The 121,465-nt window shown below is 43.7% G+C and overlaps 7 protein-coding genes across 30 annotated transcripts; 3 read left to right on the top strand and 4 right to left on the bottom strand.

Moving 5' to 3' along the window:
* The first annotated feature begins 12,952 nt into the window (after positions 1–12,952).
* On the top strand, positions 12,953–19,315 carry etv5b (ETS variant transcription factor 5b). Of its 2 annotated transcripts, none has more exons than XM_028979699.1 (13): positions 12,953–13,091; positions 14,074–14,211; positions 14,319–14,406; positions 14,476–14,523; positions 14,633–14,683; positions 15,744–15,867; positions 15,952–16,236; positions 16,515–16,795; positions 17,186–17,248; positions 17,363–17,440; positions 17,574–17,743; positions 17,867–17,968; positions 18,086–19,315. In XM_028979699.1, the coding sequence occupies exons 2-13, from the start codon at positions 14,164–14,166 to the stop codon at positions 18,317–18,319; spliced, it is 1,572 nt and encodes a 523-aa protein (XP_028835532.1). In that variant the 5' UTR covers positions 12,953–13,091; positions 14,074–14,163; the 3' UTR covers positions 18,320–19,315. The 2 variants fall into 2 exon arrangements, with proteins under 2 accessions (XP_028835532.1, XP_028835531.1); XM_028979698.1 differs by having other exon boundaries at positions 17,867–17,974.
* A 1,742-nt stretch (positions 19,316–21,057) lies between these two features.
* On the bottom strand, positions 21,058–28,176 carry LOC114790169 (interferon-induced helicase C domain-containing protein 1-like). 2 transcript variants are annotated; one of them, XM_028979969.1, is made up of 16 exons: positions 27,488–28,176; positions 27,199–27,355; positions 26,873–27,004; positions 26,627–26,701; positions 26,190–26,401; positions 25,884–26,076; positions 25,478–25,695; positions 25,280–25,381; positions 24,964–25,087; positions 24,538–24,756; positions 24,029–24,285; positions 23,763–23,912; positions 23,519–23,680; positions 22,127–22,320; positions 21,695–21,788; positions 21,058–21,565 (listed from the first exon to the last, which is right to left on the bottom strand). In XM_028979969.1, the coding sequence occupies exons 1-16, from the start codon at positions 28,061–28,063 to the stop codon at positions 21,374–21,376; spliced, it is 3,057 nt and encodes a 1,018-aa protein (XP_028835802.1). In that variant the 5' UTR covers positions 28,064–28,176; the 3' UTR covers positions 21,058–21,373. The 2 variants fall into 2 exon arrangements, with proteins under 2 accessions (XP_028835802.1, XP_028835803.1); XM_028979970.1 differs by lacking the exon at positions 26,627–26,701 and having other exon boundaries at positions 27,488–28,175.
* A 12,471-nt stretch (positions 28,177–40,647) lies between these two features.
* On the top strand, positions 40,648–44,076 carry gca (grancalcin). The gene is made up of 8 exons (XM_028980327.1): positions 40,648–40,770; positions 41,498–41,668; positions 41,917–41,986; positions 42,104–42,147; positions 42,335–42,482; positions 43,187–43,300; positions 43,594–43,652; positions 43,740–44,076. The coding sequence occupies exons 1-8, from the start codon at positions 40,747–40,749 to the stop codon at positions 43,764–43,766; spliced, it is 657 nt and encodes a 218-aa protein (XP_028836160.1). The 5' UTR covers positions 40,648–40,746; the 3' UTR covers positions 43,767–44,076.
* An 82-nt stretch (positions 44,077–44,158) lies between these two features.
* map3k20b (mitogen-activated protein kinase kinase kinase 20b) lies at positions 44,159–55,795 on the bottom strand. Its single transcript, XM_028980326.1, has 12 exons — positions 55,239–55,795; positions 54,904–55,155; positions 54,293–54,380; positions 49,630–49,731; positions 49,310–49,375; positions 49,162–49,190; positions 48,945–49,082; positions 47,574–47,660; positions 46,912–46,986; positions 46,241–46,347; positions 45,046–45,181; positions 44,159–44,848 (listed from the first exon to the last, which is right to left on the bottom strand). The coding sequence occupies exons 2-12, from the start codon at positions 55,051–55,053 to the stop codon at positions 44,513–44,515; spliced, it is 1,314 nt and encodes a 437-aa protein (XP_028836159.1). The 5' UTR covers positions 55,054–55,155; positions 55,239–55,795; the 3' UTR covers positions 44,159–44,512.
* A 1,123-nt stretch (positions 55,796–56,918) lies between these two features.
* LOC114791327 (rap guanine nucleotide exchange factor 4-like) lies at positions 56,919–85,577 on the bottom strand. 5 transcript variants are annotated; one of them, XM_028982091.1, is made up of 30 exons: positions 85,357–85,577; positions 75,802–75,944; positions 74,710–74,798; positions 71,326–71,472; positions 66,104–66,176; positions 65,523–65,581; positions 65,331–65,437; positions 65,128–65,249; positions 64,720–64,903; positions 64,425–64,509; positions 64,263–64,323; positions 64,019–64,095; positions 63,733–63,879; positions 63,546–63,652; positions 63,271–63,356; positions 63,063–63,141; positions 62,540–62,690; positions 61,525–61,613; positions 61,388–61,418; positions 61,213–61,291; positions 60,950–61,096; positions 60,202–60,299; positions 59,937–60,062; positions 59,542–59,720; positions 59,274–59,364; positions 58,986–59,036; positions 58,767–58,854; positions 58,088–58,152; positions 57,952–58,006; positions 56,919–57,798 (listed from the first exon to the last, which is right to left on the bottom strand). In XM_028982091.1, the coding sequence occupies exons 2-30, from the start codon at positions 75,839–75,841 to the stop codon at positions 57,671–57,673; spliced, it is 2,841 nt and encodes a 946-aa protein (XP_028837924.1). In that variant the 5' UTR covers positions 75,842–75,944; positions 85,357–85,577; the 3' UTR covers positions 56,919–57,670. The 5 variants fall into 5 exon arrangements, with proteins under 5 accessions (XP_028837924.1, XP_028837923.1, XP_028837927.1 ...); XM_028982090.1 differs by lacking the exon at positions 85,357–85,577 and adding an exon at positions 81,134–81,264; XM_028982094.1 differs by lacking the exons at positions 71,326–71,472; positions 74,710–74,798; positions 75,802–75,944; positions 85,357–85,577 and adding an exon at positions 69,076–69,133.
* Positions 85,071–104,310, top strand: ppp1r9alb (protein phosphatase 1 regulatory subunit 9A-like B). Of its 15 annotated transcripts, XM_028982077.1 has the most exons (21): positions 85,689–85,824; positions 85,916–85,967; positions 86,765–88,550; positions 94,128–94,260; positions 94,595–94,715; positions 94,851–94,955; positions 95,789–95,951; positions 96,380–96,508; positions 96,768–96,821; positions 96,915–97,144; positions 97,422–97,518; positions 98,007–98,109; positions 98,200–98,348; positions 98,445–98,733; positions 98,808–98,862; positions 98,998–99,069; positions 99,404–99,593; positions 100,153–100,197; positions 101,189–101,305; positions 102,692–102,880; positions 103,461–104,310. In XM_028982077.1, the coding sequence occupies exons 3-21, from the start codon at positions 86,928–86,930 to the stop codon at positions 103,611–103,613; spliced, it is 4,017 nt and encodes a 1,338-aa protein (XP_028837910.1). In that variant the 5' UTR covers positions 85,689–85,824; positions 85,916–85,967; positions 86,765–86,927; the 3' UTR covers positions 103,614–104,310. The 15 variants fall into 15 exon arrangements, 12 of the variants coding, with proteins under 12 accessions (XP_028837911.1, XP_028837910.1, XP_028837912.1 ...); XM_028982078.1 differs by lacking the exons at positions 85,689–85,824; positions 85,916–85,967 and adding an exon at positions 85,071–85,376; XM_028982079.1 differs by lacking the exons at positions 85,689–85,824; positions 85,916–85,967 and adding an exon at positions 86,012–86,155.
* A 308-nt stretch (positions 104,311–104,618) lies between these two features.
* On the bottom strand, positions 104,619–119,617 carry LOC114790606 (integrin alpha-6-like). 4 transcript variants are annotated; one of them, XM_028980806.1, is made up of 26 exons: positions 119,326–119,616; positions 113,765–113,883; positions 113,424–113,503; positions 113,061–113,322; positions 112,791–112,922; positions 111,976–112,186; positions 111,420–111,613; positions 111,032–111,126; positions 110,748–110,875; positions 110,556–110,645; positions 110,412–110,473; positions 110,141–110,310; positions 109,895–110,038; positions 109,535–109,650; positions 108,945–109,101; positions 108,768–108,851; positions 108,605–108,684; positions 108,439–108,513; positions 108,178–108,280; positions 107,794–107,967; positions 107,595–107,687; positions 107,402–107,512; positions 107,137–107,235; positions 106,826–106,954; positions 106,587–106,698; positions 105,603–105,738 (listed from the first exon to the last, which is right to left on the bottom strand). In XM_028980806.1, exons 1-25 carry the CDS (start codon positions 119,499–119,501, stop codon positions 106,627–106,629), a joined length of 3,156 nt encoding a protein of 1,051 aa, XP_028836639.1. In that variant the 5' UTR covers positions 119,502–119,616; the 3' UTR covers positions 105,603–105,738; positions 106,587–106,626. The 4 variants fall into 4 exon arrangements, 3 of the variants coding, with proteins under 3 accessions (XP_028836638.1, XP_028836639.1, XP_028836640.1); XM_028980807.1 differs by having other exon boundaries at positions 105,608–105,738; positions 106,596–106,698; XM_028980805.1 differs by lacking the exon at positions 106,587–106,698 and having other exon boundaries at positions 104,619–105,738; positions 119,326–119,617.
* Positions 119,618–121,465: the final 1,848 nt, after the last annotated feature.

Here is a 121,465-nt window from a genome sequence, read left to right as displayed (position 1 = left end):
GACAGCTCACAAAAAGAATCCTGAAAAATCTGCATGCTACGTGGAAGTAGGCCATCCCGCAGGGAGTGTGCGTAGGAAGAGTGATATGCCGGGGTGGAGTGATGCTACAAGCGGTATTATGTAAGATTCTCCATCTCACTTCACATGCATCGACTGCAGAGTGGCACAGTGTCTCATCTTTTACCACAGTTACAATGTGCTTGTTTAACTGCTTAAGCACAAATGAATGCAGATGACGAGGCAGGACACCTTCACAGCAACAACAGAGATGGTTCTGTGGAAACAAAAGCAATGGAGAAACACTGCAGAGCAAGGAGAACATGACAGCAGCATCTGGGGGCAGGAACAGATGGTATCATGCTTCTGAAAGGATGATGAGGCTGATGATTAACCAAAAACTAGTTCATGCCTCATATGAATCACAGTGATTAGTTGACTGAATTGAAAGTAAAAATTATGCAAAAAAAATTGGTTCTATATTTTTTTCAAGGCAGGTCATGATCTTTATGTGCAATTTGCACACACATGTAGAGATCAGACATAACAGACATAGAGTTGCCCTTGTGCCTCCAAACTCGGCCAAGAGGTAAACACATCACTCCCTGATGATATCCTGTAATATCTCGCACCAAGATGTTGACCTCTACATAATGTCCCACAGTTGACAGTTCATGAGAAAGCACAAACCAAGCATGAAGTGAAAGTAATTGTCTGTAGACCTCCGAGACAGGATTGGCACAAATCTGAGGAAGGATAAAGTTTGTTGCTTTGAATGTCCACAGTGGCCTCCATCATCCATAAGTGGAAGAAGTTCAAAACCACCAGGACTCTTTCAAGAGCTGGACAGCGAAGAAGGACCTTAATTAGGTAGGTGACCAAGAACCCAATGGTCACTCTGCCAGAGCTCCTGAGATCTTTGTGGACAGAGAAGAACCTTTTAGGACAACCATCTCTGCAGCAATCCACCAATCAGGCCTGTAGAGTAGAGCGGCCAGAAGGAAGCCTCTTCTTCATAAAGGGCACATGGCAGTCCACATGGAGTTTGTGTAAAGGACACCTGAAGGACTCTCAGACCATGAGAAATGAAAATCTCTGATCTGATGAGACAAAGATTGAACTCTTTGGTATGAATGTAAGGCATCACATTTGCAGGAAATCAGGCACCGCTCATGATCCAGGTCATCCCTACAGTGAAGCATGGTGGGGGCAGCATCAAGCTGCTGGGAAGGTTTTCAGCTGCAGGAACTGGGAGACTAGTCAGAAAAGAGGGAAAGTTGACTGCAGCTATGTACAGAGACATCCTAGATGAAAATCTGCTCCAGAGTGCCCTTGAAACTCAGACTGGGGAGACAGTTCACAGTTCTCTCCGTTAAACATTTGTTGGATGAGCAGATCATGTCTATGTTGTGTCCATTGGTCCAAGACCAATTCTAGACTTTTACATAATGTGCAAACTGTGTCCACTATTTTGACATCGAAATATGACCCCACTTGGATTTCAACATATAGTTAAACCAAGGCATGGAAACTTTTTTGGACATCATGGGGACGTCTAACACAGGTGCAAGAAATTGACATTATTAATGAATATCCCACTGCTTAAAGACACGTTAAAGCGACTTCTTTTTTAGATCATCTTTGCACATCCGCTGTTGGTCCTCTGAAGTTGCAGACTGTGACGCCAGATGATATGCTTTTTTTTGCACCTTTCAAACATCCAGTATTTACATCTCCAGGAGCTCCAGATAAGGGCTGATTCTAGTCCAAATGAGGACATTGTGAACATCTTTTCTACGTAAAATGTAAACTCATTTAATAGTAATATTTCATTTATGACAAATATCACAATTAAAAGGATTAATTAATATGAATATTTTATGTGTTATTAAACATCATATATGTAACCAGGTGATTTATATTGTGCATACACAAGCAGTAAAACTGTGTCTGTGCACCTGTGCCTTTAAGACGAGCAGACAATGTCATCACCGATGGAGGGAAGCTGCATCGGGTAACCATGTTGCTACCTGATTTGGACCGGAAACCCCATTTGGACAATGCATGTGCAAAAAATGCATCATTTCTGCTTTGAAACGGGTCGGCATACTGCTCTATGGCTGTTGCAAAATTTCACAAGATTCAAGCAGGAAGAGAATCGTCAATAGGCCCTTCAAATTCCACAGATTACAAGATCCAAGATCCACAAATTCCATGAACACAATCATGTTATTCACTCGTTTGTAGTTTTTCTTGCATAAATCTGACTATAAGAAATGTACAAGTTAGTCTAAGTATTCTCTAAAGAGGAAGGTCTTAAACTGCTGTTATATACTCAGTGACAGTGCTGTTTTGACGTTGGGGGGAAGTTCATTCCACCACCTAGGGGCCAAGACAGAGAAGAGACTAGAAGATGTCTTCTTCGTACCTTCAGCGATGAAGGGACCAGGTGAGCAGTACTGGAGTGTTGGAGTGTGCGACGTGCAGTGTGAGGTATAATACAGGCTCTGAGGTACATTGGTGCTACCACATGTTTGGCTTTGTAGACCAGCATCAGCAGCTTCTGGGAGCCAGTTGAGGGAGCATAGCAGTGGGGTGGTGTGGGAGAATTTGGAAAGGTTGAAGACCATTTTGTATTAGTTGAAGAGGTCGGATGGCATTCAGAGGTAGAAATTATGTCCTTTGTGCCAGCGCAGTCCAAATTGGGTTTAGCCACACGCCTGAAAAACAACATGGAAGACACAATATTTTAAGCTGATTTGAGAGCGTGTTCCGGTGAATGAATGAATTTGTGGATATGCCAGGTCAGTTGCCCAGATGATTCATGGTGCTTGGAGTTAATTGTGTAGCTGAAGTGTTTTAATTTCATTTCCACGTAGAAACATACAATTTAACCTGCAACATTTCTGTCTGTTTGTTGCAGCGAGTTGCACATTATTTAACTCATCAGTATAGAGGTTAGCCAATGTAAAAAGGGATTAAATGTGGTTTACAGGGACCGTCACCCTGTAGCAACTTAGGGTTAGGTGTCTTTCTCAGGGACACAATGTAGTACGAGCCATTTGAACCTGGGTCATCTGGTTCATAGACAAGTGTCTTACCCACTAGGCCACTACCACCACTAGTCTGCACCTTCAGAGGAACAACAGCAGATGTGCAAAGATGATCTGAAAAAGACGTTGCTTCAACATGTCTGTGTGCAGTGGGTAAATACACAGTCAAGATATCAAAGGAATGGCTTCAGGACAACTCTGTGAATGTCAGACACTTTAAAACAGGGATGCCATAATGTTGTGCTATATGTTTGAGTATTTTTGTTGTTAAGCTACCCTTTGGGCAAATACATACAGGTAGTTATACATTTATAATATGTTGTTTATTTATTTATTTATTTGCCATGTCCTGACAAAAATTGTGTCTCTTTCCTGTGATGAACTGGTGCCTAGTCTAAAGGTTGTTCCAGGTTTGTTCCCTAAGATTGTTGGAATGATAGATTTTTATTTGTTTTATATGTGTTTTATCTTCTTGGACCTCTCAATGTCATTCACCGATCTTTCCATACATCACAGTTGATCAGAATCAAGACAGAACAAGGTGACTGCAACTCATGACTGCAGTGAGAGAATATATTTAGTATAATTTCATCATTAACAATGCAGCATCATTACCAAAAACACAATTCTTGGAATAAGACACTGCATGGTAAATAAAATAAAACAGAATCTGAGTAACAGTTTCCAAGAAAAACAATGCGTATGGTAGACATTTTTTTTTATTAAAGGTAGCATAGGAATTTTCATTCTTTCCTACTAAAAGGGTGAATCCACAGGGTCAGTGAACTTCACTTAGTTGCATCAACAGTGATTGCAGGGTTTTAAAACTGGATTTGTTTGGTTTCTTTTCTGCCGACAGGGTTGCTGAGGACACTCTGGTGTCACTGCAGTGCTGCACTAAATGTTCTTTTAGGGAGTTCACACCAGCCGCCACTGGTCACATACACACTGATAAGCCCTGAAAAATGTGCTTGCATGTGTGAATGACAGTAATCTTTAAACAGAGAATGGCTATCAAGCACAGATTTAACAAGGTAGGCCATTTCCCTGAATATGTTTGTCCAGCCTATCAACCAATCACAGTCACAATCTGGAGCAATCAGTGATTTAATTACTGGCTTCCTGAGTGTCCGGCATGTTTGGTACAAAGTTTGGTGGAATAGGACCATGCTGGCTCAGGAAAACTGCTGGACTCCAGTCCCAACCGGATGTTTTATGAATCAACAAGACGTGCAGGCTCGAAGGAGTGGTGTGTGTTCGTGTGTGTGTGTGAGTGTGTGTGTGTGTGTGTCTGCTGAAGATGAGGGGACGAGGGGGGGGGGGGGGGTGATGTTGGCATGGTCCAAAGGTCATAGGAAGTATCAGTGACAGGACACTGAGGGCTGCCAAGTTCAGCCAGGTTTCTGTGGCAACTGTCCAGTCGCCTTGAATGACAGCTGGATCACACACAACAGTTGCCCCACCTCACACTCTCAGCCCTGTCAGGACAAATACTTCAGCATCTTAGACTAGTCTCAAAGTGCAGAGGGACAATCTGAGCTTTCAGCCTTTCGATGAAATCCATGAATCTTTTTGCTTTCTCATCATATGGGATTTTCATCATTTATTAACCAGTCATTGATGGTTCCAACATGAAATCATTATGTGTGCTTTGGCAGCACAAAGGCTGAATAACTGGCCTGTAACATGCCACCTCTCTGTGACTCACACCGTCAGTCAGTGACGTTCGCCATTAGAGGTGCCAGTATCATCACATCCCTGCACACACACACCAAAAGGTCAGAGGAAAAAAAAAGTCCTTTTTTTCTTCTCGTTTTTTGGGCAGACCCACTCCACTCGGCTGAACAGTGAGATGTAGGTGACATTTCTCCAGCGGCCCTGTTTGCTTTTCCACCATGTTGTTAATAAGATCAAACAGCAACATCAAAACAAGTCACTGCTACTGAAGCCATAAAGGCTCATTGTAAATGTCATCTGTCATCAGCTGCAATTTGCTATGCTGTGCAGGCAGGACACTCGCAACTGCTTTGCTTTGAAAACTCCCTTTTTTCATTGTCCTCCGCACAATGCAGGGCCAAAAGCAGCCTCGCTCTTGCATTAGCACCCGTCTGTAAATGTAACAGTTATGGGCTGGTTCAATTAGAACAGTTCTAACTTCATTGTGCTTCTCTTTGTCTGGGCAGTGTGCAGGTGTTTCAAGAACTGTGCAAATGCAGAGACCTTTTGTATTCAGCAGCTTCAGATTTTCACACCTCTTGCTCCATGGGATTGATTATTTGGAGGGATGTGGTGGTGTGTGTGTGTGGGGGGGGGGGGGGGGGGGGGGGGGGGGGGTCACTGTGTGCATATGCGTGTGGTATGCCTCTGTGTGTGTGCACATTAGTCTTTGTATCTATGTACCTTTGTGTCGCTGTTTGCCATATATATATATAAATACACACACAGAGGGAAAATCTGCATGCTCATTTCTAACTTTACTTTTTCTGACTCTTTCTGCACTGCAGAACAAAACTGAAGGCTCCAAACTGTGAAATAATGCACATGATTTTAGGCTTTTCAAAGCAGCTACTTTCACTGTGAAGACAATATTGCCCTCTCATGGTTTTTCTCAACCACTTTAATTTAAACAATGGGAATGATTTTCCAACAGTCCTGAAAGGGTCCTGTGTTATTATGGTGACAGCAGTGTTTAGAGCAGCCATGAAGGTAAGAATAGGCCAGAACCTGTAAAATCCGGTTCATGAATTATACTTTGCTTTTATCTTTAATAAGAAGTTTGATTCTTCCAAACAGCCAACATAGCGTTACGAGGCTAAATAAAAGTCCAAATAAATTGGTTGTCCTGACTTGATTTTTGATTACAAAAGCCTTCTTACTCAAAGGTAGTTATATATTAATGTAAATATGTTGAATATTCATTACTGTGAGTACTCATAAAAATATAAAAGCAAACCCATGTTTGTTGTCGTGTGTGTGTTGTGTGTGGGTGTGTTAATCCCAGGCTGCCCTTACGCCCCAGTTCACCCAAACTCATTGGCTGGATGCAGGGTTATCAGCGGCTCATCACTCTGGCAGCTGGCCTAGTTTAGGAGCAGCCAGGCTGGGCGATGGGGGTGGGGCTTTAACAGCCCGCGCCTCTACCTGCAGGCCAAGAAGCCTCCGCCGAATTAGCACAAAAGCAGCAACGAGGGCTACATAACAAACAGCACCTCCGGATAGGTGTAGCACCCTCCCCCTTCACTCTGCTCCTCGGCAGAGCCGTTTCAAGGCCATTGTGCTCATTGTGAAGGGTGTGTTTTTTTTTTAAAAGCACGGGCCGGCCTCTGAAACTTTCCCACAGCCTCTTCACCCCAGCGGAGACAACAGCTCGGCCTCCTCATCTGCACGTGTCAAACCTGGCGGCCACTGGCCGAGGCGTGAATGGAGACAGCGCTGCAAAGACAATAAGGGAGGTGAGAAGTTTCCGCCCCCATATTGACTGTGGAAGGAGGGGGTCCTCCTCTGGGCATCTAATATCAGGCCGCCACAGTGGCTTCCACATGCAGAGCTTCGAAAATCGGCTGTCCTTGCCCTCTGGAGAAATCAACACAGCACAGGCGATGCCAAAAAAGTTCAGCACAAATATTTTCTTGTTACACCATCAACATGATATGCTGCAATTTGTCTAAAATTAGACGCAAAAAAGTACTTTAATGTAGATACACTTTCACATCGCACTGTCTCCCAACCCTGTCCCATTTTTTATGTTTGGCTCTGTGTTTTTTCAGTCTTAACACAGCAGGGGCCTTAAAATCCTTACATAAACATCCCAAACGCAGAGACGGACTATGTGTGTGTGTTAATGGCGCTTTGAAAATGCCATTCCTATGTACATCTGTTTGCCAGATTTTGTATATGTGTGATGCCGCGCTGTCTGCTATTTCAGTTCTATACAGTACATTTCCTGAACTGATACACCTTTTAACAAATTCAACCAGTGGCAATTACAATTTGATTTCAAATATATTTGGAAAGTATCTATTGTAGGCTTGCTTTAATACAGCTGTGAAACTGTGTGTGTGTGTGTGTGTGTGTGTGTGCGCGCATGTACTTGACATGCTGACGTTGAGTCTCCTAGCAACCTGTTCTCTGGTCTGGCAACATTATTTTTAGTTCAGAAGGAAATTCTTAAGGACACTATACTAAATGCTGGCTTGGAAGTTGTTACATAAACAGACAGCCCATTCAAATACTTACTTTAACACGTTCAGTGAGTGTGCTGTAGTAGAACAAGTCTCTTATACTTTTCTTTGTTGAAAACACCCAGGTTTACTTTTCCCCTTTTTCTTTAAAATCTCTTTCAGAGACTTTGATTGAGCTAAATTATTCTCTGTCTGTGATACTGTGAACATGCAGCACATCTGATCTCATGGTGTTACACAATGTGGTGGATTCATATCCAGGCTGCTTAGCAACCAACTGGACAGTTGGCACACTACAAGGCACAGATACACAAGCTGGGCCAGAGAGCACACTCTTAAAGCTGCTGAGGGTCGTCTTGCGGAGAACTGTGCTCAACAGTGAACACAGGGACGGGAAAGTCAGAGGATCACAAGGGTATCACAAGGGTGTTTGTCTCAAATTATTAACACAAGTTAATGAATGCCTTGCACTCGTCTGCACTGTGCTGCCACCCAGCAGTGACTTGTCTTGAAGTCAAAAACTACAGTGAAGAAAAACCTACAGTGTAAATATCCAGAATTGTGGTGTTGGAGATTTTATTTTAAACAATTACTAACTGATTCATGTTTTCACAAGAGTGAAAAACTCAACTGTTATTTTCCTCCCATCTGACTATAGTTTTTTCCTTTCTTGTGCAAGTTTATCAGTCCAATAAGCCCAAGACTCAGCCAAAATCTATGTGTGAAAGAAATCTATCACCGCCCACCACTGCAGTATGGTGGAAGCTCCGTTATGTATTTGGGCTGAATTTTGTTCATCTTGTTTGAATAGATTGAGAAATCCCAGCAACCAGTCACATATTAAAAAGTAAACGTCCAAAGGTGGCCCGACTGGAGCCAAGATCAAGTCAAAAGCGAAACAACTCCCAAAGTTGCATGGTTGCCCATGCGATGTGTCATTTTAAATTTTTGCTTGCACATAAATAGCTTTTTGACATTTCTGTTGACTGCATTTTCCACTGCTGAGCTAAAAGAACTACAAGGCATTTCTAACAAGAACAGGCAAAGGCTCTCCACCGTTGGAATAAGACGTCTCACTTATGCTATTATTAGCATGACCAAGAGGTATTATTAGCTTTGCATTTCCTTCGGTAGAGTCCACATTTTGAAAGGCTTGTTTTCACTGTATCTGTGGGCCTGCATTCTCCTGAAGGAACGTGTCTGGGCAGGACAGGCAGGCTGCCTCATCCTCCTGAGCCCACGGTACGCTATTCATCCAGCAAAATGTACCCAATTCACAGCTAAAAATACAGCAGCTGACAGGGGAGGTGAATGAGGACAGGAGGTGGAATGCATCGCTGTCACATATGAATCAAAAGCTTTTTTTTTTTGTAACCATGATTAAATTTGGAGCGTATTAGAAAGGCATTTCCTGTACAATATAGAATCATTTCCTGGTCCTTGTCTGTAAGGGACTGACACGATCCTGTTATGAATCATAAGGATTCACTCTCTCTACTGAACTTCTCAGTCTCTCAGTGATCTGCATAACAGAGAATCCTGCATGACATTGGTCTCTATGGAGACCTGTTGGCTGTAGGAGTTTAGGAAGGTGTGTGCATGCGTGAGTGAGAGTCCTTCTTTAACCATTAACTTCTTCCTAGGCTGTGACGTACAGAAATGAATTCTCCATTTTCCACAAGCATCAGCACAAGTTTGGTCTGCTGTTGTCGTGTTGATCTGTGAGCTGGCCTGTAAATGTTCTGGAGGGCCAGACCTGTAAATAAACACCAGTGCAAATCACACAACCCGAAACTACTATAGAGTGAACATGATCTTACTCTCCAGTGGCTGCACATGCATGAAAAAAGGTATACAGTGTTTCTAATCTGTAATCATACATCAGGCGGGGGTAGGTAAGGAAGTGGACCTGTAATTCGTATCCTGAACCGCCAAGGTGCCACTGAGCAAAGCACCGTCCCCACAAACTGCTCCCCGGGAGCCTGTCATGGCTGCCCACTGCTCACCAAGGGTGATGGGTTAAATGCAGAGGACACAATTCGTTGTGTGTACTGTGTGCTGTGCTTGCTGTGTATCACAATGACAATAACTTAAAAAAAAGCTAAACACTAAATACTCATTAACATAAACATATGTTAATGAGTATTTATGGAACAATGCAGAAATCAATAGAACATTTTGGACAGTGGCTACAAATATCTGAGAGTTATTCTGGGGGTGGAAAGTGAGTCATTATCTGGTGTGGTGCTCGCCAAGCCCCCTTACAGGATCTTGGTGCTGTACAGATCTAATTATCATAGCCTGAGTTTTCAGTCAGATCACACTAAGACTGAAGTAAAAAATGGTTACTCATTCACTCACATCCAGATTCAGGCCATAAAATCCATGCTGTCTGCCTTACCCAGTCATCTGTGGCCCAGTCATCAGACATCAGAGGATCAGGAACTGCATGTACCTCATGTGCATCAGTCCTAACTGCATTGTAATTGTAAAACCTCTTCAGATGACTTATCTGTACAGGATGACATGGGTGGTCGGTAGTTAAATGAATCTTTTTATTGTAGTTTACTTGAACATGATTGGGTCTGTGTGTGCTTTATTTAAGTGACTAATTCTGCAAATCACAGCAATTAACAACAGGGTTTTAAAAGATTCACAGAAAGGTCTTCATTTTGCCACCTGCACACTCTTTGTATCACCAAAAAGAAAAAGGCCCTTCTGATATGAATGAAGGTCCTCGGGGCGGCATCCAAACACAGGCTGGCTCATCACTTACGACTACAGGGAGTATGCTGGGGGAAATGTGGAAAAAACTAAAAAATACGTCAAAGCCTTTTTCAGGGCCCACTTTCATTTGTTTGCATTCTTTTAGGTGCCTGTGCTTTGGTTCATAATCACAGAAACGCACATTATGATGCTGTTTCTTCACCTATTAGTAAACCTCATTATATTTTAAAATATCATATTTTCCAAATGGAGAAAAAAATGTGTGCACGGAAGCACTGAAAGGATGTGCCATGCCAAGGTATGCCAGGTTGGCACGCAGATACAGAAATGAGCAGTGAGAGACCCAGCATCCTGCTGGCGTTGCGTAATCCAGGCGTTTGGAGTCTATTTATAGCAGAGCTTCAGTATGTGCCACTGCGTAGGGCACAAATCTAATGGAAGGCGTTCACAAGCCTTTACTACACTGCATATATACCCTATATATATACTTATTAACAGTCACACGCTCTCAGAAGTGGTCTCACTCTCTATCTGCCTGTCAAACTAGGTTTTTGTGCTACCATAGTATGGACCTGAAACGAACAAAGTGTAACAGATTTTGATAATTGGACTGGATCACAAGAGGTTGTCAGATTATCCCGGACAGTTCTACCTCATTAAAACTCTTAGTGTAACCCCCTGTTAGGACTGTGTTTATGTCACAGCTATCACAAAGGATATTTCACCTTACATCACAGTTTTGTCATTGTTCAAATTAGTGATTGTATTGCTTGTAGCAAAATGCCAAATTAATGAAGGGTAATTTGTCAGAAATGTTATTTAACATGGCTTTAAAATTAAGTTCAAACCCCTTTTGCCTAAAAAGTGTATGGCACACACTACAGTACACAGACAAAAAATCTAGAAGGATGGATGGAAGAATTTTATCACACTCTTGAATTCTGAATGACCTGTAGTGACAGTCTTTTGAGTTGAGTTGAGTAAAATACTGGAACCTGTCTGAATTAACCGAAAAAACTGAAAACGGAAATATTCAAGATATTTCTGTGATTTATGGTAGATCCTGGCTGGAACCCATCATTGTACTGAGTGTGAATTGGCTGCTCTGAACATAATAAGATATCCTTGATAAAGCGTGGACATGAGGGAGGAATTTCTGGTGGTCAGTTGTAGTCCTGGGGGGGGGCAGGAGGAACATGGTTGACCGAAGAGAGCTCGTCATGATGAAAGGCAGCCATGGCTGGAAAGCCTCTGAGTTCATTGGCTGAGGCATGGGGGGGATAACCCCATTGTGACAGATTAACGATTTCTCACACTGCTGGAGGCAGCCATGTGTGAGAGTAGTCTGTAAATTCGTTAACTGGGATGGAAGAGAGCTCATAGCGCAACCACAAATCTGGACTCAGGGTTTGGGCCAAATTAAGATCTGGATTATGAGATGAAGATTAGGGTTAATGTCTATGTTCCATTAGGGTGAAGATTACATATATAGTTGAGTAATTTCTGAAATGTATTTCTCCATTTCACTTCTATATTTTGGTCATTTTACTCCTTCATTTCACCCACTAATGGCACATCGCGTTATCATCCACTCAGGTGGTGCCTGGCAACGGATGGGATGTGACATTAAAGTGCTGGAGGCTCTCAGAACAATCCATTTGCCTCCTGCTAAAGTGTCCCAGTCATGACTATATATAGGGTTTTAATGAGCTGGCAATATCTCATGAATATGATCCCTGTGTGTTCAGAAAGATTCAGAGAGTATAGAGAGAGCAAATGTTTGAGACCTTTGTGTGTGTGTGTGTGTGTGTGTGTATGTGGGAGTGTGTGTGTGTGTGTGTGTGTGTGTGTGTGTGCGTGTGTGTGATAACGAGACATTCAGAGCTCTCTGTAATTAGGTTGCGTCAGTAAAATGTGATTTCAGTTGCTAAAATGTTTAAATCTTAGCAAGTACTCAGTCAGGACAGTAAGAGCAATGCAGATTGAGAAATAATAAAAAAAAAGTCCGTTCAATTAGTTCAACTAATGAATATGTAACACTCAGATCAAACACCAGTGTCTCATTGGGTAAAGTTGTCCTGTTCTAAGAGCAGACATGAATGAATGATTGAGGATCGAAAACATGCATGCACACACATGTACAAATGCAAACACAGCCCAAAAAATAAAGAAAGAGAATCCATTATTGAGCAGGAGACTGGGGCATTACTCATTGATTTGTTGTGACCGTCTTTGTGTCTGAGTCATTTGTGTACATAGTTGCTCTGCACACATTACTTTACAAATACACACTGCAGAGGGTTACACAATCTCTGCTAATTCCACCTTGATCAGCATAACACAACACATTCACTCAGCCTTGGAAAAGGACCAAACTTGTCTGAACAAAGTCCTTACTCTTCATTAGATTTTTTAAGGAGGGATGCCTCAAATGTGGTGGTATTGAAAGTATTATTCTGATGAGCACTACACTTTAAACTGCAGTTTGTCATCAGTAATATGTCATCATTTTATCAAAACTGTTTGATAAGCAGTAAGAGAGTAAAACTAGCAAAGTTTTTTTTGTTACTGAAAAGTTAGTGATGGCTTTGTCTATACTACAACAGTACTGTTCCAGTACATAATGAGGTACGCTTAAGAAGTCGCCCTATGATGGTTTTTAATTATTTCTAATTTACCTACATCTAATTATGTACAACACTGTGCGCAACGCGTGGGTTAAGTTGCTAGCCGTGGTTAACGCTACGCATTTTTGCGGCTGGCCCTTTAAAGCCAGGGTCCAGGGATTTGGAAACATCTGTTATTGAATGAAACCCAGTCATTCATAAAAACAGGGCCGCCTCGGTCGCCGATTGGCTGGCCGCGCCGCGCGCACAGACCAGCCGAGCTCTCCGCGCCATTGGCCGTTGGCCCTGAATGGCAGCGCGGAGCAGCCAATGGGAGCTCGGCGCTGCGTCCGCTCGCGCTCCGGGGAAAAGCAGGCGAGTCCATTGAGAAAAAATTCAGTGTATCAGCCGCGCCGAGGAGGACCGAGCTCCGGCGAAGCCCCTTCAGCCTCCCCCTCCCTTCGTTTTCGTTGGGAATACGTCCATCCCACGACTCGGCGAACTGAAGGATTACTCAGCTCGGAAGGGTGAGTTCCTTTTTTTTTTTTTGCAAGCGACGAACATTGGCGCGACGCGATTTAAAACCGCTTTCCTCCTTTGGAGTTGGCTCGACTTGCAGCGGCGAAGTGAGTTGCCGAGCTTTCGCCCGCTTTGGAAGCAGCGAACGCCATTTTCTTTACTTTGGCAACCATTTTCTACTTGTTTGCAGCGAAGTGCGGGACTAGTTTTTTGGTTTTCGTTTCGTGGTGTTGCAGCAGGCGGAGGTGTTGCGGAGCGTTGCGCGTTCGGCGTTTTTTATGAATGGCGAGGTCGAGCACTTTTTTTTTTCTTCTTCTGCTGCTGTGTGCAAACGGGGCAGCGGCGGATCAAATTTCACTTCATTGAGAAAAACAAGAGGCCAGGGAGGGGGCAGAGAGCGCAGGGCGCTGGGGGAAGGGCGTCGCATTTCTCCACCTGGGAAATGTTCCTCTCCCCATTCTATCACGTCGAGCGAACGCTCTTTTTGCCGAACTTCTTGTTTTTGAAGCGATGTGGGTGTTTCTTTTTTGAAGAGTTGACACGGCGAGATTCTGACAGGATCAGAATTTTCGCTCGCGGTACAGATTAAGTTTTTTTTTTTAAGTTAGTTTGTGAGTCATTACTGGCATGGACAGTTTATCTTTTTTGCTTGTTTTATTCAATTCTGGTGAGTATCTCGGGGGGGGGGTCGGGGGTGTTTTTTATTTTTTATTTTTTTATTGCATTTACTTAGCAAAGGATATCTGTCCCTTTCCTGAAATAAGTGGGGGTTTTATTCCTTCGGTCACAGATGGCGGCGAGCGCTTATATAAGAGCTCCAGCTGGGCTGCACGGCCGTGCCATAATGTCACCAGATTGTGAAAGAGAGAGAGAGAGAGCGATGGAGAGAGATGGAGGGAAAGTTACTCCAACACGCTCGCGCTAGACTGGTGCCCTGCGCGGGTCACGTGGGGAGACGCTGTCTGATGAAACTTTTCTCCAATCCCACAGAGAGCCCGACGTGGAGCGTGTCCCCTGGCTGCGGTCAGCATCCCACCCGCCTCTGGTCCACGCCTGGACCGAGACCCACGCCACGCCGACATGGATGGCTTTTACGATCAGCAGGTCCCATACATTGTACCACAGGGTGTAAGTTCCGCACACAGCCTGACCCAAGTGCCCCTGTTGCTGATCGATTCCGTTGTAGTCATTGCTGAGGTTTTCTGTGACTGAATGCCTTGCAATGTTCTCTGCAGAATTCCCAAGTGCAGGAACCAGCGGGCAGGGCCATCAACGACAGGAAAAGGAAGTTTGTGGACACTGAGCTCGCCCAAGACACAGAAGGTAAACAAGATGGCTAAAGATGCTATAAAAAAGGCCTCTTCATATTTTAACAATTTGTGTTGTCTTCAGAATTGTTTCAAGACCTGAGTCAGCTTCAAGAAATATGGATTGCTGAAGGTAAGGTTACAATATATTGTCAACTTGTGATATTTAATACAATTACATGGCTTATTATTATTTCTTTTGCCACCACAGATATTACTCATGTATGTTTTCTCCCTTGCAGCCCAAGTTCCTGACGATGAGCAGTTTGTCCCAGATTTTCAGTCAGACAACTGTGAGTACCTGAGCATAGAATATTTATGCGTAAGAGTTACTCCGGTGTGTGTGGTTATTATTTCATGAGGTTCAGAATGACGAACATGCACTCTGTGTCAAAATAAGACACTTCCCTGGAGGGGGGACAAGGTTAAAGAAACATCAAACCAATTTCCCAAGATGGAAAATGCATACAAAGAAAACATAAACTGTCCAGATTAACAAAGGCATTGTTTGTCACAAGCAGTCCTCTTGGAAAACTCTGTTGGCTTGGCTGCTGAAGCTCATTGCTCCCCATGAAGTGTGTGTGTGTTCACTCCTTGCTGTGCTCTTTCCTCCGTGCCAACAAAAATATTTGAATGGGACTCAGTGGCCCTTCAGATTTTTATTCCAGAAGTTTCTCTGCTGGGCTGAATGTCTTGGCACTCGTACTGGGTTGAATAGGAGAGGGGGGGGGAGGAAGAGAAAGTGTGCATGCAACTGAGCAGAAACCGCCAGGGCTCCTGTTGCAGGGCTGTAATTCATGGCTGCGCTTTGTGCAGTGATGTTTTTATGACCCCAGGATCCTCCCTGTGCACACTGTCTGCTGTTACTCAGTGGAACACTTGTGTGCCTGTGTTGGTTGTGTGTTTTGACACAAGGCATTAGAATGATTGATTTTTTTTTTTTATGTTTGCACTTCATTAGTGTAAATTTGCACCGTTGTGCATTTTGTTACATGTATGCATGTCTTTGTGTGCACCGAGAGTGTGTTGGGGGGTGGCTAGCCTGGCACACTCAGGGCGAGGTTGGCAGAGTGCCTGCTGGACACACAGAACCCTCTTTCACTAAGATTTTGCAGCTGGGCGAAAAGGGCAGTTTCTATGGCGATCATGTGGCAGTCCACACCCTCAATCAATGACCAAAGATGCCTTTAAATCAAGTGGGGGGCAAACGGTTTAGGATTGCTCCTTTAACACAATATTATATATTCATGCTCTTTGAAGAAGATGTCTACACGTCATTCTGATTTTTTTTTTTTTTTTTTTTTACATAAATTCAGAAATTCACAGCCTGTGTTTTCTTGTTTGTGTCCTCAGTGATATTCCACAGCCCGCCTCAGATGAAAGTGAAGCGGGAGCTTAGTCCCTCCAGAGAGCTTTCGCCATGCAGCCAGACACGGAGACTCTCCCCGTACACGGAGAAGTGCCTTTACAACTACAGGTAAAGAGACGGCCCACGTTCCACAGTGTAAAATTTGCCTAGGATCTTAAGGTTTGGCCTGACCTTTTCTTTTGCGGTTTTCAGTGCCTACGACAGGAAGCACCTCAGCTTTAATAAGCCATTGACTCCCCCCACAACACCAGTCTCACCATGTGGCTCCTCCCATACACCAGTCACACGCACCATCCAGAAGCAGGTGCCACCCCCCAGCCATATTCCTCCACAGGGGGCTCCAACACTGAACGGACAGAGTCGGCATCCAAGCCCTAACCACCACACAGCAAATCTGCTTCACAGCCGAAGCCTGCCTTTTGCAGTGCCCCACCCTCCTGTCAATCACCCAGATGCCTCCTACAGCTCTGAGCACCGGTGAGGGGAATTTTCTTTTTTTAGTCAGTCAAGGTGACAGTTGAAGCTACTAACCTACTTTCCACTAGTTCAGGGTTTATTCCTTAACGTGCCAGCTCTAAATCAGCTCAGGCACACGTTCATCCTGTAGCTTAACCTGGCAGCGCTGTGACGTTGATATACAAACGCTGCTAAGAATATCACACATGCATCAGTCAGGTTCTGTTACATGCACAACTTTTAAATAGTGATGGTGTGCCAGTTTATGGTTTACTGACCTTTGTGCCATATTCTCCCAGGTTTCACAGGCAGCTCTCTGAGCCTTGTCTGCCCTTTTCCGAGGCTCCGTGCCGTACACCATTTCATTCCCACCCCCACTGTGGACAGCCACGGGATACTCGACCCCCGTACCATCGGCAGATGTCTGAACCCGTGGTTCCAGCCCAGCCCCAGCAATTCAAACAGGAGCTGGTGGACCCCCGCTATGCTGAGCAAGGTGTCCCTAGCATGGGACCCCCGCGACCCCCATTCCATCAGGTGTCAATCAAACAGGAGCCCAGAGACTTTGGGTTTGATACAGGTGTGTTCAGTTTCCTTAGCATTTTCTTCACTCTATCCTCCATTCTTTCATCTCTCTTGCTCTGCTAGCTCATTCCTTCATCCCTTTTGAGAGGTCAGTGATGTAACAGAAAAGCCTCTTAGTGTTTTACAGCTTACAGAAACTTGTGGTTGGAAAAAACTTTTCATTTTCTATGTGTGTGTTGATAATAGTGTACACTACATAAAAAGAAATGGACTTGTTGACCGATGTTCTAACACTTTTGGTGCTCTGCTACCAGCACTATGGAATGCCTACAATATTACGTTTGTCCTAAAAAGGATTTCACCCCAGTATAAAAGTACAAAGATTTCACCACACCATTAGTTTGAACAATATTAGTCTGAAAATCCCATTTGTGGTTTATTACAGAAGTGCAGACCTGCCAGTCTTCGTTTGGGAAGTCATCACACTTCTTCAGGAACAACGGCGAAGGTTTGTTTTAAACGAACCCTCCCATCCAGCATCAGATCTTTCCCATATTGCCACTGTTTGTTTTTATGTGCATGCAGCACTGTGCTAATTGTACTGGGAACTCTTGGCCCTCAGGTTTCACGTATGAAGGAGAGCCACATCTGCTTCACGGTTGCCCTGACGACACCTGTGTGGTTCCAGACAGGCTGGAAGGTAGGTTCAAAGGGTCAACTTTTTTAACCAGAATCAATTGTCCTGTTCCTGATATCCAAACCGACTCTTGCTGAATTTGGGAGATGTTATCATGTGAGAAGATTAAAGTGTCATTTTCTTTTCTTTTTTTTAGCCAAAGTAAAGCAGGAAGGGTCTGTTTTCCGAGACGGACCCCCATACCAGCGCCGTGGATCCCTACAGCTCTGGCAGTTTCTAGTTACTCTTCTGGACGACCCAGCTAATGGCCACTTTATTACCTGGACTGGCCGTGGCCTAGAGTTCAAGTTGATTGAACCAGAGGAGGTACGCTTCCCTTAATGTCTTGTTGAGTTCACTGCTAGTCCACCCTCACCGTCTCTGCCACCTCCGCTTTCCCAAATGTAAGATGAATATATATATATATTTTTTTCTCTCGCTGTCCTGAAGGTGGCGCGCCGCTGGGGCATTCAGAAGAACAGGCCTGCCATGAACTACGACAAGCTGAGTCGCTCTCTGCGCTACTACTACGAGAAAGGAATCATGCAGAAGGTAAAGGCACGTTCCCGTTCCAATTTCCTCCTCCTGCTTACGCCAGCCATTCCTGCCGCAAATTAGACGAAGGTTTTCAGGCAATGTATTAATGTGCCCTCACGTCCCTCTCTGTAGGTCGCAGGGGAGCGGTACGTCTACAAGTTTGTATGCGACCCTGAGGCCCTCTTCTCCATGGCCTTCCCAGACAACCAGAGACCCACCCTGAAGGCAGACCCTGATGGGCTTCTTGTGCCCGAGGATGACACGGTTCCTCTGTCACACTACGATGATAGCAGCGCCCCATACCCCAACGATGGGAGGGACCAGTGTCTGCCAGGACTGCCATTTCCTGAAAACTATGCATTCTAGACGGCCTTCCTACCAGATCTCCAGATTTTTACACACAGGACCTGCAGATCTCACATATGTATACACACACACACTCATGCAGATTTACTGGTGTGTGTAACTGTAACCGATATACATGGCAGCTCTATAGAGGCTGGTGGCACTAACTTGAGACAGACTGTCTATAAACTTTTTTTTTTTTTTTATAAATCAAAACTCCCTTCCTCCAAGGCCACAGTTTGTTTATTTTGTGATGTTTAAACTGAAAGGGATTCTCCACAGTATTTTTTAAACACTTTTTGATATGTGTGTGATATGTTGAATGATAAAGCGATGTGCGCTGTTTTATTTGTGTTTCTAGCGCCTGTTTGTAACCTGGCTGTTAGGCGTCTGTACCACCGTCAGACTTGATTGTCGCAGTGGCTGTATTTTGCCATCGAGACAATTTAATCAGCAATTGCTTTGTATGTTCAAGCTGAAGCCAACCAATGATTTCTCTGCACGACGTAGTCCAGTGGGTGACACTGCACGTTTTTTCAGTAATGTAACGTACGTTTTTTTTTTTTTTCCTGCTTTTTTTATATAGATTTATGGAGTTGTTTTTAATTGGGCATTTGGGGCTGGGAAATTAAGACTAAATTCTATAAGTATATACGAATATATTTTTGCAAAGCCTGCAATTGTCCGCCATTGTAAATGCTGTTAAACAGATACGCATTCTTAAATCTGTGTGTTGCAGTGTAAAATGACTCAAAGCCAAGGATTGGTGTGTGGGTGATGGGTCTTCATCAAGCCTATTGGTACTGAGGGTCTGAAATGCAGATCTTGATTCAAGGCTGTCATTTTTGCTTGTAATGTAAGAATGTATGAATTGACTTCTGAGTGCATCTGACCTGAGATCAGCCATTGGGAGCCATTTCTCTCTAAAATGAACTCTGATCCTGTGCATCTTCAACTGTCCATTGCCTGGTTTTAATGAATCTGTACTGGGTACAATAAAATCTCTGCATCACTTTACTGTTGTGGGACTCACTCATTTTGCTTTGCAGCCTCAACCCTTATGCATTTTAAGGCGCTGGTAGCCGATCCCCTGCCCTGGTGCCCTGGGTGCGCAGCTTTAGTTTCATGTTTTGGTTAGTGAAGGATCCAACTGGTAGATCCTTCGGGGAGCAGGAAAAGATGCCATTTTGGCCCTCTATTGAAGAATCATCCAAAGCTGGGACTGCTTTCTGCATCGCAGCATCCTCAATGTAAAAATTCATATTAATAGTTACAAAAAGACCTCTAATGCCTCTGAATGCAGATTTGTGTATTACATAAAACCTAAAAGAATCAAAATACAGCCCATCTGTGCTGTATAGACACCATTTGAAAGGAATTCAGTGAGCAGCACAACATGTGTAGAGTTAATCTTTTAGATTTGCTAAGTGAGGCTAATCCACTGCCGTCACCCCGCCCATCCCTGCTTTCTCTGAGAGGGGCAATCCAGCTCGACACGCTGATCCTCTCAGTCACATCGCTATGAGTTTTATTGGAGCTGTCAGGTTCTCTGGCCTGCATGGAAAACTCTGGCCAAAATCCTCTCAGCGCACACACACATTCAGTGCCCTACATCACTTTATGTCACAGTGAAGTGGAAGGTGAGCGAAAAAACGCAAACTTGAACTTTGATGCTTTTTTTTTGTAACCTGTTGTCAAACACATTCCTTGATCTTTTTCATGGGTACCTTCTAACGTACAAACCCTCTTTATACTGTAGGTGTTCAGCTACAATTCATTCATTAACCACCCACTATCCACATTCTCCAAGTGAAAAGTGAAAGTGAAGTGATTGTCATTGTAAAACACAGCACAGCACACGGTGACACAACGAAATGTTTCCTCTGCATTTAACCATCACCCTTGGTGAGCAGTGGGCAGCCTCAGTGCAACCTTCCGATTACGGGTCTGTTTCCTTAACTGTTAGCTCACCAATGCCCCGGTGATCAAGTCCTGACTAGTTAATCATTTGGATGAGACTGGGAGGTTAGCGTTGGTTTGTATGAGTGTGGCAGGATTGTGTCGCTGGTGTGTAGAGACACTTCCCAGCCAGCAGCTGTCCTGAGGTCATAAACTGACCCCACGGCTGAAAGATGTCGTCATACACGGACACACCTGGAGAAACGCACTACACACGTGTATCTATATCGTAAGGTGGGTGTACAACCCTGCCACAATTAATCAAAGACTGACAAAGTCAAGCAGAAGCATTCCACAGTTTTTAAAAAAAATATATATATATACTTCATTTCAAATACAGTTTTACACATCCACAAGACAAAAGTTAGAGTGGACCTCCAGTATGATTTCATCCCAACCACGAGGCTGCAAACACTCAGCTGACTCGTATTACGGAGGGTGAGGAGCTCCGGCTGAGTTCTGCTACCGCCTGGCTGCCACCTGCTGGAGAAAGCAGCCAGCTGCTGTCCACACTAGAGCTGGACGATGGCACTACTCTCTATTCACCTTTAATCTGCCTTTGCTATACCATAACACTATCATTTACTTTCATCGTTCAAAATATAGATGTCTTCTCAGCAGTGACGATGAAAACGTGAACTCATGCATGGATTACGGAACTATGATTTCACCTTGAAGAGAGACCCAGTTTGTTCTAACGATCATTTCCTACCTTCTTTATTCACTGGAGAACATGAAGTTAATATGACATTTGTTATTATTGGCAGTGTGATGTCTTCATTAAATGTCATCTACAGAGGTCAGCCAAGTCCCCACTTTTATTTTGTTGTACACTTGCAGATGTGGTAAAACAAATGCAGGAAATGCAGGAAAGACATGAAAGAACAGTAGATACATTAAGTGCTTTTCCAGTGCAGTATTATATGTTAAATATAGTAAAAGACAAATAAAAAGAGATAAAAGAGACTCACAATATTACAAATTTACATTATCTAAATGATTCAAGACTTCAATATTCTACTAGGAGTATTGGTTACAGAAAGTAGATATTACCATAGTGAGTAGAAAAAAACACTCGTTTGGTCATTTTGTGTTATTCGGCACTGTATAAATTCCTTATAGGTTTTCCTCATCATCATCAAAAACAAACTGCGTGGCATGTGAATAAAAATCAAACTGTGCAAACTCTACAGCCAAATCGGCCCAGGAATCAAATGTTTCCTCTTTCCCACTGACCACCACCACAAAGCACTCGACATTCAGACAAGGGCAGTCCAGCTTCCGGTGGCACATCATAGGACCCCAAAACTGGAAAAAGAATAAGAACAATTTGGTCAATATGTATTTTATCTAGGGCAGTGCAGGGCCATAAGAAAACAGTGGCATTTATCTGTGTGCAACCAAGCAGATGAATAAAGTCTTATGACAGGCACTTACATGTCCACAGGCTTGGCATGAAATGACCTTTTCAGCCTCGCATTGTTGTGGTTTCTCTCTCAGGGCTGAATTGTTGGTAACAAGAAACTTATTCCTTTGAATAATTGAAGCACAATTAGCGCTATGCAACAATCTTTATTAATTAAAATAAAATATTTGTGCAGTAGCTTCAGAGTTGACTGCAAGCTGGTGCAAGCAGCAACAGTTCAAGCAGAACTCACATTTACATTTACAGCATGTAGCAGACACCCTTATCAAGAGCGCCTTACGATCAGTAGTTACAGGGACCGTCCCTCTGGAGTAACTCCAGGTTAAGTGCCTTTCTCAGTGGTAGTAAGTGGGGTTTGAACCTGTGATATTGTGGTCTTTTGGTTCATAGGTGAGCGTGCTACCCACTAGGCTACTACCACCTGTGACTGGTTCTGAACTCACTTAAAAGCATCTGTGAGGTTCACGCGATGGATTCCGGAGATCACTTCAATGTCAGGTCCCTCACAGGCGATGACATCACAGCCACGACACCGCAGCTTCACTGCAGATGGGTGGACTTTCTTCTTCACTTTCTCAGCGCTCCTCCTGTTGTGAAATTTCTTCTCGGCCCATGCCTCTAACTGATATTCCTTCACCTAATTGAAACACACTTTTCAGTCTCAAGATTTTATTACTAAAATTTACAAACCACATGAATCAGAATTTTTGCTTGTTTCGCACACTATACAACATTCCCTTACTTAAACCTCAAGGTACGTGCAAGCGGTAACCAGACCATGGCAGTTTTGGTGGACTCTGACCCTTCACACAGTTATACGGTGAACTCAATGTGAACTCAATGTGGCGTATTCAGTGCTGTGAGCTCACCCAACACACATGCAGGTGTCCACAGAGGTGTACAAAGAGAATATGAGACAGAGGCAAAACTTGCCCGAAGGCCGACCAGGTCCCAGCAGGCCTAATAATTGTGGAAGAACCTAAGATAAAATGATGGGGGGGTTTGGAATGCCCTTGACAACTGCAGCTGGGTGAACAATGCCCGACTGTTGGGACAGTCCGAGGTAGCTTATGACCACTGCTAATTAAAAAGATAACGGTTGGGTAGATTGAGAATTTATGACCAACACAGCCAGAAAACAATTTATGGCAACCACCTGGTGATAAGTCACACATGTAGGTTGAGCACATGCACTTTAACACTGTTTTTTCTTTTGGGAAAGAGCACAAATACATAGGACACACATACATCAGAGACAGGAAGCAGCTCTGTATAAGTCATGTGCACACACACACATTTTTTTACCACATATTTGTGGAATATTTATGCCTAGATGGGTTTCATGCTGCAGGACCAGGTTGGAATATCGATGATTTATCATTAGAGGAATGTATAAGAATGAAGCCCAGAACCAGTTTAGGGTGGTTCCTTGAACTGGCTGGCTGTTGTCTTACTGCACATTGCAATAAAAAATAATTTTGCTGTCAAGGTTTTTCCTGAAGGAATCTTGAGCATCCTCCACAACACAATAAAGGTCTGGTTCAACAAGGTTACAATAATGTAACTTTTGATTCAGTGCATCCAAAAATAAAAAACACTGCTTCAATCTGCTGAACATAATGGCCATATAGCTCTGGGCTCAAGGGCCAATCTCTCACATATTTCCTTCTGTGAATGAAAGAATGAATGAAAGAAAGAAACCACTGACCAGCCAGAACCGTCTGCTGGCAAAGCAGCACTCCATGGGAGTTCCAAGTGTCACATTATATCTGCCACCAAGATGTTAAATAAACAATATACGTCATTTTAAAAAGTATTATATTTGTGACCATTACCTTCCTGTTGTACAAGTCTCTTGGCATTTCCTTAATGACCTGAATTGCCACATTCATCATCTTTTCTCTCCATTCATTGACTTTTTCCCGCTCATCCACGCCTGAGCCTTCCACACCAATCACAATGTACACACTGTCTTCAGCCCGGCCTCTTCCCCTGGCCTGGACCAAATAAGTAGGCATTTTACTTTCAGTTATGAGCTAAGTGAGCTCTACATCCCTGTTCAATTATTTTGTCTCTCACCTGGATCATGGCAATCTCATTGGTCACGAGGCAGTACCTGATGACCACGTTGCATTTCTGAATGTCAAGGCCCTCCTCTGCAACAGATGTGGCGATGAGAAGGTTTACGTCTCCTTCGTGAAACTTCTTCAACACGTCATTTTTCTCCTTCTGTTAATTTAAAAGTAAACAGAGTCTGAAGCCAATTGCATCTTTAAGAATCATTTTTAAATTACACTCACAATTACAGGCAGACTTCTTGCAGTTCAGGAAGTGATATCACTCACCGCAGTCATTGGTTTCACCACACTCTGATCTCCTGCACCAATCAGGTAGCTTGATTGGACCGTCACATCTTCAAACTTGCGGTTTTCTTGGATCCACTTGTGCAGAGCGATGGCACTCAGACGTGTTTCAGTGAAGATGATTCCCCTCACCTCATCTCTCCTAGTGAACTCTTTCAATATGCTGGTCCTCAGCTCAGTCAGGATGCTGTTCTCATATTCTGGATGCTTGGTCAGCTCCTCAAGTTGTCCTCGAGTGTCTTCATGAGAATAAAGGACATAGTGTTCAGCCAGACTTACTAAAAAAATATTATCTCTGGACTGATTATTCAAGCTTTATGCCTCAAACAGTAGAACTGCTTTCCAAAACATCTGTAGGTTTCGGTCCAAATTACCTATCAATTTATTTGTATTTCTATTGTTTATGTAAGACTTTATAATGTTTTCATTTGTATTTGAGTAATTATATGGTTACTTCTCATGTGACTGGTGGGTCTGTCAGCCCTGATCACCTTCAAACTGCTTGAACAGGAACTTCTCAGTTTCGGTCTGTCTCACTGCAGGACCATCATCCACAGTGGGACGCTTCTTCCTCAGTTCGTCTCTGTAGAACGTGAGGAGGAAGTTGTACGCATCGGACATGCGAATGGAATTGCTTTGATGCAGTGCTTCACTATACTGGCGGAGATGCTTAGCACACACACGGCGCCGTTGGTCTCCTTGCTTTGCAGCTGAGAAACCAAAAATAAACTTGTTAGTCTGCTTGTCTTACAATTGGTTTTATTCACCAGCACATCAAAAATATCTCAATCAGAGACCTTTTGACATGCTTAATGAGATAATAACACATCTTGTCATGTCTTCAAATAGGTATCAGCATTTTTTGTAGATGAATAAAGAAAGAGTAATGTAACAAATAAAGAGAAAGATAATCTTGCCTTCTTTTTCTTCTTCCACAATCCATTGCTCATATCGCTGGGTACCCACATCCACTGAAGGCCTGAGATTGGCACGGTCATGAATTCTTCTCATGATGCAACGGATTAGATCCCCAAAAGGATCCTACAAAATAATTAAGGGAAAACAGTCCAATAGAATAGGAGTGGAAATATGCTCAAATATGTAATTTGATACACATATTAAAAATATCTATTAATGTGTAAAATTAAATAGAAAATTGTGTTAACATTTGCTCTTCTTGGTAAAGAGACTGGAAAAAGGAGGACATAGATCACCAATGCTGCTTCCATTAACCTTTGCTCTCCTCTTGGCCATGATAACCCGTTTGCTGTTATCTTTCAGTTGTTGTTCCAGGGGGGCAGTCATGATCTTCACAGCGTCCAGATTGGCACAGATCTTTAAAAAAAAAACATTTCTTCAACACACAGTTACCTGCACCAATATTTGTTGGATAGATGATTAGATGATATTTGTTGGATAGATGATATTTACTCTAAGGATGTGCTCCTGGGCCTTGTCTTGTTTGGTGGCTCCACCCACTCCAATCGACGCTGTGAGTCCAAGAATCTGAGGAAGAGGCTTGACATCTATATTCGCCTTAGTTCTTTTGATGTTTTTAAGCTTTTCCTCAAGGAAGCGGGCCATGATCTGCTGATAAACTCCACCTTTCTTTGTGTGATGACATTCATCTATGACCAATAGTGAAATATCTGGAAATATCCAGCAAATCCCAAGTTAGATGAGTGCTGAGGCACATCATCAAATACATGAACACACCATACCATGGTCAGTGTAATGATTATTAAAATTATAGATATTACAGTGAATGCAGTTGTTTTTAACTGTTATATCATCTTTGTTTACAAAGAAGTGCCAAGCCGATATCTTGGACCCTGACCTGTGAAACTGATCTCAGACTCTAGCAGAGAGTTTTCCAGGATCTGAGCGGTGCAGACGATCACATCGTTAGTTTTCAGTGTGTCCGATACTGCCATTTTCAGCACACTCTCTCCACTAATCCGCTCCACATTGTACTGAGTTTTCAGGAACTTGTTAAACTCTTCATTGTAGTGCTGCTCAACCAACACAACCTGCAGAAATGAAGGGAAATAGATCATATTCATTTCATTCATTCATGAATAAACCACCATGACAAAATCTGTGGTAATGCATAAAGTGCTGAGATCTGAAGCACATATCTTACTTTATTGACCAGTACAACCACTTTTCCAGGCAAGCTCTGCCTGCGCCTGCGGTCCAGGTGGTCCCGAGCTACATAGACAGCGATTCTGGTTTTTCCACTTCCTGTAGGTAGGCAGATAATGATATTCTCCCCATTCAGGGCAGGTTTGGCCACATCCATCTGATAGGCCCTCAGAACAATGTCAGTGTCTTCAGCTCGAACTGGAGTTTCCACTGAGCAGGAAAAGAAAGAAGACATAATCACGAACTTGTCCAGACCACAGGTTTTATTCTCTAGGAAACAGCTTTGCTTTGACGTTTAAGTTCAGTGACCCCAGTACCTTTCCCATTGGACAACTTCCCAGGGTGTTCATTAACTTTCAGTTTCATTTCAGCCTAGTGATTCTGTTTTCATGTGAAAATGCAGAAAGAAAGTTATGTATATAACCAAGAACACACCCAAAATTCCGTTTTCTGCCAAATTCCCATCTTGCAAAGTATGGAACCCGCTATCAGCAGTGTAAAGATCAGTGCCTGAACAGGACAAAGCAGAAAGCTTAACAAAATCCCTGCAGTTAAAAATGTTACATACTCTTTATGTGACAGAACTGACCCATTGTCATTCAACTTATCAAAAATAGCCATGTTTTGAAATATCTACATATTCCTCATTATCTGGTGCTGAAAGGGTTACTAGTATTGTACCTGAAAGTTCTACGCCATTCACTAGCAAAGCTGCATTATGGCCATCTGAACATTTCTTCTCTCCTTCATGAGGAACAGCGTCCTCCAAGGAAGTATGTGTGCTATGTGTGGACCCAGGGCCATCGTTGATCTCTGACGGGACAAACACAGACAAATGAAGCCTGGACAAAAATCATCAGCTGATCTGCAATTACAATTCATGAGGTCAAAAATCACTAGCTTTTCAAAGAAACTGTCATTCTGCACTCAGAGCATGCAAACTCTGCACACACACACGACCTTAAAGGTGTGAGGTCACAAAGTTATTAAACTGCAACTTATCTTACCTCTGACTCCAGTAAGTTCTTCGACCAGATCACCATGTTCTGTGGTTCTCAGCACCTTGAGGAACTCAGAGAACCAGCCAGGAGGCTTCTTTGCAAGTCTTTTAACCAGTAAACGAGCTCCACCGATATTCCCTCGGTTTTGTGTCTCTGCCATGACCTGAAAAAGGTGTTTAAATGAAATGGCTTCAGGGTGCATGCCGCTCCATCCTTCCCCTGTCAACCACCCTCTTTCTTTCGTTTATTTAACAGCTAGTGAAATTAAGCGGACGATATCGTGAAACAGACTCACGTTTTCTTGCTCCTCTGCGGTCAGGATCCGCTTCTCGAAGCAGTGCCTGCACACTTCTGCAGTCTTCATCTCCTGAAGTTTAGGCGACATCAGCAGGACGAGCAGCACGCAGTAGTCGTTCTCCGCTTCCTCCGCGGGGCTGGGCAGCGTGTCCGGGTCCGAGATGCGGGCGGCGTAGGTGCATCCCGCGGAGGACAGCGCGTCCACGAACTGCCGCACCCTGCCGGCGGGGCGAGGCTCGGACCGGACGACGGCGTCGATCAGCATGTCGGCGGCTAGCTGGTTACTCTCGTTCCTGGCTTTGTTGAGGATCAGCTCCTTCTGATCGCTCTCTATGAAGTCGAGGTAGTCTAGGACCGGCTCGACTTGGATGACCTCTCGGAGACGGTTCCGGTAACAGTCCATCAACGAGATTAGGTTCTCGTCGGCTGACATTTTAAAAGGAATAAAACAGGTTTTAAGAAATTGCACAAACTGTTCAGGGCAAATGGCTCTACCCAAATAAAGACGGGTGGCGTCCAGAGGGGATTTATAGGCTCGCAAAAGGCCACAAAGGTTTCGGTTTCCATTCATCATTTGCGAAAGGGTGAGTTACGTAAATTGAAAGAGTAAACGCTGCATAAACAAGGGAAAGCACCTTAAACCCCCGTCCGTAACATATTATGGGAAACAATGTCCACCAATTCAATTTCAAGATGGGGGTCGGTTAAACAATTCAGCTTATATTTTACACATTTTATGTTGAACACACTGAGCGGCGAGCTAGTCTTCTCGGCGTGAAGCCTGCCTGTATGCGCAGAAGGCGTCTGCGCACACCCGGAAATGCGCTGTGTGTTGATATTTACATTTACAGCATTTATCAGACGCCCTTATCCAGAGCGACTTACAATCAGTAGTTACAGGGACAGTCCCCCTGGAGCAACTTAGGGTTAAGTGTCTTGCTCAGGGACACAATGGTAGTAAGTGGGATTTGAAGACGATTTGAACACACTCGTTCATAGACGAGTGTGTTACCCACTAGGCCACTACCACCGATATAAACACTAGGTGCCGCTGCGCTGCGAGTTGTGCTTTTCAATGGCACAAAACTAATTGTGCATATCACAGGTAAATTTTTAATAGCTTTTTTTTTGCTGAAAAAAGCAGTGTATGTGTGAGCTTTGTATGTGGATGCATGAGGAAAAGTGGTGTATGTGAGAGCAGTGGTGGCCTAGCGGTTAAAGAACCGGTCCTGTAAGGGTTGCCGATTCGAATCCCGATCCTCCAAGGTCCCACTGAGGTGCCACTGAGCAAAACATTGTCCCCACACACTGCTCCCTGGGCGCCTGTCATGGCTGCCCACTGCTCACCAAGGGTGTTGGTTAAAAGCAGAGGACATGTTTTGTTGTGTCACTGTTTGCTGAGCTGCTGTCTTTCACTTTCAGCTTTTCTCAATATTTTCTTGGCTTCATAAATGTTATTTTTCTAAATTCATGTTTCAATATGGGAGTTGCTTTGGGCGTGACCAACTACAGAAGCTCCTATGATACAGCATCTGTCCAAGGCAGACTGGTCGAGCCAGTAATCTTTATTACCACGGTCGACTGCCCCCAACTCATCATTCTTGCTTTTGTTACGTCCAGGTCTAGGTCAGGCACGTGCACAATTAGAAAGAGGGAGGGAAACGTCACAACCGTTGGAACGAAGTGATTTTTAATAAAACAAAACAATACAAGTCACGCCTTGACACACAGTCAGGCCACGAAAAGCACCGGGTAGACTAAATGTGAACAGGGCATCTGTCCTGCACAGTTTCTCTTTCTCCTTCTCTCCCCCTCCCGTTCTTTCCTTTCTCGTCTCCCTCTCTCCTTCCTCTCTCTGTTCTTGTCTCGTTGCAGCATGCCGTCTTTGACGGCCTCACTCCGATGGGAGCGCGAATCAGCATCAGGTCTGGGAGGAGTTCCGTAAATTACAGGCTCCTCCTACAAAAAGGAAAAACACAACCAAGACAGAACATACAAACCACACATCACATGATCACGGGACGTAACACCCCCATTACCAAGAATCAACATCCCCATGTTGATTAATACCACTTTCAAACTCAAAAGGCACATGACATGGTGTCCGCTAAAACATTGTCCCCTCCCCGCTTGTACTTAATTTCTAGGTTAAAACCCTGTAGTACCAAAGACCAGCGCATAATACGCTGGTTTGAGTTCTTCATACGGGCTAAAAACATTAGGGGATTGTGATCAGTAAAAACAAGGACAGGGAGTGGCGTGGACCCAACATACACCTCGAAATGCTGTAGTGCTAAAATCAGGGCGAGAGCTTCTGTCTCTATAGTACTGTAGTTCAGTTGGTGCTTTAAGAACTTTTTAGAGAAAAAGGAAACTGGATGGTCAACCCCATACTCATCCTCCTGTAGAAACACCGCTCCTGCTCCAACAGCACTGGCATCCACGTCTAACTTAAAGGGGTGCTGGAAATCTGGGGCAGCGAGGACCGGAGAACTTCGAAGAAGAGACTTCACAGCCTTAAACGCACTTTGACAGTCCTCAGACCAAACAAAGGATGAGCTGCCTTGAAGCAGCTCGGTTAACGGGCAGACCACGTCTGAGAAGTTCTTACAAAACCCCGATAAAATCCAGCCATCCCTAAAAACCGCCGCAATTCCAGTTTCGACGTGGGGACAGGAAAATTCATGACCGCCTGAACTTTGGCCTCCACAGGCCGAACTTGACCCTGACCTACTTCTTTTCCTAGGTAGGTCACAGTCGCTTTCCCAAATTCACATTAGGCATCACAGCAAGGGACTCCAGCAAGCACCTTACATATTAAGCGCTGGAAGGTAGCAGGCGTATTGCGTAAACCAAATGGCATCACTGAGTACTGCAGAAAATGATCAGGTGTAACGAAGGCAGAGATCTCAGCAGCACGAGGAGTCAACGGTACCTGCCAGTAACCCCGCAACAGGTCTAATTTGGTGACAACTCGGGCAGCACCAACCTTGTCAACACAGTCTTCCATTCGAGGTAATGGAAACGAATCTGGTTTAGTAACCGCATTAACCTTTCTGTAGTCAGTACAGAATCGAAATGTTCCGTCCGGCTTAGGAACCAGTAGGCATGGACTACTCCATGCACTGCAACTCTGCACAGCCAGCTTGTTCTCCAACAGGTAGTTCACTTCAGACTGCATCACCGCTCGCTTCGTTGGATTCAGCCGATAGGGAGAATGACCACCAACGTCAACATCATGTTGTATGACAGACGTACCTACAGGGACGTCAGAGAACAAAGCAGCATGTGACCGAATTAGTCTTGTAACTTGTCTGCACTCTGCTACAGGTAAACGAGACAGATAAGCTTCCAAATTCTGCAGAATTTCACTATTCTGCAGCCGGGGTGAAGCTACAGGGACATCACGCAAATATAGTCCATCCTCAGCTGGAGAATAAGTCATAGGTACAGAAACTAATGCTGCAGAGATAACAGGTTTTCCCTGTTTCTCAGCCTTGTTTTGTACCACCACGTTCTCCCGCTCAACGTAGCTTTTCAGCATGTTGATAGGGCACACTCGAGATTTCCGTTTCCTGTTCGGCGTACGGATGACGTAATCAGTCTCACTTAACTTTGAGTCCACCACGTATGGACCCACAAACTTGGCCTGCAAAGCAGATCCCACAATAGGCAGTAAAACGAAAACCTGGTCACCAGGCTCAAAAGATCTGGAGACTGTTCTCTTATCATAATGAGTCTTCATGCCCCTCTGGGTTGAAGACAACGAGGCTAATGCTGCTGAACAAGCCTTTTGAAGGCGTTCCCGAAACACACTGAAACACACTAAAACATTAGTGCTGGGAGCAGGCTGCTCCGACACCCTCGTCTCCCGTAAAAGTCTAAGAGGACCACGCACAGTGTGACCAAACACAAATCCGCAGGACTAAATCCCAGGGACTCTTGGACCATCTCACTAACAGCGAATTAAAGCAAAGGGAGTCCCTCATCCCATTCTTTAGCTGTGTCCAAGCAATAAGCACGAAGCATGGTTTTCAAGGTTTGGTGAAACCTCTCTAGCGCCCCCTGTGGCTGAGGGCAATTAGGCGCTAGAAACAGCATGCTCAATTCCTATAAAACCGGCACGGGGTACAGGGGTGCAGGTGATATCGTCTGGTTCAGCTTCCCAGCCAACTGACAGACATGGCATGAACGACAGTGCTTCGCTACATCTGCTTTTAAACCTGGCCAGAAGAAGTACCGCAGAATACGATTGTAGGTCTTCGTTACTCCCAGGTGACCCGCAAAGACATTGTCGTGCCCCAATGTTAAAACCTGCGACCTGAATTTAAGTGGAACCACTACTTGGAAAACAGAATTCCAATCCAAATCATCCGCAACCGGAGGAGTCCACTTCCTCATCAAAACTCCATCTTCCCAGAAATACGCCAACAGACTTCCTTGTAAGATCTTCCTTACGAACAACCACAGAACGACACTTAACTAGAGACGAATCTTTCTGTTGTGCCCGGGAAAGTTGTGCTTTACTGACTGACAGCGACAGCGCACCTTCTCCACCACCTGACGTGGGCGGTGACCCTGCTGCTGGGCTCCGAGGCGGCTGCGCTGTGGACGAAAACACTAAACCCGGCGCAGAAATAAAAGTGTCGGCCAAATCGATATCACTCCACATAAGCGACTGAGCTGGTGTTACTGCGCAAGCGGGGAAAACTGTCGCAAACTCAGCGTCCACCTCGACCGGACTGGGTGACTCGGTGGGAGTGTCGATCACTTCCAGAAAAGGAAGTACCTTCCCACCCGCTAAATCATTGCCAAGGATAAAATCAACTCCTCTAACAGGCAGCTCAGGACGAACCGCCACCTTACACAGGCCGGTATATAAATCACACCGCATTTTTACTAAGTGCAGGGGCGCCTTCACGATGCCCAACTCGATCCCCTGTACTAAAATATGAGACCCACAGAATGAATCCCCAGAGAACGGTGAAAGACCCTTTAAAATGAAAGACTGGGCTGCTCCGGTATCACGTAAAATGCGGACCGGGACCTCATCTCCGCCCTCCGGCGAGAGAGAGACGGTACCTCGTAACCCGAAGGGTTCAAAAGATGCATCTAAGTGAGAAGGTGCGTTCACAGCACAAATAAAACCACCCCCCTTTTGGTGCAGGCCCTCTTTGTGTGTTTTTCTGGACAATCCGCGATGAGATTGCCAGTCTCATGGCAGTAAAAACACGCCCGAGATCTACAATATGTTCTGCCGCCCCGCACACCTTCTCCATAGTCCTTTTTCCGTGACTGTGAAAACACAATTTTATGTGTTAAAGAGTACTCGTCCGCACACATAGCAGCCCGTGCTAACGTGGAAACCTTCTGGTCATTTAAATGGGTTGCCACGGCTTCAGGAATACAATTCTTAAATTCCTCAAGTAACATTAACTCCCGCAGCTGATCCCATGTAGTTACTTTACTTGACACACACCACCGGTCGAATAAAGTTTCTTTTTCTCTGGCGAATTCAACAAACGTAAGCTGATCGTTTTTTCTAAATTTCCTGAACTTTTGCCTGTACGCCTCAGGCACGAGTTCGTATGCATTCATGATGGCAGCTTTTACCAGGGCATAATCACAACTTTGGTGCACAGTGAGAGAGGAGTAAACCTCCTGAGCTTTTCCCTCAAGCACACACTGTAACAACAGAGTCCATACGTCCTCAGGCCACTTCAACGTGGTCGCAACGCGCTCGAAATGGTTAAAATATTTCTCCACTTCCTTCTCAGAAAAAGGAGGTACCATTCTAATGTATCGACCGACATCGAAAGCAAGTGGCGAGGGATCAGACGAGGGTGAAGAATGGGCATATTTAGAAGCCAACTCGAGCTCCACACGTTTTAATTCTAGTTTGTGTTGATGCTCGCGTTCCCGTTCTTCCCCTTCCCACATTTTAAGCTTTAGCTCATGTTCCAACTTCTGCATCTGAAGCTGATGTTCCAGTTCCCGTTTACAAAGTGCCCGAACTTCCCATTCGGCACGTAATTTTGGGGCGTCAAGCTGCATTTGTTTCTCCTGCAGCGACATTTCCTTCAGCCGCATCTCGGCCTCTACACTGCCTGCAGAATGTAACGATTCCTGCACCGAAGGCGGTCTGCTGAGCTTAGAAACAGAACCAATAACACCCTGCTCTACCAGGCCGATTTTTACAGCAAAACAGTATATTTCAACCATTTATCTGCACCAGTTGAGGGAATTTGGTAAAATTCCGCCACAGCCACTAACTGGTCCTTGGTGAAACTGTCCAAAAGTTCCTCTGACGGACTCTCGGAAAACCCCACGAATTTCCAAAGCCATGTTAAACAATTTAACGTTGTAACATCTACCCGAAACTAACTACGCGCTACGATAATACAAAAAAAAAATTAAACGAACTGCATGCTGGGTAACAACCACGACCTGCGGTGACCTCGCGTAACCCCGGAAGTCCCGCCCCTAAACCTGCTTACACAACACTGCCTACAGCCTCGCTAGTCTTCGAGGAAGTACTGGTTTTAGGCCACTTTAAACACAGAACTCGTGGCTTCTCCCACCAGAGATGCCCGACACATACCTCTCCCCGGGGTTTTCCCCAAAAATAAGAAAGGCAAAATAACAAGGAAAAACAAAAAACAGTGCCCGAAGGAAGGATCGGCACGACCCAGCAGGACGCGTCTTCCTAACCGGAGCTCAGAGTTTACGCGAGAACGCAGAGCGCAGCGAACTTACCCCGCAGCATAAATCACAGAAACATGTGAACAGTGACAGCGATCCCGGACGAGCCCCCATTTGTTACGTCCTGGTCTAGGTCAGGCACGAGAACAATTAGAAAGAGGGAGGGAAACATCACAACCGTTGGAACGGTTGGATTTTTAATAAAACAAAACAATACAAGTCACGCCTTGACACACAGTCAGGCCACGAAAAGCACCGGGTAGACTAAATGTGAACAGGGCATCGGTCCTGCGTAGTTTCCCTTTCTCCTTCTCTCCCCCTCTCGTTCTTTCCTTTCTCATCTTCCTATCTCCTTCCTCTCTCTGTTCTTGTCTCGTCGCAGCACGCCGTCTTTAACGGCCTCGCTCCGACGGGAGCGCAAATCAGCGTCAGGTCTGGGAGGAGTTCCGTAAATTACAGGATCCTCCTACAAAAAGGAAAAACACAACCAAGACAGAACATACAAACCACACATCACATGATCACGGGACGTAACACTTTCTTCTTGTGAAGAACAGCAGGAAGCTTAGTTTTGCGCACACAGATTCTCCTGGAGAGAAGCTCAACTGTACACAGACATCCCGTTAAGGACTCTGCCGCCGAATGCAGCGCTGGTGATTCACTGTACTGTGTTCAGCTGAGCACTTTGTCAAGAAGTTACTTCATAGGGCCATAGCTAACGCGCCGTGGCGAGCTACTCCATGAAAATGGGTAGTTACTTATTAATATAATTATTTTAGTGCCGAAAGCCTAGATGTACACTTTGTGGCGAGCCTTTGGGTTGGTAGTGAAGAATCACAGTTATGTGATTCTTCGTGTTATGGCAAGTACATTCTTCAGGGTTTTTCAGAGAAATAACCCAATAACTCACTCAGTTGCAGTAATTTCATATCTAGTCTCTCCCTTTAGACTCTCCCAAACACCAAAGGAAACAACCTAAGAGGACAACTAAGGAGGCTGTATTCTGCCCGTGCCCATCATGATGTGAGGCAGCCATCTCAGGCAAGGACCCTCACCCTCTCTGCATTGTGTGCATGGGACTAAGGCATGCCTCAGGCGTTGATGCCAGAGAAATAAGGGGACGGAGACTGAGAGTAGCAGCAGTAAATAACAACGACCCCTGCCTCTCCAGGGCCAAACCAATGGCCTCCTCAAGCAGCCATCAGCCGCGAGCCACCGTGAGCTGGGCGGACATGATGGAAGCTGACATGCCTCTCCTCTTCGAGGACATTCTCGCTCAGACAGAGGGAGCACTGGGCACCGAGGATGCAGACGATGACTCGTTGTCTGACCCTCTCGGCGTGGGCGACATGGAGGACAAGGAGGATGACTCTGTGTTTTGGGGCAGTTCAAGGCTGCTTACGCGTAATGGGCCTGACGGTAGCACGGGAGAGGGCTTTGTGGCTACACCTCTTGGGACCCGGCATTGTGGAAAATGAGGGAGACGAGCACCTGCTAAAAATGGGGGGATCAGAATTTTTTTCATACACAGTCGATCATATTTTATGCTCTGGGGAGCAGGGGTCCCATTGGAGGCGGTGACGTTGAGGGTCACTCTAACATCGGATGTGTCCTTAACAGGATGGGGGCAATGCTTGGGGGCAGAACTTGCACCTCTGTGCCAACTTTTTAGAGCTTCTCACAGTGTTCCTAGCTCTGCTTCATTTCAGACACTTCCTGGGGGTCGACATAAAATCAGACAATTCCATGATGGTGGCGTGTAACAGTGCTCAGGCAGACGGGAATGTCCTGCTGGGTGTGTATGTACTAGCCAACCGGTGGCCATGTGTCCTTCTGTATCCATTCCCAGCATCCCCCCACATCTGTTACAGCATCTGTTCACTGTATTTCCACAAATCTGTTCACCTTAATTTCCACAATTAAAGTTTACCTGGACACAATTTTGGCGTGCCATATGGGTTTCGGAGAGAACCTTATTTGCAGGTTTATGAGGGGGGAGAGCATTATGGGACCTGTCCATGGTCCTGGATGCCCTTATATCCCACCCCTTCAAGCCATTAGAGGGGGTGAGTTTAAAATTGTCTCTTAAGACTACATTTCTCCTTGCACTGGCTACTTCAAAGCAGGCGGGTGAAATGCAGGCATTCTTTGTTAACAGCTCCTGGCTGCAGTTTGCGCGGGACTATTCCAAAGTGTCTCTGTGGCCAAATCCCGTATTTGTTCCTAAGGTGAAAGCCCGACTGTTGGACTGGCAGCTTTTCACCCCCCTCCTTTTGCCTTACAGAAGGATAAAACGTTAAGTTTAAAATTGTCTGTCTGAGCCCTGCAGGCCTATGTGGAGCAGATAGAGAGTTTTTTTGGAGATATGACCAGGTTTTTGTATCCTGGGCAGTACGACATCACCCTAGTCACGCCAGAGGTTATCCCATTAGATTGTGCAAGTGATATCCCTGCCATATGTATGCAAAGGTCCGCAGCCCCCAAAGGGCCCGAGGGCGCATTCTACGAGGAGCATGGAGCACTTCCTGGGCCCTATAATGAGGAGTGTCGGTGCGTGAGATTTGTGCTGATGCTAGCTGGGCGACGGCACACATTTGTGTGCTTTTACAGGCTGGACGTGTGTAACAGGGTATGTAATTTGCGATTCACCAAAACATGCAACCTCTGGAATTTTGTGTGTTTTTTTTCTGTTATGTGCATTTTGTTTGGTTCTATATGTTTTTTTCTATATCCCCTGCCTTTTGGTTCTGGGTGTGTGTGCGAGCGCGCGCGCTTTATTGGGCTGATTACGCGGGTACCTGTGTGCGCATGCGTGCTCCGGTCAGATCCTTTCTTACCTATTAAGAGGTAGGTTTGTCGTGGCACGCTGTGTTTGGGAAAAGCGAATAAATTGGTTTTGGGATCAAAATTCATTTTCATTATGCTGTATATTTCCCATTTAGAAGTAGGTTAGAGCGGTAGTAATGGAGCGGGAGTGTTTTAATAGAGTTAGACATAGTTTTATTTCGGTGCTAGCATATGCGCTAATTGTTAGCGCTTGGAACATGTGCTGCACCTCGTTCACAGAGCGCGTTTTATTTCTTTAGGGGAGCCCTGTGTGAGACGCTGTGCATCCACAACCCATGTTTTATTTGTTACAGTTGTTACAGTAAAAACGTCAGTTGCAACCGTCCTGTGTCCTGTCTACTATACGATCACAACGCAGAGTACCTGGAAGGGACAGGTCCAGGGAAGACGGGTTACACGTGGCAGGACCCTCCCTAGCACATGGGTTCTGGGGTGCCAGGGGCATTTTAGAGCATGCACAGTGTTTGAATTCCATACAATACAGTGCAATCCGGAAGTCGGCTATATCTCCCATAGTAAAACACTGAATAAATTTAGAAAAGGAATGTTGGGTTACTTGACATACAGCCTGTTTTTTTGATCACCATCTCTTTCCTCCTTGAATGGACATTCAGGAAGAAACCTGTCTTCAATGACGAGTTGGGGGCGATTGGCCATGGTAATAAGGGGGGGGGGGAGCCTCCACGGCTCGACCGGTCGGTCTTCAACAGATACTCTTATCATTGGAGCTTACAGGCTTGTCATGCCCCAAAGCGATTCCCATAGTGAATCACCTCACTCTGTTATCAAAGAACCAAGGTGTGCATCAAGTAACCTAATGCTCTGCAGAATAGTGATTTTATCTGACATTTTAGGAGCTTTTTTATCGTGTTTTCTATCGTTACTTGTTTTAACCCTTTGCTGTGTAATTTCAGATTTTTCTCTTTTTATGCTTTTCTTTCAAATGTGATGAGGAGATCGTCAGCACAGGTCTGGCACTCGCAGCTGATCATCACATCATTCAGTGGCTTGGAGAACAGAGGCAGACCTGAATGACACTGTTCCTCCCTCCAGATCACAAAATGAACAAAAGCACACTGTGTGCAACAGAAGCTCTCCTTGGAAGTGTCAGCAGTGCAATGTAGGCCTCTGCTTACAACTTGAGACGAACTCCTTTCTGGAGTTCCATCAGGGGCCAAAAGCTCCTATAGGGCCAGGCTTCATATCTTGTTATTTTAACTGTTTTATAGTTCATATGGAACTATATTTATTTACCACACACGCTGCATCTGGAAAGACACCAGCAAAGTGAAGGACTCTTCATTTACATTTACATTTACATTTACATTTAAGGCATTTGGCAGACGCCCTTATCCAGAACGACTTACAACTTGCTTTCATGTTACCATCAATGAAATAATCAATTCTGGACCCTCCTGCCATCCGGTAAAAGGTACCGAAGCATTCGGGACCTCACTGCCAGACTCTGCAAAAGCTTTATACCACAGGCCATCAAACACCAGAACACTCAGGGACTGACACACACACACACACACACACACACACACACACACTACCTCTGTTATATTCAATTATATTATCTGTCTGTAATATTATCTATTAATGTCTGATAGATAGACAATCAATGCATATGTCTATCCTGAGGGATGCATTATTCTATAGCCTAATTACAAACAGCAATTATAAAGTTTTTGTGACCAATGACCAGTTTTTTGGAACTGGTCATTGCAACCAGATTAGTCAGAAAGGAACTGTGAACTGTGAACTGTGAACAGCGATCCAATTACTTTGAAAATTGCCCAGATTAATTCCCCAGAATAAATGGTCCCTGGCTCTAACCAGGTAGAAATCACAAAAACAGGAAGAACTTTCCATAGAAACAGGAAACAGGAGAGTTGTCTTGGAAATAGTGATTCTGCAAGATCCGCAGCCAGCATGTTATATGATGTGAGGATAAGATAAGGGCGCTCTGGACAAGAGTGTCTGTCAAATGCTGTAAATATAATCCACCTTGTGGTCCAACACATCAGCCAGATTCAATGCAGCCAGAGAATTATTATCCATAATTTCCGTAATAAAATGGCTTATTTAACAAACTCTGATGGTCAAACCTACCTATATTACATCACAAGCTGTCAATTGTAGATATTTGGAAGGCTGCAGCCTCTGGACCTTGTTAAATGAGAAAGAATACATCAGTATTAATGTTTTATTCAAATTGGGAGCAGCTTGCTAAGAAGATTTAAAATGATGACCATGAAGATCAATCAGGCTCTTTTCTTTGGGGAAGATGATTTGTTAAAATGAGATTCAATTTCACACACATCACGCATTAGAAATCTGGGCAGTGGTGGTCTAATGGGTAAGGAAGCAAAATCATAACTTCAAGGTTGCGGGTTCAAACCATCAAGGTGTCATTGAGGTCCCCTTGAGCAAGGTACTGTCCCTGTACATTGCTCCCCCGGGCACCTATCATAGCTACACACTGCTAACATGGTTAAATGCAGAGGTCATCTTTTGCTGTGTGCACTGTGTGCTGTGCTTTGCTGTGTATCACTTTCACAAATCAGCAAAATCAGTGCTCAGAAATAACTTATTCTGTTATTTGTTACGACCACAGACTGAACAGGGAAGGAAGTGCAGGACATTGTAACACAAAAAAACTCAAACATGCAGTTCAAAATCTAGGGGAAGATAAATAATGAATAATTCTAATAGGGGTACAGGGATCCAGACAACCAGACAAAAGAAATGAACAAACGGGAGAAGAAAGGAGAGGAAGGCGTGTATCGGCGTGAGGGGGGAGAAAGTCGGGTATCAGCACCAACTGAGACAAGAGTGTCTTCTCTCCCTCCCTTGGAGAAGGAAGTGAGCCACCTATGTAACCTCACTCTAAACACAGTAGTAATCAATAACTAGCCACAGCCAGATCCAGTCCTGCCCGTGCACTGACACTCACGGACATGAAGGGGTGCAGGGGGGTCGTCACAAAGCGAAAGCATTTGGCAGAGATGATTTTTCATGCGCTAGCCTGTGAATGGGTTGAAATAATCTCTATATGCCACATTTCCTGGATCAATTTCTTTGAACATACCAGGGCAATCCAGTGCTGACCAGGGGAGAATGGGTTCCCCTTGCTGAGCCTCGGTTCCTCTCATGGTTTCTTGCCACCGTTGCCTTTGGCTTGCTCACTTGGGGCCTTGAGCACTGTTCAATTGGTAGACACTTTGTGACAATGTATATTGTAAAAAGCGCTGTATAAATAAACTTTGATTGATTGATTTAAAGCCTCACTTTGGTTTGTTCCACAATTACACAATTACATTTTGATATTTGAAATCATATTTATTACAGTAGGTTTTTTTCAATGTTCTATTAACATTGGGGCTCATCAGAGTAGGCTGTGCAGTTGGACACTTCAGTGTTGCCAAGTCTGCGCCAGTCCTGTCGAATGTATTTACAACAGAAGGCACAGTGGAGAGATAATTAAAATACGGAAATCTAATTTACACCCTTAGTCTCCAAAAAGTTCGCCGACTTCGTCCTTGTCGGACCGAAGAGAAAAAAGGGGAAAGCGCGCGACATCCTGCTGACGCGGACCCGGAAGTGCGCGGCTGCGCGTGCGCGCGCCTGACGTAACTCGCCTGTTCCGCGCTGCGACTCCGCACTCGAGGAGCTGCTACTCTTCCTCTACTCCAGCCAGAAGCGATGGCCTACCCGGGATACGGCGGTGTAAGTGCTCGTCCGGCGCTCGTCCGGGCTTCTCCCACCCTGCCCGAGGTCCCCGTAGCCTCGCGACGCGCTTCCGTGGGTCGGTTTGTTGTAATGGAGCGTGTGCCGAGGTCCGATTCTTCTGCAATATTCCCGCTGTGCGGAGTAGTGAGTCCGTGCTCGAGCTTTCCGGGTTGGTGCGAGAAATGAAGGCAAAGAACACGCCGTTTCTCTCATAAACGCCCACGTTCGTTTTGTGCCGTGATATGACCATATTACAGCAATTTCTCGCTGCCTCGGGGAGAGTTGTAGGAAGTAAATCAGCTCGGTGAACTTTGAACTGACGATGACTTTGTAGACCATTATTGTCAGAAGTCATTTCCACCCCCCAAATTGAATTTTGATATAAAAAAAAAACCTCAAGACAATTTTGTCATATGTCTATAATAAATATATGACACAAGTAATTAGTAGAAGGTTGAAGTTTCTTCGTTTCGCACCTGTAAATGTCACTTTCACCTCATTTTGCTGCTGCATTTTGACCACTTGAGCGGTTTCCTTTGCCATCGAGTTTTTTGCAATTAGCTGAAGTTAAAATGAGGAAATCCCTGTGCACGAAAATCTGGAAATTAAGGCCAGTTTGGTTCTGCTGTCTGCTTGACCACGTTACGTTTTTCATAATAAAAAATCTCAAAACAGTCCATTAGTGTTGCAGTAGTAAACATCACTGTTTTATGTATTTTTATAGTATGGCGGGCCAATGCCAGGCATGCCACACCAGGGTATGCCCATGCCAGGAGGGCCAATGGGAATGCCGCACCAAGGCGGGTATTCTTCACATGGGGGATATCCTGGGGCCTTTGGAGCCCCCCCTTCCACGGACCCCATGTGGGGATACTTCACTGCAATAGCTGGCCAGGTGAGTGGACTGTTTTTAACATCTTACCCCCAAAATACCATTGCTTTTGACAGTGAGGTTCATTGTCAGTTCAAGTCATTGCATATGTGTCATTGTGATGCCGTGTTCTCTGTTTTGTTAACTAGTCTATTTTAAGGCTGCGGCAACTCATCTTTAAATAGAAGGCAAAAAATGCGCTGGTCTTTGTGGCTTTGCTCTGGAGATTTGATCGTCTGGTCTTACTGTGACATTGTCACTTCTGGTCTCAGGATGGTGAGATTGATGCTGAGGAGCTCCAGAGGTGTCTGACACAGACCGGTATCAGTGGCAGTTACACCCGTAAGTGGCCTGTGTGCATTCTTTGCGTTTCATTTCCGTCAGGGTCCTCTTCTGTAATGGCGTGCAAAAGCAGTGTGATGTTTCATGTTTAAACTTGTCTGTTTTCTCTGCCCACAGCATTCAGTTTAGAGACGTGCAGAATCATGATTGCCATGCTGGATGTATCCATGATGGATATGGCTTTTCTGGTGGTTTCATGTGGCCACTACATTTTGTGTAGATGTATAAAGTTTCAGACTAATTTACTCTGTAATCAAGCCAAATGCAAAAATTGTTTTACAATTTACAAAAAGAAATGAAATATCAGCCACTGCTGCACATCTGTTTTCCTTAATCTGCCACTACCAGAGAGACATGACTGGGAAGATGGGCTTTAATGAGTTTAAAGAGCTGTTTGCAGTTCTCAATGGGTGGAAGCAGAACTTCATGATGTTCGATCAGGACCGCAGTGGGACAGTGGAGCCTCTTGAGATGTCCCAGGCCATCAGTTCTATGGGTGGGTTATCAGAATTGTCAGACATTCACATGCACATAGCACCTGTCATCATGTGTATTTATGGAAATTTCCTGGTCTTTTTTTATTTTTGATACAGTGACCCTTGAAGGGATTTCTCAGTAGAGTGGAACAGTCATATAGTCTAACTATTTAGCCTTTGCATTTGTAACAAAGTTAAACAACACATAAGCCATAGTTTGGCCTATTGAGTTAGCAGTATGCTCTAGATTCTGTAGTGTGATGCTCCATATGCACTGCGGAATCCACCATTTTGGTTAAGTGGTTGTGTTGTAAATATAGGCACATAATGCAAAAAAAAAAAAAAAGCTCTGAATTAACCCGCTTACAGTAGCCACTGAACAAGGTACAGACCTTGTTTGCAAATTTCTCCTTCCTCTGACTTATCTGCTTGCTCCTTGAATATATAAGATAGTTGTAGCTGGGCTTTATGGGGTTGGCCATGGGTCAGAGAACCAAAGATTGTTGTATTCAGGCAAGAAACCTCACCATGTTGAAACAAGTCTGATGATGTCTGCGGAATGTGAGATAACTACATTATTGGGGGGAATTCTTTTTTTTTTTTTTTTAAACTTGACTGCCCCACAGGACTTGCATACCTTTAATGTGGATTCCGCAATAAATGGAATAGTTACTGGGCAGTCAGCACTGGGTTGTAATTAAGTGTTTGTTTCCCATTGGACCAGGTTACAGGATCAGCCCACAGGCCCTGAGTTGCATCCTTAAGCGTTACAGCAAGGGGGGCAGAATATACTTTGATGACTATGTTGCCTGTTGTGTAAAGCTGAAGGCACTAACAGGTGAGAAATATTTCACACAATGATATAATATTGTTAAATCTGTATGTCTGTTATTGACACTCTGTTACTGCAGTCGTATTGTAATTAAGACAGTTGATACCATATGGTACCAACTTTACTTTTGCAGAGTACTAGCACACAAATGTTTGTTTTTCAGTCTATTCCATTTGGCCTACTCTGGTACAGATGTTTGCTGTCTGCAGAAATTTCATTGTTGTTGTATTGCAAATAAACATGTAACCGTACCTTAATAGTAAGAAAACTGTTCACTTGCCAATACCTCTATTGTCCAGATAACTTCAGGAGGAGAGACACCATGCAGCAGGGGACCGTCGCCTTTCCATATGATGATGTAAGCTAGCAATGCATTGCCATTATAGCTAATACAATAAATAATATTTATTTATCAAAATGAATGCATTTTCTCCTACTTGTGTAGTTCATCTTGTGCACCATGGCAATCTGATCGGAACACCTCAACCTATGGCCTGAACCTCAGGAGAGAAGCTTGGAAATGCAGACTAATGCCTTTATAAGTTGTGTAGAAATATATTCAGAACTGAATGAACTTATATACGTATTAAATGCTTTATATAGGTTATAGGCTAAACTTTGGTGCCAGTTATATATACGTGCTAAACTACATGGAACGTAGTGCCAAATGTACCTCCACATTTTTTTAAATATGATTTTGATATTGTCATATTAATGTATGCACTGTTTTGTAACCATTGTTTTGATGGGCAAAATATTAAATATTCACAAGTTAAAGTATAGTACTATTTAATTGTATTAATTTATTTTTATATCTTTCTCTAGCATTTTATAATGGTAAGAAATTTCACTTTGCAGACCACAATACACTAATTCACATTCACTTTATTTAATTAAAAAATCTTTACAAAAAAATACATTTTGGAGCATTTAGTATTAATTTTGTTTAATAGAAACATTTAAATGTATCTATTGGACACAGACCATGTGAAGTGAACAGTAGATTTTATTTATTTCATAAAATGTTTCAACTGAACAGCCTGGGTGCAGCCTGAAGGCTGATCAATTTTACCAGTGAAATGAATCACCTTCCCAACCACAAAGGAGAAATATCTTGACTTGACACCAAAGCTGCTAGATGAGACATTTTATGAAAAGCCAAAACACTTAAAGAAACCCCATCCTCACAACCCTTGACTGGGATTTTCAGTGTAGCATTTAGTCGCTGTCATCGTCAGACCAGCCAAAGTCCTCCATGGCAATGGCCATGTTCAGTTTGCGTCCTTCCCGCACACAGTGCGACTTGGACGAATTCTGCTTCGCCTGCATGTTCACCTTCATGCCTGAGTGCAGTACAGGACCACCCACATCCAGGTCGAACACGCCCCCAAAGCCCGACATCATCAGCGCCTGCAGATCAGCTCCGCCCATGTCCCCATTACTACAGGAGGATATCTGGCAGCACATCTCCGAGCTGTTGCTCTCCTCAGAGCGGGACTCGTAAAACGACTCTGTGCTCAGCGTCGCTGCTATAGGGGTGTAGAGCTGTGGGAGCTGAGAACCATAAAAACACAGTCAATAAGTGGATTGGTGACTGTACATCATGCAAACATTATAATTACACTAATACCTTGTAATTTTTCATCTGTACAAAGGCCGTGTCTATTGTCTTTTACACTAAAGTGGAAGTAGAGGGTTGAAGATAGTCAGCACTAGGGTGTGAAGTGTGTCCTGATGGGCCTTGAGCTCACCGGTGTCCTGGATCTCTCCATAAGCCGCTTCTCCCACTCTCTCAGGTGCCGTTCCCTCTCTTCCAGCTCCTGCTCCTTGGTGCTGAGTTCCCTCTCCAGCCGTTTAAGACGCTCCAGAGTTGCATCAATCTCACACCTACAAATAGACATGCAATAAATTATGTCAGTCATGAATACACTGATAAGGACTTTTTAACAGTACAGTTAGGACTTATTCCACGTAACATATGGACTTTTGTTCCAACAGGGTGCCAGTCCATCACATTATGACCACACCGGGTCATTATTTTCTGTATCATCAATTTGACTTTCTATACTGTGTGTGTGGAACAACATAAGATATGTTATTGTGTCCAGGACTTAAGCAACAGTAACCATTGTGCCCCCATGCCAAACTTTCTCAAACAAAATTCTAGAAATTATGGAAATTTTGCAATGAAACACAAATATATTGGTCAGCAGAATGTCTGTTTCCTTCTATTCTTCATGAGGTAATTGAGAATACAACTGTCATCCTTGTATTCCACCACCAGGGGGAGCTATGTGACGCTCTTTAGAGCAGAGAGCATGCTTGCTTTTTCAGCAGCTATTTATAAACAGGTATGTCATGTGGAGCCAGAAACACCCCCTCCCCAGTTCACCATGCCGAAATCTTTCCACACACACACTCCAAACATCACTTATAATGGATCGCCCTGCCACTCGCCCATCGCCCACTTCCAGAATTTCTCGCCCTCCTTCTGCTTTCTCTGTATCAGGACACTCTCCCTGCAGTGGTTCCGTCTTGCAATTTATTTCTTTTTCCGTTCTTTAGTTCTTTAGATATTTTTTGTGTTTGACTTCACATTTGCAGCAACTTCCAACATTTATCTTCTCTCTCTGCTTCCTAGTGCTGTGTACGTTATCAGCTCTTATCTTCCTCTATCCCAATAATCTTACATTAATGTCCTTTCTCCTTCAGTCTCTCAGCCACACACAAACTTTGTCCTACTGACACAGCCATTATGGTACTCTGTGCAAAGTGCCTCTGAAGGGAATCCTAATATAGATTGATATGGAGCAGGGGAATAATCAAAACACAGGCTGCTCTTTTTCTCACGAGAGAGGTCACTGTGCAGCAGAGCCTGGATCTATTCCTGCAGTCAAGTCTATGACTGTGTCTGGCTGCATCTGTGTGTATTTGAATGTACTATACCTCCACTCTGCCTTGTTGTGCAGAAAGGAGTTGCACTGGTCTGGAAGCTTGCTGTCTTTTGACATGGATTCCAGGGTGGACAGAACCTGTTTGAACATGGGACGCTCCTGCAGGAGAACCTCAGATGTTACAGTCTTCAACAGAATGAACGACAAATGCTAACAGCCAAAAGTTTGGACACATCTATGTATTTATAGGTCGTTTTCTTTGAAGAGAAAAACTATGAAATTACACACATGAGGTTATGCAGCAAACAGAAATAATTGTAACAAAGTAAAAGGTTTTCACACCCTTGGCATCTTTCAACTACCTTAACTTAGACAATGGGCATGTTTTCCAACAGTCCTGAAAGAGTTCCAATGTTGACCACTTTTTTTCTTAATTCATGTTGACCATATAATGAAGACCATATAATAATGCTTATGATGATGCCAATAGCAAAGTATCTATTCAGCAGTCAAATATATGTGTGTGTTTTTTCATGTATTACTGTCATAGTCCCCATAGCCTCCAATCTTTTGACTGGAACTGAATCTGCAGCATATCTGAGTAATGACATCTGTCTACATTTACACAATTTATCATTCACAGGCAAGTGTGTTCCCTGCTAGACTACTAACACCATCTCTTCATTTAGACAGGACAATTTGTAATGCAACAGGTCGGATCACCTTGGGATTAGCCAACCAACACTTCCTCATCATCTCAGCAAAGCTGGCAGGACAACTGGTGGGTATGGTCGGCCTCTGGAACAGAAAATAGATGCCAATGGATTTTTTTCAGCAAAACTAGCAAGTTTGGTAGTGTTAGTGGGGTCCTATTTTGCCCTAAACTGCCCTTATGCAGACATATATAACAAGGTGGTTAAGTGTGATGTTTGTCAGTTAAATATATCTTGCTTTCTAGGACTGAAACAAAGACAGCGCTAAATATTCAATTTCGCCAAAATGAAAATTTGGATGTTCACCAACTAGAGTAAAACCGGTGTTTAAAAACCTGAGTTTATATTTGACTTTTCTTTTCTTTTCAGAACATTAACTACCCATAAACTACCATTTATGCTCATTAAATATACACTAATGGAGGGGGAAGTTGACTATACTGCCAGTGGTATATCTTCATTCGCTGGGATAAGTGCTCTGGCTCCATAAAAGCTGTGGGCCTGACATCAGCCAACCAAAAATAACCTTGGGAACTGACACAGGAATCCATAAGAACAAGAGAGACAGGCAGGGAGATATGGCGGACTATAGAGAGACATATGGAAAATGTGGACAGTGACAGGTGCAGTAGTAAATTAATTTTTGTTGTTGTGGCATTTGTAGTTTGGTACCTCATTTTTTTCCACTACCAACCAGGCCACTTGCAGACCCTCAAATCCTTTAAAAGGAACTTCCCTAGTGAGCATCTCCCACAAAACCTGAGACACACAATCAGAAATAAATCACATTAAATCCATATATTTTCACCAGGACCCAGACTACAAATTGTTAGATCTAACATTCCATAACATTTAGCTACCATTGCATACATACAGTACATAATATAGACACCAAGATATATTGTTATCACATAATCAAACTTAACCTATTCAAAAGGAAGGCCCCAGCCACAGTGGACAGCACAGTGTGCACAATATTAACACCCATAAACATACCAATTCATGCATATCGCATATCATCATCTTAACATGGAGAATCTTGACTAAAGGCATACAAAAATCAAAACTACGTACAGCGTTTCTTCTGATCCTTGAGATGGTTCTACACCTTCATTTGTCCAGTCCAGCAGTGTTTGATTATACTGATTGGACTTGATTAGGAAAGCCACACCCCTGTCTATATAAGACCTTACAGCACACAATGCACGTCAGAGCAAATGAGAATCATGAGGTCAAAGGAACTACCTGAAGAGCTCAGAGACTGAATTGTTGCAAGGCACAGATCTGACCAATGCTGCAAAAAAATTCTGCTGCACTAAAGGTTTCTAATTGGCCTCCATAATCCTTAAATGGAAGATGTTTGGGACTGTCCGGCCAAACTGAGCTATCTGGGGAGAAGAGCCCTGGTATGAGAGGTGAAAAGGACCTAATGATCACTGTGGCTGAGCTCCAGAGATGCAGTCGGGAGAAGAAGTTGTAGAACGTCAACCATCACTGTAACCCTCCATCAGGGCTTTACGGCAGAGTGGCCCGATGAAAGCCTCTCCTCAGTGGAGTTGGCTAAAAAAAACACCCGAAAGACTCCAAAATGGTGAGATTTAAGATTCTCTGGTCTGATGAGAACAAAATTAGAACTTTTTGGCCTTAATTCTAAGTGGTACGTGTGAAGAAAACTAGGCACTGCTCATCACCTGTCCAATACAGTCCACACAGTGAAGCATGGTGGTGGTAGCATTATGCTGTGGGGTGTTTTGAAGCTGCAGGGACAAGACAACTGGTTGCAATCGGGGAAAAGATAAATGCTGCCAAGTACAGGGATATCCTGGACGAAAATCTTGAATGGCCCAGACAGAGCTCTGACTAAAAAATGGCTGTCCACCAACATTTACCATCCAACCTGCCAGAACCAGATAGGATCTGAAAGGGGGAATGGCAGAGGATCCTCTGCCATAAATAAAAAAAACGATACTAATAGACCATGCAGTTGCAGAGATGTTCGCTGTTTTAGTCAATGTCCATTCAAAAGAACAGGTTAATACTCACCACCCCATATGAGTAGGTGTCGCAGGTTTCAGACACTGGAAGGCTCTGTATGACCTCAGGGGCCATCCATGGAAATGTCCCAACCAAAGACATGTGTGTTGTGTGGGAAGAAAACTTGGATGCTCCAAAATCACAGATCTGGTGGGTTGAAAAATGAGTTATTACGTGAAAATGCAGGTATTGTTTCCAGTACTGTAGGGCTAGAAGATACAGGTACCTTAAGGACTCTCTCTGCAGTCATGACCACTACAATAAAGACAAACACAGACTCAGTTCATGACATCAGTGGCATCAGTTAAGGGAATGCACATGCACTAGAAGCACTATGCCGTGTAACACAGTCTAAAAAAAGAAATAGTCTTTACCATTTCGTGATTTCAGGTCCCTATGAATAACCTTCACAGGGGCTTCTGAATGTAAGTAATGTATTCCTGAAAAGTAAAAAGAAGCATGAAATAATACAGCTCCCATTTTACAATTTGTTCATTCTATGAACTGACCGTGTATTGTAATAAACAAGAACAGCACATTCAGTATGAGAACAATATCACAGCCACACACACAGTATGTTGATATCTGTTTTATCAGTACTATTTGTCTAGGGTTGTTTGGTGTGGTTCACAGTATTGATGACATGCAGTTGTAGACCAATATGACACCAGCATTGGGAAATGCTGTTTGTTACCTTTAGCAATATCCACAGCCCAAGTCATCACCTGATCCATGTCCATCTCCTCACTTGCAGAGCTGGACAGGAAGTCATACAAAGAACCTCCACCGGCATACTCTGAAGACACACACACAAACACATGTTTAAAGCTTGTGTTAACCAAATGGTGTTCTGAGATGTAATTAGACGACGAAAATGCAGGTCAATGGTGGACAAATAAAACAGAAGAAATTAGTGGACAGGCAGAGCAGTCTGTCAAACGCATGCATTTGTCATTTGTCACATACACTTGAGGAGAGTATAACAGGGCTTATCACCTTGGAGCTATCATATGCACACACACACACACACAAAGAAATTAAATTCCCAACCACACAGAAATTCAAAACATAAGAAAGGCAGTAACACATTCCACACACACACATATGCCATTATTCAGACACTAACTCCTGTATAAGTGCCTGTTCTGGCCTTATGACCGCTCTCAAACCCATAATAGCTCATTGGATAGATTTTCCAGTGTCCTGCCAGAAACATCAGTAGGTTTTCCACTTGAGGGACTAATAAAGCATCATCTTATCTTAAATGATCTTTAGTCAGCACAAAGAGATTACCAACACAGATACAGACACAAACACACACACTGACGTGCTTTAGAAAACTGGTAAAGACAGGCACAAATAGTGTAAAGGTAAGTGTGAAGACTGTAATCTGTATCCTGAATATTTCTGCATCAGTACATGCTGTTTTTCTGAAGCCTATAAAGGAACTGGCCTTCTGCTTATGAACTAAAATAAGCAATAAAAAAAAAATCATAATATACATAAAACAAAGAAAAGAAATACCATTGTAAACCTTGAAAAGCACATATACAAAGTAAAAAAGCAAAAATACTTATTTCAAAGAGCTAGTTGTCACAACTCGGGGTGAGATAGGGAACATCATGATGAAGGGGATTTTAATAAGGACAACAAAAACTGGCATGATGGCCAGAAAACAGGAGAACAGTGTCAGATCGACAGGAGCAGAACCATGTAAGTACCACGCCCACATTAATGTCGCAGCACCTACTGGTTGCTGCTGGCCTGCTTACAAAGGAGTCCTGAGTAATTATGCTTCATTGGCTCCAGCTAAGATTACTCAAGACTCCGATGATTATGTGCCTTGGCACGGGCTGTGACAACCTAATGGCCCCGTGGCACCACAAAATCCGCAGACGTTGCTCCAAGGGTGTCGTTCCGAATCACCCAAAGTCCATAACCTGCGGAGTGAACCACAGGGTTCAACCCCTGCAGACATGCAGTGGCAGGGATGGCAGTCTCTCCCTGCCGTGCACACTCTGCGGTGACCGCTTAACGTACCGCAGGGTGGTGCCATTTGGGCACATGCAGGCCCTACCCTTGCACATCCCTGCTGATGTCCCCAGCGTCCCTCCCTGTGTCTGGCAGGGAGGTGGTCCCGGACGGCCCAGTGACCGTTCTGCATCGCATAGGGAGGCGGTCCCAGTGGTCCTGTACAGCCCCTGCCACTACACGACCCTTTTTCTGTCCCCAGCCAACCTCCCTGCGTGGCACAGGGCCGAACCTTCCGGGCATGTGCAGCTCCTGCCATTACACATCCCTACTTCCATTGGATCCTCTTCTCTCCCTGCTCTGTTGCCGGTATGGGGCATCACAGAACCCCTCCCGGCTCAGCCCTGTTTGCATCCATTGGGACGAGCAGACCCTCTTTCAGATTCAAGATTTTTTTAGTTGTCACATGCATAGTTTTAGTTGTACAACATGCAGTGAAATGCATCCTGAACAACCCTGTTTTGACTGTGCATAGTTAGGTAAAAAGCTGTATAATTAAATAAACAAGGAAATAAAATAGAATAAAATAAAGGGAGAGTAAGACTAGTGAACAAAAGTAGGCAAGCTATAACGCAAGCAAGATATTATGTTCAATGACATGAGAACACATGACAGGATATGTATTCTGTTAAAGTGCATTGTGCATGGATTGTGCAATAACCATTGTAACAGTAACAGATTGTTGTAGAATACGGTGAACATCATACCAATATAAAAACGTAATGCAGTAAACAAGAGTGTACATTCAGATGGTCGGGTTGTGAGGTGTGGTGGCATGTCCTCGTTCAGCATCCTTATGGCCTGAGGATATAAACTCTTCCTGAGTCTCTCAGGTATGGCCATGATGCTTCTAAGTCTTTCGCCCGATTTTAGGTGCTGGAACAGGCTGTCCTTGTCCTTGATAACTTTGCATCTTGTGGTGTAAAAGTCCTGAAGGGATGGAGGAGGTTAACCGGCAGCAGTGTTCCGCTGCACGGATCACCCTCTGTATGGCTTTGCGATCCTGGACACAGCTGTTCCCAAACCATGAAGTAAGGTTCTGTGTCAGGATGCTCTACACAGTGCCTATGTAGAAAGTCTTTGGGATGTCTAGAGACACCCTGAAATGTCTCAGGTGATACAGGCTCTGTTTTGCCCTTTTGGTCTGAGCGTGGATGAGCTCAGAACACATCAGGTCTTCTGGAATGTGGTCACCCAGTTACTTGAAGCTGCTCACCCTCTCCACTGGAGTCTCACTGATGTTGAGGGGATGGTAGTCCAGTTGCTGTTCCCTGCAAAAGTTTACCACCAGCTCTTTGGTGTTGCTGACGTTCAGCTGAAGGTGGTTTTCCTGACATCATGATGCAAGGTTCTATAATTCTTCCATGTAGGCCGTCTCTTCATTGTTTGAGATTAACCCCATCACCACCGTGTTGTTCGCAAACATCACAATGGTGTTGGAGCAGTGAGTGGCCACACAGTCATTGGTGTAGAGGGAGTACAGCAGAGGACTAAGTACGCACCCTTTTGAAGCTCCTGTGTTGAGGATGATGCTGCTGGAAATGCAGTTCCCAACTCTCACCACCTGTGGTCTGTCAGTGAGAAACTCCCAAACCCTCATACACAATCGGCTGCTGAGTCCCAAATCCTTCAGCTTGGTAAACAGTCTGCTCAGAATCGATAGTGTTGAATGCTGAATCTTGCATAGTTCCCATGCTTGCTGTCCACATGTCTGAGGGTGGAGTGCAGGACGTGGGAGATCCTCTGTAGACCTGTTGGAAAGATCTTCGCGATAGGCGAATTGCAGAGGGTGTAGGTTGCTGTGGATGAAGGGGGAGATGATGGGCTTGATGAAACTCTCAAACACCTTCATGACTGCCGATGTAAGTGCAAAGATTTACTGTTCTTGGATATGGGGACGATGATGGATTGTTTAAAGCATGTGGGGACCACGGACTGCAACAGGGACACGTTGAAGATGGTGGTCAACACACCTGACAGCTGGTCAGCCCAGCAGAGCAGCAGTAGTCCGGAAATGGCGCCAGGACCCGGTGCTTTCTTGGTGTTTACGCACTGCAGTGCGGATGATGGCTTTGTAGGCGCTCATCTTGCAGGTGGTGAGACCAGCGTTATAAGCAGCATTCTGGGTGTTCACTACAGCACGGAAAGACCTTTCGACACATGGTTTCTAGTTCGGGAATAGAGACCTTTGAGATGTTTTCATTAGCAAGCATGCTAATGAAGGTCATTGCTACTGTCTCTGCAAACTTGTTGATGTCTTCTGTTCATGCTCGGAACATATCCCAGTCGACGTCCTAAAGTGCATCCTGCAGCGTGGCTTCTGATTTTGCCGACCAGCATTGGACCTACCCTCTTGATTGGAGCTTTACGACGAAAGCTTTGTTGATATTCTGGTATGAGGAAGATGCCACTGTGGTCGGACGTCCCAAGTGGTGGATGGAAAACAGCTTTGTTTGCTCTTCTCGTCTGACACATGTTGGTGGAAGTTCGGAATTTCTTGTCTGTCTGCTGCTGGAGAGAATCAAAATATTCAAGAGAATTTAACCACTTGTTGTTGACCTTGAAAACAAACTCGCCCGCCTTTAGCTTTGTTAGACTCCACCATTCTGTCCATGCAAAATGCAGAGAAAGAATCCGGCAGGGTCATGGCGCTGTCCAGCACGATGGGGGTCAGCCATGTCTCAGTCAAGCACAGAATGTTACAGTCCTTCACGTTGCACTGGAAAGTAATTCTGGCTCTCAGGTAGTCCAGCTAGTTCTCCAGTAACAGAACATTGGCCAGCTGGATACCAGGCAGTGGGGTGCAATGTGCTTGCCATCTCAAGCTGTTGTGTTTTCCACTGCAGGTGAGTGTCGTGTCCATGCTGCGTATTGTCTCCATTGGCCATGACGGTGTTGAAAATAAGGCCTGCTGCCTGGTTTTCAATTAGCAAAGGTGTTGCAAAGTTGTAGGTTATTAAGCCAGTTTGGTCGTAGCCATACTGGAAGAGGGTACATGGGGGACTCGTTGGCCCACCCTCCTTACCTGGTGGTCCAGCCCCGTCCTGAGTACTTACTGAGTACTTTCATTGGCTCCAACTGAGATTACTCAGGACTTCATGATTAGGTGCCTTGGCACCGGTTGTGACGACCCAATTGCCCCCCGCAGCGTCAGATTAGTAGCCATTTTGTAAAAGCTCCCTCTGCTCATCTTTAAAGGGTGAATGTCATCACATTTGCTTAATTGTTTAAGAACAAACAGCAGAATATGAGGATTCCTGTCCTGTTTTTGTAAGACATGCTGACTATTCTGTCACATTTAAGTGAGAAAGAGGCAGAATTCCTACCTGTGACGATACCATAGTTGGGGGGATCCAGTATGGCTCCATAAAACTGAATGATGTTCTTGTGACTCAGAACACTGAGAATTTCTGCCTGGGAAATGGAGAGGGAAGACACACACACACACACACACACACACACACACACACACAAGTCAGGACAGCTGCGTCTTCTCAACTGACCACCCAGAGAACCACATTAAGAAAACCAGGACTGTGACCCCATTTACAGGTTTGATTTAATCTTTAATTAATTACATAAAAAGGTCTGAATTCAGCTAAAGGTCATTCACACAGTCTTCAGAAAACAGGCCTTTTCCTGTGACCCAGGGCAGAGGTAACAGTTTTACTGTGTTGCACTGTCTGGAAACCCACAGAACGATGTTAAATTTGACACCGAACTGTACATTGTGTTTTCTTCCCTCCCCACCGAGAAAGCCATGGAAAAGTCTGCAGCGAGTTTGGCCGCCAAAGGGGAAGGTGGGACGCACCGGGAACGTTTGCTAGAGAAGCATTTCCAGAATGATCTGCTTGACTATAATACTGATATTTCAGTCCGTGCGCTGATAAATCAATACATTCAAATGCACACCGTACACACCTCCACACACTCTCACCTCTGCTTCTATCTTCAACAGCTTCTTCACAGCCACCTCCTTATCCTGGGAGAGCCAGCGCGCCCGGTACACGCTCCCGAAGCTGCCGCCTCCACAGCTCTCGTAGAAGTGGATGTCCTCGAAGCGGATCTGCACGAACGAAGACGACATCTCATACTGCCTCGCGCTCCTCAAGGACTGAGAGGCACAGATGGAAGGGGAGGAAAGACAGGGCAGCTCTGCTCTGCTCTTCTCAGAAAGTTCTTCTGGTTTCTACCAGAAAAATGTAAACAATATTTTACATGCTTGTTAGAAACAGTTCGTGGCTACGTCCCGTTCGGTTGCAGGCTGCTCACACTCTGACTATTCACCCATTCCCATTGGACATGAGTGTCCCTCTCTGTCACTCATGAGGAAGGTGCTCCCCTCTGCCAGATTGTTCCGGAACAAAATCTCTTCCAGAACACACCAATGGCCAGAAATAACATTCACCATAATCACAGACAACCCTACACTGCGAGGGTCCAGGCTGCCAAAGCACAAGCACAAACACACACACACACACACACACACACACACACACACACGCATCAGTCTCTAAAAACAACTCACAAATCACCAGCCAGGCGCGAGGACAGTGACGTCAGCAGCAAAGAGGATCCAGTGTGTCACAGATGAAAGTTATTCCTCCCCATGCGACCCTCACTCACCCAGCCCCTCCAACCACGGTCACCCACCGAAACGCATGCGTACTGAGCACATCTCGACCACTGAAACTTGTACGACGATTCAATAAACAATGCAATAAAAAAACGAACACCGAGAGGACCGTTTAACAGCCGCGCAGCTCTCCGCTGCTCCACAGATCCTCCCGAGACCCCCTGACCAGCCTGTCGCTCCGTGGAGTTAGAAGACGTACCCACTGGTGGCGGCACCGTCCTCTCGGGCTCCGGGGGTCGGGATGAACCTCCGTCGAGAAATGATGTGGAGCCGCCGCGTCTCGCGTTACTCCACTTCCATAAGAGGGCAGGCGCTCCGACCGGCGACCGAGCGCGGGGAAACAGCGCCACGCGGCGGCCGAGAACCGCATCACAAAATAACAGAAGAATCAATAAAGTTGATCAGTTTCTGATAAAATCGGGGTGGTAGTAACCCAGTGCTTAAAACACTCGTCTATGAACCACAAACCCACAAAGTCAAAGGTTTGGACCCCGCATACTGAGGCAGTGGTGGCCTAGCGGTTAAGGAAGCTGCCCCGTAATCAGAAGGTTGCCGTTCAAATACTGATCCGATACGTCTCGATATTATAACTGGTATTGAACCGCTTTCCCTTTTCCCAGCAGAAGAGCCCTGCTCCGTCGAGACATGGATTCCACCAGGCATCTGAAGCTATGTTGGGGTATCTGATTTCCAGTCCTGTGAATTTTGAGGTGGTGCATCCATGGATTAAACTTGTTTCTCCAGCACATCAGCACAGCACACAGACTGGGTTGAAATCTGGAGAGTTTGGAGGCCAAATCAACACCTCGGCTATCAGAGAACAGAGGGCATGGCCACCGGGGATGAAAGATGTTCAGGCAGGTGGGACTTCCACACAGTGTTTCAGAAAACAAGTCACCACTGGCTTGTTCTCTTCCCAAAGTGCTTCTTGAAGCCACCCAAGTATGGCAAATGTTACGTGATTCATCAGGCCAGGCCATCTTGTTCCATTACAGGGTTCAGTCCAGTGTCAATTGTAGGAGCTTTATTTGGTCAGCATGGGCACGGTGGGTTCCAACATCTTTTGTTCAGCACCCATTAAAATCACCCAAGTATCTACATCTTTCATATCATGTCTTGAAAGGACAGTGCTAATATGTCACCTTTTTTCAGGCTGAGGTCATCGCATGACTAGTAGTGAATTGTCTTGTATCTTTATTGAAGCACATCTGCACAGCTCCAGTAAACACCCTTGTTTCAGTTTTTGCTGTTCCTTTGATCTGTAACATGAACTGCCTTTATTATCGCATCAGATACAGCCATCGACTAAGACACAGTGACATTTCATAATGTTTCTACATTTAATGAGCGCTTCTTTACATTATATGCAAGGGCAATGTTGGTACAGACACTTTGAGGAAAAGGCAGCATGAAACCCAACCCTGACAGCAAAAACACAGTAAATTAATGGTTTATTCCCCGCGCTTATGTCCCAGATATACAAATATAATATAAACCAATTTACAAAATTACATAACAACAATGTCACAACAGGCTAAATTAATATGAACGGATGTTTTACATTAAATTTGACCAGGAGAGTGGAAAATATTGGCAGAAAAAGGAACGGTGTGGTAATGCTCATTCATTGTAACAGGGTAATTCTACTCACAGCAAATGCCTCATTTAGAACAAAGGGCAATAAATATAAAAATCCACACAATTGTTATGGTATGGTATTGTGTGTGGCATACAGTCCTATATAAATATCTGGCTAATCACAGTAACAGCAACAGAGAGGCGTTTGAAGCTGTTTTGTCTCGAAAGGTGTAGTTCTGATTTCCACTAATCTATAAGGAATACGGGATTTCAAAAGAGATCTAAGCAGCTCACTCAGCTCTAAGGGACGGCTACACATACACCAGTCAGTAGGAGCATCAGTGTTCAAGTTGTAAACGAATACTGGCATCTGGGACTCCTGTGCACTCAAACCTACACACACAAGCAAACACACACTCTGTCATCTGACACTCCACAGTGTGTGTGTATGAGAGAGAGTCGGCAAGAGAAAAGAGCTTTGTGTTTGGCTTTAGGCCTTCCGAGGCTCCAGTCTAAAGGAGAGCTGTGATAGGGTCCTCTGGTTGTCAATCACTGTAAGCTGACGTACATAATTCCGGACTTCCTGAGGGTTCTTGCTGGCTGGAGAAGCCTCCACGTCTGCCAGAAAAGAACATCAATTGATAAGCACATCAAAGAGAGAGAGTGTTCATGAACTTATTTGTTAATAATACATACAGGAATACTGGGGCATTTATTAATAATGTATCACATATTTATTCCCATGGTTTTCATAACAACATATGAACTTACTGAATGCTTGGCTTCTGCAGTGTCTTACAGTCCTTATTGTGTTGGCAATCAAGCGCTAAAATACAATTTAAAATAAACATATTTATTTTATAAAGTAGAATGACTACTAAATGATTAATGTTACATTTTTACATACCATCTTCTCGAAGTTCACCAAATTGTCTACAAAAGTCTTATTGCCTTCGTGGGTGAAAGTCATGTCTGTAATAACAAAGCAAATTTTGTATTACTTATTTTTTCTTAATTATCTTTTTTGTGTGCTCAATATATCTCACAAAGTGACCGGGAGCAAGACTTCCATAAAAAGGCAAGATGGCCGCCCATAATTGCTCAGTCATTAGTTGCCTTCACCAGCAAAGACTCGGCCTGCTCAAGTGTCTGACTCTAAAGTAAAACTGTTGCTGTTTTCCTGTTCTGTTTCTCTGCCTAATTGTGTTGCCCTTCCCTCGTCTCGTCTGTACTCGTGAACTTCAACGTCCGCGGACATGACTTTACGTTCGCAGATCAAAGCGGTGGAAATTCACCTGCCTCCTTGCGCCTCTCCACACTGGGGTTATCATGTCCTCCTACAAGTGCTCACTCACCTGTTCTGCCTGATTATCATGACACTTTAAAACAAGAGGCTTCAAGCACCTCACTCTCAAATCTCCACTCTACATCATAACATCATTAAAACAAACTGAATTCCACTTTCTTTCAATGCAATCTCCTTTACCAGACCTTGCTTCAAACATTTCTGAGCATTTGTCATTTGCTAAAATAAAAAATTAGCTGACCAGAGATGGGCCAGAGTCTACCTGTGGATATGAACGTACCCTTGAGAAGAAGAGGTGTAAACGGTATGATTGGTGGCTCCATTTTTGCAACTGTTAGACGGTACGTCCGGTGGTTCCTGGATGGATCCTGATTAAGATGTGAAGGATGAATGAGTCAAATGGCTTTAAACCAGCTTTGAATTGGTATTGTGTGGTTGGGAATAAGCAAGAGAAAGACAAAGTGCCATAAGAATAAATTAATTAATAACAGTGACTTACCAATAAACTCTCAAATTCAGCATAGAACTTCTTAAACTTGCTTGGAAGTTTCTGAAAACATAGAAGTTTTTGAGATGAGATCAGTTTAAATACGAGTGTAATAATTACATTTAATATATCTTTCTAAAAAAGGTTGAAAGTTGAGTTTCACTCAAATAACCAAAATAATACTTGAAAATCCAAGATGGGTTAAAAATAACAGGTATGCATATATGTGTTAACAGAATTAATGTAGATCTATGTGTTTTTGTGTGTGCGTATGTTGGGAGTGTATGGTGCAGAACACACCTCCCAGGTTTGGCCCAGCCTGCTGACTGCTGGGTTGCTCATGCCCATGATAATGGCAAAGAAAGAGTTCAGGTTCCTGAATTCTCTACAACTGGAAAAAAATACAACAGATTAATTCAATCTGCATGTAACAATGCAGCAAATATGTGCTTTGTGTGTACAGATCTGTATAATGTGTACTTGTATGCAGTAGATTTATATGAGTGTGTGTGTAACTGGGCACCTATATTAAAGCTACTATTGTACACATTCCCCATTCTCCACTCACTGGGCAGCGATCTTGATGAATTTCTTCAGCAGCTGGACCCGCTTGCTGAGTTGCCCACATAGACAGACCTCTGTCACCACCCAGAACTGCACCTGGTTAAACCTCCGCAGGAACAGATCCAGGTTTGCTGTGCTCTTCCTGTAGGCCTGTCGACCAAATGTGTGGTACACCAACTCCAGCTGAACAAGAGAGAAATTTAAAAAAAAGTTACTCCTACACTACATACATCTGTAAAATGTTTCTCAAAAAGATATAGATTTTCTCAACAGCCCCTCCAAAATATTACTGTAATTGTATTTATTTGAGCTTGTTTCTGTGTTCACAGCAGGACATCTTCTTCCTAACTTTTTGTTTTTGGCTCATGTGCTCTTAATGGGGCAGTAGGCAGCCTGTACCTCATGGACGCAGCTAAAGAGCTCCCAGTCATACTGGGTCATCTGGAAGGCCAGGTCCTTAGAGCTCATTAATTCAAATGTGGACATGGAGCCAGACGACGGCCCCTCCTGTTCAGGTAATGATGTCTGGAATAACACACCCACAAAACACATACGTTTGGTTATTTTTTTGTCTTCTCTTTTTAGCCACTACCATTTTCATGTCTACCATTTGTACAAATAATAAATTATCATTACAATGATTGTTTTTTCTTCATTGCCTCACCAGTGAGTCGAGCTGGTCTCTGGGGCATACGAATAGACGGCCATTCACCCCAAGTGACTGAAAGATCGAGACGTCATTTGGTTTCAGAATCAGTTTCTCTAAAAGGGAAGAGAGACTTATTTCAGTGTAGGGGGAGACACGGCCCCTCCTGCCATTTTTCACATTCCCACCATGTTTTTCTGCCAGTTGAAGCTGCTTATTAGCTGCTGCCTTTTACCTGATGAACCCAGTTAAGCACTTTTTTTGTGACTATACAAATTTACACTTCCACACAGACAGATAGAGCTATCTGAGCTTTTGTGATTATACAAATTTTAAAGGAAAAGTAGGTGTCAGTGACCGTTGTTTCCAATCAATCATTTCTTTCCTGATATGACAGCATGATTCTCTGCTGCTAATTGTTATGAGCACCATGCAAATATCCTTAATAGGTTAAAATTTTCTCAGCCTCTGTCTTCCAATGTCTTACATTGACACACAAATGAACATACTGCAGGGTTAAAGCTCAAGTTGAGCTAGGATATTAAGACGGAGATAGATGAGTTCTGGCACAGTCCAGTGGAATATTGGGGTTAGTGCTGCACAAAAATCCCACAGGTCAGCTAGGAATGTCAAACATGGCATCAGTAATATGACACACACACTTAGGTTTTAGGTTAATATAGTGCATAAACTGGGTAACTCTTGTCAGTGTATATATGTGCATTTATTTTGTATGTGTATGCATGCTGTTTGTATTGCTTCTCACCTCCAGAAGAACTGAGGTTGATCAGCAGCAGCTCCTCTGTGGAGCCCAGTTTGTCAGCCACAGCAGTGGTCACTTCACGGCCGGAGGCCAGCACAGGCACACGGATGGTGGTGTATGTGTGATCACTGCAGTACACCTTCAGTAGGACTTTACACACACATGCACATCAGGCAAGAATTAATTGGCAAAAAACTCTACTTTAATAAGAGACAATAAATTTAGTTTTAGGGAAAAGTATACAATGCACACTCATGCACACTCACTGTCATCAAAGCTCCTGATTGGCTGTCGCTTTGAGAGCCTCTCTTCCCCTGAGCTAAACTGGCGCAGAAGCACTTTATGCTGAAGAAAACACAGACACAATAAGGCACAGATTTAGGAATGTTTTACCTTTAACTGTAGCACATGCAGTATTGCAGCTCTAATATTGGCGATCACCTTTTTCTGAGATGACCTGGCATCATCTGAACTAAAACGCAAAAAAACATGGTTATTCATTTCTGTTTCTTTATACAATGTACAATACATTAAATTCTGTATAGCTGTGCCTCAGCCCTACAGAAATACACACTCACTTGTTTTTAACAATCTTTTCCAGATCCTGCAGAGGCTCTTTCAGTGGTCGCAGCACTCTGGCATCATTTGTAACAAACCCACAAAGCTCCTGCAGAAACACACCACCAGACATAGAAAACACATACATATCTCTGATGGATGTTATAAGTGTGTATGATTTGTTTGAGACATATGTATTCATGTGTGTGAGGTGCCTCTGGATGCTTTTTGGGTGTAAATGTGCAGACTGAAATGTGTGCCCCAAAAGTATGCATTTGTAAAAGTGAGCAAGCATATAAAATGTATGTGTGCGGGATGCCTCTGTGTATGAGCATGTACACAAATAGAGATAAGATTTGAAATATAACAAACAGCTCCGTACATATTACTATGGCAAATAACCTCCCCATAGCAGCTAATCTCATCATCAAATCAGTGTACTTGTATATTAGGTCCACTTCCTACAATTTTCCTTAAACAAGTAGCACCCGATGTCATATATCCTATCCTTAAGATTCTGAATTTGTCGCTCAGCACTAGCCAAGTTCATTCAAGGTAGCAGTCATCAGACCTCTGATTAAAAAAAACAATCTTGATCACAGTAATCTTTCGAATTATAGACCGATATCCAACATTATATAAAAAATTGGAGAAAAAGTCATAGCCCAGCAGCTGTGTGCATTCCTACATAGCAGCAACATTCATAAAGGATATCAGTCGGATTTAGATCTCATCATAGTACTGGGACAGTGCTAGTTAAAGTGGTTAATGACCTGCTCTTGGCCTCTGATCATGTAATCATCAGGTTCGAATCTCGAGCCGCCAAGTTGCCACTGAGGTGCCACTGAGCAAAGCACCATCCCCACAAACTGCTCCCCAGGCGCCTGTCATGCCTGCCGACTGCTCACCAAGGGTGATGGTAAATGCAGAGACACATTTTGTTGTGTGTATCACAATGACAATCACTTCACTTTCACTTCACTTTTATAATACCTGTGATTGTACTAGTGTGTATGTATAGTGTGTACTTCCAACCTCCAGGAAGCCCAGTGCTGTATCCTCCTCCAGTAGGTTGTGATTGAGCAGGGTGGCCCAGCGTAGCGCCAGGTTGACCACTCTCCTTTTACTGGCCACGGCATAGTCCAGCCGCTCCTGCTCAGAGCCCTGAGATGATTGGGAGTGGTAGGTATGGTGCTGCTCAGGAAAAGACTCACACTTACCAACACAGACATTGGTGGCATTTTTTTTACTGCCATCTACAGTAGTTTAAGGTAAGCAAGTCTCACACGTGGAGCAGGTCTCACAGAATTCACCCAGGTGGTGGTTGTTTAATCCTGTCCTATATCTGAGCAAGATTTTGAAATGTGCTTCTCTGCAAAAACTCTTAAGGACACACTGTGGTTGATAAGTGCACCGCTGGGAACCAATTTGCTCCTAAATGTTTTAAGCACAGTTCTAAACTGATGAATTTTTAATAGAAAACTGATAAGAATCAAACAGCATCTGCAACAGTCTTCCGCAGATGACCCCGAGCCAGCTCTAAAAACAGAAAGGATATTGGGCAAGCAGGGCTGGACAGAGTTGGCTGATAGGCATGAAGACTCCATGCATTAGCACAAAGTCATCCAGGGCAGGGTCTGCATAAAATGCAATATGATAAATACTACAAATAAACAGTAATTCACTCAATGAATATACCATCACAACCACTCATTTAGAACTAAATGTACAAAATCTCTTTAAAAGAGATTCATGTCTGATCATACCTGGATCAGTATAATGCACTTCTAATCTCATGGTCTCCAAAAGATGTTCCAGAATCTTCTCAGCACTTCCTGCCATCACAGTGTATCTGAAACAAGAAATTGAACTACTGTGAAGATAGATAGTTAGATAGATAGATAGATAGATAGATAGATAGATAGATAGATAGATAGATAGATAGATAGATAGATAGATAGATAGATAGATAGATAGATAGATAGATAGATAGATAGATAGATAGATAGATAGATAGATAGATAGATAGATAGATGTGTACTTGAAGTGGGCAGGGACATTTGAATGGCTAGAGGGGCGGAGACTCTTCTGCAGCACCAACACATCTTGGTCGTGTTCCTTCAGACGCACCGTATTGGCCTCCACGTCCTGCACACACATACACACATGCATGTACTGTACATACTTATAATGTCAAACATAGAAATACATTGCCGTTGTGTATTCACCCTGAGAATACGATTGAAATCCTCTTTGTCTACACGCAGGAAGTGGCAGTTGTCCTCTCTCAGGACAATGGACGCAGCACGTGGAGCATCATTTACTAGCGCCAGCTTCCCAAAGTCATCTCCCTCATGCAGAGTACACACAACACCCTGCTCAGGACACACAGACATGTAGACACTGTGCTTAAAAACCTTAAAGAATTATGGCCCTAACTGGACACATAATCCACTGATAAACCTGATCAAATATATTCAGTATAGACAATATGTCATCTGAAGCAAAAATTACCTTGCCATAGATGACAACATTGACAGAGCCCTTTTGGATGATGTACCAGGATGTCCCTTCTTCCCCCTGGTTAAACACTGTCAGTGCAAAGATCATATTTCATAATCATATTTCAATTCTGATCCCATTTGTGGGTAAATGTATTTTTTAAATATATAATAATAACATTTATATTTATAATATAAATATAAAATGACAAAATGATTATTCAAATTACATGAAATGAATGTTCATTTATACTCACACACTGTGCCTGCTTTAGCATGAGACTCAAAAATGAGCACCCCTGCCAACTCCCTTTTCACCTGCAGAACAGGCACACACAAGCTTGGTAGTTCGCAAACTACTGTTGGGAGGTTGAGACAGAGTAACAATGACTGAGTTTGTGACATGTCAGCATCCTTACTGTATTGGAGAGGTGAGACAGGGCTTTTATATGGAGCAGCTCGTCATAAATGATCTCTAGGTCTTCTACGGTCCTCTGCCCATGACTGTGGGAACATAGGGAGGTTAAACTCCTGAATGCGTCCAAAAGACCTTTTATCGACATTGTTCAGTTGCCTGGAGATTTGTTAGCAAGTCCACAAAGATTAAAGAAAAGTGGCAGTGCAAGATATTTATGTTTATTAGTGTACAGCTCTCTGTTCATGTTTCTAACAGGCGATACGGGAGCAGAAGCAGCATGATCAGTCAGCACTCACGGCTTCCTGAGGATCATGCGCATGTGCGCATCAGGGCCAATCTGAGAGAGGAAGAGCAGGGTCTCTTGCAACTCTTCCTCTGCCTCCCTCTTCTCATCCTCATTGGGCATCACCGCATCCTCATCCTCATCATCTAGGAAACGGTAGAAGAGGTACTTGTCTTGGAAGTTGAGTTCCTGGTCCACTAAAAACACAAAAAATGGAAAAACTCATTTTAGAATCTTTCATATTCACATTTTTAACCGAGGCAACATTTTTGCTCCAAACATGACAAACCCCAATATCGGAGGTTTAAATAATGTATACAAAACTATACAGTACATGTGATAAATATTTCATTAGATTCATTGTGTGGTGGCATGGTTGTGGATTGGTTGAGAAGTGGTTGTGGTATGGTCATGTTCTCACCATGGTTAAGGACAGCCTCTTCCAGCAGAGCCTGCCACATGCCAACTGCATGCGAGCGACTGTGAACACATGCGCTCTGCTGCAGCAGCCAGTCTGACAGTTCAGTACCCACACAGCACTGTCTGCAGGACAAAAACACAGTACACACTTTTCACAAAGTTCCCATTGTCTCTTTCAAAGGCCTCCACAAGGTCTGGACTGACCTGTAGGTCTTCAGATGGTACTTCCTGTCTCTGATCATATGTGGTGCTCTGGCCAGAATGGCATTACGTAAGACCTTTCCTGCTCTCAGGATCTTCTCAGAGGGAACCTGGTGGAGACAGCAAACAAAGGAAAACATCTACATTATAAGAACAGGAAGATAATAAGCTCAGTGTTTCCTGGACAACGTTTACCTTATTCTTGGTCATGAAACTGAGAGTGTCATTATTCAGGTTCTCTTTATCTGGCATCCCTGAGGAAATACAGACATGTGTGAGTGCTGTGTGTTTCAGGATCACTTCATTCTTTAACATGCATGCGCATCTCTGTGTACACTGATGTGAATGAGTGCATGTGTGTGTATGGCAGGTCTGAAAATGAAACTATAAATTGATTTGTGTGCACATATCTACATTCCATCTGTGCATATCTGACTGCATACATTTATGTTGATATGTGTTATGTTACACCTTTTTAGTACACATATTATTGGAATAGAGATAAAAATTCTCACAATTTTCAATTATTAGAAATATGTTCTATGATAACAGGTGGTTTTCAGTATTTCTGATCATAATAACCTAATTCTGTTATTAATAGTTATGATCTAAAAATGTTAAATAATAGAAAGACTGGCAAATATACATAACAATATTCATGTGAATATGAATGAATACTATACATTTTATCCAAATATCACCTAGTTCTATGTGTTACATATTTACTGTCCAAGGACAAAACAGCTATGTATCAGTAGTGCATATTTTAGACTCACTGTCAGTGTTGGCTCCACTTTCCATCACAGCATAAGGTGGGGCCAGCAATGCTGCCATGCACTGCCGATATTTCTGAAACACAATAGGAGACCATATAAATAAAGTATTATACAGCATTTTAATATGTGATAACAGCATATATGTGAGCAAACATTTCTACCCAATGCATTGGAATGCTGCAGCAGCATGGTAAATGAATGGTTAATAAATAACCAGATCTACCTACATGTTTATGAGTGAAAAATGGCTCATAAAATAAGCCTAAAAATGTGCCCCTATCTGTCTATTGGTAATGAAGGCTGATACTGCCGATCTTCCATTCTGGGCTTCAGAAATGTGCTTGTGTGGTTGGAAGCTGATATGCATGTAATTTTCCCACTCTGACATTTATTAAAATTGTTTTTTTTTTTTTGTTGCAAAAATTCCTGGTGACTAGCAGATAGAAACAGAAAATATTCAACTAGAATAGATAGAATAGATCTAAATCAGCTGAACTTGCATTGTATTTTCTTGGCTCTACAGCCCTGACATTGAAGTTAGCCACCAAATTCATTCAGAGTGCAATTAGTGCATAAGGAATATTCATTATTGAGTTTGAGTGCCTGGTGAATTATGGGAGTTCACAGGAAATATACAGGGAAATCATGTGAAAAATGTGAGAAAAATCTGACTCAAATGCCTGTAATATTACATGCATTTATGGGATTTCATTCACACAACCCTAGATTTTGAATGTATTCTTCCTGAATGAATTTAAACGTTTGATTAATTGCTTCTCTTGTTTTTTTATGTTTCTCTTTACTAAAATGAGCCCATTTTGTAACCCCCATCCCTTTATTTCCAGCTCATTATTAAATTCATTCAAGACTAAACACAGAGCTGGAACAGGATGCGTCCATCTTTTTGCCCATTCTGTTTGCCCATCACCATGACAATCCCTTATGCAATAATGCAGCTGGGAAGCACAGCTGCCTGGAAATAAATATATAAACAAATAAACAAACAAGAAAAATGAGCTGCTCTCACCTGGGCCATCATTTCAATAAGACTGCTTTTGAGTATTCCGCAGCTGGGAATGGGAAGACAAATGCAAACACGGGAACGCACATATGTGGATACACACTTGCCTGGCCAGGTGAATGGCAGGTCATTAGTGTTTCTCTTCAATATGGCCACATTGTCCTACTGAAGGTAATCAAGGGCATTCAGTGGAATGGCATGAGAGGGAGGGATGGACAGAGGAAAAAGAGAGAAGAGGATAGGATGAAGAAAATGTAATGGAGCATCAGAAGAAAAGGCAGATAATCACTGATGATGTACAGAGATGGAGAGAGGGATGCAGTGGACAGGGGAGGAGAGAGGGATCCCTGTGCTTCCCCCATCGCCCGATTAAAGAATCCAGGCAAAGACCATGGAAAGACCTCACACATAATCCTCATACACGGCCCTCACTATCAGTCAGCATTGAATGTGATGCCAGATTTGCATCAAATTTAATCAAGCCAAGGAAGAATAAATTACCCAAAGTCTATGTAAAAGTTACTCACAGACAATATGACTGTTAAAACACTGAGTGAATAAAATCACATGAACCATAAACATTTTTCGTACCCCCCCAAGACACAAAATAACCAGCAATGGCCTTTTCACCCTCTGTGTGAATTACAAATGAAGCTGTTTGTACCTTTATCAGTCTAGAACAACTTACAATCAGTAGTTAAAGGGACAGGCCCCCCCCCCCCCTGGAAAAACTCAGGGTTAAGTGTCTTGCTCAGGGACACAATGGTAGTAAGTGGGGTTTGAACCCGGGTCTTCTGGTTCATAGGCAAGTGTGTTACCCACTAGGCTACTACCACCCCATTTGTGCGGGATACCAGTCTTAATCTCACTGAAACCCATTGTGTGTTATATTATAAAATTGCTAAAGACAATGCCAGGGCAGGACAATATCATGTCAATTACATAATGATCACAGCATATATCAAACTGTGAACCACTAGGTCCTTAAAACAACTAACTGATCATTACATTCATACTTTACAGCCTTGGCTTTACAACAAAAACACAGTCATGCATTTCAGCCTTAAATAAGTCAAAGAAACACACACTGGCAGGGAAGCCGAGAGCGATTGCACAAGACAGAAGTGTCTCTTAAATATTCCAGGGTAAAATTCAGCCCTGAGTGGTTAAATATTACTACTCCAATCAGATCCCAGATCAGTTCCTAAAAGCAGCCAGAACGAGGTGCAGGAAACAACAAGAGGATCATCAAAAGAATGTTGTTAGGACCTAAGTAGTCTTCTGTTCTTCTTTTCTCTTTCATGCTTGATTGCTGATCCCACTCTGCCCAACACACACACACACTAACACACTTTCCAGCTGGCTGCTCTTATATAGGTTGAATAATTCACCCAAGATTATGAAACACTTTCTCTCTCTCTCTCTCTCTCTCTCTCTCTCTCTCTCTCTCTGTCTCACTCAAACGCACAAACACTACACACACCGAACCTGAACCAGGAAGCCTGAATTTGAACAGATCCTGGTACAGTTCACCCCAATGGTGCCTCTATATTCATCTTATATCTGCCTTTATAAGACAATATCAACAATAATCAAGGTTAAATAAATGTTTGTCAAAATGAATTTGCCAGTCTTTTAACAGTGATTAAAGAAAACTGCCTCCAACACACAAAAGAAAACTCCATAACCAGAGCCAGATTAAAGTTTATGATCGTGTGGTACATCTGTATCAGAGTGCTGCTGCAGCAGTGCTTCCCTGCTGCACAAGAAAAAGGCTCCCAGGCTTTCAAACATGACCAAGTTCACTCACCAGCTGAGGGGCTTTAGGTTCAGTGTTGGGACGCGTGCCTCTCCGCTGCTCTCAGTAAACATCCTACATGCCTGCATCCTCCAGCAAACCAAACCAGCCTTTCTCTCTCTCTCTCTCACACACACACACACACTCACTCACCCAGGATAGGAATGGTCCATCAGCATGAGTGTGTGTGTGTGTCAGTCATCTGCCTCTCCCTCATTCTAGCCAAGTCTCAGGCAGAGCTCCAGCAGCGGTTGCCAGGCGATCCCTCTGAGCCAATCACAAGGCTGCACTTGACAGCCCTGAACAGCACTACTAGTGAGGGAGAGAGAGTGAGACTCGATGCGTGTGAGTGTGTAAGGAAAAGGGATAGAAAGGACTGGTACACCAGATTGCCTGGAGCACATTGTAAAAACAATAGCTGTAATAAAATATTAAAGCCACTAAATAGTGTTTGCAGAGAAAAGACAGGCGTGTGTGTGTGTGTGTGTGTGTTGGCCAACATGAGAAGGACGGCTTTAACACAGGAGACAGGAGAACCAGTGCCCTGTCTCGTACTACAGAAGGCCTCTTTCAGTGCCTCTGTTTCCGCTGCTGTGCCTGCAGTGCCACTTCCGGAGCTCTCTGTGAATGGAAAGGGGCTTTTCTTTTACAGACACAACCAATCCACACGCAACTCAACACTCTACTCACGCCAACAGAATGGCTACTCAGTAAAAGTTTCCAGGTCTTCACCCTTTAACACCCACCTGTTCTTATTTATACTCCACACAGAGCGAGCACAGAACACACTGAGCTGTCAAATCTGTAGATGTGCTGTAGATGTCCTGTTACCCAGATGTGACGCAACAAAATGTGTCCTCTACTTTTGACCATCACCCTTGGTGAGCAGTGGGCAGCCGTGAAAGGCGCCCGGGAGCAGTGTGTGGGGACGGTGTTTTGCTCAGTGGCACCTTGGCAGTTCGGGGTTTTGATTATGGGTCCCACTAGGCCGCCACTGCCCCAAATTGCAGCAGAACTCGTGGAGCTGTGAATGATCACGCTGCGCCACAGACTCGCCAAGATAGGATAGACCACAAGAAAAATATGCATCATTGAATTGATTGAGGATCTCACACAGCTATTACTCAGTGATCTGTATAATTTAAATGCATATAGGTGCATAAATGCAATTTATCTGACTACTGTCTGATAAATCATTTAAATTATCCAATATTTGTTCTGTGTGATTATTCCAATTTTGGATAGTGTCATATAGCTTTGGACTTTTCTCAACTCCGATTTTACATGAACATGAACAATTCTAAATAAAATGCAAAGGAGAGTAGAGCAGTGTTCAGAAGACCTGAGGGTATTATCCAGTGCTGACTGTGTTCATGTATTACATAATTATGTGCACACACATAAACACTTGCTGTATCTACAGTTATTTTAGTGTCTCTTTTACATGCACACACACACACTCTCTCTGTCTCACTACTGAATGTAATGCATAATTCATTTGCTTCTATTCTCCATGTTGATTTCAGTCTAATTACACTTTCAAGGCCTTTGAAAATATCCACTACTGGTCCAGACAGTATGCCGTATGCTCACCTTATGGTTTATATCAGTGTGTATGTGTGCGTGCAATAGGAACAAAGATTCAGTCTATGGGAACCGGTTCATTGGTTATGTACAACATGATGTACAATAGCGGATTAAAAGCAGCAAATGCATGCATTACAGTATTTATTTGGCCCACTGATAATAAAAAATGAGAACTTCCCTTCCCCCCTCATCACACATCTTCTCCTCTTCAGGTGCAAATAATGCCAGAAACACAAATACAGAACTTATCTACAGCACATATTAGTTTAAACATCTAAGGCAAATAGGATTATTAGGATTATTGTATATGTTTATTCAATCTTTTTTGCACTAAAGATATTTTGTAAATAAGGAAAATGTGTCCATTTTTTCAATATTTGTGGTGACATATGGTCAAAAAACACAAATACACACATGCTACAGCCTGGTTTTCTAACAAGCTGCTTTTTATATAAGATGAGACAGTGGCCTCGTGTGGCCACAACTGGCCAAACATTCACATGTGAGAATTCACTTTCCATTTATGCACATTCAGTGTGTTCAGTGTATAGTTCTGCTAGACCTCAGCGGGTCTGTTCAGAGTTGAGAAGCTGCGGGTCCCAAAGCTACTGAGCCGGGTCTCCACTCATCACCATTACCTTTACCTGTTCTGCCTGGTGCCTGTTGTCTGCTTTGTTGTTTCTCTGCTCTGATTTTCCTGCTGGTGGTTTCAGGCCATTTTTCACCGTATCATGAACAAATCTCATCAATTGACAATTAGCAAACTAAACTATTCATGTAGTTGTAAGCTTTGCCTCTCTAAAGACATACACACACCTCCCATAGTGTCTTGAACTCCCTCTGCTCAATGCGGAGCAATTCACTGTTTTCCCGGCTGACGATGGTGGCGTGGCGAGGGGTGTTGTCCAGGATGGACTCGCCAAAGGCTGTCCCAGTGCCCAGGGTACAGATGGTGACGGCATCCTGCAGTGAAAGAGAGAATTAAGCAATTTTTGGTATCCGCCTTTACAACATATTTTAAGATGTAAGAGTATGTTAAATGTGCACGCAGTAACAATGCCGGTTACTCAAAGTGTAACCGGCATTAGTAGTAGTGGTAGTAGCCTAGTGGGTAACACACTCGCCTATGAACCAGAAGACCCGGGTTCGAATCCCACTTACTACCACTGTGTCCCTGAGCAAGACACTTAATCCTAAGTTGCTCCAGGGGGACTGTCCCTGTAACTGCTGATTGTAAGTCGCTCTGGATAAGGGCGTCTGATAAATGCTGTAAATGTAAAGTGCTTTAAACATTAACAACAACAACAACAGCATCAACTCTCATTCTTACTATCTGAAACCTGGCCCACACAATTCATTCACACACTCCCACCACACACTCCCACATTAGAGCTACCAATCCCTCTAGTGCGCATTCCTTTGGGTGGTGGAAGGAGAACAACAGCTGCGCCACTCTTAACTGGTTACCTACCCCCACTCATTGTACACACTACCAGTCAAAAGTTTGGACACACCTACTCTGTGGTGGTTAAGATGGAACCATTTTGAAGAATCCATTGCAAGAAATTGTGTTGTTGTTTTTTATGTAGCAGGAGGAAGTATGTTTGATGAATCTGTTTTTTCGCCTCTTTTTACCTTCATGTCTGCTTTGTTCACTGTTGTCATCATCAAAAGCTGTTTTGTGAGAGGCTCATTAACAGTAATTGATAAGAGTTCAACATAAACCTACAGGGCTGTTGGAAACCATTCCCATTGTTTAACTTGAGGTGATCAAGAGAAGCAAAGAGTTTGAAAAGCTGCCATCTCAGCAAAAGCTCCCTGCCTTGGAGAAATGTAAATGTTAAACTTTTGTTTGCTATTTTCTTTTGTTTATTATGTAACCTCACGTGTGTTGTTTCATAGTCCTGTGTCTTCAATTTTGTTTTAGAATGTAAAAAATGCCACACCCATAAATGAGTACAGTACAACACACCTTCTCATTCAATGTGTTTTCTTTATTTTCATGACCATTTACATTGGTAGATTCTCACTGAAGCCATCAAAACTATGAATGAACACATGTGGAGTTATGTACTTAACAAAAAAAGATGAAATAACTGAAAACATGTTTTATATTCTAGTTTCTTCAAAATAGCCGCCCTTTGCTCTGATTACTGCTTTGCACACTTTTGGCATTCTCTCGATGAGCTTCAAGAGGTCGTCACCTGAAATGGTTTTCCAACAGTCTTGAAGGAGTTCCCAGAGGTGTTTATCACTTGTTGCCCCTTTACCTTCACTCTGTGGTCCAGCTCACCCCAAACCATCACTATTGAGTTCAGGTCCGGTGACTGTGGAGGCCAGGTCTCCACTTTTTGTTAAGTACATAACTCCACATGTGTTCATTCATAGTTTTGATGCCTCCAGTGAGAATCTACTAATGTAAATTGTCATGAAAATACAATGAATGAGAAGGTGCGTCTAAACCTTTGGCCTGTACTGTAGGTGCATCCAAACTTTTGATTGGTTCTGTATGTATGGCAGGTGTGGTCTGTGTCCGTGTGGACTCTGCTGTGTGTTATTCCTGTCATGTGGCCGCACGGTGGAGCAGATGTCGGTGTCTATGTGCAACCGTCTGCGTCCAACCTGGAATCACACCTGCACCTGGATTCTAACCCTCTTGTATTTTGTCTCTGCCCTGTGTCCACCCTGTCATGACAGTATGTCTTGTCTTTTGTCGTGAAATGTTGTGACCGTTGCTTTACAGCAACATTCTCCATCTGCTGTGTACTTGTACATGACTTGGCTGACAACAAACATTCTAGAATCATCTTGAAGATTTTTGTCTCACTCTTTCTCTCTCTCACACACACATGCACACACACTTTCACACACACTTTCATCACAGACTCTGTGATGTTGTGAGTTGTACAAGGCCTCAGTCAGACAGAGGAATCCTCTCTGGAGCGTTTTAGAAACAAGGTCTAGCCCAGAGCCACGCAGTGAATATTTCATTACATAGAGAGACATCAACACACAAACCTGTTTCACTGAATACAAACACACATACTCAACACAAAGAGACTCTAGTGTTCACTGAGTTGTAAACCAACATCTTAAAAGTGCTGAGACTAAAAATAATGCACACACACAAACACATCTTCACATTAAGGCACATACACATTTAAACACACATTCACATTCAAACACAACCTCACACGTTCATATTTAAACGCACATTCACTAAACAACAAAACTGAACATATTCTTTCTAACATTGTGAGGACATATGAAAAATAAATATGCAACATATGAAATTGGCTTCCATTTTTATTAACTTGTGTAAATACACATACACCTGCATGCACATAAAAATAGACGCCACCATTTCTAGACATTAACACACACAACATGCCACATGCACACATACGAGCCGGTTTGAATCAAGTCTGTGTGAGAGTGGAAGTGAAGGGAAGTGACTGTCATTGTGATACACAGCACAGTACACGGTGCACACAACGAAATGTGTCCTCTGCTTTTAATCATCACCCTTGGTGAGCAGTGGGCAGCCATGACAGGCGCCCAGGGAGAAGTGTGTGGGGACGGTACTTTGCTCAGTGGTACCTTGGCAGATCGGGACTTGAACCGACAACCTTCTGATTACAGGGCCACTTCCTTAATCGGTAGGCCACCATTGCCACATCAGTGGCACCACTGCCACCCCTGGAATCTAACCATTTTTCCAACAGTTCCCGCAGTTTTGCAGAACCCCAGGGTTGTGGAGAAATTCAGCTTCTTTTTATGCACTCCTCTATTGAGCACATACCACAATCCAAACAACACAGACACACACATTCACTTCCAATAGGTGAAAACTAGGAGACTAGGAGCACATGCAGGTTAGAACCTAGTGTAGGTAAGAAATTCTGGCACCAGTTTTCATACATGTCAGGAAACTGGGATGTATAATGCACAATGGACACAAAGATATATGTCCAGCCTGAGATGGACCAGCGCCATGTCCAAAGGATGTTCCTGCAAGTTTAACAGCTTCTCTGTGACCTTTAGTTTAAGAGTCATGGACAGTTAGAGATATGACAGTGTCCTTTTGCTCAGTAATAAAAAGGGTATTCAGGACGTTCTGAACATTCCTATCCGCATGAGTGGATTTAATGTCCCAAAAGAGACACAGGATCAAATCTTCATACAGTGGCTTCACCATACCTGATGGTTAGCCGTCTCAGACACCTTCACGTCCAGAGATCCTGACAGCACTGCATACCAGCTGGTGCCAATGTCCCCCTGGCGGTACACTGCAAAAAGCACATCAGCATAGTGACCATACAGAGAAGAGAAACCATATATTATTCCATAGTATATTAAACCATATAATATTCCAGGAATTTCATGAATTTCCATGAATTTCACAACAATCAAAATATTGTTTATGCTGTGCTACTGCAGAGAAGTTTCCTTCAGTATCATTATGTCAGGAGTATAAAAGAAGATGAAAAACATCCCTCAAATACAACATAAAAATTAATTGCCTCACAATTTACTTAATTTTTTTTTAATTGAGGAAACATGTCCTGCATAAGTGATTTGCACTCAGTTCCTTCCTTTGTATCTCACACACGTGTTCAGCATAAACTTCTATACATTGAAACTACAGTATATCGATGATGTATCAGGAAAGAAATAATGACAACACATTGCCATATTCATATTCAAAATACCTATTTTTCTGTTCTACCTGTACACTGATATGGATAACCACAACCAGTAATGTATATAAAATCGTAATAATCTGCTGGCTGTCTGGCACTCAGTCATTGTGACTCACACGCCAACGACTCGACCCAACTTCAGAAAAAGTAAGACTATTTTTTTGTTCTCCTTCCTCTCCATCTTCCTGCCTTAACCCTGTATACTTGGTGCATGTTCTTATTGCATGAGCGTCAACATCAGCGCACCGCAATTGGGTTAATTGTTTCCCCCAACATTCAATATTTGTCTCTGCTGCGTCCCTCGAATGTGACACTATGAGGAAATTCTAATAACAGCTGAGCAAACCAATGTGAATATCACAAATTTCTGAAGTTCCTGTCTCATATTTTTCCACATGCAACATTTAGCAGTAAATTCTGTTTTGATCCAGATGGAGTAGGGGTTGGAAAGAGAACAATTCCTGCAGGCTAGTTTCTAGAAACAGCATGGGGATTCCCTTGGAAAGTTTTCAAGGATCTGGCTGGCAAAATCTACTGTCCTTTGTAGCGTGTGTGTGTGTGTGTGTGTGTGTCTGTGTTTGGCTCTTACAGGTGATTCCCTTTTCCAGGTACTCATAGAAACTACACATGCAGATCTGCTGCAGTAGGCTGGGGTGGAACCTCTCAAAGGTCTTCACCCCTTTCAGCCTGGTCAAGATGATGTCAAGGTCTTCCCCTGACCGCTCAGCTGGCCTGCAGAAAGAGATAGAGAAAAAAGAGAAAGAGGGTTTAACATCTTTCCATCCTGGCCACATCCCAAATCCCTGTTTGCCTCATCCTTCATGTTTCTTCTTCAAAGTTGTCTGACTTTAAAAAATAACCCATAGAGGCATACATGTCTTCACTTGAGCAAGTGCAACATTGAAACTTGTTCCAATCACACCATCTACCAACACACCCTCCATGCAAAATGGCGAAACAAACAGCTGCCATCCTAATAACTTCTGGACCAACAAGTTGCTACTGTAATTGTGATACGGGGCAACAGTGGGCGGAGATGGAGACAGTCTCCAGTTTAATTGCCACCTCAATTTCACTCTTCCTCATCCAAGAGTGCAGCTGTGAGCACGTGGCTTTCCCTCATTCAGATCCTCACAAAGAAAACCTCAAACAGATGTAAAAATGACAATAAATTAAAGTGACTAATCATGATTAATCATAATTAAGACTAAACACCCAGATGGACGTGATGTAGAATTGACCTGCTCATTTAAAACACCCTGCTTCAGTGTTTCATTTACATATGGCATTGATCAGATGGACTTATCCAGAGTGACTTGTAACCAGTAGTTACAGGGACAGTCCCCCTAGAGCCTTGCTCAGAAACAAACCAAGTGAGGGTTGAACCTGTGAAATTGTGGTCTTCTTGTTTATAGGCAAGTGTGTTACCCACTAGGTTACTATCACACCTACATTACTATTTTCATTCTTTTCATCTGGTCTCTGCACACTGTTCCCATGTGTCTCCGCGAAATATTTCTAAGATAATCACAACCATTAACACGTTAATTGATAGGGTTCGGGTTCCCATGAGTTATTGACACATCTGTAAATCATTTACACGGAATAAAATAGAATGGAATCAAGCTCCATGTACTGTAAAGGCATTGTCCTCTCTTGTTGTACTGAAAGCTGAATGATGGGCGTGTTGTGTGTAGGTGTTCTTGTCGACATAACAGAGCGGAATGTGTGAGTCAATAACAGTCTGAATTAAAAACATTTGTTGAATAGCTTCACTTACATTCCGGGGTACTTGGTCCAGATATAATGTCTATGACAAATTTGATGTGCTCAATAGAAACTGAACAGTTCTATATCACTGAACAATTTCTCGGCTCTCTGCAGACCTCACCTGTGAGCTGCACCTCATGCCTGAAGCATAGGTCGTTTCTGGGGATTGGAAATGAAATCATATGCAGGTGAAAAAAAACTAAGAATACTGATGTACTGATGTCAGCAACGAAGTGCAGAACTATAAACATATTTTAAATGATTTTGGATTACAATTCATTTCATTATCTATGCAAACTAGGTGGTTTAAATTGAATGCAGAAAAATGAAAAATGTAGGAAACTGCTTAAAATGCTAAATTGTCCTTATTCTTGTAAATAAGTCAGTATTAAACGACACAGACAGAACTATTGTTACTATTATTGCTCAGACATATTTTACTGCAGGCTCAGAAAATGGCAGAAAATGTTCATTTTTTCTTTATTACATTCCAACCTCCTCAGGAATGAGCACGGACCCATGGGCAACATCTACGGAGCCCCTGCTGCGATCAGACCGTAGTTGGGTGTGAGTGTAAAGGAAAGCGGGAAGGGAAATCGGTCACGCTGCTATTTCTTTGCTCTCGCACAGCATTAGTGCTAATCAGACACACATTAAGGGAAGTAGTTTTTCATTCACTTTTTAAACTCACACAGACACACAGAGAAAGGAAAGGTGGCATCACAGCTCAGCAGAGAGCGAGACGATGGCAAAATGAAAGCACTCGGTTGTGGCTAATATATGACTGGACATTTTCAGCACACAGACACTTATATTCATATCACCAAAAAAATAAGCACACCATGCAAGTTGGCGTGCTTTGGTTTCATTAGTACATCAGCCTATAATATTTGGAAATTAAAAAAGACATTTCTCTTTCATTCAACCTTAGCTACTGTTGTGCTGATGTAATTGGTGCGGACTTATGGCTTTTGTCTAATTCCGCCTCTGGGCCGCAGGGAGGCAGTCAGGCAGAAGCGGCTTGCTGACCTTGACCAGACATGTTGAAAGGTTGCCAACTGAATTAATAAGCACTGGATCTGTGGAATTTACTGACATGGTTAACAATGTTACTTCGGTTTTCTGCTCTGTTTGAATGAGAGAGATTGATAGCCTAGTCGGAAGTGCTTCTCATTTTAAAAATAAATGGGAGAAAATTAAAAAAAGAAAAGGATGAAAAGGGGAATAAGACTGCTTAAAAACAAGTAATTTATATTTTAGCATTACCACAGTTCATGTCTATTAGGAAGAGCTTTATAATGAATGGATGAGAGCACAGGAGAAAAGATCTGGAACATTCAACTATTAAGAATTGTATGGAGGGTAAACAAAAGAAACAAACTAGAACTGGGCAAAATGGCCTAAAAATAATATTGTGATAAAATTGCTCTAGACAATATACACTGTTTACACTCACTGCTCCTTTATTAAATATTCATATTAAATCATTTGTTCTTTACATAATTGAATGTGCTGACAACAAAATCACACAAAACAATTATCAATGGAAGTCCAATTTATTGACCCTTGGAGCTCAGGATTTGGAGTCCCTGGATCTGTCTTCTCTTTGAGACATGGTGCAGCTGGGTTTTTAGAATTGTCCAGCATTCGTGGGCATCCTACAGGCCTATTCCCGCCCAATCATGTTAGTGGACATATCGCTAACACCCCACACACACACACACACACACACACACACACACACACACACACCTGTGCCCCGTGGAATTTTTGCTAGCACAAGCGACAGAGGGGAGCACGAGTGGAAGTGAAAAGGTGTCATGGTGCCCATGATGTGACAAATGTTTAGGCAGCTCAAAAAGACGGACAAATCTAAAAACTCGACCAGGCGAAACTTCCAGGCCTGGAAGTTGCGTCTGGGGAAAAGAGGACGTCAGGTCAATCTAAATGAATCCAAATATCAAGTGGGCTTTCACTTATCTCCGTGGATTTGTGTCTCTCCCGGTACAAAATGCGCATGTGTCAGGAGAGGTTTCTGGATGGGCGGGCAAACAAAGCTGTCGGCTTTAACGGGGCAGAGAAGCGAATCATGCTTTCTGTTTAATAATGACCATAACATTAGGATTTATGTTCACAATGTTGTCATTTACTAAATTGCACATCGAGTATGTTTGATATATCACCCTGCAACAAACAATTAAAAACATCTAATTAATAAACTGCAGGTTCATCAAAATGCATTCTTGTACATTTGGCCTGTCCCACTGCTCTGTCCCGTGTGTGTGAAATCGTGCTTCGTGTGCTCGGATTTCAAGTGAAAGCTTATGTGCACTTTTGCATGTTTGCCTCCCAGCACCGTGAGTCACACAAACACACACACACACACACACACACACAAACACACACACAAGCTGCAAGAGCATCACAGGCACTCACAATGTCCCCTTCTCTGTCCATTACTCGACAACTAAGAAAAGACGGCCATGGTTTTCATGTCTCTGTGTATCTTCAGGTACGCCTGAGGTGGAAATGTCGCAGACAGGAGGCCTTCCTGTCTTCCGACATCTCCAAAGCATATTGCGTAACCTAATGTCATGTGGCCAACACCCTCACGTTAAAAACAAACAGTAACACGCATCCTCACACACAACGGTTCAAATGATCTGAAGCCCACAGAGAGCTGAGAACCTGCAACCAACGAAGCAATCAGCCTCCTGTATGGTAATGCGCTCCTAAAGTGAATCCACAACAATTCAATCCACACAGTGTGTGACTGTGAATGTGTGATGCACAACAGGACATCAACGTGTTGCTTCTGATGCGGCAGTGGTGGCCTAGCGGTTAAGGGGCCCCGTAATCAGAAGGCTGCCGGTTCGAATCCCGATCCGCCAAGGTGCCAGTGAGCAAAGTACCGTCCCCACACACTGCTCCCGGGCGCCTGTCATGGCTGCCCACTGCTTACCAAGGGTGGTGGTTAAAAAGCAGAGGACACATTTCATTGTGTCACCGTGTGCTGTGCTGCAGTGTTTCACAATGACAATCACTTCACTTGCAGGTGTCCATGTCTTCTTGTGCGCCGATTTGTTTGTTTTCATGACTGAAAGATTGTTTGACGTTAACATACATGACTACAGCACACCGACCAATCAGCAGACAGCAGCATCTGGGCTGGAGTGAAATTCAGGTCCTTTTAATTGAAATGTCAGTTCCTATCCAAGCTGACATGTAATATCTGGTCACCCCAGTTGCTGGAGCAACGTCATCCTCACCACTAGCCCGAAACATAACCACTGTAATAATTCCAGAGAAAAGCTGCGTCCAAGTGGTCAGGAAACTCCTGCTGCTCCCATTAATCCCTGGGAATCATGGAAGAGCGTCAGATAAACGAGGAACCGAGGCTGTCCTCGGTGTCCTCCCCCACATCCGACTGGCTGGTGGTCCTGTACAGCCGATATGCTGCAGTGGGCGTATTGATCTCCAGTTTAAAAGGCTTGAGCGCTGAGTGGTCTCGGACGTGGGAATGGTGGTGACACGCCTTGCGGTGACTTGCGCTGACGCTAAAGTCTTTTTTTTTCCGAAGTGCCTGGCCGTTGAGTGGGCTCCAGATTCCATTACCAACACCCAGTCCCTGTAGCACCTGAAGCAGAGCAGCGGCTCCAGAGTGAGCTCACGTTTCACATCGCCATGGCAACCTGCCAGGATGTTGCAGAGTGGAATGGAGTGGAAGTCTGCATTTGTGGAGGTGTTGGGTGCCACACACTGCTGTACTAAACCACATCTGGCAAATGTCATTTCAGGAGTTCATTTAAAATAGAATTCTCTCAATATACTGTGTAATGTGTTTTTCTTTCTATTAACCTGAGCAGAGTGGAATGACTGTACACACCCAGAGCCTTGCACACACACACACACACACACACACACAGAAAAGAGAGGGATAGAGTCAGTGACTCATGACCCTGCAACGAGGGGTTGCCGCATCTCTCTGTCTCCTCTGCTTCATCCTATTTCTCCATCTTCACCAGCTCCACCCGCCACAGCCGTCGCCGAAAAACGCCACGCCGCGAGTCTGGCCGCGACAAGCCGCGCGCACGCGGGACAATAGCGCGACAGTGTCGCGTCGCGTCGCGTCGCGTCGCTGCGCCACCCACCTCTTGTCCAGGCAGACGATCCACTCGGAGGACGCCGCCGGCTGGGCGGACGTGTGCACCGCGACCATGTCGAGACCGAGGCGCTGGCGACGGCGGAGGCTGCCGGTGAATCTGCAGTCCCCCAGCCCAGCCCAGCCCACTCCACTCCACGCCCCTCCCTCCCGACAGCGTGGTCCTGCCGTCCTCCTGGTGACGACATGACGATCGCGAGGAAAGTCGACGACAGACACAAATGCGATAATCGGTGCAGCAACGCCGAGGCTAACGTGCATCGTTTATAACGAGCTCGCATCGTGGGATTACACGCGTGGTTTATACACAATGCGGGTGGAAAGGCCCAGACACTGGGCGGGATGCGGTCACCACGGAGATGGTGCTGAAGCTGCAGAATGAGATGAGTGGGAGGTTCAGTCACATACTGCAAGATCCCCATGGCGGTGTGTGTGTGTGTGTGTGTGTGTGTGTGTGTGTGTGTGTGTGTGTGTGTGCATTTGCCTGGAGGCTGAGAGTCTTCTTATGTTACATGACAGGAGAGCAACAGACGAAAATACTATACAGTCATGACCACCCCTGACACACACATACATATATATTCTTAAAATTACAATATACATTAAATATTCACAAAACTGAGCATGGCAACAGTTTCCATTACACTCATGTAACAGTTTCCTTTTCAATCAATAAATAATAATGAAAATGCCTTAACTATGGAAGGGTTCGGTCCTAGCAGCTCATCATGTCAAAGAAAGTGTGCTGAATGTCAAAAAAATCTAAATAATAGACCGATGAAAATGTGTATGTGTTTTTGTAAATATATATCTAGAAATGATGTAATCTAATGTTTTTATGAGACTATTTTGTACAAACAGACGCTACAGTGCCTTTGTTCACTGGGAATTCAGGAGAGCTGAACTTGATATTAAGGGCTTCATGAGGAACAGTCAGTCAGAGGCGGTTACTGGCTGAAGAGCAACACTGTGGTAATGTGCCTGTTTTTAGCTTGTGTGGGTTGGTAGGCAGTCTGTGTGTGTGTGTGTGTGTGTGTGTGTGTGTGTGTGTGTGTGTGTGTGTGTGTGTGTGTGTGTGTTTGTGTTCAGCAGTCAGCGATGGCGCCAGCTGTGCGTGACAGATGTGTCACACAGCGTTAATAATGTGTTCTTTCAGAGCATCCCAGGATCCGAACATGGAGGAGTACGGAGACGCACCGTGTGCCACCGTGTCCAAGCAGCAGAACAAAAGAAACAAATACATAAGCTTTTCATTCATGGTACACAAAGCACACTCAGATGTTTGTGTCAATATAAAGATCTCTCCTCAAATCTTCACATGCACATCTTCACCCCAGAAGGCAATAGAACGGGCCCGACTGTGGTGATGGCACCACGAAATATGTTGCTGTGTCTTCACCCACATTAAAACTGTCCCTGGACAGCACACACGTGACTTGACGGCCACTAGATGTCAGCATCGGCCAAATGCTGAATTGCACATTTCATAGCTCTGTAAATTATTATGTCACATGGTAATTTGTGCTGGGGGCGGGGTTTCGACGTTTAAATGAATGACTATGCAGTGAAAAATAAAACTGAAATCTTTTGCCGGTACGTCCTTATTACAGTAATGGCTGCTGTCCAGGCATGATTCACTAGCAGTTGACCGCACACAGTCACAGCGGATTTAGCCTGGAACTGGAGCAACGCATTCAGCACTAAATGCACAGTGGTGACTGTTTCTGCACCTAAATAAGACAATTTCCCAATCTAATAAGTCCAACAGGACTATACCTTCATATGTGGTTACTATAAAATATATAATCTCTTTAGGACTGATAGTAAATGCACATGTACAATTTACTCTCAATCTGTAAATGTTCATGGCAGCTGAGATAATGCATGAGGAACAGACTTCTTCTTTTTTAGACAGTACACACATTCCTAACAAATTGCAATGCCGTGCTTATATTAAAAAAGTTTAAGCTTTGGAGCTCTGTGTAGGACAGGACAATACAAGTATCGGCCATGGAAGGAATAACATGGAGGACGCCTTCACACAACTTACACAAGTCGGGGATTTATTACTAACACAACACAAAGCATGCATCATCACATAACTCAGGACATACATCTGGTACAAATAGCTTTACAGCTTTATACAAAACAACAGGTGCACACAATTGGGATTCAGGGGAAGACTGTTCACCATAAGCACCCCACAAAGGCAGCTCATGACAGAACCTTATGATGGAAATTACGCTCCAAAGTTTATGGTCATGTAGAAATGTTAGATGGAAAGCAATTGTTTTGTGCATTAAAATGGGCCAAAACTCCAGTTCATCTTGTAAATGACCCCGGTAGAGCCTGAAAGGGATGTTAATGATGGAATATTGGCGTATATGTTGAGAGGAGCTTCATTCATAATTAGGTTTCTTTCATTGAACTGCATTATTATTATTATTATTATCCAGCTCTGAAGTGTATACTTCACCACACTCCAGGCTTATTAGGCTGACACAGGATTTAACAGACCATTAGGCTTGTTCATTCGAAGTAATCAAGTTTATTAAAATAAACAAGAGCACTGACATGTGGGCAGAATGTAGCTTCTGAATTTATTTATGAAACAACAGTACATGATTTTCCTGTATATGTGTTTGAGGTATGTATAGAGGATACGGTTACGCTCTAGGTGCTTAGCAACGCTGTATGGTGACCAGTTTGTTTCTACTGCAATGTTGCATATTTCCATATTGTGGGACTGATGGTGGGACAGATGGACAGGCAGATAGACTGTCAGCCATTGTGGCATGATATTTAAAATGAACAAGTGTAGGCAGAAAATCTGTTCTCCTCCCCTAAAAATAACGTCTTTTTGTGTGGGAGCCGCTCTTAGCTAATGAAGGCCAGCGCCTGGCCCGGGAATAGTTCTCACAATGAAATATGTATTACTGCAGCCCCCCCATGGGAACGTGCAAAACTGCTAAAGTCCTAAATACGGAGGAATAGATGCGGCCATCTGTCTGCTGCTCCGGCTGCCAGCCTGAGTTTACAGCCTCGGAGGCAATGTTTACTCTGCCCCGATCGACCGCCACCGCGTGCTGCGGACTTCGCAAGGCTACAGGCGCGACCTGTTGCGGGGCGTGGGAGGGGGCGGTGCCACCGCCTGGTAATTGCTTCATCACACATGGCTTGAGGCAAACAGTAAGCATACGCAGGGTTACCGGAGAGGATCACTCGCGCTGCACATCCCGGGCTCTCCCCCTGAGGGAGTCACATGCCCACTGCCACGGCAACAGTGTAGATGTGACTGTCAAATCATTGTCTGCATGCTTTTTTCTTCTTTTGTGTCATCACATACTGGCTGCCAGTAGCTATTAGTGGACAATGACAGGCACTGGTGCGCACTGCTTTCATTCGAACAAAGCCTCACTGCTAGATTTCGAAAGAACATACGTCTAGGGCCGTAATGATATCCATGTTTAATGCTGTGTGCCAACGCATTTTATTATGTTCAGTAATGTCCCGACAAGGACGCATTCAGAAATAACTATATATATCTAGCATAGCACAAGTGATCATATTCCATGACGACGAGGATCAACTGGGAATCAGACAAACCAGCGTATCATTCTGATCCTCTGGTGCAATTTTTACTATGACTGCCTGGTGTTGGTTAAGCGGGTCACGTCACAATTATTCAAGGACCTGGGATCACACGTAGAGTGCACATGACGGACTAACTTTCACCGTTCAGATGCCACAGCAATTCGGAAGCCCCCTTTAAACTGCTGGACAGAATACAAATCATGTTTTGTTTTTTTTTTCCACATCCGTTCAACTTCTCTCTGGTCCTTTTATTCCTCTCACAGCCTCTCGTTCCTCACACACTTTGATTGGGTGATATTTTTATAAATCTAGGTCCTGGGGCCACCTGGGGAAAACAGCTCCATGTATTCAGGCCACGAAGAGACTCGTCCGGTCTGAAGGACGCTGGCAGGCCGTGGAATTGCCTCCCGTTACCCACATCCCAACCGCACGGGAGAAAAAGGCAGATAAAGAGGAACACTTGGACAATCCCCAAAACATCTGCTGAGAAAAGGAGGCCGGCTCCATGGCAGCATTCAGAAGCCCTGCGGATGACTCCGGACGTGGCACGAAAGTCTCCTCTCGTCGGCTTGTGACCCACCACCGCTTAGCGCTGTAGTTACAGCGTCTGTGACTCACCTGTCTACACCGCTACCAGCGTGAGTCTTTCTGTTCCTTCGTCTTGTCTGTCTGAAATTGTCTATGATGCCGAAAGCGAATTGATGTGGACTGCGTGGCTAGCGGTGTGTTTTCTTTATCAGGCCCACTTGATATCAGGCCGTTTCACAAAGGCCCATCGTGTACGGCAGCGCAACTAGTGGTACAATTATGGTGTAATGCTCATCTCACACTGCTGATCGAGACAATGTACCCGGGATTAGGAGAGCTAATCCACTTTCGATGCGTATCGGCCACCGAATGACATCTGCCAAGACCTTGTCCCTGAGCCTAAGCTTGCACAACCTGTCGCGTGAAAAGCCTGGCCATGCAATTTTATTGCATATTTATTTGTAAACCAAATAAATAAACCATAAGCGTAAACGTACATGGCAATTTCATTCACAATATAGGTGACATAAGGAAGCATGGAGAGGCGGCCCAGAACATGTATGTACCCCGGGGACCAGATTATTATCTCTTTTTTTTTATCTGTTCTGCGCAAAAGCCCTGCAATGGTGACCTACTTGTTTCTGTTTAGAGGATAAATGGCAAAGACATGACACTTCCAGCACCCGCTGAAGCCCACCCAGGTATGCACTTCCGTTTCGACAGCAATTCGGGCAGGGCAACCTACATTGAAAGTCAGGGTGATGAGTGCTGCTCAGGGTCACCAGGATCCGCAAGAGAACCCCTAGGCTTCTACAACCCTAGAATTCCTTGATGACGGATGTTTGGAAAATTTATGCTCAACCTGCTGTAAAAAGAGGACTGACCAATTGTATGTGTTGTTTTTTTATTCACCACTTTAAGATCTAAAGACGTTTTGGGGTTTATGTTGGTGGTGATGGTAAACAGTGATGGTTGCCAAATTTAGCCCGAAATCTGTGTGAAAATTAAATCCTAAAACATTCATCAAATGTCTCCGGAAACTGAAGACGACTTAACCTTTAAAAAGCCTCCAAACTGGTGTCCTGTACACATTTCCAACAGGACACGTCCCACGTAGCTCACAACGAGCGGGTCCCGCGCTCGCGCGCTCCCGCGGAGCGCAGTCGTCTGGCGCGCGCCTCGGCACCGTGCGCGCGCGCCGCGCTCGCGCAGATCCGTGCGTTCGGAAGGAGGGGACCGCGCCGCGCTCGCGGGGAAATAAGTCGCGACCCGAGGGGTGACGTGCGCGGGGGAGACGTGTTTTTCGTCACGGGCCGCGGGTAATTCGCCCGCGTTTTCGTGTTTAATGCACTAACCAGGGTTCGTTTCATCACTCGCGGCCAAAGTGCATCCACTGTCGAACGAAGCTGGAAATGTAGTTCTACGACTGCAGAGCGCATGTGAAAGTTCGTGTTTCTCGTTTCAGTGCCGTGATCGTGGCGCATGGTTTTATTTGCAGGTGATCGCGATGTGCACCCTGGGGCTCCTGGAACCCGCGCCGCCTGAATGAGGGCAGCGTGTGCAGTTGAAGCTGAAGCGCCTTCCTCGTCCGCTTGGAGTTAGTTTTTATTATCATTAATGATTTTTTTGTCTTTTTGAAAATTCCAACTTTGACCGGGAAGATGATCGAGGGTGAAAGCGGCGGCACCGGCAGCACCGAGCGGGCTCTCCGCAGCGCCTCCCCGCACCGGAACGCGTACACGACGGACTTCCACGCGATCAAGTGCTCCTTCGACGGCGCTAAAGCGAACGGGCCCGGCGGGTCGCACCAGGGGCCGAGGGGCAGACCGGCGGGCGCCAGGGGCAGCAAGATACAGAACAACATATTCCTGCAGATGGACGGTCAGCACCTCGCCAGGGCCCAGTTCGGTCCCGGCTCTCACAAGAGCACCTCCGGGAGCGAGGACGTGGACGTTGACAAGGCCGCCCTGGCCCAGAAGTTCTCTGTGACCCGGAAACTTTTTGAGCAGGCCGTCTCTGCTGAAAGACCCGCCGCTCCTGCTAAAGCCGCGGTCCGTCTGCCAGTGGATGGGGGGGCCGAAGGCCGAGGGGACGCAGAGAAGGAGCAAGTCGGGGGTGGCCGTGATACGCCAACACGCACGTCCGGCTCATCCACGAATGCTGGTCCCATGTCCAGAAGGTTGGAGAGCTTCATGCGGGATAATGACAACGAGGACGTCCAGTTCAGATGTGAGGTCCCAACACAAGCTGACAACTTCGGGGACTCTCTTGAGACCAATGGTCTTTCCCGGACATCTTTTACACTCATGCCAAGATCTGCAGGGAATGTCGGCTCTCTTGAAGGACTTTATGAACCTTCCACAAAAGAGAATGGGTACTGCGGGACAATCTCTCCAACTGAGAGGTCTGAGAGCTCTGGACACCCCAGTCCAGACAGCAACAAGAGTTCTGAGTCCAAACCTGCCACCAAAACGCGTGAGCCCCCAAGTCAAAACCATGTTCTGGAGACCACTGTAGAAGGAAGATCTTCAAATGAACTTGAGGAGGAGCGAGCAGGACTGCCACCTGCTGCAAAGACCTCAGGTATGGACACTGTAAGGGCGGAGCTGGTGGTTCTTCAGAACGAATCATCGGAGAGTGAGGGAAATGAGGAAGAACACCTGGAGGATGATGTGTTTGAGGAGGCTGGACCTGAAGATCCGATTGGCGGGGATGTGGCCCAATCTGTAGAGCAGGTAAAGGAATCAGGAAGTGGCCCATGTTTTGGCAAAAGGGAGCGGAGGGAGAATGCTGAGAAGGAGCAGTGCCCAGCTGAGGAGCTTCCTGGAAAAGTAGACAGGCATCAGGCAGAAGAGAGCATGCAGAAAGAGGAAGAAGATGGGGAAGAGGAGGATGGTGGAGAGAAAGTTGATGAGTCTGATGATGAGGTGACCGTAACTCTGCAGAAAGAAGAGCAGTCGGAAGCAGCAGGCAGAGAGGAAGTCTCAGATGTGAATGGGGGGGAGGGAGAGGGGGACAGGATGTGCGAAGGTGAAGAAGAGGATGTTGCTGTGGAGGAGGATGGGGTGAAAGGGTCAGCTGTGATCTGCGGGATTGAGAACGCTGCGTTTGTGGATGACCGAGAAAAAGAGAAGGACCTGGAAAGTCACCAGGTGAAGGATGAGGGCAAGTGGGACCGTCCCTCTCAGCCGGGGCCTGAGGTTTATGAGGAGATACCTGGACTCTCAGACGAGGAAGACTCTACGTCAACGAGGAAGATTAGCTTCTCCACCGCACCCATTAAGGTACGATTGAACCTCCATTGCACGTCGTGTTTGTGTGTGTGTGTAGTAATGGCGTCCATTACTACTACTGGCTGAGTCTGTTGCCTTCTACCGTCCTGACAAGATCTCACATGCTTGTGGAGGTATGTGGCTCAAGAACTTCAGGTGATGCAATCGCTACACGTTCCCGTTCTGATTGTGCTGTAGAGGTGTGTGTGTGTGTGTGTGTGTTCCTGTCTGAGCTTGCCAGAGCTGCTACTCGTCTTGCGTTCTGTCTCCACGTATGGCGAATGGCAACCCCTAGGCTAAGCATTTGAGGGCTCATCAGCCTTTGTCCCATTAGTCATCAAGCTAAATAAGTCTTGCTGTTTTTAATTGGCCTGGAGCGACAGGAGCCGCCACTTATGACCTGAACAGACCATTCAGAGTGGTACACGTCCTAGTTTTAGCGTTTTGATGCTGGCTGATGTTTAGAGTGCGTGGATTTGAAGAATCGGACAGGAAGTGCATTATACTACCAGTCACATGGCTTACTTTTGGAGCACCAGAATGACAAGTGTGTGTGTGTGTGTGTGTGTGTGTGTGTCTGTGTGCGCGCAGGCAAAAGAAAAGAAAGGGGAAGAAAGGCCCTTTCTGTGTCGATGTTTGGGAGGGAGGGAGGGAGGAAGGGAGGGATTATGGTCTCTGGACACACTGCAGCGGGGTGTTCGAAAGCAGACTGGGACCCGGGGAACTGCACGAAACGAGATATCCTGATAGGAAGTTTTTCTCATTGGAGATCCATGGTGCGTGGCTCATAGTATCCAGCAGTGAACTATTGACCTCGTATTCACCCCTGAGTGTAAGTCCTGGGGTGAGACGGGCTGAAAGGTGTCTAAATAACCGTCTTGCTCGAATATGCAAACGCTGAGCGCGTGTTTCTGGATGCACACACGTGACCCGCTGTTGTGGCAATAGATCCCGGGTCCATGTTAACCAAACAAGGTCCCTGAATTCCATCATGGGCCAGTGGAACCTGAAATATCCCACGTTATGATTTCCCACTTCCACAGTGAAGTGCAAATTTCACCCTACTGGCTGTTTAATGCGGAGGAGAAAGCCGCTTCTCCTTAGTCCTTTCCTGTGTTAGCAGCATGCATTTTGTTGACTTTTATAGATGATCTGCTGTCGCCTCGCGACCTGTAGTTTAAGAATTCTCCATCGTCATCGTTATTTCAGAGATGAGGGTTGACTCCTTTTTCCCACTGTCACAGCAGTTTTGACCTCTACGAGTCCCAGTCAACATCTTTTCTGCGTTCTTCTTTGCACACCACCTCGCTTCTGAGTGAGTGGGCTCGCCCTGGTTTATTTCTAAATGTTGTTTGAGAGGTGGAATCAGGCCGCATTTCTGCCGGACTCACCTTGATTAATGCCTGGTTTAGTTTTGCATGTTAATAACCGGATTGCAGTTTGTTGCATGTGCGTTCACGATCACATACACCACAACGTCTGCCAGGGACAACCTGGAGCTGGTCTGAAATTTCATTTTCCATCTACTGATGTGGGTTCAGTAGCCTTGAGGGTGGCACAGGTTCAAACCCCACGTACTGCCATTGTGTCCCAGAGCAAGACCGGTAACCCAGAGTTGCTCCAGGGTGACCGAACCTGTAACTACCTGTGGTGGATAAAGGCTAAATGTCTGCTAAACGCTGTAAATGTGAAGTTGTAAAAAAAAAATAGTTTTTTTTTCTTCGAATTTTTGGATTCTTCAGTAAGGTCTCCCTGGTGCCAGCTGACTGGTCCCCCCCACTGGTAAAGGTTGCTCCTTTTCAGTAAAAGGGGCTTTGGGGTGTGTGGTGCTCTGGGAAGAAAAGGGGCATTGTGCACCGAGCAGCGTGGCAGCGCTCCTCCATGACGACAAGAACTACAAAAGAGGAGAGGGAGAGAGAAGAAGGCTGGTATCTGAGAAAGAGAGAGAAGACATTTTAGAGGGGAAGGGGGGTGTGCAGAAGACTGAGGGTGGAGCTGCTTTCTTTAATTCTTTTGTGTGGCAAAAGTGCTCTGTGTTTTTTTTGTCTTCTGTATTTTCTGTTTTTTTTTCTTTCTGTATTTATTCTAGGTTTTCCTATCTTTTTTCATAGTGTTGAATCTGTGCATCTTGCAGGCCTCGTTTCTGACCCATTTAATGAAGGTTTAATTCAGGTCGGGCCCGGCCAAAGGGACCTTATGCTCCCATGTGCTGCTTTGGCAGAGCAATGTTCACAAGTCTCAAAATAAGAGCGCCCGAACCACACCAGCACAACCTCAGCACCTCTCATGAGTTTTGCTACCCTGATAGGTCAACAGATCCAGCTATCAGGGTAGCAAAAAAAAAAAAAAGTCACAGGTTCAAACCCCTGAGCAAGACACTTAACCCTGAGTTGCTCCAGGAGGACTGTCTCTGTAACTGCTGAATGATAAATGCCATAATGTAAATGTATTATACTGATTGTTTCTCGCTTTGGATAAGGGCATCTGCCAAATTGTGAAATGACTATCTGATTAGCCTGTGTGAAGTCAATGTGAGTGACTGTATAGTCTCCAGCACCCTGCGACTCTGAATATGTAGGACGGACCAAATATGAATAGGACCATGACTGTATGCTGCTCAGTCAAACACTAATAAAATAAAGTGTGTAGATGTCGTTGATCCTGCACCAGTTCTCCTATAAGTCAGATGTGCAGGTCTGTCTGGGCTGAACACTCCAGGGCTTCCCAGTGTGACTCTGTGTCCTGGTGTGACTGCCTCAGTTCCACACAGTCCTGCTCCACCGATCCTGACTGATACATACTCTGGCCCTGTGAAGAGAATAAGATTCTGTTGTCCTGAAGACAACCAGACTGAAGGCCATTGCACTCCACTACAGTTGTGGCCACAAGTTTTGAGGATGATGCAAATACTGGTTTTAAAAAAGTTTTTTTATTATGGCAATCTGCATATACTCCAGAATGTTATGAAAATTGATCAGATGAATTGCAAAGTCAGTATTTAGCATAAAAATAAACTAAAGCCAAAATAAAACATTTCCACTGCATTTCAGCCCTGCCACAAAAGGACCTGCTGAGATCATTGTTTCATAAAAAGGGCTTCACAGGCAAGGATATTGCTGCTACTAAGATTTAGGCGCAATCAACAATTTATTAGATCATCAAAAACTTCAAGGAGAGAGGTTCAAGTGTTGTGAAGAAGGCATATCAATATATACCATATATTCCTCACATCTACATATAAACCTCGCACATTCACTCACTTTTTCCTCACACAAATACTACTTCTGCCACACACGCATTCACATAGTTTTTCGTGCACATCACATATTACATTTTTAAAGAATATATGGTGTATGTGTGAGGTTTGTATGTGCGTGAGGAACATATGGTCTATGCCCAAGGTTTGTATGTAGATGCGTGAGGAATACATGGTGCATGTGTGAGGTTTGTATGTAGATGCGTTAGGAATATATGGTGCATGTGTGAGGTTTGTATGTAGATGCGTGAGGAATACATGGTGCATGTGTGAGGTTTGTATGTAGATGCGTGAGGAATATATGGTGCACGTGTGAGGTCTGTATGTAGATGCGTTAGGAATATATGGTGTACGTGTGAGGTCTGTATGTAGATGCGTTAGGAATATATGGTGCATGTGCGAGGTTTGTGTGTAGACACGTGAGGAATAGATGGTGCATGTGCGAGGTTTGTGTGTAGATGCGTGAGGAATAGATGGTGTATGTGTGAGGTTTGTGTGTAGTTGTGTGAGGAATATATAGCGTATGTGCGAGGTTTGTGTGGGCCCATGGAACCTCTCCTGGTTCACAGTCAACTGTGTTACCAACTAGGCTGCCACCAAACCTAAATTTTGTAATCTGACCCATCACTTTCCATGTCTCATGTGATTTTAGTATATTTACATTTACATTTATGGCATTTGGCAGACGCCCTTATCCAGAGCGACTTACAACGTGCTTTCAAGTTACCATCAATGAAGAGATCAATTCCGGTTCACTAGGACCCCAACTATGAATACATCTATTTATTCACTCTGTTGTAGATTCTGTACACAAGTTCGACAATAAGAACGTCTAATTTAATCTAAATATTCTTTAAAGAGGAAGGTCTTGAGCTGTCGTTTGAAGGTGCTCAGTGACTGAACTGTTCTGACCTCGAGGGGAAGTTCATTCCACCACCGAGGGGCCAAGATGGAGAAGAGTCTAGATGAATGTTTTCCTTTTAACTTTAGCGATGGAGGTACCAGGCGAGCAGTACTGGAGGCTCGGAGTATACGAGGTGCAGTGCAAGGTATAATAAGGGCTGTGAGGTAGGATGGTGCTACTCCATGTTTGGCTTTGTAGGCCAGCATCAGTATGTTGAACCTGATGCGTGCAGCTACTAGGAGCCAGTGGAGGCAGCGTAGCAGAGGGGTGGTGTGGGAGAATTTGGGAAGGATGAAGATCAGTCGTGCTGCTGCATTTTGTATTAGTTGTAGAGGTCGGATGGTACATAGTGGTAGACCAGCTAGAAGGGAGTTACAGTAGTCCAGTGTTGAGATTACTAAGGACTGAACCAGTAGTTGGGTGGCCACGGTTGACAGATAAGGGCGGATTCATCTGATATTGTAAAGAAGGAATCTACATGAGCGGGAAAGATTGCTGATGTGAGTCGAGAAGGAGAGTTGGTTGTCCATTGTTACGCCAAGGTTGCAGGCTGTTGCAGAAGGAGAGAGCTATGAGTTGTCCAGGTAAATAGCAAGATCCTGATGTGGTGAAGAATCTGCTGGAATGAATATTAGTTCAGTTTTGGTGGGATTGAGTTGGAGGTGATGGGCTGACATCCAAGACGAGATGTCAGTTAGACATGAAGAGATTTTGGAAGCAGCATGTAGATCAGAGGGAGGAAAGGAGAAGAGGAGTTGTGTGTCGTCAGCATAGCAGTGGTAGGATAATCCATGTGAGGAAATGATCTCACCAAGTGATCTTGTGTAGAGGGAGAAAAGGACAGGACCTAGCACCAAGCCTTGAGGGACACCAGTGGAGAGTCTACGTGAGGTAGAGGTGGATCCTTTCCAAGTCACATGTAAATGTAAATGTAAATTTTAGTATATGTGTCCTCCTTTAGTATATACAGTCCTCCTGTCTGTGGTACAGTTTTGATTGGGATAATCTAAAACTGCCAACAAGAGGAACAGAGGATCTGAAGCAACATCATTGTTATAGACATGGCATTGGGCAAAGAAGTTCTCAGAGTTATCTGTCAGATTGAAAACTGTCATTAAAAAAGGCTGCCACCATCCTAAACCTAAATTTTGGAATCTGACACATCACTTTCCACGTGTCGTGATTTTATTATATGTGCAGCAGTAGCACAGTTCAGTGTATTTTTCCTGTAGCTACAGTCAGAGACGTGAAGCCTTTAAACGACCCTCTGTCTTAATGATCATTCACTGTGTGCGTGTGTTCTAATAATTACCAAAAGGTTATAATATATAACATGTTATAAATGTTATGTTGAGATTCCATCCTGCTTGGCTGAAGCCAGTGAATCCAGATACTGTTTCCTCCTCTTATCTCTCTCACTGCCTCGCAGGTGTACTGTACGTACTCGAATGAGGAATACGACCGGCGCAATGATGAAGTGGACCCCGTGTCGGCCTCAGCAGAGTATGAGCTGGAGAAACGAGTGGAGAAGATGGAGGTGTTCCCTGTGGAAATACAGAAGGGTGCGTACAGTTAGTCTCTTCCACTCGTTTATGCCCTTTCCCTTGTTTTGCGCTTGCATTGTGTCCTTTGGCACGTTCATGTACTTTTCATTTTCATTTCAAGTTTTTTAAATTGTTTGCTAGGAGAATTCTGCACAATTCATCTTGACAGAATACTGGTGATGTTTCCCCCATTTCTTGGTTTCATGTTTCTTTTGTCATATGCAGCTAACAATGCAACATTTGTGCACCTCAGCCTTACTTATGAAGAACAATTAAGCTGAATAAATTCAGGAAAGTAAAATGTTAACAGCCAGTATATGAAAGTTGTTCACTTTTCTCTCTCTTGTTCAAGGAGAGGGTGGTTTGGGTGTCAGTATCATTGGGATGGGAGTAGGAGCTGACCAGGGCCTTGAGAAACTTGGCATTTTTGTCAAGACCATCACCATGGGGGGAGCGGCGCAGCAGGATGGCCGGTAGGTGGAGGAGGAGGCGGGGCCAGTTACACCACATAACAAGACAGCCCCCCCACAAACACACACACACAGTCATATGAGTCATTATTTGGTTTTTGATCTTCCTAATGTTCCTACCTCTCTTTTCTTCATCAGGATTCATATAAATGACCAGATTGTTGAGGTGGATGGAGTGAGTCTTGTTGGAGTCACTCAGCTGTTTGCTGCCACCATCCTAAAGAATACCAGGGGACTGGTGAAGTGAGTTTCTGTTATTCTGAGTTCAGTTTATATGCCTGATATGTGGTTTTAGAACAAAAGGCTCTGCTATTGTTTCTCTCTCAATCCTCCTGTCAGTGGTACAGTTTTGATTAATCTAAAACTGCCAACAAGAAATGGAAATTACAGACAGAGGATCTGAAGTAACATCATTGTTATAGACATGGCTTTGGGCAAAGAAGTCCTCAGAGTTATCTGTCAGAGTGAATAAAGAAGCCTCATTCTATGAAAACTGTCATTAAAGAATTATGCTGGTGTAGTCTGTTTTTGTTCATTAGCACAGCAAACAGGCAGTTATACAGAGTCCAGAACCGACATGTTTTGACAGTCAAATCTACATGTGTTTATGGAGTTCTGTGCCTTTGTGAATATGAGAAGGGCCCAGATTCCACCCACACTCTCTTTTTAGATAGCATATGTCCTTGACAGTCAACAGTTCATTAATGATTGATCAGTAACAGGGCAAGTGTCTTCGGCAGTGTATGAACACAGATGAGCCACACCTCTGCTCTGTAGATGTATTATTCACGCTGTAATTTGGGTTGGGCCCTTTTAATGTGCGTTGCTGTTATAAACCAGGTCAGCCTGTCAATCATTGCCAGCCTGTGGTTCGACAGGAGCTGGAAGAATGTGGAGTATGTAAACATGGATTGAACTTGACTGTACTTTTTTTTTTTTTTTGTCCCTCTGGTAAATGGTTTATTAGAACAGCTTCCCCACCCTGTTCCTGTCCAGAGTTATTACACATCAGGCACACCTGCAACAATCCTCTCAAATTACTCAATGCATACTACATTCACTACGGTCTAACGCAGGTTCCTGATTGGTCGGGAGAAGCCTGGAGTGGAGAGTGAAGTGGCACGTCTCATCAGAGAGACCCTGGATCAGGAAAAGAAAGGGAAGGACCAGAATCTGGACCATCAGAACCAGGACCAGTTACAGGAAGTGGAGAACCATTCTGGCAGTTCTTCTATGGAGGTCAGTGTAGGTCACACCACAGCCTAGCTGCTGATGGCCCGACAGTCAGACAAGTCAAAAATGAGAGGACGTTTGTCAGTGGTTAGGATCATCTTCTGTGTTTTGAGAGGTGAGATTTGTTTTTGCCTTACATAAAATTTGCCTTACAAAAGTTTTTCCTACTTCTTCACCCCGTAATTTGAGATGAAACTGGGTTAAAAAACTAGGCTAAAGTCAACTGTCTGCCAGAGTCCTGTCTTGTCAACACGTTCAGAGCTCAGTCTGTATACTGTAAACACTCTGCCAAAGCAATGTGCTACAGAAATGGACTGACAAGAGCAGTCCTTTCACCACTGCACTCTGCTTGTTCATTAAATGGTGTTTTGGATGATCCTGCAGTTAGCACTGATATGTGTTTGTGTGTCTGTGCACATCTCTTTGAACCCAAGCAGCATGAACATATGGAAGTGGAAGACAAAAAGAAAGAGGCACAGGAGGCACTTGAAGAGATGGAGAATCAAGAGTGGTCGCTGCCTGAGAACGTTGACCCTGCAGAGCTGAACAGAAGATTTAAAGAGGTGATTCAGCATCACAGTGGCTTTATACATGAGGTAGAGCTGAACGATGACCAAGCCGAAGACCCCCATCTCCATTATTTCTCAAAAAACGGGCCATCATGCTCTAGACTTTATTTCTTTTGTCTCATTCTTGCTTTGTTCTGTTTTTTTTTTTTTTTGAGGTCATTGAGATCCTTCCGGGTGTCTGTGACTGATACATGCACATAACATTTACATAGTGTTCTATTTCCTTCATCATTTGTTTTTTTTCCCTCTTTAGCTTCATGAGAAGCACACCTCCACCCTGTCCAACTTGAGGAAGGTGAAGGAGCGGGTAGGCGGTTTCTTTATTTTGTTGGGTTAAGAATGCAGTTTCATACATTATCTTGTATCTGACCGATGTGTGATTGTGGTGTGGTGACCTCAGCTGCGAGTGTGTGAGGAGCAGAGAGCATTGTGGGAGAGCCGCGGTGCAACGCTGGAGCAAAAGGCGCAGGAGAGCCAAGAGCGCATGGAGAGGCTGGAGCAGTACTGGCAGGAGTCCCAAACGCTCTGCAAGACCATAAGCCAACAGCTGAGAGACACGCAGGAGCAGCAGGAGACCCTACAGCTCAAATACAGCAGAACCAAAGCCCTGCTGACCGAGCACCAGCAAAGGTGAGGCGACTCATTCACACGCACTAACAAACGGAAATGCACACGGTCTCAGCCCAGGTTTAAAGCCAAATAATAATAATTTAACATTTACCTATACATACTTTTACACAAGTTTCATAAATAACTGTTGTTTAAAAGGCCTCCCTCTATAGCGAGTCTTTATATAAAGTCTCATTTCACCCCATCCGTCTTCTCGGAGCGCATCACCTCCAGTTTCTATTATGGAATCAAGTTTGGGTTTTTAGATTTAGTGCTTGGTTCTGCACACTGTGTGCAGGGAGGCTGATTTCGACAAGTTAAAGGAGGAGCTGAACAGGACACTGCAGGACCGAGATGGGGAGTACAGAGAGAAGGTGGCGCAGCTGCAGCAGCAGGTATGTACACACCCCAAAACTTGGGCTCCTCGGACCAAGTGCTAGCAGCAGGGTGTGTTATGTGGCGTTTCACACTTCTGGATATATGGGTGAGCTAGTGAATTGCCAGTAACCTACAAGCTACTGTTTATGAATCCTGAAATTGCATTATGGGTGCATACCTTGGAAAGGTAATATATCATTCAGCACACAACTAAGTCCTGAAAAATAGAATACGCTAAAGAGGTAAATATACTAATTAAAAGGAAAAACATTCTACTCACGCTATTAGGTGGTGAACACCTACATAGATACACACTTAATAAAAACAGCAATGACTCAAAAGGTATAATGGATAAATTACTAGATTAATTAAAATATAGAATATTAAATATAAGTACTACCTCAAAATGTTATACTTATAATAGCAAGCACTGAAATGATTCATTATGACACTCACAGCTCACAGGGTAGTGATGGGAGATACATATTCATATTTTTGTGCTCAGATTGCTGCTTTGGAGAGTAAAGTTCAGTCCAACCGGCAGCTCAGCAGCCCGGAGTCTGTGACCTCAGACAGGAACGGCCACTTTGCTGACGAGGTCCTTTCAGGTACAGAGTAACTTCGCTTTGGCGTCTCTGCAATGAATGATCTCTCAAAATATTTACAGAAAAAATGAGAATTTTCTTTTGGCTCCTCAGACCCAGATTGGAATGAGGCAGTGCCCGAGACAAACCGATTGGACTGCAGCGCTCATCGCGCCAAAGCTCAGCTGGCACAGATGTCTCGACGTCAGCGACCCTCGCGCCACAAACTCAGAGAGTCGCTGAAAGGCTACTCCCAAGTGGAGGTCAGACCTCCACTTACCTGGACCATAATGATCCCTCGACCTCCTCATTCCAGTACTAATGGACTAATGATTGTGTTTGTGTGAATGTGTGTGTAGGATCCAGAGGTAGGAGAGAACTCATCGTTGGAGCCCAACAAGAGACAGTCGCTGCTGGAGAGCCTCTCTCTGCCTGTGCCCATGACTCAGCTGGAAGGGCAGCAGAGAAGTAAACGGGACCCTTCTACCTCCCCCTCCATCTCAGCCTGCACATCTGAGGGTGGCGTTCATAGCCCCAACCCCAACCTGGCCCCCCCTAAAGACACTTCCACCCCCTCTGGTCTTCTACACAGCCTCCGAACACGACGCTCCAAGAGCAGAGAACAGAGCAGGAGCAGGAAGAGTAAAGGTACCTTCACTGGAGTCTCTCAGAGAATCTGCATATGAAGTCACACGATATAATAAAGCCTTGTCATGTTCCAGATGACGGTGACAGCTCCTCATCAGGGAAAGCCAAACGAAGATTCCCAGACTTCAGGTACTTTTCCATTCAAAACTCTATACAACACAGCAGTGCTGTGATGTAATACGATGTATTTATCAAAAAAAAAAAAAAAAAAAAAGAATAAATTAAAATATAAATAATTATATGTTTATTTTCTGTTTTCCCTAGTGGACTGAGGAAGTCGGGTGGCAAAGGCCGCAAGCAGGAAAAGGATGTTCTGATGGGATCTCTTGAGGGCAGGTGGTTTGCTGTGTTCAGACTAGCCTTTTTTATCATGTCTGGAGAAGTAATTTTCACTGTGATGTGTAAATTTACTATTATTATTATTAACTGCAATTTTTTCCATTGTTCAGTTAAACTGAATTCAAGTGCAGATCTTCCCAGTGGTAGTGGCATTGTTAGTTTAGTTAAACATTTACTTAAGCTAAATTTGTTGAGAACCTGTGTATAGGTTGAAAAACATGAGGCAGGTGATACCAGACTGAATGAGTAAAGTGAGTGAGTGGGGAGATGGGTATGGTTGTAGTAATGTGGTTTAGTAAGTCATCTGACATCTAGTGTCTGTCTGTCTCAGGGGCTCTGGAGGTCTGCTGGATGTGTCGAGTGGGAATGTTTCTCCCTCTGGCTCAGTGTCTTCTGTTCCCTCCTGCATGCCTTTCTCCTGGTTTGGGGACCGTGATAGGGAACGAGAGAAAGAGCAGTCCCTTTCCAGCAGCAGTCTGCCACACACACCCTCAGACACACACCGAGAGCAGCATGACAAGGTGAGACAGAGAGTGGGCAGATGAAATCATGCACTTTATAAAAACACACTACCAGTCGTATGTTTGGCCGCCCACAATGGAGGCAATATTGAAGAATCCATTTCAAGAAACAGATAGTATATTTAGTATTCCAATAGAATGGAATAGAAACCACAATTTTTTTTAAAAATTAAATTAATAAGCTAAAAAAAGAGGTTCCGGTTGATAGATTGTTATATTTTATACATAACATATTATATTTTAATCAAACAAACCAATCAATTGAGAAGTAATCGCTCTAGATCTGATGCAAATGAATGTTGCTTGTTAACCTTTTAGGCTTTGAGATTTGGTGCCTTGAGGCTTTTACATCATCTACTAATCTGTATATTTACTGATTGTAAACTGCATTGCTGCCAAATTCTGTCATCTTTTGTCTACCAGCCTGATGCACATAATGTTGTACAGTTTAAGTACCTTGTAAATGAACAATATGAGAACAGTAAATATGAACAAAGAAAACTGTTCAAATCTGTGGCCTCAGAACTGGGACCATGACATATTGTACCTTCTTGAACAGCATCATCTGTCCTGGCCCTCTCTTCTCTCCCATCCCTTCGATTTGGTACAGTATGGGGTCGTTTAGCTGAGTTAGTAGATGGTAGAAACCCCATGCATCCTGTCAGATTAGTAGTTGCAGGTAGTCCACTAACACGCTGCTCGCTCCTCTGTTACACTGCATGCATTCTCTCATGTTCTCTGCTCAGTCACCACGAACAACTCAGTGTAAGTTGAAACTCGTCAACTTGTGTGACGCCCTCAGACACTGGTGTTTATCATGAGCACCAATAGCATTTCTTTCGAAAATAGTTCTGTTTTTTTCCACCCAATATTCTATAAAATGGAAAGCATATGAGAATTCTTAAAACCATAGGAACAGTGACATGACCAGTAAAATACATAATCACTTTATTTAAGCATTTAACCTTAAATAGTTTCTTACACAATGCACAATTCTGTGCATGTGAGAGGGATATTTCCTTTCTCAAAGTGCCATGATTGTGATGCCATAGATTTGTTCTGGTTTTCTAGGAAGTGTATCTCTTATATGCTCTGATTTAGAGGCTTTTGGGGTTACCATTTCATGGCTTCTTTCAAGCCCCTTTGAGCTGGTCCAGATATCAGACTGCTCCAGATAACAAATTTAATCAGTGCTTGTCAAAGTGGGATAGTTTCTCCTCCCCCATTAAGTATCATTCATTATTGATCAAAAATGCACGGGTGTTTAAATGTAAATAAGACATTTGAGAACCCCTGTCCTACATTTTATGAATTGACCCCAGTTGCTGGGTTGTTTGGGGATAAATAGCAAAGTACTGAACCCTGGGAATTTTCTTTGGATGCAGCTGAGCTGCTTTCTGTATTTGTCAGACAGGAGGTCCAGACAGGTCTGAGTCTTCATCACCACTGTGCTCTATAGTATTAAACTGATCCTAGACCAGCACTGAGGACCACCACCCAATCTAATCTGGTGTCACCCAGTCTAGTTTTAATCTACTAACAGTCCATTGGAACTCCTGACTGAAGCTCTGGTTGACTTGTTGGGCTCGTTGCAGAGTTTGTCTGTGAATGACGATTCCAACCCAGGCAGTCCTCGCTCTGCCCTGGCAGCATTATTGTCCGAGCCCCATCTTGCAGGGCGCTCGCATGTCCTCACCTTCTCCTCCAGCGAGGTGAGTGACTCTGGGTGACTGAGGGTTGCTGCAGCATGCCTTTTCATCTGGCAATGCCGGTGTGTCATGGGTTAAAACTAACCATTGGTGTCTGTTTATTTGTTTGTTTATTTATTTATTCATATTTCTTTTTTTCGCATGACTCTTTTTGCTGACACTACAATGTTGAAGGATATGTCCATTGTGTGAACATTTTTAGTTGACTCCACATGCTCTATAAGATCCACCCTGTTATAGAGACATAGCCTCAGGCAACAATGTTTAGCAAGTAGGTGTGGTGGGAAGATTTTTTTCCAATTGTATTGAAAGTATCCCCCCACCCGTCCATTCTCTCCCTGACCTCTTTCTAGCAGCCCGTTCTAGATTAGAACCTGTCCTGGTTACAGCTCTCTGCTGCGTCTGCTTCATTGTTTCAGTCTGTCTGCTGCTCCAACTCAGATTCACACATGGGTCATTTATAAACTGCCAGTCTAGAACCAGTTTCTATATTTATCGTGTTCTATAGTTATAGTTTCTGTACTGCATTGTCTGCTTAAAGTGAAGGCTGTATGCTGAGCTAAATTACAGACTAGAATGGGGTCTTTAGTTTGGCCTGTAGTTATTAATTAGGGGTGCACCGATACCACTTTTTTGGAAAACGAGTACGAGTACTTGCATTTCAGTGCAAGTACTGAGTGATACCGAGTACTTTACAGGTTACAGCTTGAGTCATATAATTTAACCAAAAAATACAAGGGAATATTTTGGAATTAAGAACATTTATTTAAAATGAAAAGCATGTTGTATGCAACATATTACAAAATAAATAATTATTTTAAAAAAATTCTCTCGTCTATCCACTGGGAGGTTAGGCTAATAAGCGACACGGGGCTAACACTGCTGGTCCAAATATCTGTGGTGAAACTAAACGCAGAGGAGGCTTGTAGTAGGCTGTGGATATGTTTTTTCACGGAGTCGTGTAGTTTAGGCAGCTCCGTGTCAGCCATGTAGCGGCGGCTTGGGACATCATACTCGGCGCCTGTGATTAACCCGTTACACTCATATTAAACATAGACATTTCTCAGGCCGTGGTATCGGTCCCCGGTATCGTGGGACTTTTAACAAGTACATGTGGTATCGAGGCCGACACCAGATACCGGTATCGGTGTATCCCTATTACATTTACATTTACATTTACAGCATTTATCAGACGCCCTTATCCAGAGCGACTTACAATCAGTATTACAGGGACAGTCCCCCTGGAGCAACTCAGGGTTAAGTGTCTTGCTCAGGGACACAATGGTAGTAAGTGGGATTTGAACCCGGGTCTTCTGGTTCATAGGCGAGTGTGTTACCCACTAGGCTACTACCACCCTGTTATTAATTATACCTGCATGGTTATTTCAGACCCTGGATGATGACACACCCCCCACAGGAAAGGAGTACCACTGGCAGAACCGTCCCCTTTCTGAATGGACCAGTCAGCAGGTCTGCCATTGGCTCATGGGCATGAACATGGACCAGTACATTGCAGAGTTCACTGCCAAGGGAATTGATGGCCAGCGCCTTGTGCGATTGGACAGCAGTAAGCTCAAGGTGGGGAATTTGACAAAATACTGAGAAGACTGGTGATCCCAGAGGCTTCACTGCCACCTATAGGAGAATATAAGGCTTCTACATTGAGCATGACAGTGTTCAATTTAATGGTTGTAGTACTTCTGTAGTCTCTTCAGAAACATTGCAAACATTGTAATCATGTTTTATTGATTCTGTTATTTATTCTTGTTAACATAAAGTTCTTTATGTGAAGCACCACTGGGCCAGTACATTTACCGTTGCATGTCATGTGTTTAATAGATGCACTGTGCTTTTTCAGCAATTGATTTCTATAATTTTACTTAGGGTTGGACTTGTGTGTTAAATGAGTGGTCAGTGGTCATGCTGAGGTTTGGGGAAAAATTATTTTGAAATTTTATTATTATTATATTAATAAGAAACAGTCATTGACTGACATTGACCCCCCTTTTATAATCAATCAAGTGACACACTTGCATGAATGAACATTGCAACATTCAACTGAGTATATATCTAAATGACCCTGAACTTTTGAACTTTTTTTGTGCCCTTAGTAAACTGAAAGAATGCTCATTAAGTTCATTTAAACATTCAATTACAGGAGCTGGGTGTGTCAAGCCAAAGGGACCGTTCTTCATTGAAGAAAAAAGTAAAGGACATGAAGAAGATGCAGGAGAAACTAGAGAAGCGGATGGCAAAGAGGGAGACCCGGAGGGGCGGGGCACGGCCCACCAACGCCGACACTTTTTGCTGAGGTCCTTCTCCCTTCAATACCACCACTACCACCAGTTCTTAGTTGAAGAATTCCAGTGCTCAGTGATTTTCACTGGATTCACTCTGTGCACAAACAGCAACTTGAATGGTTACGTTTTAATTTGGCTCCTATGGATGCATGACACACACACAGACTCCTAAGCCTCTACTCTTGCATTGTAATTTACTCAGCCAACCATTAGGTGGCTCGATTGTAATTCATAAACAGGTTATCAGCTTCACCCATACTCAGAACAAATAGTAAAAAAAGAAAGTATTCCAGAGTGAAACGCTGTCCACACCTGCAGGGTCCATCTGGTAGAGGATGTGAGCCTTTGGACCACTAGCATTCTGCAGCTGGGGTATTTGCAGCACTTTATTTGTCTAAACAATGTGTGCATACAAAGACTTGAGTATTTTTATCATCCTGAGATGAACAATCCCATTGTTTGAAGAGTTTAATAACTTAATTGTAATAAATTGGGCACTTGTCAGTGTACACTTAATGACAGGATAGGGAAGTAAATGTCTTTTTACTGTTGTGTTTTATAATAATAATAATGATTTTGTATCAAATTAAAAATGACTGATGTACATATCTTCTATGAAATGAATGTTCAGCAAGCACTGTTTTGTCTTAAGGTGTCCATATAGTGTGACTGTTTTACTTGTGAAATAAATAAAATGTGTTTTATACACATGGTTTGGAACTGGTCTTTCACGGTTCGAAACCTGCACTTAAGAGCCCTTTTATGTCATGTGAAGTAATACTGGTTGTGGCAGCAGGTGGTGAGTAAAATAAAATGAAACTTTTTATTTTTTGTTCCATAATTTTTATAATAGCGCTTAGAGACCTCAAGGGGGCGACAATGTGTTGTGACTCAACAGAGGAAATACTACAGTGCCTCTAGGTAGAAGGAATTCCTATAAATAAATTAAAAAAAAAAACTTAACCTTAAACATTCTACATCAACAAAAGTATTTCAAAACTGACACTGACGAGAAATTACAATTGCAAAAGATGTGAACTTTTATTGTAAAATGAAGTCCACAAAGACAGTGGTCAAGACTTCCTTCACTAAAGTCATTCAAAATACAAAGACCATTCATTGTTATTTTCCTTTTGTGTATAGATTTCATCATTTCCACAGAATATTTCAACCTGGTCACCTATTTGCTTTTGCAATAAAAAAGGTCAATATGACCTCAATACAACACAAATACACATCAGATTAGCATGTCTGAAGTCCAACTTCAAAAACAAAATGAGTGAATTCTGTCAAATACTGTTTTCGTATCAGCACAGTGAAATGTACTCATTACAATCAAATTTGCTCCAAAGTTGTGTGGGACCACTGCAAACTCAATCTTTTATTTGTCTGTACAATGAGGGTTGGAGGTTGGGTGTAGAAAGCCTAAAGATTTCAGCCATGTGGTATCAAATCTCTGACTATCCTAAACAGATATGTACATTTGCTTTTTGTAAAAGAGACAGGCTACAGACTATAGAAAATAATAATTCGCTTTGACCCATGCCTGCATCTCTGTGCTGAACAAAGCTTCTAAGGATGGGACATTTGTTCTTTTTCCAAATCTTTGGCCAACACATTGCAGTTAGTTATTCAGAATAAATACAGACTTAATGAAGAAATGCTTCCAATTATACATCAAACATAAAAATGACATTATGTTTTTTAAACATAAGTGTTCCAATGGGCTGACAACGTTTTTTTTAATGCCACTGGTTCTAAAGATGTATTGTGCTTTGAAAAGGTGAGAAAGGCAGTCGGAATGAGAAGGCAGTAGTTACAGAATCCCTTGAGGAATAGCTTTTTAAAAAATCTTTAAAATAAAAAATAAGATCATTGAAAAGTTCAGATTGTGCAAACACAGTCACCGCCAAGGTTTCAAGAGTGTATTTGGTTTTTAATTTGGCGAAGCCTCAGAACGTTCTGGAAATCCTAGGAGTAGCTCTCATTCTCGCTACAAGAACTTATCCACCGCTTCTTCCCCACAGAGTCCAGCTCCCCCTTCCTGGGTTTAAAGTGACGCTCCTCCTTCTTAATGCGCACAGCGCTGTAGCTCGGCACGCTGTCGTAGTACTTTGAACGTTTAAAAAATCCACACTGTAGAAGGAAAGAGAGGTTTTAACAGCGTATTCAAATGTATTTTCAGTGACAATTTCATTGCTTTGCAGAATGGTCAGCACTCCATCACAACATATACCGCTGAGCAGAATAATACTGATAATGTTAATGCTGATATTGTATATGTTTTGCACAGAAATGTGTAATGTATATGTTTATATACAGAAACTATGTATATAGTGTTCAGTATATACATGACACATTATAACTGGTTTACTGCAATATATTTTAAAAGTTACAAATACTACTGTTTATAATATAGCCTTTTGGTAGAATCTACTGTCGAAAATTACTATAATTTTTATTCTCTTCATAGACTTTTTCACAGACTCTCCATTTAGATTAGCTTCAATTGGATTACATTGTGCTCAATGGTACAGGTGGTGATCTGTTAAAAGGTTTTTATAGTATAACCACTTTCGTAAGAATCAGGCAGAACTGGGTCAAAGAAGAGAACCTACAGAAAGTAAAGATTTTCCAAGAGAAACCAAGCAAGTGCAGAAAGCTGAAAGGTCAAGTTACTAAAGCAAAAAGAAAAAAAAATGTGAATCCGATTTCAAGCTATGAAATGACAAAATGCTGCATCTGCCAAGACATGTATGTGAGTCATTCGCCCCACCCCATTTCTCTCGCTCACGCATAGTGTGCTGCCAAGATTTATGGTGTCATGACTGACTGCTGCGCAGAGAAAGCCACCGCCACCCAGGAGTGAAGGCATAGCGATTTACCAAAGGCATTAGCAGGCACTGCCTGATCGTTCCTGCTGCCAGAAGTTAGTGCGAATCACCCCACCCTGCACACTAGCAGGAAAGGAGTACATCAGTTACCCCACACACTCTCTCTCGCTTCCTCCCTCTCTCCCCCTCTCTATGCATCTGAAGTGAGTTTCTCTGTCTTTGAAGAGTCATGTCCTTTGTTGTCTTTCCCGAAGAAGCCACACTACAAAAGGGAAATAAGAGTTTGATGTGTAACTTTTGAGTGCTGAGTCCGCTCGACGTGGCACTCATGTTGTAGGAAAGCCGCCTGTGACCACTTGATCTGCGCCTCCCGCCCCACCCTCTCCTACCTTCCACAGCAGAAAAGCCAGCAGCCCCAGCAACAGCAGCCCCAGCAGGATGGCCACCAGGATGATCCACCAGGCAACTCCTCCCCTGCGCAGGAAGGACTTCTTCTCGGGGAACACAGTGACGCGTGCCTGCAAAACACACAGGAGTCACATCGCTTGCACATCACCTGGCTAGAAAACAGAATTGTTTTTCACGCGATGCCTAAAATATGTCAATTATCCAGTCTGAGAAGTGAGCAAGTGTGCCTTTTCTACTCACAGCAAACATTAACACTAATATTACTACTAAGAATAATATCTGACTGTCTCACCAATGTATTGCTGTCCTTCAGCACCAAGTGCTCATCTGCTCCGTCCAGATTGAGAGACGCTGTCACCACCAAGTCCAGGTAGTTCATTGAGGGATAGTCCTGTATCACAGTGGAACAGATACGCTCACATACATCAGAATCCATCAGAATGTCCCAATCCTTTTGATCATTGACTGATGCAGCATGTACAATTGAGGTTTTGTGGTCTGTGGGAGTGACTGGACTAAGTGGAGAAGAGGAAGAGCTCATTCTGCTGCTCTCTCACCTCAAGGAAGGTGGTGTTCCACAGGCGGGCGCTCAGCCTGACCAGGGCAGTGCTCTTCATCTCAGTCAGGGGACACTTGATCTGGACACACTTGGCATCTTCACTGCAGGACTGGGTGAATCATTATATAAGTGACCCGTCTGAATTCATTACACTGCAAAAGATATAAGCCCAACCCTCAGAGGAACCTTACCAGGGTTTTGTTTTTCCTTTTGCCAAACAAAAATGAGAACTTTCCATCAGCATCACCACCCACATCTCGCTTGGTCCTTGATGCTGTAGAATCCTTTCAGCAAAGACATTTCTTAGTCCATAAAAGCCAAGCACATAGATTATTTAGCCATCCACAAAAGAACTGATTAACAAAAGCAAAATGAATTTCAGCCTGATACCTCGTTCACTTTCAGCATGTTGACCTCCTGCTCATTGGTGCAGCGTGTGCGAGTTATGCCCTCAGTAGTGATCTTCATGAGATACAAGAGCCATTTGCCATCTTTGTTGTATTTGGGCCACTGGATGGTTAAAGAGGGTGTGCCATGCTTCAAAGGCTTCCCAAAATTAGATATCTAGAATAGACAATTGAACAATGTATGCCACAAATTACGTAACGGAATTTGTAAATCAATATTTGATCAATGTCTGACTTTTTTTTACATTAAAATTTACATTACATTGCTTGCAGCTTGAATAAACTGTGTTTGTTTTCATCTGTATGTATTGATACCTTTGCACAGTACTGTATGTGTGGTGAATATGTGGTATGTGAGGTCAATTACCCTGAATTCATAATCAATGTGGCTGCCTATGTCTGTTTCAGTTGTCATGGCACTCTCTCCTTTCGACTCTCCTCCAAAAAAGACTTGTGTGGGCTTGGCACCTCTGCAAAGACAAACAGGAAGCTAATGTCATATGTGTCATTTGTATGTGAATTTTGATTTGCTGCTCCTCAAAGCATGAGGAGCAGATTCTGAACAATAAATAGCTGATTCTGAACAATAAACATTTTTTATTTTTGGACAGAAGGGGAATGCCCCTACCCAATAACTGACAGCATGAGCTCAATCACCACTTTGGCTTTAGCATCCACATCAATCACGTTCTGCCGACTTGTCCTAAAACGAATTTTAACCTTTTAATTTATTGGACTTGTGTACAGCTTTCCACTTTGAGCTGTAACTCAAACTCTACTGTAAATAAACTTACGTAAAAAGCTTTAGATGGATGTCTACCTCAGTTGTTTTCAGAGAAATGCCACCAGTGTTCAGAATAATGTAAAATGTCACCTGAAATCAAGAATATATATGTATATATATATATATATGGTGCAGCGATATATAAATATCATTTTTTATCTATTGTCTCCTACCTCAGAATCCCTTTTAAAAGGATTTCCCAGCTCACACGTGGCATTTGATCCATCCTGATTGGCCCCGCAGGCCACCTGTTTATTCTGTAAGAAAAGACCCAGTCAGACATTCATTCAATGATCTGACCCATCATGACACTTGCTGTGTGTTAGGGGCGTGACTGCAGAAATTCTCACCATGTTAAGGGTGCGAGAGGCAGAGTATGAGAGAGCACCAGGCATTGAGGCATTCAGATAAGTTTCATAGGCATCATCTCCATTCTTATTGGTCACAGTGACTTCCAAGGCTATTTCCTTCTGGTCACTTAGAGATATCAGGGGCAAGTCTTTGTCCCTGAAAAGAAACAAAATATTCAGTCGGGTTCACAGAAATAGCATTAATTTTTTAACAAATGAATTGCACATAGGCAGTAGTCAAAATACAGCTATATTAATGTTGTCATATTTTAGGTGTTACATATTTTCTATTTTCTATAAATAATTAAACAGTGATTTTGACATTCCTAACAAATATATATCAATATAAAAATATATATCAACATGTTTTCACCAGGCCATTTTTTGAAAAAAGTAAAATATGCTTGATAAAAATTTGGATATGTTAATTTAAAAAATACTTATAATATGTCCATATATAAAAATCCATTTTGAATAAGTGCCTTTTTGATCAGCTGTTTGAGCACATGCATTTATCTACCAAGTTAATCACCTGACCACCAATGTTAAATTATACAAGAGATCTGTAACTGTAACAGAAATAAACTCACAAAGGCAGGGGAGTGAAGACATCTTTATTTGGCTCGCGGGAGCAGAAGCGGTACTTCAGCTGCAGGTTGCTCTCACAAACATTGTCACTGCCGCACCCCTCCTTCAAAAAGTTCACCTACGTTCAACACAGACCACACCACTAACACAGTTAATTCACACAAAGCGTGGACATTTCATGATGCTCTTCTCCAGAGTTGCTTCCCATCACTGATTACAGAATCAGTCCCACAGAGCAAAAAAAGGACTAAATATAGTGGCAGCAATTTGCATGACATTGTGGTTTTAACTGGCTGTGACACAATAAACACACAAGACAGAACTAATTTTCTGAAGTCTTTCGTAAAATTTGTCAGGGTTACCGAGCTGAGGACTGAAGCTGGCTGGCTGGCGTCGAGGACAGGCTTCAGCTGAGGGAGGTTACTTTGTCTGCGGACACGAGGACTGTCCTGGAGATTAACCATGACCTCAATTGGGATTCTCCGGACTTTGTCCTTTATGTTGTCCTTAAATGCAAACAAAAGGTTGAGCTCTCTAGTATGATTCTACAGAGTGTCCCTAAAGTTGAACAAAAAAATGTCCATGTGATTGGCTGGATGGTGATATACCTGCAGCTTCAGTTCTTTGGTGATGCATTTCTTCTGGTTCTGGCCAAGCAGCTCCAACGTCCCTGTGCTCTGGTAAGGTGTGTCACCAGGGGATGGATTCCGGAACTGGACTCTGGATGGCAGTTGCTCATTCCTGCGTTCCCCCTCAGCTTGTATTGTGTAATTGACCACTGAGGGTGAAAGAAAGAGATTAAGACTCAAACTCAGCACCTCACTGAGTAAATGACGGGAAAGGGCTGAGTAAATTATGATGAAAACAGGTCTCACGTACCCACTTTTGGGCTGTACCCTTCAGGCTTGGCTGTGTAGGAGAAGCAGGCTTCTATTGTAAGGCTGTTGAACATAATTGCTGAATTAATTTAATTTTAAATGTTGTTCATTTTCCTCCACAATTGAATAGGACAAATGCTCTCACCATATGCTGTCACCACAGTTCTTCTTTGTGAGGTCCAGATCACTGGGTGTTGTAGTGACAACTTTTTGAATGCTTATCACTGGCCGTGCCCTTTACAAGAGTCGTGGGAGAAGAACCAAGTCATACCTCAAGCAACATAAAAACTGAGACAAATAAAAGATTTTCTGAAGCAGAAAGGATGACACTCTTCACCTGTATATGTTCACCACATTCGACAGAGAGCCGACAGCAATGTCAGGGTAGCTGTTCATATCCAGGTCCATGTTCCCAGCAAGGGAATACCCAAACAGCTTGATGTTGGGGTCTTTAGCACTTAGGACCTGTTGAAATAATATTTCATCACACATCACAGTGCTGGACTGTGCAACAAATTAATAAACGTTTTAGCTATACATGCTGAGTGACTATAAAAAATACAATTACAGGTCAGCATTGTGACTAACCTTCTGGTTTCAGCTAAAAAACACAGTACTGACCTGTGCAGGCTTGGTACTGAACTTCTTGTTGGTTCCATGGTAGATGAAGACGTTCCCAGCACCATTGTTATCATATGGCGCACCCACTGCCACGTCTAACAAGACAAAACATAACTTTGTTATACAAGATCTTAGAGTGACACTTTATTATTTATTTGAAATGTGAAGAAATCAGCAGTACGAGGAATTGGGTTGATTATTTGCCTGATAAGACTGTTGGTGCTACTGATTCAGTAGAGTCCTGAAATTTTTGGAAATATTATGTTGTTAAGCCTTTGTAGTAATGTGAACCATGTCATGGTCAGAATATTCTCAGCTCTCATGTAAACTCAGTTACAGGATCTGGATGTCACTGGGTGCTAAAAAATATAATAATGACCACACAGACCTTGGAAGCCATCTAGGTTGATATCTCCAATGTTCTCCACTGCCAGACCAAACATGGAATCCTTCGTTCCCTCAATGCGAATGGGTTTGAGCTTGTCCCACACTCCTCCCTGATTTAAGTACACATAAATGGCTCCACCAGCATCTCCATCTCTGACAAAATGCTGGGGGGCTCCAACTACAAGATCCTCCCACCTATAAAATGAAGACCACATGTGAATCCATAATTTGAAAAAATGCCCATGTTTGCTTCCTCTCAGTTTTTTTTTTCTATGTTAGTAACATAAAAAAATATGAAATACTTGTCAAAGACAACACAAGTAAACACCAAATGTGGTTTTTAAGTGAAGGATTTTATTATTAAGCTTGAAAAAACAAACAAACCTACATGGCCCTATGTGGCGAAGTGATTGCCCCCCTGTTAAAACATACCTTAGCAGTGGCTCATCATACCTGAGTGTAATATCTCTAGCCACACCCAAGCCTGATTAATGCCACGACTGTTCAAGAAATCACTTAAATAAGATCTGCCTGAGCAGGCAGCCTGGTGTTCTTACCCGTCTGCATTAAGGTCGAGGACAGTGAGGTCATAGCCAAATGAGGAGGCAAGCCCCTCCCCCTCCAGCACCAGCACACGTTCCATAAAGGTTGTCTGCTCAATCTTTTTTAGGAACACTACTGCCCCACTGTGATAAGCTCGCGGGGCACCAGCAACCACTGTAAGCTCACCCTTCTTTACTATGGCCTTTCCAGAGTCCAGTGAGAAGCCTGTACAAAGCCAAACAGTGGAACAACAACAACCAGATGCATGAATGTCGATGATGATGATGATGAGCATACTAATCGCAACACACTCTGCAATTACAACGTAGGCTGCATGAGAACAGAACAAAATCACAATTCAGAACCATTAATTCCTTAGATTTACAGTTAAAAAATAACATTGTAATAATATTACATTTACAGCATTTATCAGACCTGATCCAGAAAAATTTACAGTCAGTAGTTACAGGGACAGTCCCCCCCCTGGAGCAACCTAGGGTTAAGTGTCTTGCTCAGGGACACAATGGTAGTAAGTGGCATTTGAACCTGGGTCTTCTGGTTCATAGGCAAGTGTGTTACCCTTATTATTCGGGGCAGTGGTGGCCTTGCGGTTAAGGAAGCACCCCCGTAATCAGAAGGTTGCCGGTTCGAATCCCGATCTGCCAAGGTGCCACTGAGGTGCCACTGAGCAAAGCACTGTCCCCACACACTGCCCTGTCATGGCTGCCCACTGCTCACTCAGGGTGATGGGTTAAATGCAGAGGACAAATTTCACTGTGTGCACCGTGTGGGCACAGTGGGCACTTCACCTTTTGAGTGTTAGACCTACCCAGGTAGCTGCTGGCTGGAACAGGTAGCTCTTCAGATTGTTGTTTGTTCTCTGCAGTTGATTCAAATGGTCCATCGAAATATAAACCCATGTCCACCAGGGTGGCATTCTTCTGTTCAACCCTCACTATGCCTGCGGTTTCGCAGAAAATATATAATTATAAGAATCTCATACATAAATGAAACGCCTGCATGTGGAATCATATTCAATCCAGATAAAAATGCCCATGTGGCATCTGACAGTGCAGCTGCTCTGTTACCCTCCACCTACCTTTCCAGTTGAACGCTCCAGGTGCTCCAAACACCAGGTAGTGGTAATCTTTAGTGAAGGTGGCAGAAAGGCCTTGCTGGCATGAGCCGTATTTCTCATGCCCACGAGTGCGACCCTGGCAGAACTTCCAGTTGCCCCCGTCTTCATCTGTCCTTGGGTTGATGGTCAAGTCTTGGCTGAGCACGAAACAGCGTCCTGTTATGTCACGCGACTCCTGAGTGCTGTTGACACGGTTGCGACGCTCATAGCGATGTGCGCACGTCTGTAAAAAGGTGGTGGAACCATTCATCAAAAAAGTCACTTGTTCCATGATCACAATTAACATTACCCACCACTCACACACTCACACACACACACACTCACCAGAACCTTCCCTCCTGGGCCCTGGCTCTGGACCGTCACACCCATCCACTGGTTCTGTTTGCTTTCTTCTTGAATGTTCTCTGAACACAAAGGAGCACATCACAAAGCAGGTCTATGTTTGTGGGTCTGTGTGTGTCACATGTATGCATGTGCCCATGTCATGTTATGTGGCATGACCACTTTCAGTTGTATTTTACAGAAACTGTAAGCTGTTGTGTTTTGCATGGAAGTTGAGTGAATGTTTAGTTCAACGCATTTGTTGTGTGCACTCACTGTGTGTCTTCAGTTAAAGTGTGTGTGTGCATGTGCATATATAGTGTGTACAGGCATGCACCACTTACCATCTTTGTCAAAGTCTACACGGGTGCACCCTGCATTGATGTCACAGGTGTAGAGACCCCCAGTGATGGTGGCCTGCTGCTTACCCAGAGCCTTGGCCCGTGGAGCCCCAACCAAGAGCCTGGAAGGATGAAGAGAGACAAGAGGGGTGAGTAGTGAGGGCGGACGAGAGATACAGGGGCCTGGGAGGAATCCTAAAAGTGGTGATACGACGTAATGATGTCAATCTTCATAATTAACACATAACTAAATTGTGCTTTCACAACAGGATTCATCTGATGGATTTATACTTGATAATACCATACCACTTGTTGTATGAAACACACACAGAGTTCCAGTTACAGGAACAGTTTCGGGCTTAAGTATCTTTCTCAGGGACCTGAACCTGTGACACTGTAGCAAGTTTGATACTAGCCTCCTTCCACCATTTTCACAATATGTCTGCCCTTGCAGGTAATGACTAGAGATCGAGCTCTGCCGTTCTTTCATTAGTGTCCTGCTCTGATAGAAAATAAGAGATGCTATTGATTTGACAAAAAAGCAGAAGAAGAGAGAGCAAAAGACAGAGGACCCCTAAGGGCCTGCTGTGATTCTGGTTCCATGCCATTCTCCACACTCCACACCATTCTTCTGCTGTGTTCAGCATCCATCCACATACTTCAGTGCAGAAACAACAGCCTTCAGTCAGTAATACAGAGAATTAGGGGGTACTAGTGGCCTACTGGGTAACACACTCACCTACAAACTCACAGGTTCAAACCCCACTTACCACCACTGTGTCCCTGAGCAAGATACTTAACATTTACATTTACAGCATTTGTCAGACGCCCTTATCCAGAGCGATTTACAACCCATAGTTACCGTAGTTTGGTTATCCGTAGCTTTGTGTGTGTGTGTGTGTGTGTGTGTCAATTATTCATCAGCTTCTGTGTTACTGCCAAGGAGTGATAGAGATGGACTGCCTTCCAGGATAGAGTGAGCCTGCTATTGGTGTCAGCGCAGGGTTGGTGATGATTTGTATAAGAAAAGTGGAAAAGTCTAAAGTATAGTACAGAATATAGAGTATCTGTCCATGTTTGGAGGTACTAAACAGCACAGACTAGGTTTAAGTCCAGTGTCATGGTGTCCATTGCATAACATTCTCTTAAAATGTGAACAGTTGATCTAATTCACCAGAAGCACTTCGGGGGGAAAAAATTATTTAATCGGATCAAAATATACATAGATAGATACAGCCAACAGTGTAGGGCAGTCTTTTTTCTTTAGGGACAGATGTCTACTGTTCAGCGCCTAATTTTAGGTCTGATTTAAAGCAGAAAAGGAGGAGCACATGATTTAATAAGTAGGTTGCCTGCTGCCAGTCACGCTGAACTTTTTTTTTTAGGGCTACAGTATCATTGGCTCTTCTGTGCACATTCAAACTTCAGAGCACTGAGAATAATTAGGATATTTAACCGATGCATTTGCAGCGAGAGAGATGGGGATGGAAAACAACAGGCAAAAACTGAAAGGCCTCTCACATCTCTCTTTGGCTGAAAGGTCACAAGTGTCCTTTGGAAACAAAGTCTTCCCTTTTTTAGCAGTCTTTAGCAGTCTTCATTTTTCCACTGAGTGTTATAAGAAAGTCTACACAAGTGACAGACACAGAAACACATAAAAACACATAAAAACTAAAACGTAAAAAATTAGCATTCTATAATGTTAAGACTGAAGCTCCCATACCGAAGTGGGAAAACATCAATGCCAAGAATCACCATAGTGAAACATACTGCTCCCCACCCACCAATCAGAATCAACCTAATTATAATAGAAACTATGCATTAGTGGAAAACAGGAAACCGGGAAACCATGAATGAATTAGAGCCTGAAAGGATAATATGATTTGGCAGAGGATCTTCTCTCTAACAGTCTGGCTGTACCGATGGACAGACAAGAAACCCCGATTGTCATAACAGGGATTTTTCTGAAACAGTTATCAAAATGTATGTAATAGAGTATATAGTACAGCCAATATAGTCTTGGTGTTGTTTTGCCATCATTGACATAATGTATTTCAAATTGATTTCAAATACAGAGCTGTGCAATGCTGAGCAGTCCAAAGCAAATTATTACAAACGTGCACAATTATTTAATTGCACATTAAAAAAAGCAACCAATTCTCATGCTGCCTCAAACTAAACAGCTAACTATTGAGCTACACAACCCTGTGACTTTAATTCTTACTTTTAGCATGATTATGACATGCTTTTTTGAAGAAGAACACAAGCAACTGCAGCAAAATGTCAGAGGCATGTGGCAGGTAAGGATGGTTGAGCATTACATTTACATTTACAGCATTTATCAGACGCCCTTATCCAGAGCGACTTACAATCAGTAGTTAGTAGTAGTCCCCCTGGAGCAACTTAGGGTTAAGTGTCTTGCTCAGGGACACAATGGTAGTAAGTGGGATTTGAACCCGGGTCTTCTGGTTCATAGGCGAGTGTGTTACCCACTAGGCTACTACCACCTCCAATGAGCATGGTCATGGTTGAGCATGGTTCACATACCCGAGTTACAACTCCAGATGTGGATCATTCCTTTACAGCATTACGCTGTAAAGACCACATTAGAGCTTGAGAGACAAAACAGAGCCAGTCCTTCTCTTGCACAGCCCAGGTCAGCAGAAGGTCAACATTTAGAAAAAAAAGGCCTTTAACAACTAACCTTTCATATTCCTCATATTCCTCCAACTCCACTTTCAGCAGGATGCACCTAATAAAATTGCAATATTGTGAAAAAGTTCATATGTTTCAGCAATTGAATTAAAAAAAGGTAAATCGGTAGATGATTATAGCTGATTTCACTCATTATCTTGAGTAACAAAATATTTGCTGGATAGACAGTGGAAACGTGAGAGGATATTCAGAATATGATGCTCTAAGTATTTTTGAGTACAGCCATAGGTTATCAAAAGAATATTAAAGCCATTATGAGCCAGTCCCACAATGAGAGTTCCCCAGGACGCACCGTTTTGGTGTTTGTAGCTTTAAATGCTAATGAGGAGGAGAGAGGCTGGACAAGGAGGAGAGCGGCATTGAGGGAGCATTCGCAGAAATTACATCATCAGCACCATACACCAACAACGTTGTTTGGCATAGACAGGATGTTGTGTAACTTTTCCCCTTATGATGTCATAAGGGGAGAAATTCCAGATCCAGCCATCTGAGCTGTCACTCTGAAGGGCAAAGCAGAATCGCCAAAGCACTCTTTACAGCCACTTAGAGCAACTGCAGGGCCATAGACAGGTTGGAAAACTTGTATTAATGTTAATTTTCATGTCAGAAGACCTATAAATTAGAAAAAACCCTACATTCAGAGTAAATGTTCTGAAAAAACACTTGAAATTATTGGAGGTTGATGTAGTCTGTTGTTCCCAACTAGCTGTCAATAAGCTCAGACATGACTATGCAGCAGCAGTAGGACATCCCATATCCAATTACCATTTCTGGGCCCCTTCCATGTAACATAGTTACAGCATTAATAATGCCACATTGCTCAATATTTCTACACAATTAGAAAAAAAATGCCACAAATGTCAGCAGGCATTGCAGCATTAGAATGCAGCAGCATTAGAAATACTCCATAAACGTGGTTCAGTATCTGCTATAGACAGGAAACCTGAATCAAAGGAAGGAAGACACATTTTTACTCACCCCTCCCTTTTAATATTGCCCCAGTGCACTCTGGGATATGGGTCTGGCTGCATAAGGTATGCCAATCTTGCCGTTTAATTAGTGAGTGTTTTTGATTTATCACATGCAGAGGAAACGGCAGCAGTAAGAACCCAAGCAACTACTGTACACTGTACATGGACACTGTGACATGAAGCCTCTTTACTAAATTATCTGTCATCCTGGCAAGGATTTAACATCTGGATCCAGCAGAGCTGTACAAGTTGAGGCACATAGAGATGTGAGCTGAGCAGAGAACTGTGAGCTGTTTTTGTCTAGATTGGACCAAACTAGTGTAAAACCCAGTCAGATCCTAAAATGTTCAAAATTAAGTCATACACACTTTAACCCAGCACGTCCCTACATACTGCAGCTTGTTTTTCGACTAGGAGTGCCAGAACCTGCCCAATACAAAGAAGACAGAGAGCTCTGGATCAGTGGGCCTGGTACTAGAGAACATCATACCCAGATGCAGGAATAGTTTACAGTCCCAGATCCACTCGCTTTGATGCCACCTCAATGTAGGGCAAATGGTCACACAGGGTCTGTGAGAACTGTGTGTGACTCTAAATTCAGGCTAAAGCCAGCAGTTCTTTTTTGTCTGACCTTCACCTGCCATGAATCATGCTAAGATTTATTTTAAGTCCGAAATAGCCTCTGGAACTTTCCTCTAGTAAACAGCCTGGTTACCATGATGACTATGGTGCTTCTCGTATCTGTGTGATGTTGGCAAGTGAATCTCAGAGCAGAAACTCAGATCTGGTTTTGCTGTCTGGGGTTGTATCTGTAACCCAGCTTGACGTTTGGCTTTGATAGAGGACTTAGTGTATCTATCAATTGCTTTCACACACACACACACACACACACACACACACACACACACACACAGTACTGGTTAGAGTAAGCAGATTGGGGGAATTGTGGACTATTTAGCACGTTGGAGCAACATGCTGGGACTGGTTTGGGCCAGCTGACACACACACATACACAAACGCACACACATGCATACACACACGTCTTGCACTGGCAAACACACAAAGGTCTGCTGAATAAAATGAACTCCTCTCACTCCAGCCAAGACAGGCTTTGGAATGCTACACACTCATAGCCTCCAACCCTCAGACTCTGACACACACACACATTTTCAGCCCTGCCCTGGCCTCCAGGTATGTGAATCACACACACACATTCACACCTGGAGGTTACACATATGGGTATGGGTGGGTGTTACTCTAAAATGAATCATCATTATTTTAACAAGTAAGCTAAAGTCTAATTAACCCATTATAAATGCACACATAATAATTTACAGATTAACAGAGATCCGTGGGTGCAAATAAACATGAGTTCATAATGAACGAGTGTCGTAACAACTGTATACATGTATGTCCCTTAACAGGAAAGGTCATTTCTGCATTTACTGAACCAAAATGAAAACATGTAATAGCCTTCAGAATAATTCTTTCTAGGTGACATTGGTGCATGTTTCCAAAATACACATATCCACACACTGTAACACTGCATTCACCTGTATCTACACTGTCTCTACACACCCTGATGTCAGCTGTGGAAGTAACACACACACACACACACACACACACACACTTCAGTTCTAGTCCCTTCACGCATTCCTGTGAATTTACTGCCAGGGCCCAACTCTGAATTCTTTAACCCATCTGAAGAACTCAAGGCGTCTTTAAACGGTGCATCATTATTAGTGACCTGCTGACCGGTGTCCGACCCGAACGGAACCAACTTTTTATTAACTACCTGCGGACTGATTCGGCCCACTGACCCGTTAATGACCCAAAGCAAACCCCGCGGACCAGAGTTACAAGGAAGTCGCGTCTTACATTCGCTTCTCGCTCGGCTGCAGCTGTCGGTGCATGGCCAGCGAGAAGCCGAACAGGCTGTCCGGGTCCCCGCTGCGCGTCACCGCGTTCTCCGTGTCCAGGTTGAAGGCGGCGGCGCGCCGGCGCAGCAGCAGGAGCGCGCAGAGCAGCAGCGCCAGAGTCCCGCGTGGGTGCATGGCCAGGTGAGCGCAGCTTCTCTCTCCCTCTGTGTCTGTGTGTGTGTGCGTGTGTGTGTGTATGGGTGGGTGCGAGCGCGTGTGAGTGTGTCCCTCGGCGGAGTGACCGGGTGACTGGGTGACTCCGCCCCTCCCCGCCGAGCCCGCTGCGCCGTGCGTCAGTGCGCGGGGGCTGTTCCTTCACCTGCCGACGCCCAATCATTTATTACTGACAGTTTATGAAAAAGATGCAAATATATGAAACAAATGCATACATGTTAAAAACATATTTTAAGGGTCAGTCGTGATCTCACAGGAGGAAATTCACACAGTAGCTGAGCCACGCCCTGTTCTCAGCCTGTGGATGTTGGTCAGTCAGTGCATAAATCTGCATGGATGGAGAATAATAGCTGATTGTGTCTGTGTGTGAAACTAAATTCGATTTTAGCTTTTCTAGTTATAGAAAATTTATATAAAATGTATAAATTATAATGTGATTTGTGATTTTTCTACACAACGAATCTGTCAATCAGAATTGTTTTTTCAAACACTGAACAGAAGCCTGAGATATAAATGTTGTCAGTCACAGCTGAACACTGTCAACCAAAATGGACACAATTGACTAGTTTGTACAAAAAATAGTTGTAAATCATGAACTAAGGTGCCAATCAACTCAGAAAAATATTTAAAATCAAAGTTAAGCATGTAAATGAAACAGCTTATTATCACATTGGTGGGATATTCCAGTGGTGCTAGCACACAACTGTCTCGTTCACTAACCTGCCAATTATAATCTACACATTTGGTTTAGACGTTGTGTTCATGAGATGCCAACATGGAGGAGAAGAAACCCCACATGAAGGACCTGATAGTTATCTTGTTGAAAGCCTGAATTCCCCTGCTGATATACTTGACTTCTATTCTATCCGTCGCTCTTTTGGAAATGAAACAGGGCCCCTCTGGGTGCGATTTTATGACTGGGTGTGCCCTCATCAAAGCCAAAGATCTACCTCACTAGACTGCACTACCACACCCAGCACTCTGCCTTTCACCTTCCCTCCTTCTCAGTGTCGTTATATAATCATACAAGATGTCTTGACTGAACAGCAACAGCCTTGTTCTGGTCATGCTTTAAAATTGATATAACTACCTCACTACTCCACATGCAGATATTGTATGTGTAGATGATAACCTTGTATAAAATCATCCAGTGAAGTGAGGATTTGAGGAAAGGAGGAATTTGGGTGGTTCTGGGAGGGGATTTATAGAAGGATGGAACAGAGGATGTAGGGCTAAAAGGGAGGGGCAGGTCCTAGTCACCCGGACATTCTGTACACCAGGCCGATCAATATAGACAGTCGTCTCTGACTCATGTGGTTGAGGGTATGGGTGGATGTGACGCACAGGTCATCAGGCATGCTTCTAGGTCCAGGTCCAAGCATGTCTTGGATATGTGGAGTCTTTATGCAATGAAGCACCCTGATCACTGCACTTGTTAAGGAAGGAAAATTTACATCCCTGTTGATTTTCTCAAACCACAAGCATCCAATCCACAACATCTCAAGCCTTAACCCTAAACTGCTAGACATAAATGTTGGAAAACAAGTAATCATCTACATTTGTTTAAAAAATGGGACTGCAATACAGCTCCTATATGTAGCAAAACTAATTTACAATACATTGTGATAATCTATCACAAGGATGCACTGTGTAGGCCTGTGTTTTCATGCATGAGATAAGGTTTAATTATGACTCCGTTTTAATTTTAGAAAGCTATAGTGAGAGGTCACGTGGTGCATTCGCTTGGGAAGACAATAGCTTGCAACAGAAAGGCCATCATGTGACAAATGTGAACAAAGAAACAGATGCAAAAATGATTGGTGAAGAAGCCTATTTAAGACAGAGCGGGTGGACCTTTCAGTCTCACCATGAATCCACTGCTGGAACATGATGATGAAATCAGTATCAGTATTGATTCTACTTAT

The sequence above is a fragment of the Denticeps clupeoides genome, chromosome 5 (genome assembly GCF_900700375.1).
Source record: "Denticeps clupeoides chromosome 5, fDenClu1.1, whole genome shotgun sequence".
In the NCBI taxonomy this organism is placed as follows: Eukaryota; Metazoa; Chordata; class Actinopteri; order Clupeiformes; family Denticipitidae; genus Denticeps; species Denticeps clupeoides.
The sequence above is the reverse complement of the archived record's forward strand: the minus strand, read 5'-3'. Positions and strand labels throughout refer to the sequence as shown.

What these genes read in the sequence shown, in the direction of transcription:
- etv5b (XM_028979698.1), top strand. Translation starts at nt 14,164, where the DNA reads ATGGATGGCTTTTACGATCAGCAGGTCCCATACATTGTACCACAGGGT. An exon ending in GCTCGCCCAAGACACAGAAG is followed by an intron (nt 14,407 to 14,475) that starts GTAAACAAGATG and finishes TGTTGTCTTCAG; the next exon opens with AATTGTTTCAAGACCTGAGT. An exon ending in AGATTTTCAGTCAGACAACT is followed by an intron (nt 14,684 to 15,743) that starts GTGAGTACCTGA and finishes TTGTGTCCTCAG; the next exon opens with TGATATTCCACAGCCCGCCT.
- LOC114790169 (XM_028979969.1), bottom strand. Translation starts at nt 28,063, where the DNA reads ATGATGAATGGAAACCGAAACCTTTGTGGCCTTTTGCGAGCCTATAAA. An exon ending in TGGCCAAGAGGAGAGCAAAG is followed by an intron (nt 25,088 to 25,279) that starts GTTAATGGAAGC and finishes ATTATTTTGTAG; the next exon opens with GATCCTTTTGGGGATCTAAT. An exon ending in ATGAGATTGCCATGATCCAG is followed by an intron (nt 23,681 to 23,762) that starts GTGAGAGACAAA and finishes TATTTGGTCCAG; the next exon opens with GCCAGGGGAAGAGGCCGGGC.
- gca (XM_028980327.1), top strand. Translation starts at nt 40,747, where the DNA reads ATGGCCTACCCGGGATACGGCGGT. An exon ending in TCACTGCAATAGCTGGCCAG is followed by an intron (nt 41,669 to 41,916) that starts GTGAGTGGACTG and finishes TTCTGGTCTCAG; the next exon opens with GATGGTGAGATTGATGCTGA. An exon ending in TATCAGTGGCAGTTACACCC is followed by an intron (nt 41,987 to 42,103) that starts GTAAGTGGCCTG and finishes CTCTGCCCACAG; the next exon opens with CATTCAGTTTAGAGACGTGC.
- map3k20b (XM_028980326.1), bottom strand. Translation starts at nt 55,053, where the DNA reads ATGTCGTCTTCGTTCGTGCAGATCCGCTTCGAGGACATCCACTTCTAC. An exon ending in TGTTGAAGATAGAAGCAGAG is followed by an intron (nt 54,381 to 54,903) that starts GTGAGAGTGTGT and finishes TCCATTTCCCAG; the next exon opens with GCAGAAATTCTCAGTGTTCT. An exon ending in TGGAGAGATCCAGGACACCG is followed by an intron (nt 44,849 to 45,045) that starts GTGAGCTCAAGG and finishes TATGGTTCTCAG; the next exon opens with CTCCCACAGCTCTACACCCC.
- LOC114791327 (XM_028982090.1), bottom strand. Translation starts at nt 81,201, where the DNA reads ATGGTCGCGGTGCACACGTCCGCCCAGCCGGCGGCGTCCTCCGAGTGG. An exon ending in CAACCTCAGTTCTTCTGGAG is followed by an intron (nt 60,300 to 60,949) that starts GTGAGAAGCAAT and finishes CTTCCCTTTTAG; the next exon opens with AGAAACTGATTCTGAAACCA. An exon ending in CTGAATTTGAGAGTTTATTG is followed by an intron (nt 58,855 to 58,985) that starts GTAAGTCACTGT and finishes CATCTTAATCAG; the next exon opens with GATCCATCCAGGAACCACCG.
- ppp1r9alb (XM_028982078.1), top strand. Translation starts at nt 86,928, where the DNA reads ATGATCGAGGGTGAAAGCGGCGGCACCGGCAGCACCGAGCGGGCTCTC. An exon ending in GCGGCGCAGCAGGATGGCCG is followed by an intron (nt 94,716 to 94,850) that starts GTAGGTGGAGGA and finishes TTTCTTCATCAG; the next exon opens with GATTCATATAAATGACCAGA. An exon ending in TCTCCCATCCCTTCGATTTG is followed by an intron (nt 100,198 to 101,188) that starts GTACAGTATGGG and finishes GGCTCGTTGCAG; the next exon opens with AGTTTGTCTGTGAATGACGA.
- LOC114790606 (XM_028980805.1), bottom strand. Translation starts at nt 119,501, where the DNA reads ATGCACCCACGCGGGACTCTGGCGCTGCTGCTCTGCGCGCTCCTGCTG. An exon ending in ACATTGATTATGAATTCAGG is followed by an intron (nt 107,968 to 108,177) that starts GTAATTGACCTC and finishes TGTCTATTCTAG; the next exon opens with ATATCTAATTTTGGGAAGCC. An exon ending in TGAAGGACAGCAATACATTG is followed by an intron (nt 106,955 to 107,136) that starts GTGAGACAGTCA and finishes TGTGTTTTGCAG; the next exon opens with GCACGCGTCACTGTGTTCCC.